Raw genomic sequence first — 144,179 nt, 5'->3', positions numbered from 1 at the left:
GACTGACGTTGTGCAAAGACAGTACTAAAGCATGGCTGTAGTGTGAAAAGTGCTGGTCTAAATGACCTCCTAGACTTCCTCCCACCTGTGCTTGGACCTCTTGAATTTAAGAACAGTCTTTTCTTTTGGGCCTGATGGTTACCCAAAATAGGGCAATACCATTCGTAGTGTAAAAACACTCATACTCTTGCAAGAGAATGAGCAATCAAGCAATACCCCAAATCCCACAGTGAATAATGGTCCGAAAATAAAAGGTAGTATTCACTGAGAAGAACAAGATAAACTCACAACACCTGGAAGAGTCTTTATGTTCATGATGGGCAGAAAATAACTGGATTCAAAGAAATTCCCTCCTCTTTGATGTCATCGCCCCAGCAAGAAAATGAACTGGTATCATGAGAAGTTAGGTCTACACCACTGCTGTGGATCAGATCTGCTGAAGCCTGGTGGCCTCCACCCTAGTCAGTACGCACTGGTTTGTGTTAACAGTGCATAGAGCTAGAAACTGCTGGAGGAGGCAAGCTGCATTCGCATTGTGCTGACTTTGGCTGACTGGTATCTCCTGATACCTGACTCAGTATCAGAAGAGCAACCAGAGGTGTGAACAGTAGTGCATTTTGACACTGGGCACTTCAGCTACTTCTTCCTGAATCTAAGGCAACTTTCCCATTGAAAGAAGCACTTACTGTCTCAGTCCTTAGTAGAGCCTAAATAAAACTTTGGATTACTGCAAACAAAAGATTAGATAGAACCTATTTGTCTGTCGTATTTTTAACCGCTTCTGTCTCCTGCACAGGGTACAATGTAAGGAGCTTATGAAGAGTTAGCTATGCTGGCACCAAACACTTTTCCCAAGCAACACCATCAGTTACAGCTTCAGTGCAGTTTTCCAGCCTGGGTTGTTTAAAAGGACAGAAGTCTTGCCTACATGCTTTCCAGGGGTGCTTATTTACAAGCCCAGAGGAGACAAATTCCAGCATACATCAAAAATGGCACTCTTGAAACACATCTGGATGCCTGCAAGATACACTTAACTGAGTCAGTATCCCACTGGAAATCAGGGTTTAATTACTATTGCATCAAGAAAAAAAGCCACCATTATATATAATGAAATATACACTTCAGAGCTGAATCAACAACACAGTCTCAGGCTGACAGGGTAAACTGGATCATCTACAACTTGGTGCATTAAAAAAGTGAGATAAAACATAGGTACCACTGCTTGAATAAGTTCTGAACTTGAGCAAACTAGTTCAAGTCCTGAAAAAGTTGGAGGTTTCTTATATAACAAATCATCAGCTAAAAGAATCAGTAATAAATAGGTGTCTTAGGCCATATCTTTGGCTGGTAGAACATGCAGAGACATCCATTATCACCTTTTCTTTTTTATACGAGCCCTTCCACCTCTGGCTGTTGCAATAAGAATGGATTCAAGAATCAAAGGAATTCATAGGAGCAGTGGGGAACATAAAGCCCTGTATTATGCATATGAAATACTCATGGTAACAGATAGTCTTGGGCAGTCTGTGTAATTATTGGTGAATATTATAGGAAGTTTTGGATCACTGACAAGTAGTAAAAGAAAGTGAAGGAATGACACTTTTAAAGTTTTGTCCCTTTTCAATGCCGAGTGAGTCACTGTACTCTGGCAGTCTATGAAAGTCACATTCCTGGTTATATTGCTTGGTGAGGAAGAGATTCCTAATGTCTTTAGCGAGGTTGGTGAGACCCAAAGCCAGCGTGGAACCTCAGCTATAAACCAGGCCTGCGTCTAAACTGCCTCCTTTCCTTACATAAATCTCTGTTCCTATGATGGATGTCTGAAATCAGCATTTTCCTGCATGAGGCAGAACTGAGACACCTTTGCGTGCTTCCTTTTAGGGAAAAGTTATTCAGTGAAACAGATTACCTCAGCATAATAAAAAGTCAATCATCTGCAACAATGTTCAGGTAAAGACTGTGTTCAACATTTTACTATTCAATATTTTTATTGATTTGAGGGACTTGAAAGCAATTTCAAGAAAAATGTGAATCTATTGCAGTAAATGCAGAGGAGAATGACAGTGTGATTGAAAGGCTGGAAATCACGATGTGTGAAGACAGACTGAAAGCGTTGGTGGTTGTTCAGCTCGGAGGAGAGCAAAGGGAGCAGTCCTCAGCTATGTCCTAGGCTGCTCTCAGGAAGAATGGAGTAACACGTTTTCCACTTCCATTGCAGATGGGACACAAAATTATGCTGTGAATTGCAGGAAAAGCCTTTATCTCTGGCTTCAAGAAACAAACATTCAAACAGCAGGAATAGCTGAGCCCTAGAGTATATGTATCACACCTCCACCTCTGGAGAGATGGAAGAAAAGATTAGACAAACATCCATCTTGGATAACTTGGGCAAGGCTGAACCAGCCTTGAGGCACAGTGATGGAGCAGATACCTCTTCCAGGCCTGTATTCTGTGCTTTCCTGTTTACAAATTGACTTTTAAATAAATTGCCTTCATCAGAAGATTATTTTAGTCTTAGCTGTATGAATGGGTTACTGACACTCAGATTCACTTCCTCCTTTTTTTCTCAGGCTCGTTTGTGGATATCACACTGCAGACAACCTGAGAGCAGACTTTTCTATCTGTCTCATCACTGCAAGCGTGTCCCTTGTTTGGAGACTGACACAGCTGAAGATGGTGGCCTCAGAGCATGACACATGCTCACAATATATAAGGTGGATGTATTCTGAAGTCTGCAAGATCAATCACATGGTGACGTTACTTCTGCTTAATGAGTTGCTCGGTGTCAGCCTAACCCACAGTAAAAACAAAAGTGAGAGAAGAGATCTGCTGTGAGGAGTCTGAGCTGGCCAGCCTGACCCCTCTGCTGGAACAAGTCAAGCATGCTCAGCTGTGAGCTACCACAAGCTCAGCTGGTACGAGGCAGCATCTCCTCAAGCCATGGCTGATCATGTGCTTGAGCCCCAACTATCCTGATGTTACCTCCCCAACTCTATTTACTCATGAAGAGCTTAAAAACCTTGGGGCAGCTGGGTTTGGAAAGATCACACCCCTCTCAACCCTTCGGTGCTGGTGGTCTACATGGAGGCAGAGCTCTAAATTTCACTTACGTTTAGTAGCAGTTAATTTCTAATTAATGAGCCTCTATTCCCCTCTCTAAATATCCTCACATAATTCAACTCCTACTCCCAGTTTTTGTGAGTCTAGTAACTGGGAGTGCCCAACTCGGAAATTACGGGCTTGCTTGCCAACTGCAGGGAAATCAGTGTGAAATCAATAGTTTGAAGCCCTGTGGATTGTGTTCCTGCAATGGATCATTTCCTCTGTGCTGGGCGTTCAGATGCAAGATCACACATGGTAACTTAGATAAGAAGGAACTTTGCAACAGGGCCATGTGATAAGAGGATCCAGAAACCAGTGCTGAGGGGACAAGAAGATTCAGAAGAAGGAAGGAGTAGGAGGCATTTCCTGTTGAACACACAGACACAGACACATACACACACACACACACAGAAAAAAAACCAAAATAGCTGCCTGAAACCCACAAAACATATGGCTTACCCCAAAGCTGATATTCACTTTTACTATTCCTTAAGTGACAGGAGGGATGGATGCATATATTGTATGGAAGGATGGCAAACCATCACCCTATCCAAAGGCATTGCTGTTAACGGAAAGATACTTATCCACATCAGTAGTCGTGGTGTTTTTAAGGGCTTGATCTGATTTGTGGCAATTGTTGGATAGGAAAACTTCTGTTCCATCCATCAGTCTGGGTGGATAAGGGCCCACATCCTTAGCTGCTGTCCAAAAGCAGCGTAGCTCATGATCGTCTGTACAGATATGCTTCCCCAACACAAATCTTAGCTGCCTGCCAGCAAAGTTCCCTAACTCTAATTTTGGACTAGAGATAGGAGAAACATTCCCAAAAGTGTTGCTGTGGCACTTGGATCAAAATGAGTGTTATCAGGGGAAGGGGGAGGAGGAATCAAACAGCTTTTTTCCTAGCATCTCTTTTTTCTCCTTATCTTTTTGCCTCACAGCCTAAAAAGTTGTAGTTAGAATATGTTTTGGGGTTTTTTTTTAAGAAAAAGATAAGCAGGAAAAAAACCCTCCAAAACACTAGCCCAAAAAGCAGAGCAAACGTTCTGCTTTGAGATTTTCTTCAGGAAAAAAGTTTGTAGGAAACCATCTTTTTCAGTTCAGAAAAGCATCCAACAATCCCTTCTTTCCCTCCAAATAGAGCGTTTCTCATGGCCAATTGTTGTCATGTTTAAAGCAACTTGAAAAACATAGCAGCTATCAAGAACTACCCCAAATGTGTTATTTCTTCTTAAGAATTTCAGAACTTTGAAGTTCTTCTTACACCGCATTTGATACTATCACTATTACTTCATTTCTCTGGCAATAGCACCTAGCAACCTCAGTCATTTTGGCAGATGCTATGCAAACATATAGGTCCATTTACACTTTTTGCATGTCAGCCACTGACCTCTTCTTTTATTGCTGGGACTTATTTGCATAGCTGGTTAGTGTTACTATGCCACGTACCTTTCAGACACCCTTGTCTCAGCCAGATGTCTCCGAAAACTTGTCTAAGCAAGCCAAGACTTGGTTGAATCTCTCTTCAAACTGTCGTACTCCCCGAGACAGTTTTTTTCTTGCCTCTGGGCTGCCCCTTTTCAAAATTGGATGCACCAAAGCAGATAGATCAGGAGAGCTCAATTCTTTGTAAGCACTTGCTGGGCAGTATGTCATTTATATTCTCCTCACTTTTAGAAACCCTTCTCAGGGCTTTGTTTGCTTTTCAACTGCTGCCAAACGTTGTCCAGATGGTCTTAATGTCACATCACTGTAGGTCTTTTATTTTCTAGTCTGTGCTCTGTTTTGTCCTTCCTTCCAAGCTAATGTCTCTAGGACTATTTTTGGCCCCTTACTTCATTTCCTCTCCCTTCTGTACATCAAGCTGGGTGAGTCACACTCATCCGTCCAGGAAATCTCATTTATTACCCCAATTGTTTTGGACTGAAAGGAGGAGAAGAGCAGTCATGTCCAGACAACTTTGTTTGTGCTACCCCAAAGTGGCTCACCAAGGGTTTAGGTACTTAACACCAACTAGTTACTCTGCACACGCACAGTGCTGCCCTAAGGCGTGTAACAGCACTGACTGCACCTCCAGGAATGTGCTTTGGAGAGGGAGCATCTTGCCAGGACTCTGCAGTCATCACATGCTGCTGTATTTTTTAACAGTACCAGAAGATCCAATTTTCACCTATACACTCATGCAAAAGGTAGCCATGTATGCCAACAGAAGACAGTATACAAATGTTGAAGTGCAAACATTCAGCTGATATTGCTCAACATGCAGACCAAATAAAGAAAGATGCACACAATCTTTGGATCTTAAATTCAGACAAGTGGACAATTTGCTTCAGCATTTTCCTTACCAGCATGATCATTAGAAACCTTCATTTCCCTTCTTCTTACTTTCTCTCCTGTATTACAAGGAACTATCCACTCTAAGTATAATTCCACCATAATGATTCCTTTTCCATTCCTTTGGTCCCATTCCCATTTTCAGGGAAGAAAAGTTTTATGACTTTTACTACTTCCTTCCAAATTCTGAGATACCATTTTTCCAAACCTATTGCTTTCATCATTGTCCTTAGTTTTGATGCTGCCCTGTCTGCTCAGTTTTAAAACCAAATCCTATCTAAATATCACATTCCTCCAGAACAGGCAGCTCATTCTCTGGGATGCTACCATCAATATCAGCAAACATGAAGGCAAAGAAGTTATTTAAACCTCAAGAAACAGCTATTCCCACTCTTCAGAGGTGCAGTAGAGGAGACTTGTGGGTTTTGGAAACAAGGCTGTGCATGGTGGCAACCTAAAGTTGTAGACCCCTTTGCAACCCTTAGTTTAACAAACCTGATTCATGAAGGGAGTGGGAAAGATTTCTGATTTAAGAAAGAAGAGTCTGTGTTCTGCCTCTCTGTTGAGGAAAGACAAGGTCAGGTAGATCTCTCAATTGTTTGCTATCAAGCTCTGAGTAACCAGTGCCACACTCTACCCCCAGCCTCTAGTAACTGAAATGTCAGGTACAATGACTGGTACTTATCATCTGAACTTGTTCCTACTCCATAAATCAATGAATTGAGACAAAATGGCAGAAGGATGATGCAGTTCTTCATTTAATACAATCTATACAGTGTGAAACAATACTCAGCACCTGAAGCTGTGGATGCCTTGTCGAATTTCGATAGCCAGATGGGGTGAATTGGTGTATCCTGGAGAAAGTCTAATGCTCTGCAAATTTAAATGCTGGGAAGATGGGGCCCATTTGTGTAACTGAGACCAAACTTGTCATCCCTCTTGCTGTTAGCTGGTCTATTGCACTGTAACCAGTTGTGTGAGAGATGTCAGGTTTACTGAATCACACAGTTGGGTGCAGTTCAGAGATGTTCAAACCAGTGCCAACCAACTTCATTCTGGCATCGGAATAACCCCATCAGTGTCATACCCAAGCTAGCACAACTATGGGAGCTGAAAACACTTTGTAAATGGAAGAGTTGATTGACAGCACCTCAGGAGTCCCCATATTGTGTTCAATTGCCATTAGACTTCGTAAGACACAGAGCCAAATTCTCGCATTGCTTACCTACTGTTGTAGACAAAATCCCCTCTAAATCCAGAGAAATTACTTTGGAGCCACACAGTTCCCAAGAGGAGAACTTGGTGTTTGCTCCCTCACCCAGCTCCAGAATTACAAAACCAGCTCACAAGCACTGCAAAAGTTTCAATGGGGAAACAGCCTTTGTGTGCTTACCAACTTAAAACATGCAGCAAAAACTTCTGCAGCCAGCAAGTTAACAAGGAAACAAGATGCTAAGAATCACAAGCCCTGCATACAGATTAATTTTGATAAGGAAGGAAATTTTTTCCTTTCAATCAAAAAAAATGAAATCTACTTCACAGAAACCCCAGGCTGACCTGATTTTTCTGAAAGCACCCAATTCCCATAAATCAAAGACACCTGCAATCATTCAACACCTCTGTGAAATCAGGACAAACCTTGGGCTTTTCTTATTTCCAAGAGTAATGTAATACAGCAAATGCAAACCAAAAGATCCCTCCCAGCCTGCCTGGTAATCTCCTGAGAGTCATCCTGTACATCCTAACACAATGCTGTCAGTTGGCTGATAGGGTCAAATAGCATCCAGGTTAAAACCAATGCAATCCAGAGAACAACGGTTTCAAACTCAGTGGGCTGGAAAGTGGAAGGTATGGTGTTCTTTTTTTGTGTGCATACACAGTGTGACCTTAGGCATATTTTTCATGCTGAGAAAATGAGAGTGAAACTCTCAAAAGTCACACAGCACCTTGCCTGCCCACCAAGATGAAGATCTGGGACCTAACAGCTCGAACCACAGAGATGGCCACAGGAGCTTATCAAAGCCATATTTAAAGCAGAGATATATTTTACAAAATTTAACTTAAAGGAAATGCAAAAATATATACTTAAAAAAAAAAAATCTTTCCAATCCCACCCCCATTTCTCAACAAGTTGTGAAAGGTGGGGAAGTAGAGTGATATAGGTTGGGGACTGCAGAAACCAAAATCCCCAGGCACAAAAATTGGCCTTGGACTTATTGCTCCCTCTGTCTGTAACACAGCTTTCATTTCTAGAAAGCAGAGGCAACGATCCTGACAACTTTGGTAAAATTCTTAAACTCTAGAAATAGTACTGTGTTGTACTGTTTGGCACTTGGAGCCTCATTCAGGGTCCTGAATCCAACCATACTGGATTCTGTGCCACAGTTGCAGATAGCCCCACCTACAGAAAGCATCGGTATCAGTGCAAGTGTTCAACACTAGAAAGGCACATATAGACGGGGAAGAGTACAGAAACAACAAATCCACTGGTCAATGTAGTCAGACAGCGATCTCAGCACAGCAGAAACCCAAGCACTCTGAAGTGGGTTTTAGAGGACTCTGTGGCAAAAAATGTTTAAGGAAGGATTTGGAGGAGAAGAGGGGGCAGCTTTACAGGCAGTGCAGCAAGTGGGAAAGGTATGGGAGAAAGCATCAAGGTGCCTGTTTAAAAGCCCCCCAGTCAGTAGTGTGGACTGAATGCGGTGTTCAGCAGAACCTGAGAGCCAGGGGAAGCAGCAGTCTTGTGTCTGATGCTAGGGAGAAAAAGCAACTAATGAAAAGGTGCAAAGACAGCTAAATAGCTAAACAGTCGCTGCAGCAATGGTCAGGACAGAAATGAATAAGGCAAAGTAGTGCTTGTTAAGGTCAGAGAAATGTTTTGGTAGTAATTGACACACAAGTTTTTTATTTGCATGGGTGGGTAGAAAAGGCTGATTTTTTGAGGTGTTATGCAGACTGAATAGGAAAAGTCAGAGCATGGCCTAAATGCACAAGTCTGGTGAGAATCCCAAATGAAAAATACTTATGAACAGTTCCCCCCCCACTAATAACAATAACACCACCACCACCACCACCACCACCAACAATAATAATAATAATAATAGTTATTATTATTGTTCTTGTTATTTCATCAGTTCTAATGGTTACATTTATTCTGCATCTGTCAGGCAGCTGCTGCAGAGCAGGGATCCTCTGTGCATGTATAGCTACTTTTGTGACCCAAGTAATTATAGAAGTACTTCAGAGCTTTTTTCTTCCCTGGGCACCAAGGAGATGACATCCCTGAAACAGCAGGATACAGCTTTGGTCTGTGACTGTGGATCATCGCTAGATTGTTTCCTGAGCTCCTGTCACCACCCTGTAAAGATTAATGTGAGTGGAATGGAAAGCAGAGTTTTCCTCTCAGACCCTCCACTTCTGCTGCTTACAAAGGAGGATGAACACATCCCACGTGATCTTAGCACTTGAGGTAGAGCACACAAGCCTGGCAGGTGAGAAATAAGGGACATGTCATTGCATGTTGATGCACAGTGGATTGGGAGGTCACCAGCAAACTGAGCATGCAACTCCACAGCGCACTTCTGAGAACAGTTGTACTTCAACAGGGCAAGGCAGAGCCTTGGTCACGGACATCTCTTTGTCAAGAAGTACTCATTTCTTGTTTTCACACCAGCTAGAAGCAGAATACAATGCAAGTGCTACCATTGTCCTACCATGCGTTGAATTCTTTGTGTCAAGTTGCACTCAACCTCAGAAGGCAACGCTCAGACACAGTTGAGTCCATACTACTCATTCCACTTCACATATAGATGCTCAGCACTATTACATGAGGTCCCTTAGCTTAGCAGAAACGCCAGTGGTACTCTATGTTTTTCAAATGATGTATGTAGCTAGTTCCTGAAAGATCCTCAGTTTTTTGCACTCCAGATACTAGGAGCAACAACTCCCAGACCTTCACAGATTTATAAGCCACAATTCACTTCACTGCAATCACTGTTAGAAACATTAAAGAGCTAGATCTAGCTAGCTATTTATAGAGCGACATCTGAGCACTTTCCAAATCACTGAAAAAGCTCAAGGCTGACTCATTTTGTTACTGGAACCAAAGGATGGAATTTCAAAGTACCTGACCATACAAATCTGCACCCCTGCATATCTGACAGGGCAGCAAAGGGTAGCATGTGCCTCTAGCCAGATTCTTGGGGGACACAAAGGGAAGTAAATCCATCAGAATCAATAGAGAGGTGCTGATTTATGCCAGTGGAAGAGCCGATGCCTTGGGGGAACTTCACAAATGCTTTAGTCACGCATTCCAGTTCATCAAGGAATTTTTCTTGCAGGGACACTGCAAGGTGCATGTATGTGCACGTGTGAAGTTAGCAAAGTCTGTTTTTTTAAATCTTTTTTCTGCCACTGGGTGGGAATAGCTTTATCCAGGCTGCTTATGGACTGTATGGCAGCTATTAAAACACTAGGTCTTCCCCACCTAGTTCCATGCTCTGGTGTTCATGACCCCTACTAAGCCTGTACCTGCTGGGCCCTCACCTTTCTCATTTTTCCCTGCCCAATGCATCTTCTTAACATTGTGTCCTATGCATCTTCTTAACATTGTGTCCTGCACCACCTACATGCCACATCACTGTCATGCAGCACTTTTCTTGGAAATGCCTCAGGCACCACAGAACATGATATAGAACAAAAAATTCATGCCACAGCTGCACACAACAGAGTTCAGCAGCTCCACTGTCACTGCCATACGTTGGGAAATATCATGGAGGAGGTGTCCTTCCATTACATTAGTTTTTCTCTTTTTGCAACACCCTTTTAGTAGTACTCAGGGTTTTACTGTATTTATTCAATCTTCCTGGAGGTAACTTGACAGAACTCAACATCTTTTTCTGCACCAGCATGAAGTGCTAGAGGAGGCAAGAGCTGACCAGTGTGAGTGAGGAAGGACATGCTGACAAAACTTTTGGGTTTTTTTTCAGTCTCCTTCACTGAGAGGAACAGGCCACAGACATGCATTTGAGCAAGACAGGTGTCATTGCAAGGGAGTGTTACAGTTCTGGGCACCATGTGATCCTCAACCTTTCCTGAACTAAGCAAACCTCTGTGTAACAAGAAAGACTATTGAAGTAGCGCAAGTCCACTGACAGTTGAAAACTCTGTTTATTGCCCTTAGTTATATCTCTGGCAAGGCACAGAGAGAGGAAGAGACTTCAGGTTTTCTGGCAGGATCTGGTGGTAGGAGACAGTAGGGAAAGAAGACAACTACTGTGTGGGATGATTACACATCTTAAGGCATGCTCCAGCTCCCTGACACATTGGTATTTTTCAGCAAGATAGTGTGAAGTGCATGCACTTCTTCAGGATCCACTGTTTGTGTAACTTCCTGGTATCCCTCCTGGGCTTCAGAAGGTGAGAAACTGAGCCTAGTGAGGTCATGGAAAAACACCAGAGAAACATTGCCTGACATGCCCTGCCTTTCCTCAGCCTGTGCTGTTTCTGTAATCCTGACCTCATCCTTTTCTCTGGTGTCCAGCCTGGATCCAGAGATGGTAACAGAAGCTTGTCATCTCAGTTGCCCTCCACTTTACCAAGCTTCAGAGGAGTTGTCAGTATGAAGGCACTGACTCCTTGCCTCCTCTGCTGCTGTGGCTGAGACGCCATCAACCTTTAAAGCCCCCTTCTCCCTGCACCTTCACTCCAGGTCCACAGGGATGAGATAACATGGCTAAAGCCATATCCCTTCTGTTCACTCTGCTCCCATCAGTCCCCCGCTCTCTGCTCTACCTTTAACAGAAATTGGAGAACATGGATTCCTACCGTAGTGTATCTGTTTCACTTTAATTAAGTCTCCAGTTGTTAAAGGGTATCAAGTGTCCCCTGCACCGAGACAGGCAGTTTTGTGGGACTCGGTGAAACAGGAATGCGCAAAACCAAACAGGGCTGTTTGGTCGGGGATAGGCGCGAGTACAGTCAGCGAGGACCTGCTTAGATTAGGCTGTCCACTGCCCTGGCAGGGATACTTTGCCCTGCAGGCTGCGACACCTTCAGGGGGGCTTCAGTGAGGGGAGGCACAGAATTTTGGGTCCCACTTATTACAGGCACAATGCAAAAAGCGATCAGACCCTGCCAGCCTGTCGTGCCCCTCCCCAGTTCTCCCCACAGAAGGGACAGGAGGCCTCTGGGACCATGCCCACCGCAGGCAGTGGGAAGGAGAAACTGGAGTCCCCAGCCAAGCTGACAGCAGGTGCCAAACTCCAGGGAAAGAGCAACGGCAGCTCTGTGGCAGGTCTGAGCAGCCAGCTCTCCCCAGCCAAGGACCCTGCCAGCCCAGGCGGCCGATGTGGATATGGGGGTGACGTGCCACACATCCACAGAGCGAATCCTTCGGACTGCTCTTAATCCTCCACCACCTTGAGATGGAGCTTTGGCTCCTCACATGTGCTGACGAACAGCTGGAGCCCTGGAAAAGGTGACAGGGTCCCTCCCTCCCAAAAAGGAGAAAGGAAACTGTGTTTAAATCAAAATTAAAATCCTCCATTTCAAATTGAACTTTTAGCAGTGTACTGTTTCTAAACAAAGGCCATCCCTTTCAGGACTTCAAACAATTGAAACCAATTGTTTTGATTCACAAGGAGATTCCAGCCAGAGCAATGCTCTTGCATGGCAGGTTTTGCATTCATTGAATCAGCACCTCCAAGCAGAAAACCTTGCCTTTGGAAAGTTTCCAACCATCTCTGCTTTGGAAACAGTGCTTCGGGCAAATCACACTACCACAACAACACTGAATCATAGTTTAGATGGAGATAGAAACCTAGAGGATTTCCAGAGCAAGCTGTTTCACCACACCCTTCATGCAAAGTCTTTTTTCCACTTCCAGTTCTTGCAAAGGGCAATGAGCATTGTTGTAAGTGTTTACATTGTTGCTCTCTGCCAAATTAACATGATCACTCTCACCACCACAGGAGCTTTTAGGTAATGCTAATTACTTGCAAGAAACAATTTTAGAAGCACTAAAAGCAACCAAGATAAATGGTATAACTCCAGTGAAAAACTCTACTCCAACAAACAAGCTTAAATTGTAAATTTTGTGAAAATGCCAGATTATCAGATATCCCAAGTTTTGTAAAAGCATGTTACTTTCAGCACATATATAATTGCTCTTTGCTCTTTCATACATAATTTCACGGTCACTGTTGTATCAGAAGGTAGGTAGTGAGAAGTAAGCAAAGAACCACCTAAAATACCAGTCCATGTGGTGAACCAGGTTTACACAGACCATTTGATGACCGCCTGCTTTTCAAAAGTCACTCTTTGCCTGCCTTGAACCTCCTAAAAAATTTACTTTCACCATATTCCTGCTATGTAGGATAGCATTGTCCCCACTGACTTAAATGCAAATCATGGTGTGGTGTAGAAGACTGAACACAGTTCATCTGAACCTTACCCCCAAGCCTGACCTTTAAGACGATCTTCCCTCTTTCAGTTGCGTGCAGCAAGTCTCGATATATCATCATCAGTGGGAAATATGTAACTGCACCGCTGAAAATAACTGGGAGACATGTAGGTAACTGAGACAATGCAGAACTGCCAGAACCATGGCAGCTGCTGGGGCAGCTTTACAGTTTGACATTATGCACATCCAGGTAAATGATTATTTTTATATGCATTTTCCTGTGGGCACAAGAACTAGCACAAATATACAAGGAATTTTTTATTATTATCACTTTGTGGAGAAAGTATTGAAAGCTTCATTTCACCAGGGACTGTTTCTGGAAGGGGAAGAAAACTGGTGGAGTCTCCATCCCAAAATCTCTAAAGTGGGTTAAACGAAGACATTCCTTCAAAAATATTAAATCTACCATGATAATACAGGGAAATACACAACCCCTTTCCTGCCAGAACCTCGTTTAAATTAGCTTTTCCAAACTTTTCTAAAAGCTTCTATTAGCTTTCAGCAACAATAACAGGAGGCTAAACACTGCAGACCAAGTACTTTCTCCATGCTGAACAGTTGAATAAAAAAAAAAAGAAAAGAAAGAGAATGGGGAAAGCCGTGGAGCACCAAGCCTCTCCCTGTTTCTGGGGGGGTAGATCCTCACGCTTGGTCTGAGTGTCTTGTGGCTTCAGCAAAACTTTGGATCACGCTCTGAACTTTGTCAAACAGCTTCTTGGTTGGTCTCAGCCTGTGCTGCTTCATTCAGACTTCAGCACCCTGTAGGAGAAAGCACTTTCCTTGCTGCTTTGTGCTGAGTGACTTCCTACAGCTTCATTCAAGCTGGAGCAGCATAGCCCTGAGCCTCTGCTGAAACATGCAATGCTGCATAAGAAGGGAGTGAGTTTCCTAAGTCTTGTTAAAATCAATGTCTCAATATCATCCAGGCTGCCTGGAAAGTTTTGGCCAAGCTTCATCACTAAGATAGGATGAAATATACCATCTTGTAGTGGAAATATTAATTTGTTACTGTTTCTGAAGTGTATTGAACATGAAAATCTTTCATGTTATTGTATCTCTGTCTTTTCTTATCTGCAATATGGGCTTTCTGGCCCCCCTGCCTACCCCAACCAATATTTTATATAAACCTGGAGTGCAGAGCCTGCACTGATATCTTAGAGGATGAGCCAAGTGACTATCATTCAAATATTTATTTCATGAGAAGTTAGAACATTTTGCACTTTCCTCCACAACTCTTTCAAAAGCAGTTCATTTCTTCTTGCTGGAAGAGTGCCATTGTTCATCTGATGCTAAAGATAGGGCTTTGCTGTTTTCTTTTAAGTCAGCGACTGGAGGGTGGAGAGCAAAGAGGGAGTTAAGCTTTATTATGCTGCCTTGTCAAAAGGATACAATATTATGCAAAAGGAATGATGTGGAACAAAAAAATTGCTTTCTTTTCCATGTACTCTCTCTCACTGGCATACAGATTTCAAATGATATTCTTCCTTCACTTTGTCTGGTAGATTGGAATTCAGATGGCTGTGTCAATTAAATGGCAGGCACTTTGTGCACCTTGCTACCTCAGTCATTTAGGAAGCAGCAATCAGTTTTCTGTTGCCCTCAAAATTTCCAGATTAATGGGGCAGGAGGATGGCAGTGTTTGTCTGGTTTTAAATCTGTCTTAAATATGCATTTGATCTCTTTAGCGTTGAAGCCTGGAGTCTGGAATGAACAATACTCCCTCAGAGTAAAGACAGGCAGAGTGTTACATCCACAGAAGGGTAAGTGGGGCACAGAGGCACTAAGTGATTTGCCTGGGGTCACACCTAGATTGCATGGAGAAGCAGGGACTCCAGCTTATAGCTTCCCTATCTTTAAACTGGAGGCAAACACGGAGGGACTGTGATCTACCAAGAGAAAAGAGGACAGCCAGTTTCTTTTCTCTGTGGCTTCACAGGATAAACCAGAAAACACTGAGTGATACCCCTCCTGATTTGTTTTTCTAACAATGTGTGCCTACCTCCCAGCTGCTCGCCTCACTGCAGTATGTTGTGCAGCAGGATCATTTTATAGCCAATAAAGTGTTTCTTCATGTGTGTTTATCATCCTTGAAAGTGGAATCCCTCATGGCTGAACGTTGCTCGCACGGTGCGCAGTGGGGAACGCGTGGCAGACTCCCAGCGAATTCCAGCGTTGAACGTGATTAGCTTCCTTGTACCTCTGAGGAATAGTACCAGGAAATTGCTAACACTGTAAATTGTCTCAAATATGCACTTACTAAAGCCTTTAAAGAGCAATTACTGTATGTTAACTGAACACCAATCAACTGTAAAAACAGCAGTTATGTGGATTTAATAGGTATATAAAGGAGAAAATCTCACCACCCTGTGATTAATTCTAAATCACATAAAAAGTGTAACTTGTACACTTATTGCTTATTAATACATAAAACATGTACAGCATGTTAAAACATTTAATTAGCACTTAAATAACAGGCTAAAAGTTAAGTATCAAATTATCACTAAAATACTGTTGAGCTCTTCATTAACCATGTGAGACAACCCCCGAACATGCAGTGCTTAGGTCATTCTAGCAATTAGGTGCTTTCAGTTATCCGTCAGTGATTTTATATCAGCTGTGTCCCATGCTCTGTCGGGAACAACGATATATTATCTAGTTTCACTGTCTCCAGAATCACCTTTCTTACAATACAGGACATTCCCGAGAAAGCCAGAAGACAAAGAAGGGACAGCAGGAAGAGATGCTCCTGAGCAAGGTCTTCATCTCTCATTTCCATGAAGCTGTGTTTAAAAATCTGGCCAGTAGAAGATACGTTAATAGCAATTCTCAATGTGGAGAATTTAATCAGTAGCTATAAGCATCTCAGGAGAGACAGGAGAGTAAATCTGCAGCAAAGGTTCTCACATGGAAGAGGAGATCAGTGGTAAATGACAACTGGGTTGTGGCAGAGGCCAGGGAAGAAGGGACCCTAAACTAGAGCGTTGGAGGCCTCCAGCATCGCCAGGAGGAGAGCAAGTGACTAAATATCACAACAGGAGTTTGAAAAAGTAGAAAAAAGGGGGGGGGGGGGGGGGGAGGTGCACCTTAGACTTGACCTGCAGTCAAGATGGATGTTTACTAGGGATCCCAGAGGGAAGGAAAATAATAGCTGGTATATGCCATTGGGAACTTCATCTGTTGACAGAAGGAAACCACAACGTAGAATTACCCTTTGTTTAGTCTAAATCAGCTGCCAGTATGCACATACACCACATGAAAGGCGAAACCTGAACATGTTCCCAGAACGTCTTCCTGAAAAAGCCATCTGCTGCCCAAGCTAATGTTACCACCCTCCCCATCACAATGAGTTTTGAAAGGATAAATTCCATTTTCCAGGCAAGATAACATCCTCACCTCAGCAACACAGCTTAAGGCTGCCAAGTGCAGTCAAGAGACTGGTTTCTTCACAAGGCTATCAGCTATTGCATGCAAACTCACAGAAAAGGCACAGGTGTAGAGGGGTTTGCATGCAGCCAGCACAGCCCATCACTATTGTGGGTTTGTGAAGGGCTGTGGACTTGCACCACAGCTTCAGAGAAAAGGAGGGATTGCTCATGACCAGCAGAGAAAAAGGCAGAGCTGCCAGCAAGCTGGACAGGTTATTGGAGGGAGATCTGTGCTGTTGTGCTTCTCCGCTTGCAGAAGGAGGTGGTAGAGGAAGGACACCCAACCAGCCCCCTGACTTCTGTGGGGCAGATGTGAAAGTGTTTGTTCAAGAAGGGCCAATAAGAGGAGGCCATCTCTTGGGCCCAGACATGAAGATGCATCGTTGCTTCTCACCAGAGTGGGTAGAAAAGCCTCCCTTTACTCAGAAGCTTCATTTAGCAGACCCCACGGAGGTGGGCAGATCTGTTCCCCCTCAGAAAAAGGATGTCCACTCACTAACTTGGCCTAAATTCTTTGACTGTATCTGATTGCATTTTTACTCATCTTGATAGTAAATCTGAATTTATGATACCCCAACAGCTTTAAAGATATGTCATGCAGAAATTAAAAAATTTTGTGCCTTTCACACTAAAAGGTTTAACTTAAAGCAAATATTTAACTTATAGCATTTTCCCTCTTAATACAACTATATCTGTGCACTTACCAAGAGGACAGATTTAAATGCGAGCAGTTGTGGGTCCAAGAGATGGATAACTCCTTGCGGTGGGTTGACCTTGGCTGGCCAACAGGTGCCCACAAAGATGTTCTATCACTCTGCCTCCTCAAGTGGACAGGGGGAGAAAAATATGACAAAAAGCTCATGGGTCAAGGCAAGGACAGGGAGATCACTTAACACCTACCATCATGGGCAAAACAGACTCAGCTTGGGGAAATTAATTTAACTTATTGCCAATTAAACAGAGTAGGACAATAAGAAATAAGAACAAAACTAAAAACACCTTCCCCCCACCCCTCCCTTCTTCCCAGGCTCAGCTTCACTCCCGATTTTCTCTACCTCCTCCCCTCTCAAGCAGTGCAGGGGGACGGGGAATGGGCGTTGCAGTCAGTTCATCACGTGTTGTCTCTGCTGCTCCTTCCTCCTCACGCTCTTCCCCTGCTCCAGCATGGGGTCCCACCCATGGGACACAGTCATCCATGAACTTCTCCAACATGGGCCCTTTCTACGAGCTGCAGTCCTTCAGGAACAAACTGCTCCAGCGTGGGTCCCCCTGGGACCTGCCAGAAAAACTCCTGTTCATGGGCCTCAGTTCCTGCCAGGAGCCTGCTCCAGCGTGGCCTCTCCATGGGCTGCAGCTTCCTTCAGGGCACATCCACCTGCTCCGGCATGGGGTCCACCATGGGCTGCAGGGGGACAGCCTGCCTCACCGTGGTCTTCCCCACGGGCTGCAGGGGAATCTCTGCTCCGGCACCTGGAGCACCTCCTCCCCCTCCTCCTTCACTGACCTTGGTGTCTGCAGGGTTGTTTCTCTGGCATTTTCTCATCCTTCTCTCACAGATGCTGTTGCACACCATTTCTTAGCCTTTCTGAAATATGTTATCACGGAGGCACTACCAACGTTGCTGATCGGCTCAGCTTTGGCCAGTGATGGGTCCATCTTGGAGCCAGTTGGAGCTGGCTCTGTCCGACATGGGGACAGTTTCCGGTGTCTTCTTACAGAAGCCACCCCTGCAGCCTCCCCCACTACCAAAACCTTGCCACATAAACCCAATACATTCCTAATCTCTGGAAACTGAAACATGTCTTCAATAACCATCAGCAAGAGTACCAGCAATCCTGATATCATCTAACCTGTAAAGTAACTAATTTCTGTCCTTACCAAGTGTTTGGATAATATGAAGCTGCTGAAAGTAAACAAATATTTTGTGGAAGGAACATATTTCTCTTCTACCCTGGACCTGAACATGTCTTGAAAGTCACTGGAGAGAAGTGGATCTTCTTACTCTATGACACAGCATGTCAGGTCTTCTTTCTTCAGGGGGTTTTATTCTTGGCCTGGCATTTGTTGCCTAGTTCTGAGGTGGGTTTAGTGTCCTTCTACGCACAGGAGAGGATGTTCAGTGCATTTTTCAGGTCTGGACCAGTTTTATGGCTAGCTTAGTTTGGCTAACCATAGCCAGGAGCTAGGATCCAGCTCCATGATGCAGACAGACCCTTCTGGTTTTACATTCTTATTCTGGTAAAAGAGAAGGGAAGGTCTTCAGGCTAAGGCCATGGACAAGGACCCAACTTACCAGAATTTATTTTCTGGTTATGATAGAGTTCCCCAGGACAACAACATTTCCTTCACTTCCTATACCAGTTCTCCATCTAGCAAATGGAGATATTAAAACCTTCTGCTCCTACAGTAAGCCATGACTTGTTTTTCCCTTAGATGGTAAGATTTTTGGTGAAGGGTTTGTGGTCTGTTCATACTACAGCAAGCACTACAAAAATACTTGTGTGATGTGCCTTCTTTATGCTATTGTCATGTACAAAAAGATTAGTGTCTTGTTCCATTTTTTATTCCATCCTCTGCCTATAAATTACACTCTTTGAGAAAGCATTAATGACAAAGGATACTAGCATAAAATTCTAATGGGCTCTTGCTCAAATTATGACTACCATCAGTGAAAAGAAATATGAGAATTAAAATAATTTAAATATTTAATTAACAACAGAAGCCTTGCTACTGCTATGGATCCTCCATGAAGGGGACCTTGAAATGGTGATAGGAGACATTTATAAATAGTTTTAAGCCCTTCTCTCTCACTGGAATATAAACAGGAATTAAGGTTTAGGAATTTTGAATGCAAGTTTGTAGAACTCTTCCTGCTTTGAGCAGACTCAAAGTCTAAACATTATAGTTTTAGTGAATGTTATTCACGACACAGGGAAGTTAGTTAAGAGAGGAGTATCACTACCTTTAAAAGAAAGAAGTCCCAGCCTGATATTGGACACAATCTGGACTAACTGAAGTCATGCTGGTAACCTGCTGTTGAAGAAGCAAATACGATTCCTCACTGCTCACAAATAGCTAAAGAAGTCTGGAAAACTTTGTGCAGAACAAAACAGTCCAGCAATGAAACAGCTGCACAGAGAAGTTATTTAGGAACCATCAATTTAGATGTTCACATTAGAGATAGATCTGAGCCACGAAGTTTTGATCAGGATTCAGACATGCTGTAAGTAAGTTTTCAGTCTGACCTGCCATGGGGACTGGGCAGTATTGAGCTCCTGACTTCTCCAAAGCTTATGCACAATTTGGATCTGAGAGGATAGCTTGCTCCCAGCTCCAGCTCTAAGAGGTCAGACACCTCAGTGCTGAAAAGAAGTACTTGCATTGTACCTCACTTCATCGTCTGCGCTTAGGTCTGTGAGGAAAAGCCACTATGTCAGCATCGGTGGTAGTTACAGATAACCCCATGGACAGAAAAAAAACTAGGAAGTGAGCTTGTACCATGAGTCTTTGGGTTTGCGTATTCCTTTTTCCATCATTAGCTTTCAGATGACATTAGACATCTGGAAAATATAAGCATAATGGCCAGGTTTGAGATACTTAAGTTATCTTAATAAAAAGGCAACCCACCTACATGTGCATAAGAACAAACCATGAACTGGAGTTCTTGTTATTTGCAGAAAGTATGACTAAAACACAGAATCAGTCAGTAAACTCTTATAACTCAGTCAGTAAACTCTTATAACTCAGTCAGAAACTTACTTGAGTGCTAGAGAACAGCTCATCTGTATTACACCCTTGCCATTTCATTTACAGACTTTGCTAGTGTTCGTATCAAGATGGAGCTCTCTGAAATCGAATCTGAACATTCTAATCGAGAAATCTTGGAGGCTTATCTTATTCAAGGTTCCCATTTTGTATGAAAAATCAAAATTATCACCTCTTCCCTGAGCAGTTTAACCACCTGTGTGCATGGCACTTTTCCATTGCTAACTCACGGTGGTACCTGATCATACTTCTACCTGAATGCAGAGTGTATAATCACAGAGTTTGCTCTCAAGGATGACATTGAGAAGAAGGTCTACTTTTTTTCCCAGGCAAAGACCAAAAGATCTGCAGCGGATGACTGAAGTCCTCTGCTCCAGGTGAATGGGGGCTCCCCATGAAAAGCAACTCTTCCATGTCTCCAGTCAGAAAGAAGTGCCAGGAGATCCTGTTGATCGCCAGCACACCTATAATACAAACTCCAATATTAAGTCCTGAACTCACACCTCCTGCAATGGTAAGCATGATTTCTAGATGTTTTCAAAACCACTCAGATGCCAAAGGATGCCAACAGGCCCCCTGAGACTTCTAAAAATCCCATGCTGCTGCTATGAATGTTGAAAGGCAAGAAGGCTGCCAAGGAAGTAATGCATTTGCTTACTTTTGCCACCATGTGTGTAAACATCGTATTGGTTTGGAGAGCCTTATCCCTTATTACTCTTTTCCATCTCACTCTAAGGCTCTCCTAGACTGCACAGTGTCCCTGGGAACACTCCATTTGATAAAAAGTAATGGGAAAAGAGCATCTCCTTGTCAGCTTTCCAATTAAATTACATGGAAAGAAATCTAAGTTACAGCATGAATTGCTGCAGAATGAGGTCCTAATTGCTAAACATTTACGTTAAATGGAATAAACAACAACATATATTTAATCTGATGATAAGAATATAATTATATTTTTGTTGCTGCTGTTAATTGAGTTAATTACATGGAATATGCTATCTACATCTGATCACCTGTCCTTCCTGCTTTTGGTGAATAGGACAGAAGACCAACCAGTTCCTCAGAGAAGGATCAGACACTTTTAAATTCATTCACCCCCAAAAAGCTTTTTTCTGCAATTGAGCCAAAAAAGCACACATCCTGTTTGCACCTCCCCTCCAGAGCAGATCGTAGGGACTGATGAAGGCAAGCACAAAGATACTTTTTTGACTGCCAGATGGATTATGTCTGGTCCCAACCAAAGCCTAGCAGACAACTCTGTTCTCCTGCCTTGCTGTATGCTCCTCCCTTCCAGGCAGGGATGGTGTCTGTATAGTCTCAGTCTTGCATGTACATGAGGCTGGGCTTCCTTTAGCATGAACAACCATGATAATGTTCTCAATAGCCCAACTTCTACCAGATCCAGTATGGCCAGAGTTTGTTGTCTGGTTACTAGGAGTAATCCTGCAAAGGAAGGTGGAAGAGGTGATTACAGGAGCAGCTGAGGAACAGGGGAAGCAAATCTCATTTTCTAACCTGTTTTCCAGGAGGAGACTCCTATAGTAATAGGAAGAAATACCCTGCAGCTGCAGCAAGATGACTCAAAGACCTTACTTCTTTCTGCAGGCAACGTGCTTTTAGTGCTATTTAATTACCTGTGAGAAACCAAATCCTTTCTACTTCTGAATGACTATTTTTACTTAAATCTTGTGGTTTCAACAATCACATACCTGAGGTCCTGAACAGTCTAAGCAGAGGAAAACATTTTCTCTGGAAATAACACATCAAAGACTCATTGCTTTATGGAGCTTGCCTTCTAATTATCTACTGGTTCATACAGACCAAAACTACCACTCCTTTTACTGCAGCATCTCTGCTAGAAGTCTTTCATGACTTCAGTCTAAATGATTCCACAAAGACTTGAAGCATCATTTGGCCCAGTAGCTTAATATGATTTCCTTCAGTTGCAGAGAGAAGTTGAAATTTCAGTCCAACATTTTCAACACAAACTAAATTAATTTGAGGCATAGCTGGTAAACATATTTCTCTCTAAACACTACTGAGAGCACAACAGAACAGCTGCAAAGAGACACATTTCACTTAGATTTGGAAGTCATGCATGTACAGTTGGCTAGTCTGAGCTAAGCTCTTCATTAATAGAAGTGTAAACTCAATAGAGAATTCAAGAATCAAGCTGAGGCATATTTGCTTTTACACCAACTATTCAAAGAGGCAAATTATTTGAGAAGAGAAGCATGTCTCTTCTCATTCCAGCAGCTAACTTCATTTTTTCCTAAGTATCCTAGCTGAAATGAATCAATTGGATTTCTTGACAGATTATTTTATGTACATGAAAAATGCATTTTATGAACAACATAAGAATAACAGAGATAACACAACTAACTTAGGAAGCATTTCTTTTTAGGAGAATAAAATAACAATTTTTTTTTTTTAACACAAAAGTATTTTACCTGTCAGTTCTCATCAGAGAAACCAAGAGTTCAGTAAAATTTAAAATGGAATTGGTAGCAAAAGTAGTGTAACTTTTATTACTATAACATAAAAAGAATGTGAAATAGGTAGGGCTCCTTCTGCTTCTGTGCATAAAGCTATCATCAAAACAGATTAAGATGAGACTTTCACTAGGGACAGATTATTCCCTTCCTGCTCACCATGGGATTTCCTGCTTTTTCTTCAGGAGTCAAGACACTGAACTAGACAGGGAACAGACCTGATCTGATCAATTCCCACATTCTGCTAGAAAAAAACAGATCTCAATGCAGTAAAAGAAAAGCCAATAGTGCTACCTGACACTTAGCTGCACTCTCCATCTGTTGCTACACAATGGAGTGCATTGCATGAGAAGTTACTTTATTTTGCTTATTTTTCATGCTGTTTTCCTCATTTTTTTTCTAAGTTGACAGAACTTTGTATTGGATTCCTCCAGCTGTAACAAGCAAGAATACTGGCTCAATCACAAAAGCAAAGCAAAAACAAAACCCCACCACACTGACACTATTTTGTTGGGTATATTTGACTTGATTTGTAGCATATTGTGGGAGTGCTGGAGAAAACAAATTGTGGAATTCAAGTCAGAACTAATTAAATAGTTTGGGCCAAGATGAAATGCAGGAATACAGATCGGTATCTTCTCCTACATGATAGCCATTTTCTACATCTAAGAGCTGGTTGGTGCTGTCCCCTGCTAATGATGCATATAAACCCATAGAGAAAGGCTGATAAAATTTGCTTTGATCTTGCTAAGACATCATTGCCTTAGGTACATTATATGTCACTAAGCGTGCATTTAGATGGAAGGCATGCCTTTTGGTCAAAAATGATTGGACATAGAACAGACAGAAATGCTGGTCAGAGAAGAGTCTATGAGTCAGTGAGCACTTCCTTAAAGTAGTTCACACTTCACCAAAACCATGGACTTGCAAAAAGTCAGAGACAAGCTGGAGATATCGAAGGTTAAGACAACCCCGAAGAAATAGGAAAATAGGAATTTGAAATAGGAAATGGGCCTGGGAGGTAGTTCTGGAGGTCTGTGGTCCAACCTCTTGCCAAAAGCAGGTTTATTGCTAACACTAGACCAGTCATGGCTTTGTCTGTATGAGTCCAAAAAACCACCAACAGTGAAGACATTACATGCTCATGGGTTGACCTGCCCAGTGCTGCACCGCTCTCCCAACAGAAAAGCTATCCTGTTGTCTTACCTGAATGTCTTCTCCCTTTAGAGCCACACACATATATGTCCTGCATGTCCAATGAATCATGCTTCCTTCTCTCCCTCTACCCCTGCAAAATATGTGCTGTACTTCCACACACAGGTAAGCAACTGCAAATGCAGCAGGAAAGATAATGCCTTCAGCTAGGCTTTCCAAACCTCAGCTGATCCAAGTAGGCATTAGCTTGCTTTACCAAGACTTTGGCCAGGATGCTTGCTCTTTGACTTATGCCACCCAGCCCCACCTTTGGTTCACAGGGTGTTTGCACCCATCCATTTATCTGAGGACAGTTTGGTATGTGACAGATGAGAAAGCAATAAAAGGTTTACAAGCTACATCCTGGAAGGACTGTAGCCTTCAAGGCTAAACTTTGTACTCCAGACTGCTCAAACTGAATTCCCTGTTTCTAGCAGTGGTTGGTGTGAGGGGCATGGAATTAACCATGCTGCAAAGAAAGAAAGAAAGGTTTCTCTAACATCTTACACCTATCTCGGACTATAACATTCCCTTTTCCAAAATCTTCTTACCCAGAATCATTTCCTATTCAGTAACCTTGTTGCTTTGGGGCCAGACAGCTGGCTTTCATGATGGAAAAGTCCTGCATTATCACAAAAATATTGAAGAAAGACTTCAAGGTGAGGAAGAGTGGAGAAACTTGGGGCAGTTTTCATTGAAATGTACTGAACAATTGCAGCTGTATTTAGATATTTTCTTGAAGCCAGGAGATTGACTTTTTGCTTTAACATGAGGTCTTCTGTGCAGCACCAGTTTCCAAAATAACTAAGCCACAAGTATCAACATTTCACATAGCCCCTATCACTTCGCAAAGAGTAGACTTTCCACTGGAAACGCTACAGTTCCGGACTATAATCCTTACTTACCATGACCCTGCCAATCCTCAGTGTTGGTCTCTGAGTCACAGGGTAACCCCAACTGCTCAACTCTTCTCCAGGGAGGTTGTGTGTTTGCAAGGGAGGGAGATAGCGGTCTCCCTTCCCATAGCAACTCCTGCAAAGCCTTTGCACTGGTGTGAATACGAAAGCAAGATCTTTGCATGGAGAGCATTCAGGCACTGTACCTCTAGACCAAAAGAAAATGCCAGCAGTCAGCTAGCAATAACGTGGCAAACATTTACCCAGACTTCTTAAGAAAAGGAAGGACAATGAGCCTGGGAATACAGTGTGTGCAGAACATCAGTTGTCCCGCGGCACAAATGCTCCCTGTGAAGCCCAGGACTCCCAGCTAAAAGAAAGGGAATTGTCCAGCAAAGCAGAGAAGTAATGTGAGTAAAGGATCATGTTGGTAACTATTTCCTTTGCCTTTTCCCTCCTACCCCCTTGTTATATTTCAATTCAGCACAGGAATCTCAAGGGAGGTTATCCAGTCACTTTCAGCCGGAAACCTAAAACTGGGACGATCAAGGGCGTTGGTTCAAAGTCACACAATCCTGCCACTGAGGTGAACGGGATAATGCACTGTAATACTCTAGAAATAATCCCAAATTCTTGCATTACATCAGTTATGTAATTCTTGTTAGTGATGTACCACTGAGCAACCCCTTCCCTTTTTAAATTGGTCGAAGTGCAGGTTACCTCTGGGCTAGAACATACAACATGCAGATTATTTGTAGGTCTCCCTCATGAACAAATGTTTCCAGAGACTGCTGAAAAAAGGCAATGTCTAACAGACTAAAATGCATCCCCCCCCCCCCCCTTTTTTTTTCCCTCTGTAAACATAGGATCAGGAAATTAGTATTTTAACAGAGAAATATTTTGACTCCTAGGGACAAAGGTGGAAGAATGTAAAGCTATCAGGTGATTCAAGCTTCCATACTGTTTAACATCATACACATTCAGTTGAGATCCAGTTCCAGTACAATCAAAAAGCTGCTTACACTGGAAACAGGATCTGATCAAAACACACCCTGAAAAAAACCCCTAACATCTTCTGAATGTGCATTTAAATATCTATATTTAAGCAAAGAAAGATTCCAAGACAACCCCACAAGTATAATTTTAAGTTTTCAATGGAGAAAGAGGAAAAAATAATGCCTTCTGCTCCATCTTACTGTGTGTATATTCGACTCTAATTTAAGTACAGCCTCAATGCTGGATCCAGTAGGTCATTGGATATTGGAGCATACAGTATCCCAACTCATGAACAGACTGAGTTGCTAATCCAAATACCAGCCTGTCTACATCTATTTTGATCTTTCAAGACAGCTTGCGAAATTCCTTCATTTCTATGTTTGGGTTCAGGAGTCAGCAGACTTTGGCAGTGTGCCCTTGACCTCTAACGCATGTTGGGCTGGTGGATATTCAAGGTATTCTTTGGGGAGGTGGTAGACCCTAGACCTGTGTAAGCTTGGGGAAGTCACTCCCCCCCACCTGTAAATCCAAAGTTCTCAGTGAAATAGGGGAGGAAAGGGTGCTTTTCTCCCACCCAGAGCTGCCAGTTGCACAACCAGTAACTTTTACAGACCCATCATCAGAGTAGCCAATACAAAACTACACACACACAAGCACACACTCTTAAAAAGTTTTTATTAATTTTCATTGTTTTTTTTTTTAAAAAAAACAAACCCGTCAGTGCAACAGTTCAGTATCCCCTTCCTATCCCCCATCAGTAAGCAGTAATTTTAAAATCAGGAAATACCGAGTGCTGAAGCCAATGGGTTAGCATTTTGCTATTATTTCCTTCTGTCAAACTCTGAAAAAGTCCTCTGTATAAATTAAACAATGAAAAAAATGTTATTTTCAATTCTATGTCATTACAGTCAACAGAATCATAATAATGCATCTATGTGTGTCCACAATATATCAGGTATACATTTTTGGGAAAAGAAAAAAAGGAAAAAAAATATGACATTCTAGGCTTGTTAAAAGGATAATGGTCCCATATTTTTTATTAACAGGTTAGCAAAACAAAATCCAATGGATTACAATATTTACATGTTATTTGAAAAATAAAGTAGTGATAAAAGCATGTCACAATCATTATTTCTTTTTTTTTTCTTTTTCATTTTTGGTAACCATTACAAACACCCAATCCAGGTATGGAACTGTTTAAATACATTTGAAATGAGGCCAATTAAAAACAAATACAGACACAAAATGTGTATTTATACTTGTCCCTCCAATGTGTTTTTCCATGACGTTCCCTCCCTACTTCAAAAAACAAAATTAAAAAAAGCCAACAAAAAAAATCAAAAGAATCCCCCTAACACACAACTGATGAATCCCCAAAAGCAAAACACCATGCTTCTCAAGTAGCACTTATTCCACAAATGCAACATTTTTGCCATCAATTTTATGTGAAGCTCTCTAGGACACCGTTTCCTCAGCAGCTTCCTATTTTCCCCCCTCCCCCTCCCACAGATCCCCCCCAAAACAAAAAAAACAAACGAAGACACATGCATTTCTAAAACTAGGTTTCAGTCAAGTACTTTCTACTTTTTGGAAAGAAACTCTTTTTTTTTTTTGTTCACAATCAGAACATACCACAGGCACCAGATCCTGTATTCATTGCTCAGGCAAAAGTCCTGTTGAGTTTGGTAGGCTTTCCACCCAAGAAGTGGTGCAGGATCAGCCACTTAGGTATGCAGGTTCCTATTCATTCTACACTGCTCCCCTCATGCTAAAAGCTAAGGAGGAGGGGAAAAACTTAGCAACTCCATCTGGAATCGAGTAAAAGTAGTTCTCCAGGCTCAATGTCGTATGTAACTATTTCACCTCCGCTTGCAAAAGATGTGTTAACAGACACCCCTCCCTCCCACCACACCAAAACAAAAAGAAAACACACACACCACAGACAGAAGAAAAAAAGGCAGCCAATCTTAACAAAAAGTTACTGGTGTGAGACTGATAGATGTTAGTATGACAAGCAACAGAATGGTTATGAGGACCTATGTGTTTGGCCCGCGAGCTGCATAGCTGTGCCGTAAGTTTGGTTCTTTAGTTTTTAAAAAAAAAGTTAAAACTTCTTTGTTATTTCCATATGTTTAAAATTAACAACAACAACAACAAAAAGTTCTATTCACAAGATCTAGTCTCCTTTCCCTGTCCCCCCCTTGAAAAGAAATAACTCATTTTACATGAGAAACTTAATTGTGCTGTATTTGTAACACCTCAGGCTGATAGAAAATAAACATGTGGCAAACAAAACCGCACAATCAGTCACATGAAATCTATCAAATCCTAAAATTATAACTGAATACTAACAAACAGCTTACCTGGAATAAAGGATGACAATTCACAAACAGTTATCTAGGAATTAAAGTCTCTCTCTCTTTTTTTGTTTTTTTTTTTACTAAAATAATTAAAAAAATCACAGTATTTTAAGAAATAAAACCCACACTGGGATTTTAAGCACGATTTGTTTTCCTTTCTTTAAAACTTTTTTTCTTCCTCCATTCACCACCTTGCCCAGCAGTCTCTACATTTAACCACAACAATGACAGGTAGTACTGACAAATGCAGAGATCTCCCTTGGTTAATTCTGAGGTACTAGGAAACAGGTGACTGTTTTAAGCAAAGCAGTTTCTGTTTTGTTTTTGTTTTCCTTTTTTTTTTTTTCCTCTTTTTTTTTCTTTTCTAAAGCAGTTGTGTTCAGTCTGGAAAAGCGTTATGTATTAAAACTAGAAAAACGCACACAAATTCGTGCGTTGAAAAGTTGTCCCCCCCACTTCTTCCATGCTCACGACGCTTCCATTCACAAACAATCCAAGTCTCCACTGCAAAGCACGATGTGTAATGTAGGAATACGGGGAGTTGCTTCATTAGTCCAAGATGAATGTAACTTCCCATTGTCAAGATCCAGAAGAGAAGATGCAGTGATGTAATGGAGCCACTTATTCCATCACTTAAATAACTTTAATATACACACACTCACACAGGTACCAGTGCTTTGAAAATAGATCATTCAGTCCTAAAAGCAGCTTTATTTCTTCCTTCTGCCCACCCCACCCACCCACCCCACCCCGTTCATCACTGTTCAAGTACGTTGATTAGAATCACACCAAATGCTTATTCGTTTTTGGCCTCCGAGTTGTCTTGGAGAGGTTTGTCAGCAGCTACCACGCTGACTGCTGTTTCACTGTTGTGGGAATAGTCCACCACCATTTTCTCAATAACTTCTTTTTCTTCTGGCAGTGTGCTAACAGTTTCTTCTACATCCTCCTTTGGCTGGCTGTCCTCACTGGTCCTGTGCTTGCTTTCGTTCAGTGCCCTGGAAAGCCAAGCAACAGAAAACAGAAACATTTACAGTCGATATGGAGAACAGCAAAGCCAATCTGTGCGTATCACACAACGGAGAAAAACAGATCACTTTCTAAAAAGGTAGACGCAAGCAGCCACACCACTGCCACCTCATGCTCAAAAGGAGAGGCAGTGGAATGAAGCTACCTACCAGTGGGACCCACGACATCCTAGCTTTGAAACCAAATCTTTATTTGCTCTACACTGGGACAGATAGAAGATGAGAGGGAAGAACTACAATTGTGACTTTTAAAATTTTATTCCCCTTTTCCCAGTCCCTTGTAAACAAGACTTAAAAGGCACCAAACAAAGGCACAGGAAAAGAGTGCTTTTCCCAAAGAGTTAATGATCCAATAAAAATTTTTATAGGTTGCAACATTTCAAGTACTCGTATTTAGGCAGACAAGATTAAGGGTAAGAGAAGTAATATTTCTCATCCCATCAGAGTTAACCTACAATATTGTATTTAAATGTCTTCCACATGTCAGCAACCTTGAATGAAATCTACTCTTTGAAGAAACTCTGGTCAGCAGAGAAATCTCTGCTACAGACGAGATCTTAATCAGAAGAAGGAAAATGATTCTTCCAGAGATGCCTATCTTATCTGTGATCCGTATTATGCCACAGTGTGCAAACTGCTATAGAAAGGCAAAGATCTTCACTATGAAGATGAACTAGTGAACTTCACTGTGCACATTTTAGAAGGAGTTCATTCAGATTGATTTTACTTCCCTTAAAGGTCTTGACATTTCTCTGCACATAATTCTTTGCACTGCTATGCAAGTTTAGCTGCAAGCGTGCAAAAGAGATATAACAATAAAGGGGAAAAAAAAACCAGTTCCTTTGTAGAACATTCCATAGAATTTTCTGCCATTTTTATGCTGCTCTGCTGGCAGGCAAAATCAACAGTACGCTTAGGTAAAATTAATCCTGGCCAAGTGGTATTCATCTTGGCACAATGTTAAATTTTAGAATCACAGTTAAACCCTACAGTCTACAGCCACCCTGGGCAGCAGAGTTAAAAAGGATGAACAGGACTTCCCATGCAGAGACATCTGATGACTGTATCCACACTTGTGACAGACAGAATTGTTCTTCATAGAACTGTGTTTGCCTTCATCACAGGGCTTTTTGGGAGGCAAGGAATGAGGTGCAAGGAACGCACAGAGATCTACTGTTACTTTGGCTGTTTGCCAAAGGAATGTAAACCAACTTACATGCCATGTCTCAGCACATGTCGCTCCCACTCAGAGCCTTCCGTAAATGATCGGCCACAGAACTCGCATGGGAAGCGTTTCTCTGGAGCACCACTATCAGGAAACATCATGGGATCTGGAAAAAGACAGCATAGCCCATGAATTCAGAAGTGCCAGGGCAAGAAGGGACCACTGTGATCCTGCTCTGATCCCCTCTGCTGCACCTTCTCATCCCTGAGAAGCAAAAGGACTTACCTATCAATTACCTGTGTTTGTGAAAATGCAACTCCCCCAAAGCAAACTGACACTGCAAGCAACAAATCCCATCCTAAGTCTTAAAGCATCACTGCAAATAAGGGTAATGAGTTACTACTCCCTGTTCCTGTATTTCAACAAATGAAGAGACTGTGGAGTTTTAATTCAAAACCAAAACTGAGAAGTTTAGGGCTGAAATGGCTTGAAAGCAAAATAAAAAAAAACACTAAAGCCCATCTATAATTCTTCAATTCATAGTACAAATTTTAGGAAACAAAGACTTGGTATATTTAATGTGATCCTCATAATAATTGGATATCCCTTCATCATGAAGGCTTGTGGGTTAAGTCCTGCATCTTAACTGCATAGGTGTTTCATCCCATCCTAATCTTTTATACATTGGGACCTCATTTGCAGAAGTGTCAAGCACCTAGTAATACAAGAGAAGTCACTGGCAGCTCAGGGATCGGTATTTCTGAAAGCCAAGCTCCATGTGAACACAGCGAGCTTTAACAAAAGATGAAACATTTTCTCACAAATTAAGAAGATCACCACATAAGCCATTAAAAATAATTGCATGGACTATCTCACTTGATTCTTTTGCTGGAAATGAGACAGCACCATCTGCTCAGAGCATTAATTCCTTAGCAGGGATTATCTTAAGCAAGAAATCAACAGAATGTCTTTCTGACTCCTCCCAAACTACATAAAAGAAAAGGGATTTTGCTTCATTTTGGTTCTGATCTCTGCTCACTTGATTTCTTCACTCTCAGATTTACTCTGTTCAAGATCAGTCTATAAACTTAAAATTGCCCACACATTCCCTATCATCCATATATAAGTCCTGTAAATGTATTTTTGTGACACGCTTCTCACTAGCCTTTACTAAAGTTCTATATGGAATGGTTATTAACATAAGTTTTTGCCTCTTCTCCCTGAAAGAAAAAAAACCCACTTTGTATTTCTTACTGTCAGTGATTTATTATGTGGTTAAATATCACAAAGCAAGGTGCTGTGTCAACAGGAACACCAGAGAGTAAGTCAATGCCATTAGTTCTGTTTACATTTGGATTTTAATACCTTATGTGTGGTACAAATCTATAAACATACTGCAACACACAGACTAGTTATGGTACAGGGACAAATATTTATGGAAGGTAAAAGTTTTAGGGGCAAATGCTGCTGTTCTGTACAAGAACATACCTACTGTATAGTACACAATAGGAAGTTTACTCTGGGCCTCTGCAGAGAGGAGATATGCAACATAGAGGCTGTTTTGCTCCAATAGGGAGGAGTTAGGGTGGTTCAGCCTGGAGAAGAGAAGGCTCTGGGGAGGCCTTGTTGCAGCATTTCAATTCCTAAAGGGGGCTTCTGAGAAAGATGGGGAGAGACTTTTTACCAGGGCCTGGAGTGACAGGACAAGTAATGGTTTTAAACTAAAAGAGGGTAGGTTTAGATTGGACGTAAGGAAGAAATTTTTTAAGATGAGGGTGTTGAGACACTGGAACGGATTGCCCAGGGAAGGTGTGGATGCCCCATCATTAGAAGTGTTCAAGATCAGGTTGGATGGGTCTTGAAGCAACATGATTTAGTGAAAGATGTCTCTGCCCATGGCAGGGGGGTTGGACTGTATGATCTTTAAAGGTCCCTTCCAACCCAAACTAGTCCATGATTTATACTTGCAACTCCCATTAAGATTAGCAAGTGCTAGTCTAGTCAATCCATCACCTCTTCAGAACACACTATCGTGTTCACCCTACTGCACGATCAGTTTTGCTTCTAGGGCTGTGAATTTGGACGGCTTCTCTGGAGGAGTATCAGAGCTGCCCTTCTCTGAGGCCTGCAGAAGAGAGGTAACAGACTGCACAGACAACCGACCTCTGTGCGGTTTTTCAGCATCACACATACAAGCACTCATGGACATTTATTTTTGTCTGCTGTGGAAAAACACCTCTCAATTCCAACTTCTGCTAAAACCAAGACATAAAGGTCAGTAAAGATAGGCAGTTCCTCTGGGATGCAGTGCCTACAAGGGGGAGATGTTCTTTCCACGGTGTATGCCAGAGACCCTCTTTTCTCCCCCTCATCTTCTTCCTCCCAGGTCAATATATTTTCTACCATCCTTTACCAGCAGCCAATGACTCCCTTCCTTTCCCATCCAAGATAGCAGTTCAGCTCTGCTGAACTCTGCTGCTCACCTCTGCCTGTTCACATGGGCAATAGCCCTTCTTCGGTCCACTATCCAACCGCCTATTTGGAGAAACAACACACTCTTTGCACCTGCAGTACTGCACATACCAGCCAGAACTCAAAGTGGCGAATGTAGGCAGCTGTTTGACTCACGGAAAGAAATCCTGGTTCTGCCAAAGTCACAGACTTCAGAGGGTTCAGACAGCATTTGATTCCAGATACTCGGAGCACACAGAGGCACTCTCAGCAAATCCCACTTCCTGCTAACACCACAAAGGCTAGAATTGTCAAAAGCACCCGAGTGGCATACAGGATTACACAGTTTGATGTGGTTTGAAAGCTGTGACTGCATTAGACACTGTGACAGGCTATTTAAAACCATAGGTCTGGTCCTCTGCTAACAGGGCAAACCATTTCTGTGTTAGAACTGTCTTTTGAAAATCCATAGGGAGATGTCAGCATGCAACTCAGCATCCAACCATGCCTTCAGTTCCTGTCTCACTGGGACATTTTCCAAAAGTGTACCTTGCATCTTGCGCCTTATAGTGGTAATCCACAACTTGTTGAGAAAAATATAATCAATACAACTGGATCTTTTCTAAATACCCTTGCTGTAGTAGGCATAATGGTTTTCTGCATTTTCTACCTATTTTACTATAATATATTACAAATGGTAACAGATTAAAAAGAAGAAATAACAATGGTGAAACATTGACCCTACAGGCCAGTCAGGAAAGAGTAACTGCAAAGCAAACTTGAAAATATGCATGATTTTTTTAGACTGGTCAACTGAACAAGCACGCAGAAATCATTTTAGCCAGTCACAGATTTAAAAAACACAGATAAGGTGAAAAAAGTACAAAATAAAAATTAGAATTATGAAGATACTATCCCTTGCTTAACTATTGATCACATGAAACATGGGGATAACACTTATCTATTATCCCTGCAAATTTAGATCTCCAGCATAGAAGGTGGTATTTTTACATTCTCACAGTGTTACCTAAGCCAATTTAAACAATGAACTTCACCTTGGGCTGTCCCCCTCCCCATGGCGCATTTACAGGGATTTGTAAGCTTGGCATATAGCACCTTCTTCTCCTTGGTCTAGATGCCATGGGTTGCAAGGTCACTTCAGCACCTGTGCTTGTATGTAATGCTAAGGTAATCCTCACAAGGACAACATGACTCTTCATTCCCTGCTAGCTGTGGGTCTATACAAAATATTAATCAGCCTGCTACATCTGCAACTAAGGTGAGCTGCTCCTTTAGTCAAATCATTACACAATCATTGGTCCAGACATGAAGCTCTGAGGGTCGAAGCTGTCCCCAAACAGACACCCAAGCATGTTTCCACATGAGTTACTAATGTTGAACTCTGAAATGCACATAAAACAAACATCCCTTTAGGTCATCCTCTGATTTTTCTGCTGCTCTTGTGAAGGATATTTTTCATTAAAACATAAATGGTTTCCTATCCAACTCGCTTCCTTTCTCATTTAAATAAAAGCTATCACTAACCACACTTGAAGTGAAGTGCTGGTGATAAGCGCAGACTGAATTTATGCTGCAGGGACACTAAACAAAAGCCAAGACACTGGGGTCTTGCTATGAAAAGGTAAAAAGCATGATCTGAGCCCCTCCTGTTCTGTAAAGAACCTGTGAACCCAGAAATTGGAATTTTTCAATGTCTGAAAATATGTAGGGAGACACATTTTCTCTTGTGAACTCACTCCTGAGTGAGTTTGAAAGCTTAAAATTCAGGAGGAAAAAGGTAAACATGGTGGCATACCTTTAGTTAAAGTACATAGAACTTGGCTAACTGCGGTCATCAGCATCAAGAGGGTGGGTGACCCCAGGAACCTGACATTCAGACATCACAGGCCTAAGGATGTTAGAGTTGTGAACATACTGCATTTGACTGACAAACTGTGCACCAGAGCAGACTAGACAACACACAGTTTACACCAGATACTGCAACAACCTGATTTGCATGGGGGAAGGTTGTTGGAAGGGAAGGACAAGAAACCTTTAGTTCAATTTACAGAGAACTTACTTTTTCCCTGCTGATCTAACTTCGACCAAACCAAAATAATGAGCAAGCACATGGCCTAGCCTTGCTGAAGTCAGTGGGATTAGTCTTAGATACGAATTTAGGCAGATATTTAAATACACAATAGTACAGGTGGGGCATGGACCTACCCTGGCTCCAGAGCTGCCAACTGCAGCAACTGCAACAGGACTGACACTGACAAGGAATGCTGGACACAGAGTTAAAAACAGCCCATAAAAAAGTTTGGCCACGACCCCTTCATCCCTTGCTTGAACAATGTCAAGTGAAAAGATGAAAATTGGTTACCAAAACAGAAAATCTGACAGACCACTAAAATACTCCACTTATGTAGTTTTCCAAGCCCTTATAGATGTTATCTGCATGGGCAGAGAAGTCACAGATGCTATCTGTGTTTTCTCATAGTATGTATTTTCCAAACAGACAGAAAACTTGTAATAAGGATTAGAAACACAAGATTCCCCCAGGAGCATCAGTGTCTTCACAAAAGCCCCATTCTGCTCCTGCTGGCACATGCCTGCATGGCTCTACAGGAATGTGCTATAGAGTCAACAGCTGACCTTGCTTAGTGGGACTGGTAGGGCATGTTGCAGTGCCAAAAAAAACCAAAAAAAAAAAAGAAAAAAGGGCTGCACTGACCTCTCTCTTCAGTCTTGGGGCTTAACTCTTCTTCTTTTTCTTCTTCATCACTGCTGGAGCTCTCTGTTTTCCCCTTCATTTGTTCCAACTGGTCCAAGTTAACCCGTCCAACCAGCTCAAAATTACGACTCACCTTTGAAAGAAACACTTTTGTCAGCAATCAGCACAATCAGTAGCTAATCAGAAAAATCATCACATATGCAGAACAAAATCGAGTACACCCCAACGCCTGCTCAGCTAGACGTGACATGCAGTCACCTAATCAAATTAACACACATTTCTTTTCAATGATAGTGATTCTTCTTTTGCTGTTTATTTTGCATTTCTCATTTTTGGTTTTCAAAAATTAATGACATTCAGTAAACCCCTCTCATTTCTTCCTGGTTTTGATGTATTAAAAAAAAAATATCCAAGAAATGCAAAACACTTTAAGTTGTATCCTCTTTTTATGGGACCATTCAATGGCTGTGATCAGACACTGCTATTGCACATCCACATTGAAGGAAAATTCTTTGTGACTGGTTCATTCAGCTTCATTCATGAAAGGATGGGTCTTTTACTAAGCACACAGCTGCTGTGTGCCACATACACTTTTGCTCATTAATAACAGATTAATTTTCATTATGAAGGGCTGCAAAGTGCTTTGCAAACTGATACACAGACTATAATGGGAACACTTCACCCAGCAGTCAAATTCAGCTAACCCTAGGGTGAAATGCACCAGCTACTTAACAGCTCACAGCAGCAGTATGAAAGGAGCAGCTCAGGGCACGGAATTCAGGAACTCCACCACATCCAACAGAAACAGCAGAGGAGCACTCCAGATTTACAGCAGAGGCAGAGCATGGAGCATGACACTAGGGCTAGTATTTGTTGGACGAGAAGTGCCCTCTGAGCTCATTGATTACTGCTGGGAAGGATTTTGGATTCATCTTTCATGCAAAGAGACAGCGCTCCAGCAGCACAGGCACTCAGCCACAGAGGCAGACAGGATGGAGACGGAGGAATGAGCGCAGTACAACACCTCCTGCAAGATACTGAATGAAATATCAACACCCACTAACTATTTTTTATCCCTCTGTGGGAAAGGGAATGTGAATAAACCTAAGGAGCATGTGAATCAGACTGTAGTATACCTTCAAATAGCAAACTATCCTAAATGCGGTGGTGTGCAGATTCCTAGCACTACTCTGTACAGACAGCTGTGATGAGGTTCTCTGACTTAACACGTTACCCACTGAGATTTAAACAAACAAGACCACATGCAAGGCCCTTAATTCAACTCAGCTCATGCACAGGAACTCTTTAAGGTGCAATATATCACTTGGGTATCTGAGCCCAGAACTTGGACACAAATTAGAGAGATATAAATTACCAAAGAGAAATGGGGAAAAGATACCCTAAAGTACTGGCACTGTCACTGCAGGTCCAGATTGGAAGGGAGAGCTGAGTAAGGGAATCATCTTCCCAGCCTGATGCACTGTGTCTAAAGAATGAGAACTAGTGCCTCCTGGATATGCCAGGTGCCTAGCTGTGGTGACTAGGAGACGTGGAGCATCTCGTGTACCGTGTGAATTGCAGAAGGTTCTCCAGAAGTAATAAAGAGGGCAGATAAGCATAGCAGGCCAACATAAGTTTACAGAGTTTGTTTTTATAAGACAGCCAAATATTTTTTAAGCATGAAAAGTTTTGCTGGGACTGCTGCTGCTGTCAGCATAAACGTATTTGGCTGTAAGGAAAGTGTCATTCAGTCAATGAAGTAGGAGTGAGTTTTCAGCGAGGACCTGGGCAGCTCAGCTCCAACAGGTGGAGACATATAGCTGCGTCCCCTGGAAATGTGACAAGGAAGCAAGCACTCTAAGAAATACTCCAAAACACATCTCAGTTCTAGAACTTAAGTGTCTCTCAGCTACACAGCTCACAGTTGCAGAAATTCAAAGCTAACAGTCTGTGGAAAGCCTCTAATGACTTCTCAAAGACTGGATCAGGTCTGCACTCAGGCACTCCACAAAAACTCCAAAGCAATCTTAACTTACGTCCTGGTTATACTTGCTGTTTATCTTTCCCTTGTTAAATGTAAAAGGCCATGTATTGCCCTCTTTGTTATTAAAAAATGCATGGCATGTCACGCTGCTGAAGTTGCCAGAGCAATCTTATGTTTGGAATCTCCTGTCTTTTAGAGGGGCTGAATCACACAGCCCTGATATTGATTCTCAACCCTTTTTTTTCTCTCTTTAAATAAACCTAGCATAAAGTGCCTCTTCCAGATAATCATACTCTGCATACAACAGCCTGCCAATTCTGATCAATCTGAACAGCTTTAGAAACCGTCAATTTTGAGTTTCTAAAGAAAAAAAGAAACAATAGATAACAAAGGAAGTGAAGCCCAACAAGGGATTAGTTTCCAAGATTTGGGGAGGGAGAGAAAAAAATCCAACAGCAAGTTCCTACTCAGAGTTGACATGCAAGTAAACTAATACAGCATTTGCAAAGAGTAGATTGCTACAAATTAAAACTGTTTGGATGTTACCTTGTGCTCATCGCGAAGGTGAGCGTCCAGCTCCTCTGTGTGTTTGGTCTCATAGTAGCAGAGTTGGCATTTGTAAGGTTTCAGTTCATTGTGCTTCTCTATGTGCTGCTGCAAGCTCTCATCACTGGAGCAGGTAAAGGTACACTTATCACAGCGGAAAACAACTCCCTGCAAGTACTTTGACAGTTTGGAACGGCAGACTTCAATGGGAACGACCCGCTCTTCTGTAGGGACAGGACAACATTCACTTAACAAATTTCATGAAATATCAGTCCCACATGTCAACAGTTTGGGCACTACCACCCACACAGGGAACAGGGTCTGTTATATGGGTAGCAAGTCCATCTATAAAGGAATGGGAGCTAAGCTGGACCAACAAAAAATACAAGACAACAATTCTTCGTCCAATGACAGGGTTATTCCTCCAAGGCTACAAATGCAGGTGTCCTCACAAATGTAACTGCTTATTGGGTGAAGAGGATGGGAATGGAGGTTTGGGGGCAAATAAGACTCCATCTGTGAGTCAGAGTAGCAGAGCCTGGGAATACAAAAGCAACCATAAATCAGCCAGACCGAAAGTCCACTTTCATTTAGTACTTGACAACAGCCAGGAACGGCTGCTAGAAATGTAATAAACAGGGAAGCTGCAGGGTGCTTCCCAATGCATCACCCTGCTGGCTCTATAAAAATCATAGCTGGTATCCTCACCATCACATCTAAAGCTACTCTCTGGGGACTGAGAGGGTAATGTTACAAGGCAGCACCCTTCCCTGGAAGGGGCTGTGCAGTTCAGCCAGGGGCAGAAACTTCCCAGCACACCCACAGCTTTCAGAAAGCTCAGATTCAGAATGCACACATGATGTACTGAAAACGCTCTTGCTGAGTTTTTAAACTCTCCAATTCTCAAACAAAGCACTGACATTTAACAGAACAGCAATTAATTTCAGTAATTTGACAGAGCCAGAATCCAATGTGTGTAACATTCATCCACTGTGGTTCCCTGAGCTGTGCAGACAAGGGAAACCCCAAATTTGACCCTTCAGCTGAGGGTGACCAGAAGATGCTCATTATGAGCTTTTGTTACTCAACTGGCCTTTTGAACTAGAACACTGAAATTTAGTATTGTTACTCCTTATGGACTGCAAATTAAAGGAGGAGTTTGATTCTCCTCGTGCAGGTTCATCCCTCACGACAGACTAAAACAAACAAATGAAAAAACGATGCCTGAATCTCAGATGGTAGACATGAAGGCTAGGGGAATGCGAGAGGTGGCAATCCACATATGGATCTGAGCCAATGGGCCTTTTTCTTTAGTGAGGAGGGTAATATCACATCCAAAGACAACTACAGAAATACAAACTCCCTTAGGGTTTCTGGAAGGTGGCAAAAGCTCCATTGTTCATTCACTTTTGGCCAATCCACATGTTACCACTGCTCACAAGACTTTTTTTACAGCCCAACAAAATACTGCATCCTGCTCAGCTTCTCCCTGAACACAAAAGTTATCCTATCTCATAACTTTCTCTTTGGCTACTTCAAAAAGCGGAAGTTTTTCCCAAAGCCATGCCTTAAAAAAAACCCCTGTGGACTTGTAATTTTTTTCTACACCAACAATAACTTCTCTAGCTATAAAGACACCAAGTTGTGGCCGTTCAGGGTGGGAAAAGGGGAGGGGAGAATAGGATCTAAGAGACGACAGAATTTAAAGCTGTGATTCTGGGGTCATAAGAAGACTTTTTACAAGGTGGTTGTAGCTGTGTGCTTTTGAACACACTGAAATAAGTGACACAGCTGGTTCTAAAATTGAAAAAGTCAAGTGAAGTTTTCAAAAAGAGAAATACTAATTAAAATATTTGAAAATTCACTTTTGCTCTAGTACCTGGCATAGATTAAAAAAGCTCAAACATGGGATGGTATAAAACTTTTTATCTACCAGTGTAGAGTAATGCAGCATTCCCTAATTCACATTAGCAAACCCTATTATCTCACAATCACACACACACTCCTCAAATCAAAGGCAGCACAGTAACATGAGAAAAGCAAAATAAACATCAATTCTAGCCTGAAGGATTTCACTTTCAGGGGATGACTTAAAACTTTTACATGATGTATTCATGTCAGTGAGCTTCCTCCAAGCAAAGACTTTGGAACTTGCAGGGTTATTTGGATCCAGAACCTCCTATTTTGTAAGGTGATGGTCTCATCTGTAGCTTGCCCTTACAAAGCTCTGTTCATTTAATTACTCATTTAGAATGCACTTATCATACCTGGGCAACTGACAAACTGACCATAAAGCCCCACAGACAAATTGAAAGAGGTAGCTTCTTCATCCATGTGTAGACTTCTTCAAAGTTCAGCAGTGTCTAAACAAAGACTACTGTATACACCTCACAAAAAGATGTCCTGAACTGTGGAACAACTTAGCAAGAGGTGTAATTAAAAAACAACAATAAAATAAACACTAAAAGGCATCATCTTGGTTTAAGAAACCAAATCCTTCCATTAGACTGAAATATTCAGGCTAATTGTAATGCAGATCAGGGATTAAACTGAAAGGCCATTAATGCACTAGGTATTTGCAATACAGTAGCTCAAAGCAGACATATGGTTTTTTGCTCGAGGCATAAAAGAACCCATGACTCTATCAGTCCTTAGTTGTAAAGAAAAATCTTTACTCAGCAACACACCACAGCATATACAAGTTATTTCCTTCCCTTAAAGGAAAACCAAGTACAAAAACCTAGTTCTACTATCTAGACACAGATCAATTATTCGGTCATGTTAGGTGTTTGAAAATCTGCATTTTTGCCTGCAAATCCAAGCTACAGTAACAGAACATGTAGCATTTGCATTCCAGCAGCCAAAAGCAAGCACAGCACAAGGTTCTGCATGTATCAATGAAGCTGTGTGTACAAGGGATGCCAGAAACAACCACGTGCAAGGAATCAGGATATGTAGCAATGAAGCCTTTGGGGAGGTAGGTGAATTTGAAAATTTGACTTTTTTATCTTAAAGTTACTATTTATTCAAGAGAAGCAGGTGTGATTTCTCTTAAATGGAAGAACAAAATCACTATGTGTACCATGAAGAGAATAAAATGATCAGTAAAAGAAGAAAAAATAATGCCCCAAGGATTTTAAAGTAGACCCAATAGTGATCTTGGTAAGTTGCATTCAGCCCTGGAAAATACCAATGTGTTCCAAAATGTGTGATGGGAATGCTACTGAAGGGATAATGAAAACTAATTGCATTGTCCAGACTAAATTAAAGGCCAGCACCTCCGTGCTGGCCACAGAGCAAGCATTCACTGTCTCCTCTGTATCTCCTCTCCCTAGGCTCACCTGTCACAAAGGTCAGGAAGAACTCGAGAGCCAAACTTACTCTCTTCACATACCTGCCTCTAGCTGTGTCAGTTGCCTGCTACAGGCCACCTGTAATGACTCTGTGCTCCATCTGTACCCACAGAAGGGATGGTGAACTGCTTTTACACTGATGAGGAATAGGTGATACATGGAAGAAGGCTCTTGGAAGCTTCCTGTTTGCCCTCATTCTTAACAGCAAGCAAATTCCTTGCCTAATTTTTTCTCACTAAGCATTCAGGCTTCTAGCTGATAATGCTTTAGCCCTGTAAAACACGGCTTCCGTAGCCATTCATTAAGAGGCATATACTCTCCATTTCAAGCACGTGCCGTTTCATCAAGGATTAGGGGTGCAGCAACTTAGAAGTAATGTAAGAGTCATGCATCTGTAAACATGTCTTTTTACACAGGATGAACATTAACTATGAATGGATCAAAACTTTCACTCTTGATTTTACACACTGCACCACTCCATCTACCTCAAAACTAAGTTTCTTGGACCACAGCTCAGCGCTATGCTCTTGTTTTACCAATGCAATGGCTATAAAAGAGGAAGGCTATCTATCTCAGACTACATTCACCATCCCTCAGTCTCTCTTTCAGTGCATGTTAAATCTTATCAAAATTGTCTGCTTCAGCTGCCACACAATCAAACACAACAGTAAAGGGCTTTTTTAGCTAGATATATGCACCAAGAAGAACTTTAAGGAAGGACCCTATTTCCTTTATTGCCTGGATGCTTGATGCCAGAGAAAACCCTTGTCCATCCCTCAGTGGCCTCTGAGATTCTTTATCAGCTATAATCTCATTTGCATTAAAACTTCTTGTACTCTGTTTTACCTCTCCCACCGCTTTAGTGGGTATACCGTTATGTCCTTTGCTATCAGCTTTGCTTCAGCAGCACAATGGCTCGAGGTTGGTTTGTGCAACTGAAGCAACAGCTCTGCAAAAGAACAGACCCACAGTGTCACTCAGGAGGTAACCACCTCCTTCCAATGCTGTACAGGCAGTACAGCTCCTTGAGCTCTTGAAGTGCTCTTCTACTTCAGCAACTGGACATTCCCAGTGTCAAGTCTATGCATAATGGAAAATACCCCAACTAAGCCCATCCAGTTCTCCCTCAGCCTGTATATATGTATTTTAAAGGTCTGGCAGTGTCCACTGGAGCCCTGGCACAACCACAAAACAAAGCACACCTCGGCAGCACTTGGAACTGCACAGTCCCCTGCACAGGGTTAACTAAACCCTCCTCTCCTCTACAGTGAGCTAATTCTGCAGTATGCCCTGAAGCTGGGTGAAATCCAACATAGCAACACCTTCAAAGACAGGAAGTAAAAGCTAAAGCATCTGCGAAACCCTTACAACCAAATAAGGCAGCTTTGTAATGTGCTTTCTGAATCATGGCAGGTCATTTTTCCCAGATGTTCCCTCTGAATAGCCCTGCTAGCAGATAGAAATTTGTACGAACTCTGCCAGCCTCACTGCTTTGGTACAAGAAGGACTTTAAGCTACCAACACTGAAAAGTGGTATGTTACAAGGCATTACGATAGCGCTTGTCACACCAGGATCTCCTCCAGGAAAAAGATGGCATGCAAAACTTGTGTTTGCTCACCACCAATACCCTACTGTGAAACTCGGCCCAACCTGCAAATAGGCAGAGTGCCATCCCAACACATGGCTTTAGATTTCAGCAGCCAACAGACCATCTACAAGCATCAAGTGTGATAGCTACGGGCAGGAATCCCAGCCCAGAGAGCCCAAACAGCTGTCTCTTCTAAGCTAGCAAGCCCGCAGTTAATAGAATATAGAAATCCCTAATCCCACTTTTAGCTGGCTTTAAAGAAGGGAGAGGTGGAGATAGAAAAGGAGTCTTAAAGAAAACCAAAAATGTTATAATTCTTATTTTGATCCTAAGAATGCTGAAGAGAAAAAATCAAGCAAGTAATCAAGAGATATTCTGGGGCCTCTGATTAGCTGATACACCTTGTCACAGAGTTTATGATAGTAAGGCCTTTATGATAACAAGCACATAAGCAGGAAATAACTGTGGCCTAGATCAGAGCTGTAAATTAGGGCCTCTTGCTAAACAGGTGTTTGATGACTGTTAACCTCTCTAGAGGAAAAGCTTAAAAACAATTTTAAATCTGCCCTGTTTCAGCACTGGCTAACTTTGAATTTTACAGGAGATAAATAAGATGCATCATTTAGAAATGAAACGAAAGATACTCAAGGGCTGATGACTTATTTAACGTACTTGTCCTCATGTACAGAGAGGGGAAAATTTAATGATATACAGATGGGAAAACTTAATGAAACCAGTCTGAAAGACAAGGGCGTTGTTCAGCATTCCCCTCATCAGATACAGACATATACGGCGATATTGTTACCTCTGTGCAGAACTATATGATCAATCATGTTGCGTTTGTATTTGGTGTGATATAGGCAAAGAGGACAGCGAAGGTCTTTGGGTCCTTCCTCAGGAACTGCCGAATGCCCAGCTTCCACATGCATAGTAAAAGCAGATCTGTGAAACAGGAGGGAGAGATGGAAGCAGTCAGAAGACGTGTGCAGGGAACAATGAAGTGTCACAGCTCTATAAGGGACGTGTTGTGTAAAATGGTACAGATACCACTCAGCCTTGTCGTCACAGTGCCACATGGCATTTCAGTGGGGCTACTCACGTGAGTAACACATGAGCAGAGGTATTTGCAGGCTTCTATCCTCAAGTAAGAAACATTCACTCTGACAAGATATTCTTTTGCACGGGTTGCTCTATAGTCACATTGCTATAGTTAAGATAGCAAAAGAATCCCCATCATTCATGGTCATTATTTGTCTTCAGGATGAAATATTCAGTGTACTTTCTCTGGCAAAGATTAAATTTTTAGCAAGTTGAACAAAATCTATCTACTGTTCTGGACTTGCAGAGGTGACTTATTTCTGGAGGCAGATAACATCCTTAACCATCTCTGTCTTTGTAGGACAAGCCCAAAACCAGCTAAAATCTTTAGATTTGGGATACAAACCAGACTTGTGTTCACAGTGAGTTTGGCACTGAGTAGTTAAATTTTAAAGCATCAGCTATAAGGATCTGAAAACCCAAGATTAAGAATACTCCAGTTATTAATGTGAAGGAATGAATGAATACTCCACAGTACTTTTGAACAAAAAATTTCTTGCTGGCATTACATTGGCTGCATACTTAAAAGTTGCAAGAGACATGCACACAGAGGAAATTAACTGTACACCAATTTAACCACAAGCTCAACTACTGAAATAAGAGGTGTCTGTAAACTTGGGGCACTTGGTCATTTTTTCCTAAAGCAGTGGTAAAGCTTGCAAAAGCTAAGGAGCTTGCCACATTGAACTAGAGTTAGAAGTGTCTTTGAAGCTCAAGACCGTTAGCTTGACACAAAGCAATTTCCTAACACAACTGGCTTTGGGCCCAGTTCAGCGATCACTGAATTCTACAGGTGTATTTCTGTCAAGTTCAGTGAGCGCTTTCATGCATTTAAGTTTCTATGGTAAGTTGAAGAGGGGATTGGTATGGGGGTTTTTTGCCCCCTCCCCCCTTTTTTTAAAGACAAAAAACATGCTGTGTTTCTAAAAGAAGCAAGACTTAAACCCTGAATGTTTGAGACACCACACGACACCGCTACTCCCTTATGCAACTATGAACGTGTGTAAATGTTGCTTGATTTAAGATGATTTCATTTCATTTCAGGTAGAAGAAAATGGCACTCGCAAGACACAAAGAGAATGAACAGACCTGGCAATTGCTGGTAATCTTTAAGACAGATAGCAATCAGGATATAAAGCACAAGCAGCAAATTTTACCATAGAGGCAGCAAGGGGCTGACGCAACAGAGGCTAGAGTAATGAAACTAGAGGTTGCTCTTGTTTGGATTCTCTCAGGTTCGTGCTCAACATTTTCTTCAACAGAACTCCTCCCCTTTATCCAGTCATACTGCTTACTGTGACCAGTCTCCTAAGAACTTAACAAGTTTGAGACCTCAAATTCAGCTGAGGGTGTTATGCTCGAGGGTCCAGCATATCAGGAAGAAAAGATGAACAGCATAGGTGCACAGGCCTTTATTTTCCTTACGGAACAGCAGCTAAAAACACACACATGAACACACACCGCACCGAGTTTTTAAATTTTGCACATCTAATTGGATTTCTGAAATGTCTCTATATGCTGTCAGATATACTAGAGAATGCTTTGCATTTCAGCTAGATGGATGGTGGGAGAAACAAAATTACATGAGAGAGGTTTCTTTCAGAAAGGTGATATAAATTCTCCTGTCTTTGTAGGACACTTGATTGTTCCATGCTTCATATTGATTGCACCAGAAAATTACCTTATTTTTGTAGAGGAGATTTGCACACCTGAGGATAAGGATAGCCCTCTAATTGCCTATGCGGAGGAAGAATTACTACCTGTACCATTTCCTCCAGCAAGTAAATTGTCGCCCCACTGGACCTGTTGTTCATGAACAGAAGGACTTGTGGGTGATGTGATGGTTGGAGGCCATCTTGGGCATAGCAATCACGAAATGGTAAGTTTTCGATTCCTGGAGAAGTAAGGAGGGGGTCAGCAGAACTGCCACCTTGGACTTTCAGAGGGCAGACTTTGGCCTGTTTAGGGGCCTGGTTGACAGAGTCCCTTGGGAGGCAGGCCTGAAGGGCAAAGGAGTCCAGGTAGGCTGGACATTCCTCAAGAAGGAAATCTTAAAGGAGCAGGAGCAGGAGCAGGAGCAGGAGCAGGCTGTCCCAGGTGCCGAAAGGTGAACCAGCAGGGAAGAAACCGGCCTGGCTGAACAGAGAGCTTTGGCTGGAACTCAGGATAAAAAAGAGAGTTTATGACCTTTGGAAGAAGGGGCAGGCAACTCAGGAGGGCTACAAGGATGTTGTGATGTTATGCATGGAGAAAATTACAAGGGCCAAAGCCCAGCTAGAACTTAATCTGGCTACTGCTATAGAATACAATAAAAAATGTTTCTATAAATACATTAGCAACAAAAGGAGGGATAAGGAGACTCTCCATCCTTTATTGGATGTAGGGGGAAACATAGTGACAAAGGATGAGGAAAAGGCTGAGGTACTTAATGCCTTCTTTGCCTCAGTCTTTAACAGTAAGAGCAGTTGTTCTCCAGGTACCCAGTCCCCTGAGGTGGAAGACAGGGAAAGGGAGCAGAATGAAGCGCCCATAATCCAAGGGGAAACAGTTAGTGACCTTCTACGGCACTTAGACACACCCAAGTCTATGGGACTGCATGGGATCCATCCAAGGGTACTGAGGGAGCTGGCAGAAGTGCTCACCAAGCCACTTTGCATCATTTATCAGCAGTCCTGGCTAACCGGGGAGATCCCAGTTGACTGGAAGTTAGCAAATGTGATGCCCATCTACAACAAGAGCTGGAAGGAAGATCTGGGGAACTACAGGTCTGTCAGTCTGACCTCGGTGCCGGGAACGGTTATGGAGCAGATCATCCTGAGTGCCATCACATGGCATGTACAGGACAACCAGGGGATCAGGCCCAGTCAGCATGGGTTTATGAAAGGCAGATCCTGCTTGACTAACCTGATCTCCTTCTATGACAAGGTGACACACTTAGTGGATGAGGGAAAGACTTTGGATGTTGTTTACCTAGACTTTAGTAAAGCCTTTGACACTGTTTCCCACAGCATTCTCCTGGAGAAACTGGCTGCTCATGGCTTGGACGGGTGTACTCTTTCACTGGGTAAAAAACTGGCTGGATAGCCTGGCCCAAAGAGTTGTGGCAAATGGAGTTAAAGCCAAGTGGCGGCTGGTCACAAGTGGTGTTCCCCAGGGTTCAGTACTGGGGCCAGTTCTGTTTAATATATTTATCAATGATCTGGACGAAGGGATCAAGTGCACCCTCAGTAAGTTTGCAGATGACACCAAGTTGGGCGGGAGTGTTGATCTGCAGGAGGGTAGGAAGGCTCTGCAGAGGGATCTGGACAGGCTGGATCGATGGGCTGAGGCCAATTGTATGAGGTTCAACAAGGCTAGGTGCTGGGTCCTGCACTTAGGTCACAACAACCCCATGCAATGCTGCAGGCTTGGGGAAGAGTGGCTGGAAGGCTGCCTGGCAGAAAAAGACCTGGGGATGTGGTTGACAGCCGGCTGAATATGAGCTGGCAATGTGCACAGGTGGCCAAGAAGGCCAATAGCATCCTGGCTTGTATCAGAAATAGTGTGGCCAGCAGGACTATGGAAGTGATTGTCCCTTTGTACTTGGTGAGGCCACACCTCGAATACTGTGTTCAGTTTTGGGCCCGTCACTACAAGAAAGACATTGAGGTGCTGGAGCATGTCCGAAGTAGGGCAATGAAGCTGGTGAAGGGTCTAGAGCACAAGTGTTATGAGAAGCAGCTGATGGAACTGGGGTTGTTTAGTCTGGAGAAAAGGAGGCTGACGGGAGACCTTATTGCTCTCTACAACTACCTGAAAGGAGGCTGTAGTGAGGTGGGTGTCAGTCTCTTCTCCCAAGTAACAAGCAACAGGACAAGAGGCAATGGCCTCAAGTTGTGCCAGGGGAGGTTTAGGCTGGATATTAGGAAAAATTTCTTCACTGAAAGGGTTGTCGGACATTGGAACAGGCTGCCCAGGGAAGTGGTTGAGTCACCATCCCTGGAGGTATTTAAAAACCATGTAGATGTGGCACTTGGGGACATGGTTTAGTGGTGGACTTGGCAGTGTTATGTTAACAGTTGGACTTGATGATCTTAAAGGTCTCTTCCAACCTAACTGATTCTATGATTCTATGATTCTAAAACCTACTGTAAGGACTTACTGTGCTTTCGTCTGCAGCAGATGGTACCAGCTGTTGTAGGAGAGAGGAAAATGGATTACATGGATGCTGCTGTGATCTGGCATGGCATTTCCTATGTTCCTCTCCCTAGTCAGCAGTGGCCATATTTCTGTTAGCTACAGCCAGCTCTCAAAGATCTCAGAAGTCTTTTCAAGTGCTAAAAAACCCCTTATGAGTTCAGTTTATCTGTTTTGCACAGTACTTACTTAAAGCCTGTATAAAAGGAACAATCTTTGCACTTGAAGAGCTTCTTCCCTCCATGTTTGTCACGGTAGTGACGCCGAATGCTCTGTATATAACCCGAGGAGAATTCACAAAATTCACAGTTAAGGATGGCTTCCGTTTTTTCCATTCCTGCAGCACTCCCGGAAAGTGGGATTGGGCTGATGTTGTTGTTGTTCCTGGCCAAAGCTGCAGACTGGTAGTGGTTCAACTGCTGCTGAACATCAGGAGGCTCAGAGTATGAAGAGTCTGTAGAAAAACAAGAGGGAAGTTGTTATTCCAGGTGGATCAACAAATCCAAAAATGTTTGAGGCCTGCTCCAGCACCTATTGGCTTTTAGAGGGGTTGATCAAGATGTTGGTTATGAAATCCGCCGACAGCTTTCTGAAGGGATTAAGAAAAAGAGGTGTAGCACTTCTTAATCTAATCTAATGTGTATTCTACAATTTAAAAGGTGATCAGTATAAATTATGCTCTTTAGATCTGATTTGGGGAGGAAAGAAAGTGACAGATTTAAATTTAAAGTAGTCTAAAAAGAAGTCTGGTTTTAAGACACTTTTAATTTGTGAAGGTAAAGCACATTAATCATACTGCCAAGTGGTTATGTGTTTGGTGCATAAATCAGACCAGATACTCTCAAATGTCTTATGCCAGTTTACACCAGATGAAGGTACGGCACAGGATACACATAAATAGCCTACCTAAAAGGGAAAAGAAAAAAAAAAAGAAAGGAAAAATAAATGGATACTCTTCCCTACTCATTCATGGAATTACTTGAGAAACCCACATCAAAAGTTAACTTTAGTGAAATGACACAATTTTACTTTGTCACATTTGAAGCAGTCTTCACAAAAAGTAAATTCAAGTTCTCCTATCTGATGATGTTTGAAATGAAATCATTGGAAAAAAAGATATTTAATCATAAATTCAAGTAAAGGAAACTTCTAAACCACATTTCCTTAGAAGCTGCTAAGTTTTGCTATACTGAGAAAGAGATCTCTTCATACAGATATGTCTGTATAGATGCCTCCCTTCTAAAACCCAGCAGAACTGTGTCACACCATTTTAATGGCATGTGGAGAAACACAGTCGAGAGGTCTCAGTACTGAAACTGAAAACTATAATACTTTAGTTGGACCCCTCCAAAAAGGAGCGGGGGAGGGTGGTGTTGAACCTTTACCAACACGCTGCTTGAATGTGGAGGTTAGGAATTCATCTGCTTTGTTCTATATAACCCACAGCTGCCCATGAATGGCACAAATGAAAGCAGATGAATAAAGCACAGATGAATTTCAGTGTAACTTTCCTGAAAAGAAGACAAAAGGCTCTTTTCTTAAGCTTTCTGGAAGAAGGGAGGGGGTAAAGGGGGGGGGAGAATGGAGTCGGGATACAGACTGTACCAGCCACCTCCTGCTTTGATGGGTACTTCATTTTCCAAAGCTTAATTCCCCGAGGCTAGATATGTAGGAATTCTCTAACAGAGGTACTTGTGGGAACTTAACACCATCCATTCTAACCAATTAGTACAGAGAAACAAAAGGCAAACAGGCCTATACAGCACTCAGTGTGGGGACTTCTCCACCTGCCTTCAAAAGAGTAAAATGCTTGCCTTCTTTTCTCACTACCGCAGAAGGGGGTTACACATGCCTGAGAAATGAAAAACAAACTAACAACAACAAAAAAACCCAAAGACACAAACAAAACATAAGCAGGAGATAAATGTCTTCAGGCTCCCCTGGCTTCATCACCAGGTGTGCAGCAAAGACAAAGGCAGAGACATGAAAGATTCTGGTAAAATGAATGAAATACTTTTTGTTTTTCCTATCCAAGCCTCATGAACTGAGGCTAGATTACAATGAAGCATTTATCATCTCTCATTTCCACCACTTCTACAGCAGGTTTGCTAACCATGAGGGCTCACAGTGAGCTCCACCCGTTCAAATGTCAAGGCTTTCTTTTCCTTGTGTTTGAAACAGGCTCCCCATTTCCTTTACTTTGGCACAGAACAGGCCTGAGGAGCTGTAAACTTCTGCAGAAGTCTCTTCTCCCTCAAAGGCAGCAACTGTGCTCTCACCCTCTTTTGGAACAGGACCTTGAGGCCTGAAATGATGCATGGTTCAGAGCTTGCATATCTGCAGCCTGGTGTCTGGGCTAACCAGGTTCAGTATTTAGGAAAGCTAAAGCCCTGATAGAATTAAATCTGGCCAGGGACATCAAAGGCAACAAGAAAAGCTTCTGTAGGTACGTCACTGATAAAAGGGAAAATGTGGGCCTTCTCTTGAAGGAAACGGGAGACCTGGTTACCCAGGACATGGAGTAGGCTGAGGTACTCAACGATTTTTTTGCCTCAGTCTTCACTGGCACGTGCTCCAGCCACACCGCTCAAGTTGCAGAAGGTAAAGGCAGGGACTGGGAGAATGAAGAACTCCCCACTGTAGGAGAAGATCAGGTTCGAGACCATCTAAGGAACCTGAAGGTGCACATGTCCATAGGACCTGATGAGATGCATCCACAGGTCCTTAGGGAACTGGTAGATGAAGTGGCTAAGCCACTATCCACCACATTTGAGAAGTTGTGGCAGTCTGAGGAAGTTGCCACTGACTAGAAAAGGGGAAACATCATGCACTTTTAAAAAGGGAAAAAAGGAAGACCCAGGGATCTACAGGTCTGTCAGTCATACCTCTGTGCCCTGCAAGATCATAGAGCAGATCCTCCTGGAAACTATGCTAAGGCACATGGAAAATAAGGAGGTGACTGGTGACAGCCAACATGGCTTCTCTAAGTGGAAATTGTGCCTGATAAATTTGGTGGCCTTCTACGATGGGGTTACAGCATTGGTGGATAAGGGAAGAGCAACGGATGTCATCTACCTGGACTTACGCAAAGCATTTGACACTGTCCCCACATGACATCCTTGTCTCTAAATTGGCGAGACACGGATTTGATGAGTGGACCACTTGGTGGATAAGGAATAGGCTGGATGGTCGCACTCAAAGAGCTGCAGTCAATGACTGGACGTCCAAGTGGAGACCAGTGACAAGTGGTGTTCCTCAGGGGTCGGTACTGGAACATGTCAGTGACATGGACAGAGGGATCAAGTGCACCCTCAGCAAGTCTGCTGACAACACCAAGCTGTGTGGTGCAGTCGACACGCTGGAGGGAAGGGATGCCATCCAGAGGGACCTTGACAGGCTTAAGAGCTGGGCCTGTATGAACCTCATGAAGTTCAATAAGGCCACGTGCAAGGTCCTGAACATGGGTTGGGGCAATCCTAAACACAGATACAGGCTGGGTGACGACTGGATTGAGAGCAGCCTTGCAGAGAAGGACTTGGGGCTACTAGTGGATGAAAAACTTAATATGAGCCAGCAATGTGCGCTCGCAGCCCAGAAAGCCAATCGCATTCTGGACTGCATCAAAAGAAGTGTGACCAGCAGGTTGAAGGATTCTCCTTCTGAATCTGAAGTGATTCTCCCCCTCTGCTCTCATGAGACCCTACCTGCAGTACCGCATTCAGCTCTGGGGCCCCAAACATAAGAAGGACATGGACCTGTTGGAGCGGGTCCAGAGGAGGGCCACAGAGATGATCAGGAGGCTGGAGCACCTCCCCTGTGAAGACAGGCTGAGAGAGTTGAGGTTGTTTAGCCTGGAGAAGAAAAGATTCTGGGGAGACCTTATAGCAGCCTTCCAGTACTTAAAGGAGGCCTACATGAAAGATGGGGAAGGACTCTTTATCAGGGAGTGAGGTGATAGGACGAGGGGTAACAGTTTTAAACAGAGAGGGTAGATTTAGATTAGATATTAAGAAAAAATTCTTTCCTGTGAGGGTGGTGAGACACTGGAACAGGTTGCCCTGAGAAGCTGCGGACACCTCATCCCTGGAAGTGTTCAAGGCCAGGTTGGATGGGGCTTTAAGCAACCTGGTCTAGTGGAAGGTGTCCCTGCCCATGGCAGGGGGGTTGGAACTAGATGATCTTTAAGGTTTCTTCCAACCCAAACCATTCTATGATTCTAGGATTCTATGAAAACCAGTGAAAGCAGTGGAAAGATAGCAACTGACTTGAGTTTGCTTCCAAACATGCGTTTTAGCACACAGCACAGAATGAACTGCCAGCAGATAAGAAACAGATGGTGGCGTTGAGGTTTTGGATTTCTTTATTTTTCAAAAGCAGTACCTGAGAGAAGGACTAGGGAAGCAAATCCACAACACAGAGCAACAGCACTGCCTTAAACTGGCAGAGCACTCCTACATGGGCACCTCCTCTATTCCCAAGAGCTCTGCATGTACTTCAGTGCTGGGCTGACTTAAGTTGGTGACCAAATATTATAAGAGCCTTCACATTTATACAAGCCTTGAGCTGCTGTGCAGCAAACTGCTGAACACCTTCTGGCAGTGTTGCTGCAACAACAAGATGCCTTGATGTAAGAGTGGAGAATGAAGGAGGAAGAGAGCAGAGCTTTTTCCTCAGAACAGACCAACAGCTGAGTCATGGCTGTACACAATTCAAGTTCCACCTCAGTCTTTTTCCTGCACCTCAAACACAAAGGGTTGGGAGCTGGGAAAGTTTTACAACCTTGGCCTGGAGCAGGAAGAGGGTCTAGCCATCCATGTCTGAAAAAAGTAAAATGGCCTTAGAAGCCTACATCAAAGTCAGAAAGCAGAAGAAAGACATTAAAAGAAGCAAAGGGAAGAGTTAAGAGAATTAGTATTCAGTAATGTAAAACACGAAGGCAAAGAGAAAACATGAAGGGGAAGAAAATGAAGAAAAATGAAACACCAGGAAGTACTGATTATAGGTTAAGGAAAAAAATGGCATTTTTTCCTTTGAACAGCCTCAAGGCAGCACAAGAAAATAAAGCGTGCTCATATATGTAATGCAAGGAAAGAAAAAGGAATAATTAGCCCTGACTGATTTAAAACAATAATAATAAAAAAAAAACCCACACCAAAACCACCCGAGATCTGTTTTTAAAAGTAATTTTATCCAAAATGAATGGAAGGACTTCACTGTGCAACTCCAAAAACAAGGTAACTCATGGGATGATCTGATGTAAAAGGAAGGACACCTACAGTCATGCCAAAAGGCAAAAATTAACAGTAATTGATGTAGTCAAAAATGGAAGAACAGTACCAATGCTGCAAATCTCAATTTTGAGATTTCACATATCACATCTACCTACAGACTACCTGCACAGGAAGAATAACAAGGCTAGCTAGTAGTGTAAACCCTGCCAGCACCTACAGATCTAAAAGGCCACAGAAACTACACTCAGTATACAACAGCATTCTCAGATCCAAATGCGGAAATGACTAGTTGAAAGGAAAGCAGTAGAAATGAATGTCCACATGATGACTCATCAGCACAGCCATACCTAAATTACTATTGTGTGCTGGTAATAATACATAAGTCTTATAGTGTCTCTGCATGGGGTGAAGAGAGACAGCATTTCCAGAGTGCCTAAAACACTTAAATGCCTGGTAAGTGATGTTGCCACCCTGAAAACTTTATTCAGAGTACAGATACAAAGACTGGCACAATGAGTCTGTCAACAATACTGGAAGTTACTACCTCATCCAAAAAAGCATTCACAGTCTCCACTACAATGCAATACAATGCAATCATGAAGATGCAGCTTGATACATACCTGCATACCTTGGGTTCATGCACTGGGGAAAAATATACAATGAAAACCTACTACGGAAGCAAAATGAAAATCAAAGTTTTCATGGATCCTCTGCAGCATGTAACATGTTTCAGATACCTAAAAGAAGAAAAACTTGGGATCTTTTCAGAAGAAAAGAGTAACTAAAGATTCTGATCTGGATACATAAATGTACTCAGAAATTAAAAGATGTTGTAGCTATTTGTAGGTATTTTCAGAGCTATTGATGAACACGTAGGCAATGGCAAAACACACTAAAACAAGACACCTAAATCAAACAACAGACCAGAAATATGCCTGGACACGTCTAGGTAAGAGACACTGAGCAGCAGTTGAGAAACCAGAGGAAAACGTACCTATTAAAGGAAAGAAATCAGACCATTGCTTCATCCTTTTAGGGTGAACAGAACCAGACACTTCTAATACAAGCATTTGCATGCCTGCACAGTGAGGGACAGGGATGCAGGGAGAAACACTGTCCAGCAAAAGCAACTCTTTGAATACACTGGAAAGTGAGCTTATTGCATGTGCAAACTACTACTAATTGAATAGCTTTATGGCCAGAAGGAGACAGTGGGAGAAAAAAATGAAGATGTCATGCTTTCCTGGTACATCCACATGGAAGCATCAACCAAAGTCAAAAGAGACCAGCATTTGTACGACAAATGAAACTGGGAAAGGGGATGTTTGGCTCCTGAGATAAGAAAAAAAAACAAAGAGAAGGTATAAATAACAAGTGCTTAAAAATGCTCGGGGAGGGAAGGGAATGCAGTAACAATACAGGCCTAGGACATTATGGATCTATGAGAAAATGTACTAAAGACAGTAAAAAGAAAATATTTGGAATGCTACTTAATTTTCTCTGAATTTATTCACATAAAGAGAAGATTCCTATGAAGCACGACAGAAAAATTCCACGGCATAAGATAAGTCTGAGTGGAACTTATGACATTTAGGAACATAAACTCTTCTGAAATTCAACAGGACTCAAAATTACAAACTCACTGAGTCGCAGGATAGCATATAGTCATGAATGGCAACAGCTTGAAAAGTGGGAAGGTGGCAAAGCAGGGTGTCATACAAAGATTGTCAAGACTACACACATTTGTTCACTTTATGCCATGCAGCACTGACCTGGAAGGAAGAATATGTGGGAGGGTGAAATGTTCTGGCAATAAATTAAGCTGAGGGGAGGGGAAGACAGAGAAGACTAAGATTCAGAGGGATGCAACAAAACATTAATGAAGAAGCTTAGGGAACCATACAGTACAAGGAAATTTTATTCACTTCATGTTTAAAAACACAATATGAACCTACTTCTCCACCCAAATTCTGATTTCTACTAAAGAACCTTTACATTGCTAGGATGCTGTGAATGAGATGTAACAGAAACAAACTTTGTGTCATTGTTTGCACACTCCAAAACACAAAAGAAAAGAGTCATCACAGAGGAAAGAAAATAAAACCCTGGAATAAAATTGCCATTTAAAGGATTTACACCCAAAAAAAACCCCAAACCCAAAAACCTTGTTGGAGGAATTTATTTCAGCATTATCTGTAAAGGCCGTTTCTTGGATCATTTTGGACCAGCTTTTTGAGAAAGATATTACATATATGTCTAAGACTCAGAAGAGGGCAACCGGAAAGATACATGGACTATGCAAACTTGTTTATTCAAAAGAGGTGAGAAACTATATCGATGTTTCTTTATAACTTTGAATTCCCTTTTGAGCTATGTGCACACCTATCTCTGAATGGAACTGAGACAGGATATATGCTATGCAGCTTCTTGTACTAACATCAAAATCATTTCAAAGGGACATAAATTTCATCTAAGAAGAATAAAATAATAAGTAATTTTATCTTCTGAATTCCTTTACACAGAGAGTCTCATACTGCTGCCTATTGAAGAATCTTGGAGTTGAGATCAAGGAGAGAGTGCCTATAATACTCTGTGTAACAGATGCAAAGGAAACCAGTAGGAATAGTAGGACTTAGGAAGGACTAACGCAATTGATGAAGTATTATACCATATTATTTCCATCAGAAGAGAAGGGTTGGTCCAAGAGCTCCCCATGCCCTCCTGTTTTTGAGTATCCAGCACTACCAGTAATTCCTATTAGCATTAGCTTTCGAGACAGGCACAAACGTTCACGAACACTGCCTGAATCATTACCCTGCTCTGCTAAAGCTGTGATTTGGAAGGATCCGTTTTAGGGGTCAGGAAACACTTCATCATATAGCCATTTAATTTCTTGCTATCCCTTCTTTTCATCTGTCCTCCCAACAAAGTTTCTTTCCTGGCTTCAATGCAATTTAACTTTCCTACAGTTCTTTAGGTGGCTTGGCCAATTACTAGTCACATTTAGGCTGCAAACAACCCTCTCATTATAAACTAGGCTCTTTCAGTAGCTGCTCTACCACTTGCAACCTTTGCAACATCAGTGCCAAGCCACTAGAACTTTCTAACCCCACCAGTTGCTTTGCTCATTGCTGTTTTTGCTTGCAACACAGAGATGATGTATGGGGACTGCATTGTGTTTCTGTTGCTCTGGCATTCGTGTTATTTCACCTCTCTTTATCCACTGTTCACCTTAGTTTATCCACGGCCTTCTCTTTAAAGAATGCTTCAGGCTGAGAATCTACTGCCACTGGCTTATACCAGGTGAACAGTTCAAACTGTCAGTCATGTTTCAACCCTATATTCTTATCATTTGTTATTCAAGGAATAAAATTCCATTGTCTAAATACAGGGTGGCACTTAAACCCAAGAATTCTGATACATGTCAAACACTGGGATGTCCATGTGCTTATATATTTCCATAAAATGCATAAAATAAAAAGTTGCCTCAGTATTCCATATTCTGTTGAGCTAAACTCAAACCTCATAAATGGAAGTGAACTTACAGAAGAGAGGAACACAAACAGATCTGCAAATAGCTTTAGCAAGACACTGATTTAACCAATCTGCCAAAAGGACTTAACTGGTAACAGGTTCTCTTCTGAATTTACAAAGATTTCCTACTTCAATTGATTCTTCACTCAGACAGTAATCTACAGAGCAATTTTTTTTTTTTTTTTGGCACCGGTAACTGAACCATTGTCATGCTATTATGCTCCATGATTTCCTTCTCATTTTTAAGGGTAATTCATCAGATATTTTTCAGGAGCACTCCACATTTTCTTCTCTATTGCTCTGGCCCTCTAAGTATTTGTATTAATACAACCACACAGCCACAAACAAACATCCTGCTGTCACCTAAAAGCTCACTTGCATCTAAGCTTGAAATGAAGAGGGGAAAGAAATCCAGCTTTGTCAAGTGCTACATTTTTGCGTTCTGCTCTAAAACTGGCCCTAAAATTACAGTGACAATATATGGGTACTGAGGATCCATTCTAATCATAGAGCTCAGGAACTTGTAATTTGTTCTGGAGACCTCCAGCATACACCTTGACATAATTATTATTGTTATTATTGTTGTTATTATTATTATTATTATTACTACTACTACTACTACCACCACCACCACCACCACCAACCACCACCACCACCACCACCACCACCAACAACAACAACAACAGAAAGGCCTCATCCCTACCACCACCACCACCACCACCACCACCACCACCACCACCACCAACAACAACAACAACAACAGAAAGGCCTCATCCCTATCACCACCTCTGAGGTCAGAGCACTTTGGCCAGTGTTTTCAAGCATTGGTACCGAAATGTAGTAACAATGTCTCTTAAAGAAGAAATAAACCCAGCTATTTTAATGTCAAACTTTGGGCTGTCAACTGTGATGATGATGACATATGTCCATTTCAACAGAGCTAAAATGAGCAAAGGAGTTTTACCTCTCTGTCAAGTACCAAATCCCTCTAGCAGGTTTTAGATCAGCGGAAAGTAACTGGAGTATCAGGGACTGGGAGAATATCAGTTAGCTTACACAAGGCTACTAACATGTGGGAACGATAGCCTGCAGAAACGCTCTCTTGCACAGCATTGGTCAAGTCATACCACATATCCCTTCACAGCAATAGCATCCTTTTTACTCTGTATAGTGCTCACAAATTCCAGGGACAGCAGTAGTATGTGACACCTTAGACAGCATCACCTACCACTTTGTGCCCTATCTTGAACATAAAAATCAAGAGTCAAAAGAAACCAAAAACCTCAGGAAAAAAAAACCAACAGGAGTCTAGATATGCTTCTTTCTTTCCGCTGTGGGTGTAATCAGGTCATTTCTGTATGCCCGGAAGGAATCCAGAAGATGTTTCTTCCTTCACTTATTACTTGATCCACCCAAACAACTTATTCTGTCTTCTCTCTACCCTAGTCAAGTCTTTCAGTATCACAGCAATCCCATCACAGCAGGCTGGCCAAATCCATACAAAGACTGACAGCAACCTTCTCCCACCTGCATGAGTTCCTGTCTCTACCCTGTTGAATCTCAATTTTGCCTTTACCCTTTCAGTTCAAGCACAAAAAGCTCAGGACCAGAAAAAAGCACAATGAACAGCAAGTTGATACCCCTCTGAGCACAGCCAGTAACAGAATAAACATCTCCCTCTGTTCCATGAGGCACAAAACTGTTCTCAACACACTGTAGGAAAAGGCCAAAAGCCAAACAACTATACACCAGTGGAAGAGAGCTGCACAGAACAAGGTCATCCCCAATGCCCTAGGTCTTTGAAACAGTGAGGAGTTTGTTCAGTAAACTTAGAGGTGAACAAGTCCTGCACTTGTTCTACCAGTCCCTGCCAATCTGATGCAGGAGAAAAGTTCCCATCTGATCCAACATCTGATAATTAGTTTAACGCTGCCCACAAGAAGTAAGACGCACCAACAAGTACCAAGAGTTTTAACAAGCACTGGCAGGCAGTGTGGCTACTGGCAGCACCCCTGGGAAGGAAAGACAGGCAAACTCTGAGGGGAAAGCAGAAACGTGCTCTAAGTTAGAGAAAGAAGGAACACGGCTAGGGGAAAAAAAAGCAGCCTGCAAGGAAGAAGGGTTAATCTGATACTTCAGCGTGAGCACGCAGCATCACTCCTATGGGGCACAAAAGCAGGGAAACAGGGAGAACAAGTAAACAGCTCTCTGCAGCCTGACTGTAACTACGAAAGCAGAGACATCTTCTGTTCTGCAGTATGCAGATCACCATCTTGCATCCTTAACATGAATGCTATCCTTCCAACTCACCTTGCAATTAAAGCAATTAGGTATTGAAGCTTTGCCTGAATTTGCCCTGTAGTCACTACTGGCTCTCTGCCTCCCCAGCCAAAACAACAGTCAAATAAAGGGTCTCAGACAAAGAAAAGGGTGTCGTGTCGTCCCCCCCCCCCCCCCCCCCCCAAAAAAACCACAAAACAAACCACCAAACCCCAAACTAAATACAAAGAACAGGCTATTCTGCTCCAACATAAGGTTTCCGAGCTGTGAGGACTCTGACTGTTGTGGTCTTCCCCAAACAGCAGCAGCCATAAAACATAAAGACACAGTAGCAACAAGAGAGAAACAGCACCAAAGGTGAAGAGACAAGTCTTAGGAACTTTCTGTCCTGATTGGAAGGTTAGAAAAATATCCCTTATCAAGAGCAACAGTGCACATCAATAGAAATAAACAAGTCAGCCACAAACTATGGTAGGGATTAAAAAAAAAAAACAACAGCGGCAGTATGTCTGAGCATATAGAAAGTTTGCCTCTCTTCTGAAAGGTGGAAGGAAGAGGGAGATGTGTGGCTCTAGGGCTGAGTGGATCACTGTAACAATCCTTCCTCACTGGCACTAGCTGAGAGGATTTTGTTGAAGAGGCTCCTTGCTTCCCACTGTTCTGATAGTACATGAAATGGCTTTAGCAAACTTGCTAAAGGCCCTCTGCACCCCTCCGGATTTCAACTGTCAAGCAGCACAAAAGACACACATCCTCATTATGCATTATCCACTTTAAAAATTGTACAGAAATGGGAAGGGATTTACAGTTCTTAAACAACAGTCCCAGAAGCAAAACTGAGTCAAGCAGTTTTGTACCCAGCCTAGCTCTGGCAAAGCAAGCAGATGTATTTATATTTCAGTCTCTAGATGAGGCAAAGTTCTTTTCCACTGGCAAAGGCTAAAGTTCAGAAAAAGCTGGAACAGGGCACTGGGTGTTTCACTTAGCAGTTTGCAACGCATTTGCTGCTGCAAGTAATTAAATTTAATGTAGATGTTGACATACCATGTACTGGGAAACTCAAAAAATCTTCTAGTTCTGACCCTGCATGTGTTTTGTGATGTGTGCTGGTATTAATGATAGATCCCGTTTGGTTTGCACAACAGTGAAAAGCATGATTATTGAGCTTCAAGGGCACACACAAAGTGTGCTGCTTTCTACATTCCAAGAACTGGTTACCGCTATAAAGGAATGGTTTTGTACAATAGCAGCATGACTGAGAAGACATTGAAAGCCACATCCAGGTCCGTCTAGTCTATCACTTGCACTTTACTCTTCTGTTTTTACAATTCAATATTCTTAATCAGTAAAATTAAAAAATTATTATTTTGAATTAGTGCACATAGTCACGATACAAATGAATTTATGAGGCTCCAAATCTGCCAGCCATATGCGTAAAGAGTAGTACTTTGCTCTACAATGCAGTTAGGCCAAAGGGGTTATTTTCACAAAATAAAGAGCTACTCAAAAAAGCAGTAGTACTAGCCAGGGCAATTTAGGGCAAGTATTTTACATGCTCCCAAGAAGCTTTTGCTGAGGCTGAAGTCATAACACAAAACTGTTTATCAGTCTACTGAGTCATTCTGCCTTATGGCCTTTATGACAATAGGTTGCACTCATGGATTTCTCCAGTTTATAAGAGGAAGGCAGTCCACCACCACCACAGCCCTTGAATACAAGCAAACATGCGTAACACCAGTGCTTACACAAATGTCTGTTGCCATGTGCTTTCTCCTTAGCTGATGATCACTTTGCAGGTAATACCTGTTGCTATTGTTACTATTCCTGTTTTCTAGTCTTCAATCACACAGTTTTTGTGTCTGCCTTGCTTCCAGCTCTTCCTTATTGAAGAAAGAGACTGTAGTCTTCTATTGTTATGCCTTGACAATGCAGATTATGGGATTCCATTGCCTTGCACTCAAGTCAATAGGAACAGAGCTGACCCTGCACAGTGCAACACTGGAAACCCTTATCTGTGACACATACTGCCCCATAGGATGACAGTATCATCAATAAATCCATACAACCCTTCTGAGCAGAGATTAACATGAATGTAAGTTCTGATTCTCACGAAGACTGTGAAAGAACATGGAAACAGATCTTGTTAGGGCATTCACCCAATCCTCCTAACAGCTTGTAATATTTCAATTTACACTGAATTTTTACTGTGTAAGTTCTCAAAAGTGTTAAGCCACATTTCTGTCTAAAGGGCAAATAAGTAAGTAAATCCAAACAAACAAAAAAGCCAACCACACAAATGCAAATAAATAGTCAAACATCACCACTTCTTTCTTGCAAGAGGAAAAATACCTGTAAACTATGGGGAGAGCAAAAGAACATTTTACCACAATGGCAACCTTATCATTTCAAAAGAGTTGGACACCACAAACCATTCAGTGCCCCTATGCTATGCAAAACAGAGAAAAGTTGCACTGGTGATCAATATTTGCTGGTTTTTTGTAGCTGTTTGTAAGACCCTGTCTCCCCCAAAACATCATCACCCCACCCCCTAAAAAAAACTGAGTCCTTTACCTCTAGTCAGATTAGGATACAATGAAAACATGTTCCTTACATATGAAAATATTGCCAAACACACAAAAAGAGGTAGGATACAAAGAGCAGCATCTTCCAATGATGTCTCTGTAAGAAAGCCTTCTCTGCTAACTCACCAAGACTGTCACAGTCGCCTTCTTACATTACTGCCTTGAGAGAGGCATACAAGCACTAAAGTGGTTGTTGTGCATTCTAATGATAATGAGGTTGCCAGGGATGGGCCTACCTAAAATGTTCAGCATTTCCGCTTTAACTTCACTTCCATGAAAAGTATACCAAGCACCCAAAACATCTCCAGGATATACAGCTGAACGCTTCAGATACACTTGCTGCTACCAACACAGAACTAAAAGAGATGAGTCACAGAAATTTAAATATATTCACATCTTTTAATGAATGGATCAATCTATAAGAACAAATGTTCTAAGGGAGGCCCCTCAGGGAATAATTTCTGCAGAAAAAAAGAAACATCAGCAGAAGTTCCACTGGGCTGCTGTCCCAGAACAGTTCTATTCAGACATGCACTCTGCTATTACGATTCAGTACCCTTTTCCATTTTCTCCATTTTTACAGGGCTCAACAATTGGCAAGATAAGTCCTGCTAGCTCCTCAAATCTCCGCAAGTCATCCTGCTTTATTTCCTATTCCAACCACAATATTATCCACAGACAAGAACAGACCCTTTCTGCAACCATTTAAATTATACCAGCCTGCTGCATACCTACCAACCTACAAACCAAGTTCATAACAATATGAGGCAACCTTTTGTCTGCCTTTCACTCCAGCCCTGATTCAATTTTGCATCCCCAGTGAATTAACTTGATCACAGCCCACACTGCAGGTTATTTATACATACCAACACAGGCAGGATTCAACGATGCCACACCATGTTAGCCCTACTTAATACTGGCTCCAGCTAGACAGCATAGTGCCTGTCACACAGACCTGCATTTCCTTTTACTAGGACCAGTCTTTTATCTAGTCCTGTGTATCACCTGCAACTTGCAGACCTAGGCCACAGAGACAATGATTTATTCCCTTCTAAAAACCAAAAATAAATTATGTCATAAGAGAAGCCACCATTAACTTGATCTGCAGCCAACCTCCTAATGTAAAAAAAATTCCTTAAAACAGGTTATTCCTTCCTGAAGCAATGCTGAAAATGTTAACATGATTATTGTAACACCTGTACTCGTCTGGCTAGCTCCCCAGTGGGTGGCTTCTATTATTGTCAAAGTGACTTAACCATTAACCCTGTTTAAAGATGATCAAGCTAACTGGGACAAATTCTGCCTTGGTTTCAGGCTGCAATACAGATCTAGGTAACAGAGTCAACCTCATGACATGCTTTTGTTAATAGAGTCATCATTTTATGTATTTTTAGGAGGAGTTCCTAAAGGCTGTAAAATTATCTTCTACAGAGATATGCACTCCAATTTTAACTTCACTAATCATGACTTTGAGCTCTGGGTATAAGCAAAAAAAGGAGTAAATGAACCATCCTTCCCAAATTCAAATATTGTCCTTCTGTATCTCTCAACAAACCACTGCTACCAAAAAACTGCTAACTCACAGGAAAGACTAGGACAGCCACTGAAAATTATTTTCCACTTCTTAGTCAGTAATGGAACATTTTTTTTTTAAAAGCAATAAAAAAGCAGCAGAATACGTCACTATGTACTCTACTTGTTGGATTAGTTGAAGCTAGCATTAGCAAAAATAAAAGCTCAGTTAGTAAGTCTTCATTGCACTGCTCCAGACATCCTTTGACAAAAGGTAGTCTGAGAGCAGCTGGTCAAAATCCTTTTATAAGATTCTGATTCTGATCCCAGAAGTGACTTGCTGAACCACAAAAACATTATTCACGTCTCTCTTTTTCTTCAATAAAGTATTTCTATGCGGATTACTTTTTTCTTTAAATTCCTTTCTGACATTTTTCTGAACTTACTTCTTATCTTTCACTCTTTCTCCTTTCACACTTTTTTCTGTTGAGAAAGGAAAGAAGGGAAGATGGGAGATGCTACAAAATGATTACTGATAATATTTACCTCCCATCCGTAGTTCACCAGGAACCCAAGCAAAACAGCAACAAAAAACTCTAAGAACCTCTCAAATTTCTGGAAAAAAGTGGTTTTTTTTTCGCCTCTTCTAATATGCCCTCCATCCATCCCAGTTCCTTGAACACCTGCAGGTCTGAACCTTTTATTTATAGTCACCTACATTCTCCTCCCATGTCAATGCAACTCATCCAGGAATTAAGATTTTTTTTCCCCAAAGACAGCTCTTTTCTTCATTGGCAGGAAGTGACACCCAAAACGTGCCTCATAAGCTACCACTTAAAAGGCCTTAACACGTGCTGTGGTACCACACACCACCTCTTCTACGAGTCTGCATTTTCTCTGTTAAGTGTTCCTTCCTCTGCTGCTTTCCAAATATCTTCTGCATACTCCTCCAGCACAAAGGGATTAACAGCTTTCAAAGAAAGCATGGAAAAGAAAACGGTTCTCAGATTCTCCTTCCTGCAGATGCAGCTTAATATCTGAAGGTACTTTTGGTGCCCTCTGTAGCAAGGACAGGAAGAATAATTATGTTTAATATCATTACAGGTTCACATTTTAAGCTTAATCAAATGGTTTCACTGAAGTGCTCTACTAACAAGATAAAGGGCTGTTTTTCAGGAACATGGATGGAATTAGACGATCCCTTTCCCACTGGCTATCACTAGAAGCCCTGCCTTTGAAAATTTTCTACAATTTAAATCTCTGCTAAGAAGTAAAGCCAGCATTGACATATTCCAAAGTCAACTGGTGACAGGACAAGGTAATGTAGTATGAACTGGTGAGCATCTAAAGCAGGTCATGCCCTACACCACCATGTTTACTCTTGGTTTTGATGCAACTTCTGTTTTTTCTTAATGATCAAATTAATCTGCTTTTTGGGCAAGCTGCCCACTGTAAGTTTTTTTGTAATAAAAATATTAAGTGGCACCTTAGACAAATTCTTGCTCTGAGGCGCCTCTTACCATTAGAGTCCTCCACTTCTTCAGCAGGAGTGTGGTTCTTGGAGGTGTGGTGGGCGTGTGAGGCTGCAAGGTTGACAATGCGGGGTCTTGGTAGTGTCAGTGCTTTCCCATGCACTTTCAAGGAGTGCTCTTTCAGCTGGCTGATTGTCATGGTGGAAAATGAGCAGGAGGAACATTTGTAGGCATGTTCACCTGGGTGAGCGAAATACAGGCAAGTCATCAGCTCACAAAAGAAACAAAATGGGGCCCCCATACTTCTCTTACTGAACTCGGCAGTAAAATTCCCATGGACTCTTCAGCGAAAGACTGATCCCAAAGAGAACAAGCTGTGTGCATCTCCTTGTTGGAGCAGTCTGGAGTCTGCGGGTACAGGCACATGCTTTGGACCAAAGTATCGCTTTCTGACAACTGCAGATCCTTGTAAAGTGACAGATGCCAAAAAACAGAGACCAGACTCTTAGCATGCCTGTGTTGCATGATATGAGAAGAAAACAGACTCTGGGATGAAAATGGAATCACTTAACTATAGCACTTCCAAATTTCTTTGGGAGCACAGCAGCTAGAGAGGGTGAAGTCATCTGTTTCTGCATGCAGCACATCCAGCATCATTATTAATGAAGCAAGAAGGACACTACAAAATGCTAACAAAGGTCCCTCCAAAAAAAAAGGGGGGGGGGGGGGGGGGGGGGGCGGGCAGTATTTACATTTGGGAAAGGTCACATTTTCCTTATGAAAAACCTGCCATTAGGCAGAGGTAATCTTCATAGAACTGGTAACCAGGTCAAGGTTGGTTTACTACAAGAAGTGAACATGGTAATACCAAGAACAGTGCGTATCTGTAAGGCTATGTGAAAGTGTGTTATGAAAAAGCACTAAAAGAAGTGAAAGAACAGAAGTAATGAACAGTAGTGAATTTAATTTTGAATACATTCCGAGCCACAGAGACAGCAAACAAGGGGAAACAAATCCTGAGACAAGATTTGTTTTGCATTAAGCATGGAGGCAATTGGAACACAAAGTGAAACTGTCCCAACACAAACAACGTGATATTATACAGGTGCCAAGTTATTGTTTTGGAAGTGCCACTTCCATGTACAGGAGTAACACCGGCCACGTATGAGTTGTACATAAAGTGCCAAAACTAATATAGGAGTGAAATATTCATGAATAGTAACAGAAGAACAAGAGTTCTGGTAATGAACGAAGCAGAACGTGTTTTCCATCTCTCAACAAATTTAACAGACAAGGTTCTCGAACAGCATTGTTTCCAACACCGGAAATAAGTGAACCAAAAGAGAATGTGAAAACACACATATTGCAGCAAGTCAGAGTAAGCACATCTGAAAAGATTAGCAACCATCCTACATAAAAATAACTCCCGCCCCTCTCTTCCAGAAAAACTATGCTAATCATGGGGACACAATACAAACTCTTAAAAAGCCTCTTTTGGTACATCTGAAAAAGAACAGATCACTTAGAGTCTGAAATGGTGAAACAAGAAATTGTCCCACATGTTTTTTCAAATGACATTCCTCACCTGCATATCATATCAATTATATATTACCTTTTTACAAACAGAAGAAAACATTTTTTGTGTACCACGTACAACAAGTTGCTCAATGGAACAGGATAATATAAGGACAAAAGAAACTCCAAGGTATAAGATACCAGTGAGATACAGATACAGACTTTCATGGTTTGTCAGTATAAGAGATTCCTGGATGACAGTAGGCACCAACCGTTAACTTAAAAGCACCACAAGACATTAAAGCAAATATAGGATGAATACACATTAAGCAGTCTAGACACAACTAATAAATATACCCACTATTCAGCCATAACAGTTCAGGTGGACATCAGCATGAAAGGCTGTGTTTGATTGCAGAGGAAAGGTTACAGTTTGGCTTAACAGAAGCCTTCTGCACTTTTTTGACTGCTAGCTTTGCATTTCATAAAATGATTATATTAATACACATACAAATAAATAAATCTAAAAATTTACGTAGTGGGTCCCAACACCCAATATGTACTCAAACCATTATGTTCCAGATTACACAGAAACTGAGCAGGGCCAGTACTGTCTCACAATCATCCATTTTGTGCATGCAGCGCCTCCAGTGTCATTACTAATGAAGCAAGGACACTAGGAGATGCCAACAAAGGCCCCTCAAAAAATATAAGCCAAAAAAAAAAAAAAAAAAAGGTGAAAAAGTTCAGATGAAAACAACAGACAGCCCATTTAGAGATGCTGTAAACTGTTCTGATCCATGCCAAAGAAGATGGTAGATGAAAAACAAATGCCAGAAACACTGACTGGTACCAGCTGTTAGGCAAGAACACATTTTAGTCCACTGAATTTTGACCCATCCCCAGAAAATGAGGGAGAGAGGCAGACTGTAAAAGACTTCAGGATTCAGGATTTTATTGAATTTTAAAGATCTCCAGGAGACTTCAGAAAAATTCAAGGAGATTGAAGTTTCCGCTGCTAAATAAACTGATAATGAGATGATTCACAGGAGACAAAAAATGGTAACAAAAGAGAGGTTCAGAGAACCACCATGTTATTGAAAAACTGGGGAGTCTGAGGAAACGTCTTCAAACACGTTTATTCAGTAGTATGTATTTCTGAAAGATTGACTCAAAACACAGCAAAGCAAAGCTCTGACTGAAAAACATACAAGCAATTTTTATGTGGTGTGAATATTCATTTGGTAGAAATGGACTGAGGGAGAAACAGATCATAAGCCTTTGGAAACCCTATTACACAAGTCATTGTGCAAGCACTATCTAGGCAACCATGAAATTGTGTTCTTGTATGATGCAAAACATGGTCCTTCAAGGAGTGTCCACTAATCAAGTTCAAGAGCATGAATTCATAATAAATAAATCAAGGACTTACATGAAGAAGAGTGTGAAGTAAATATTAGTTGCATGCTAACTTTGGCTCTAAAAATCTGGCAGGTTCAAACAAGGTAACACAAAGTAGCCCAACTGTACAATAGCATAAAGAAAACATTATTTTATGGTTGGCGAAGATAAAGAACCATATCACCTCCATACAGGATGTGGGACTCTGTAAACTGGAACTGCTGCATACAGTTGGATTTCCTAGAAGGGACAGAATGCCATGGTCCCATACAACAGTAGGTTGGCAAAAATTAAACTAATCCACAATACCCATGCAAGTACAGAAAAGGGTCCTGGCACAAGCTCTGTGAAATCCAAAATCAATACAGGAAACAAAGTACAAGCGACCATCAATCCCTCCTACATTTTTGTAGATGAAAGGTGCGTTTGGATCAATGTTGACAATTACCTTTTTTTTAATCGGCAGACAGCTATAAATTCCTCCTGCCTTTCTTCCCCATTTTCCCATCTTCCTCCTCCACCCCAACCTGAGTATATGACATAGCATAAACAAATAATAAAGAAAGGAACATACTTCTAGCCCTTTTGTCATCTGTTTCAGGAGTTTCTACTTGCAAGTTTTTAACAACTGGGCTAGTTTGCAGTTTTTTAGATTGGTCAATATTATGTTATTTGCCCCAGAGTGCATGTTTGGACTGTGGTTTGAGGGTTGATTTTTTGTCCTTTTAATCAAAAAGATGCAACTGTGGAGCCAGTGGGTTTTGACTCCAACCTTCTGATAACCTTTCAATGCATGATGTGTGACGGTGCCAAGAGTCTAGGGCCAAGGAATAAAGATGAGAAAATTCCGAATCTCACACTTTTTAATAATCAAAGGTGCAACAATTTGAGGTAACCTATCCTGTATGGCACATCACCTTCCCAATTCCTGTTCATCAGAAGCATGTCTCTTTGCTTGCTTGTATGGATTCCGTACTGCAATACAGAGATTTGCAAGACAAACTTCCACGTACGATAATGGAATTGTGCCATTCTCAGCCTGCTGCAGAAAGACCCGACTCCCAAAGTTTGCAGTGTTTTGTTTTAATATGAAAGCCAGTGTAAGAGTCTACCAAAACCAAGATGCAATCCACAATCCTTTTCCCAGAATCACCTAAAGCACAAACATAAAAACAAACATAGCAGAGCAAAGCTCACTACCAATCCGTTAAGACACCAATGGTATAAGCAGACTGGTTAAATTCTCTTGGAAATAAGCAGAAATAATAAGAAAAAAAAATCATTACTATAAAAGAAAATAGAAGAAAATGAAGACATTCTTGAAGTACTCATCACTGTTTTAAATTCTTGTCCTTCCAAAAACATTACTCAAACTCCCACTGATTCCAACAGGTGCGTAGGCTGGCCAATCCTGCCTTGCCTTTGAAAATCTTACCCAAATTTGGTGACAAAACACGTGGTTCAAACCAGCATCTCTGATCAGCAGCAAGAATACACGGGCCATTTCAGCTGCTGCACTGCAAAACTGAGAGAGAGAACTTACCAGCATGAGCCTTGAGTATATGGGTTTTCAGGCGGCTATTATAAGAGGACTTGAATGGGCACAGTTTGCAACGGAATGGCTTATGGTGTCCATGATGGGTCTGCATATGACGATCCAGACTTGAAAAGAAAAAGACAGAAAAGGCAAACAAATAATTTCAACTATTGCTTCAGATGCAAAGCAAAACACTTAACAGCAATAATAAATTAAATAAGAGGTGGACGAGGCTCAACCATCCTTTCTTATAATCTCTCTTGAAATTCAATACGTCTGCTTAAAGAAAAGTAGAATCTAATCTGAGGAAAAGGAGCAGAGCTGACACCAATTCTGTTAGCAGAAAGCAAGCCACTTAAATAAACTTATAGGGCAAGATTAGTATAAATTAAATTATACCTGATCCAGATTTAAAGGACCAGTTGAAGAAACAAGAAACAGACAAGAACAGTAAAATTATCATTACAGAATTTTTCTCCTGGCAAACATTTTTGTCAAAATATGCCCTCTTTTGTCCTGTTGATGCAGGGGGAAAAAAAAGTATTTTTGCCCAGCTTTACTGAGGAAGCCTTCTTTTGGTTACATCAGCAAAAGCACATTAGACATCCTGCTCTGGGGAGGGTGCCAGCAGGCTGCAGTTGATGAGTTCCAGGATTAAAAGGCAGCAGAGTTTCAGAAGTAACTGTGTGGGAGACTCTGCATGAAGCTCAACAAGAGAAAGGGTGGCAAGGACCAGCCTCCGTTTTCTTCAGGGAAACTGGAAGATACCAACAGCCTGAATACTGGGGGCTGATCAGAACCTGCTCTTTCCACAGTTTCCTGTAACAGCTTAGTAAAGTTTGGAAGGGAATAAAGGATGTTTTCTACATTTTCTAACAAAAGATCAAATTCATTCTATCTGTGTGAGTCCTGCAGAGCTCTGCAGTTCCTACAGTGTGGCTGACAGCCATGACTTCACAGTCTCCAGGTGGCAGGCAGGTAGTTTCAGCTCGGGTTGCAAACATTTCCAGTACAGCCTCTTCTTTGGGCACATTCATGCTTTGTGATCTACTCTTAGTTTGAGTCATCTTATGCGTGGTGATAGAACAACAGCACGGCAGATACAGCACACTGGAAGAGTGACAATTTGCCAAAACTACCCCCCACCTGCCACCTTAATTCTAGATGTATTTCAGGCATATTTCCTTTTATTTTTCCTAAATTGTCCTGTTCTTTTTTTACTGAATATCAACACATAGATCAAGTGGCAGTTGTTCCAGCCCTCTCACACTACACAAGATTGTCACGGGATCTTTAGGCCCACATTGACAAGAGCTTGAGCCAGAAAATCCGTGTTTACGAGAGCTAACACTGAAGTCTGTGTATTCAAAGATCTGATGACAGCAAAAAAATAAAAAGTGAACTTATGTCTTCTCTCAGGGCCACTTCATACAAATACAATTTAACAGAAATCCGGGATGGAGTTTGTGGCAAGATAAAATGTACAGCTTTTCCAGAGAAATGGGAAAAAAGTCTCCTAAATAAGACATTGAACACTTGCAGTGAATAGTCCACAGAAAAAAACTTGTTTTAAAGAGCTGGCAGGGAATGAGCTTACTTAACAATTAAAGCAGACTGCCAAAGATGTATATAATACATATCAAGCTATTCTAAATATGTACCTTAAGGTGTTCTACACAGTAATAATTAAAACTATATTCACAACCACATACTTTGAGAGCAAAATTCTTCCAAAGGCAGTTTTTTAAGTTTTGGTCAGATTTGGGAGAACAGTGGGCTGTTTAAACATTTGATTTAGTTTCTTTCACAGACTTTATCTCCCAACAGAGTAATTGCATCAGAAACAAAAACAAAAGATGAAGCAGACAACTTCAACAACAGCGACAATGCCTATTATCAAGTTAGATGATACCTGTAGAGTTCTTCCCTGCCATCCACCACTTTCGACTTACCCGTCCTTCTACTTGTAGGACATCACTTTATTTGCTTCCTAGGTAGGAAACAGAGTGACTAGAGACCAAACACAACACAAATCTGATTTTGGAAGCAAACTAGTTTACTAGGCAAATAGCAAGTTCTGTAAGCTATGTGAGGTAGGGGTGTCCCTCACTGTCAGCCTTGGCAAAGCAGGGTGGGATCTACCCAGTAGTACCCATCCTTCCCCTGGTCCCTTTCTTACTGTTGGCTGCTCAATCCCACGGACCTTTTCAACAAGACAGACCAAACTATGGCATCAATTTGCAACGCTGTGACACTAGCCAAAATCTTGCTTTTTAACATAAGGAGTTAAAAAATGCTTTTTATCATACTTTCTCTCCCACATGCATTTGATTGCAAAACAGTGATTGCAAAACAATTCAACAAATTTAAGAGCGCTACTGACAGTGCTATGAATGCCTACATCAAATAAGTACCTGGATCTCTCTTCTTTTGTTAAAACAGTAAATAAGCAGCTCTCTCCCCAGAAATTGGAGAAGACATGTACCCGTGAGTCAGTCCAAGATGCCAGTGGAAAATACCCCACAAGCCCCATTTTTGGGGGGCGTGCCTTATATATATGATTATGATTAAGATAATTGTAAAACTACCCAGCTTAAAGAAAGTCAACCTTAGGGAAACAAATCATAAGAAACGTGACTATTGATGATGACTATGTCTTCTTCACATGCTACATCAGACAAGAATACAGGCTGAGGGAGTCACTAGTATACCAGACTGGTATGAACTTGAAATATTTGTAGACTGAAATAGCATACCATAATTAAGAAAAGAAAAAAAATCTAATTTTAACGTAAGTTTATGACAGTTAGAGTTGTGGTAATTATAAACAAGGTAGTTATATGCAGCAAAAGTTCCTTATATATGAAAGATTAACATGGTAAATACTTTTCTCTCCTCTCTTTGGCTTGTTAAGTCTTATGCATTTGACAAGGTTGCATAAGTGGTGGGCTTCACTGTTTGCCTACTGAAAGAAGTCTTATTCTTTTGCTTGCATGCTTTTTTCCCTACACACACAAAAAAAGGGCTTAAATAAACTCAAGAAAATATAAAGATGCAACTTTTTATAAATAGCTACTCGTAACAGCCAAGATTTTGCAGCATGGAAAATACCTAAATGCTGAGAAAAGTGTTGCTCAAGATCAAGTTGAGTGCACTCTTCTTCAATGTCAACCTACAAAACAGTAGTGCTAGTTTGTGCTTCTTTTGAAAACAAAAATAAAAGCCACAACTTACTTGTGCCTGAAAGCAGAGACAAAGGAGCAATACTGGCAGCTGTACTTGTCTTCCCGGGTAAACATGGCCAAAGCCAAATGACTCCTCTCGTGAGATCGCAGACCCTGCATAGACATCAAAACCCGGTCACACTGGCTGCAGTGGTAGCCCCCAGGCCTGGTATCATCTTCCAAGGATGCTCCAGATTCAGCTTCTGTAAATTCCACAATGCCAGGGTCTTTGGCTCCCTCACAACCCTCCATCAAAGTTGTGTTTGAAGGATCTTCAGCTTCCTGCTAAAAAACACATACCCCCCCAAAGCCATCAATTCTCTCTCCCTTCTGCCCCTCAGTCTTTCCCATGTGTTCATTAAAATGCCTAGGTTTCCCACTGCATTATTTTTCTAAATATATCCCTACACAAACTCCAAATCAATGGCTTTCTGAAAAAAGGGCCTACTCGTGGGAGGGAAAAACATAATTATATCTATTATATACATACTTGCATATGTAAAAAAAGAATCTTACTCCCTTCATCAAAATTGTGTCAGATAATGCAAAAATACAAGAAACCAAATCAACTATCTTTCAATAGTCTTGATATGTATCTTCTAAACTTGATCAGATAAATATTAGTAAGGTATAGAGCAAGTACATATTAGTTTATTTTGCTCTAGCTTACAGTGTAACTACACTACAGACTAACACAGTAGTCTAGTCTGCAGTACACTTTGTCTATCAGTGTCAAATTCACAACAAAGAAGATGGTACTCTAAGACCCTAGAATCCTTTTTAAAAATAAAAAGCAAACAGAAAAAGTATTTTTTTTTATTCCCTTGCCTTGCTTTGCCTTAGCCTTTGCCTTAGCCTTTGCCTTGCCTTGCCTTTCCTTTCCCTTTTCTAACCAAAGCATGCATTTTTGCTGCAACTTTAATAATCTGTAAGACTATTTCCATCACGTTCTTTAGGCTATGGATTTCAGCTTTTGCTCCCTGCTGCAAAATTTCTATTTACTCGAAAGAAAGCACTGACCCTACATATACTTCACTTGAGAAGCAAGGAGAAGAGGAAATGGTCTATTAGGAAGGAAGCATCTGAATCTGTCAGTAGTACCAGGTAAGGTAAAGGAAGGTCAGTGGTAGGGCAATGAAAGCTCTCTCAGGTAGCATGAGTTAGGCTATGAAGGATTTGGCTTCCTCACAACAAGCAGACAATGTCCGAAAGAAGCACCCTTAAGTCAGCCAGCAGGAGTCTTTGCCAAGAGCTCACTGCAGCACAGAAGAACACACAGCTAGTTCCCACAGCCTTGTTGCACTTTCACTACCCTTGCCGATATCCTGGAGATGGGGCTGTGGAGCATGGCCTGTCCTTGGAGATGTCCTAGAAGGCATCCCTTTTCACAGGGAGAAAAGAACAACACAGTTACACCTAATCACCTGAATGGGACCAACAGCTGGCCGTTGAATGTTTTGTTTGGAGCCAGCGTGCAAATTTCATGTGGAAAGGTGAATCACAAGCAACTTTGCACATTTGCATGTGCACACTTCCTCTTCTTGGAAAAAAAAAAAAAATTAAAAGAAAAAAAGAAAACAAGCAGCTCCTTTAGGGTTTAACTAAGCAGAAAAGTAGCCCAGAATAGCTGAGAGAAAACCTCCTGCTCATAAACCAAGTCTTTCGGTCATCAACGACATCAACTCCTTTGTGGCTGAGAAGAAATGAGAATTAAATAGTCTTCGTGCCCCTGGATTAAGAGTGGAAAGAAGTTAAAACATTTTAAAATACACCAAATGTACTTCAGAAACATAGTGTTAGATTAAAACATCATGCTGAACTGGAATACCCAGTTCAAAACCCATGCAATTTCACAAGAGCCCTCCATAGATTTTCAACCAGTCCTTTATTTTAAACAATGCAAGAAGTTGCCGTCAACTTCAGTCACCTTTTTAAAATTCTTACCTTTACTGTAGCTGACACAGAAGAGACATTCCCATACTGGACATGCTTGCGAAGGTGATTACAGATGGCTCGAAGTGTTGGATGGACTTCCACGCAAAATTTGCATTTGTAGCCAACCACCTTTCTCTCCTTAAGTTTAGAAACATCTTCCAAGTGTCCAAAAGCCTGTTTGAGTACACAAACATAAATCACTGAAGTATGCTTTGTTACCTCATTTCTAGGAACACAGACCAGATTTTACACCTGAAGGGCAATTATGCTTGATGTACACATGTCCTGTTTTGCAGAACTGCAAGGCTGATTTTCGCTGATGTCTATTAATGCCTCCAGAATAAGTGGACAAGATATCTGTGCAGCAGAAACCTTCAGTTTCTGTGTAACACTGGTCCTCTAGAAGACCATTCAGTTTGGCCTGAAACTGTGCTCTTCCATAACACCTTACTTCCCCAACAGCCATGTGGAGCTTTTCCACAGCAAGTATATTTCAAACTGAAGCAGAAGGAAGGGGCTAAGCGGGCAAGAAAAGGAGCACAATTTGGTCTTCTGGTTATAAGGTACTTGCCCAAAGCTTCAGTCACCATCATGTTAATATTGAATGTTTAATCAGAGAAAGTACGGAGAGAGAGAGAAGGTTGAGAAGGAAACTGATGTGTTATTCAGAGGTACATGGAAGAGGGGGATGGGACATTTTGTAAAGAATCTGCAAAAAAGTATATGGCAGCCATACCACAAAAGGACAAGTAACTGTCAGATACAGATGGCCTTCCAGAAGGGTGGGAGGAAGGAAAGAAGATACTGAAGGAAGCAGTAGGAAGGAGCAGGGCTTCTTACAGAACCTAGGGAGATGTGGAGGATGGATGAGGAAATTAAAGCAGAATGTGTAATTGACTTATGGAGCTCACTGGCATGCTGACTCATTCATTAGCCTGTGGTCATTTGGCTGTCAAAGAGAACATGCAAGTGGGCATTAGTGGGCTCCCTGGCAGGGAGTGGGGAGCAGGGAACAGAAAGCAGGGAAAGAGACCAGACACACAAATCCTTACCCTCTCTTGTTTGAAATCTGCAAAAGCACCATCTGCATATTTCTGCTTGCTCAAAAGCTGCTTCCTCCTCTCCTGACGTTTGGCACGCTTCTGGAACTCCTCGTTGTGACCATTCAAGTGTGCAGTCAGCTCTGCCGTGCTATGCAATTTCGTATCACAGTGCTTGCACTGGTAGACAGGGTTCTGAGAGCGGGTGCCACTTCCCAGTATGGTAAAGTCCCTCTTCAAATCCTTGCTGTGGTGGTCAGTGTAATGCATGCACAGCAGCTCTGCTGTGCTGAAGGACAGCTTGAAACATTTTATGCACCTGAAGGGAAGCCACTCAATTTCCTGAGCCTCAGTCTCCACCTCAGGCTTTTCAAAGTCATTCCTGTCCTCAGCTGGAGTTGGCTTTTCATGCTCATCGGCATACACTGCAGTGAAGTAACCCCCCAGCTTGCTCGCATGCTGCTTCTTGGGGAAAACACCAGGGTGACGCTTCATGTAGTGGGACACAATACCCTTTTTGCTGAAGGACTGGAAGGAACAAAGCGAGCATTTCTTCTTCTCTACAGCCCTCCTCAGCTCCTCACTTAACTGAGGAGTGTCATCCTTGGGAGGGGATGGAATGATCACTTTATTGGGTTTGTCGCTTACCGTCCTGGAGGCTGCTAAGCAGTGAGTGTAGTAAGCATCAATGTCATGTCTTTTCTGGTAGTGTGCCGCAAGCCCTTTGCGGATAGGGTTGGTGTATGAACACAAAGCACATTTGAAGAGGTTGTTCTTGCCCTCTGGCTGTGCCCGGACGTTGTTATGTTTGATGCGGTAGTGCCTAGCTATCCCCTTCCGGGTGGAACAAAAGTATTTGCAGAGCTGACACCGGAAAACAGTGTGAGACACTAAATGAGAACTGGAGAAATGAGGTGCTGGCACAGAGACTTCTCCAACATCCTCAGCAGCAATTTCTGGGGAGGCCTTGATTTCAGTCACCATGTCTGGCTCCACTGACGCAGACACCTTTGGTGGTGACTGGGCAAAAACATCAAATTCAGGTTGATTGTGGTATTTCTCATAGTGAATTTTCAGCTTCTCAAGTGTTCCATGTGTGTAAGGGCAGAGTTTGCACCGATAAGCACCATAACCTTGCTTGAAAATCCTACTTGTCTCTTCCACGTCATTCTGAGCAATATCATTTGACTGCTCCACATCATGCACAAAGTCTTCAGCAGTGACCTTTACTGATGGGTGCCGTTTCTGGTAGTGTGTGAGAACGCCATGAATACGTGTATTAATGTATGGGCAATGTCTGCATTTATATACAGCCCCTGGGTTAATGTCTATATCCTGAGCAAAGTCCGCAGCTTTCACCTTCATGCCAGGATGCTTTTTGCCATAATGTGTCAGGAGACCATGCAAGTTGTTGTACTCGGACTGGCAAACTGTACACTGATATGGAGTGGAGGAGATAGCAGGGTTTGCAGAAGCCAGCTGGACAGTTTTTTCTTGGGAAAGGCTGGGATCTTCTGCACACTCTGCATCCTGATCCATCTGTGATGTTGTTATCTGGTCCTCAGAATCCATCCTGGCCCCAGCTTCATCGGGCTGTGGGATGGATTTCTCAGCAGCATCTTTCTCCTTAATGATATCTAACAACACAGATTCATCTCCATTCATGGCCCAAGGGTGAAATGCTTGGTAGTGATTAGTAATATCCCAAATGGAAGATGCTTCAAAAATGCAGTCTCTGCATTTATAGGTCTTTATCTCTGTTGGCATCACTAGGGCAGGAGGGGAAGGATCGGGACCTGCCCAGAGTTTAGTTGCCATATATGTATAGTCAACATAATGCTCCGGATGTCTCCTTTGGTAATGCACAAGCAAACCACTTGGCTCTGTGTGTGAATAAATGCACCATTCACAGTGATAACCAGCTTCTATCAAGCCATCCAGAAATGCCCATCTCAGAATGGATGTGACGGTAGCCTTCAGATTCGGATGGTCTTTCTTAATATGCTTCCTCAATGCATAGAAGTAAGGTGATGTGTAGCTACACTGCCTGCATTTGAGGGCTCTCAGCTTTGACTTGTCCCGTTCAGTGCTGGAGGTGTGAGCAGGCACGCTGCCAGTTGATTTCTTCTGGCTGCGATCACAAAGGCTTCTAATGGTGGCTGTATGCTGCCTAATCACATCTGCATTAGCTTTGAAGTCACGATGCTTCTTTTGATAATGAATGAGCACACCTTTCACAGTCCGATTTCCATAATCACAGTGTTGGCAGAAGAACATTTCATTCTCGGGAGGATTCACAGAGGTCTCAGATCCACCCCGGTTCAACTGCTGCATTGACACTGGTGGCCTCTGAATACCAGGTGGCAACTCACCAGCCCTCATCATTGCTGCGGTGGGGGGTGCCTGTCTGATATATTTGGCAGTGACCTTTATCTCTGGGTGCCTTTTCTGGTAGTGGACAAGCACTCCCACAACTGAGCGGTTGCTGTATGAACAGTGTTTGCAATAGTAGAGTTCAGTAGCAAGGTCTGGGGGTGGTGGGGGTGGAGGTGGAGGTTGAGAAGCCAAGTTGGACAATTTTGGGGAGACGGGTGTCCCCAACTCAAAAGACATCTGAGCCAGGGCAGAGCCCCTGTCAACCGAGACTACACGCATAGTCTTCTGAATTCTGAAATACGATGCTTTTTCTTCAGGGTGCTTTTTCTGGTAATGCACAAGAACTGAATGCATGTTAGGGCTTGCAAATGAACACACATCACAGTCATAAACAACCACAGTATTGACTGAAGGTTCCTTCTGATTTTCACATTCAGAACTAAAACTCTTGGCGGCACTTTTGTTAAAACCAGCTGGCACACCAGCCCCGCGAGCCACGGGGGTGGAGGTTGCCATAGTTTTTGGAGCAGAATTCAAGATCTCTCTCAGTGTCTGAGACTCCGTGTTCAGCCCTTCTTGCTGCTCAACAACGTAGCTTGAAAATATCATTGCATTGTTAATTTTCACTGTGGGATGCATTCTTTGGTAATGTGGCATCAGGCTTCTAACATTTGGGCTTGTGTAAGAGCAGAAGCGGCAGCGGTAGATCAAATCAGAATGATCAAAGTTCAGTACATTCATAGCTTCAGGATGATGCTCTCCGTAATGCTGCTGCAGGTCTTCAAAGTTTGTGTAGTCAATGTAGCACTCAAGACACCGGTATACTGCACTGTGATCATTGGGATCCAGGATATACCTAAAGCTGAATTTAATATAAGGATGCATTCGCTGGTAGTGGGTGCTAACACTCCTGGCAGATTTGTTGCTGAAATCACAGTGTTTACAATAGTAAAGCCTGCCAGAGTCATTAAACTCTGAATTCTCATTGTTCTGATCAGTACCATACATGTTTGACTGGCTCCCCAGAACAGAGGCATTAGGGCTCTGATGGTCCTTCATGCTGACAGAAGAGTAATAATCTTCCTCATCTTCAGATAAAGTGAGCTCAATCTCTGCTCCATTGGTGGAATTGTAGTCATGCTGCATGCTTCTAAAGTTTGTCTCCTTCTGGGAATCATTAGCCTCTCTGCCCCACATTTGCTGGGGTGCATAAGAACTGGAAACCTCTATCATTGGTTCTGTTTGCTCTTCTTCTCTGTCTAACTCCACTTCTATCTCCACCTCATTGTCCTCCTCCTCCTCATCATCATCCTCTACATTAATCACAGCATCTTCTTGCTGTTTGTTTTGGTTGATTTTGCTCTGCAGGTTGCTCGCTATTTCATCAATTCTAGTTCTCTTTTTCACTGGAGAGAGATCTAGAGGGAAGTCATTTGACACCTTCCTAGGGGCTTTTGCAACAAAGTTATTTTTAGATGAGAGCCCAAGGATGGAGGTCTGGCTCTTCTTCACTGTGCTGGAAGAGGGGTGAGCATCTGCCTCACTCTCTTGTGGTACGTTCGATGGCGGTCCATCATATTTTGGCAAGTTGTCACAGAATGAATGCTTGTGCTGCTGATGAACTCTGAGGCCTTTCAAAGTTGTGGTGGAATAATTGCACATTGTGCACTTGTATGGATGCTGTGAATGGGGCTGGGGTGACTGTTGCTGCTGTTGCTGCTGTGGCTGCACAGGTTCCATCATCCCAGTTGACTTCCTGCCATTTATATTTCCACTCTCGTAAGACACTGTGCTGTCATTCAAAGAAGAGGCAATGCTTTCAGTCTGAGAGTTCATAGTGTCCCAGTCTGATGCTGTTCCTGTGTGACACTGCTTGTGGGCACCAAGCTTTAACGAACTCTTGCAGGTGAAAGGGCATTCATCACACTTGTACACAGCTGTCTTCCCAGACAGGTGAATGTTCTCAATGTGACGGGAAATGCTTCGGCGGTGCATTGTCAGGAAAGGGCAAAAAGGACACTGGAACCTATTCATATACCTTCTAAAGGGAATTCCCTTTGTTTCCAATAGTTTGTTGCCATCAGATCCCATCAGCTGCTCTGCAGACATTCCTGAGGTCTGGTGATCCATGGAGTTCAAGCCATTCTCGCTGTCCATTTCATTTAGCTCTTCATCTGAGCTGGAGTCATTTAGCATACTGCTTGTTTCCAGGTCAGCAGAAGAATTCGTCATATCAGCAATTCCATAGCGGGATCTGTCAGACAAATTAACCATGCCCGAGTTGTGAGGTGACTTAGGCTTCATTTGAGGGTAAGACACAGAAGAAAACTTGGAAGATGTGGAAGAGTTGGGCCTGATAAGGGAATTGCCTACAGAGCTCCTGAAGTTTGAGACATTAGCATTCGACATCTCACGTCCTGTTGTATTCATGGATATATAATTGGAGTTTGGAGAGGGATTCTGGGCAGTTTTACTCTGTACATCAGGTGCACTGGTTCCGTCTTGTTGCTGCCTCAGGCTTGACAGTATTTTTACCATGCTGCGGTGCTTCTTCATCATGTGGTCACACCAGCGCTCCCTTCGAGGTGTCTGGTAGCTGCACCATTCACAGCAAAAGTTGCCCCTAGACTTTGTCAGGGGCTTGACCATGGATTCCAAAATGCTCCGCTCTACCACCTCTGCAGGCAGTTCCTTGCAGGGTTCCTGCACTGGCACAGAAGCAGACGTTGATTCAGACATAGCAGCGGCAGCAGTAGGAGGAGTTGAACTCTCTTTCAGGTTGTTTTTGTGATACATTTTCTGGTGCTTAATAATCCTTGCACGCCTGGGTGACTTGTAGGTGCAGAACTGGCAACTGAAAACTTTGCCAAACCCTTCATGCATCATGATGTTGTAATTTAGGGGACCAGCAGTTGGTGGCCCCACTGAGCTCCCCCCAGCCTGTGCTCCATGAACCTTGCGTGTGTGCTCTATGAGGAGGTTTTTGGAACGGAAGTAACGCACACAGAACTTGCACTGGAAAAACTTGTTGGTTGGTTTAGGATTTGGAGCCATGTGCTGACCATAGAAAGTCTGGCTCTGACTATAGTAACTTCCAGTCCCCATCTGACTTGTTGCATTTTGCCCTAAAATGAGAATTAAGGTGTATATGTAAATAAATAAAATGAAACAAAGAGGCTTTTTTTCTCCACCCACCCTGTATGCGTAAGAATGCAACCACATCCTGAACAGATAATAATTACACCAGGATTCCCTCATTTATTTATGGTGAGACCTACATTATCAGGCAATGGTAAGAAAAATTACCATTATGCACAATTTCTCCATATATATGACCGTGGTGTACAGTTTGGGATAGGTAATTTCCAAAATAATCTTCTTGAGGAAAAAAGAAAGCTAGTACACTAATAAAGTTGAAAATTTTAAGGTGGTTCATGTTAGCAAAGAACAACCATGAAAATCTGAAAACCCAAAAGCAATATGAAGAACTACATGAAAAGCAGCTGGGAAATAAAACTATCCTTCATGCTTGCATGTACACAAAAAGCCATGGTCAGAACCAATATGGCTGAAGCTAGACATCTGCTTTGCTGACACAGCAATAAAGATAATGTGAGTTTTTAAAATCACATTAAAAGTAGAAACTAAAACACACTGAAATAAGCCACATGTAAAATAGGGCATTAAGAGTTGAGATTAATCCAGTTGAGATTTACCTGCTATTTCATCTGCAATTGTAAATTCATCCTTTACAGATGAAAATTCTACCTCGGTCTGGTTGCTAGCATTCATGGAACCAGACCTTGGCTGGCTAGGACTTTCCTCAGAGACATCAGTTGGCTGCAGAAAAGCAGTGTGAACATCCTGAATGTGAGCTTTTAGGTCTTCATAAGATGGAGCTCGAAAATCGCAGCCATCACACTGCAGCACCTCCATGGTTCAGGGATGATCTTTTACATTAGGAAACTCTGCAAGAAAAACAGGTGAAGGAGAGAAAAAAGAGATGTTTTACAGCAATGCCATTGTAACAGATCCTGAAAACAGGTAATACCAAGCTTATGATGACTCAGTCATTTCCAGAGATTCCACAAATACTGCGGTGTAAAAGTCAGTCTTTGCTTACCATATTAAGAGGCATCAATTCAGATTCACATAAAGTCCTATCTAGGTAGCTCACAAGTTGCTGACTCAACTCTACAAAGTCAACTTTCTGACAAGTGACTATTGATTCAATGGACTTTGTCCTCATGGCTTTTCCATTACACAGGATAAGGCTGCTGCTCAGAAGTTTGCTTGTTCAAAGACTGCAACCCATATGCTAGAGAAACAGTACATTACTCCCAGTCTTGCACTGAAATTCACAATCGGAAGACAGTGGCTTCGAACCTTCCTGGAAGTTGCCAAGTCCTGTCTAATTCACTACCATAGATCAAAAGCCTTCACAGGAAGAAACTTGCCTTTCTTCTCAACATCCTATCAGTCCTGACGTTGATGGAAACCTAGACATAACTACAATGTGAGATGCAGCTATATGAACCCCAGGCAGAATGCTTTGCTCTGCCCTACTTCCACCAAGCTTTGTAAGGGCATCTCTGTTCTTTGATAAAATGTTTACAGTTTCATTTTAGTCTATTCTGGGGACATGACCTTTGTGCGTTAGCAGGCTGGGGGCTGGAGAGGGCTGGAGAAGAAAAGGACAGCAACAGGAATAGGAATACTGAAAATGGAAACGAGTTACAAAGACTCATGACTTCCTCGATTTATGCAAAAGCCCTGCACAGCTTGAAGTACAAAGCAATATAAAAAAGGGTAACATGAAGCATGGTGGTTCAGCTTGTGACCAATTAATCCTGCAATGCAGTTGTATGTTTACACACCATCATGAAGGAGAAGAGATCCAATGCACAAGCAAGACAAAGACTTAGACCCTCCTACCCTATGCAGTACTTGGGCACAAGAGCAACCTTCCAATGTTAACAAAGGAATTACTTCTTTAAGCATCCATGTGCTGCACTGGGAAAGGATGATAAACTGAGCATTTCACAAGGGCAGCCCAAAGCACTGAAAATTCCATGTGTTTATTGTATGTAGGGTATGAAGCTACTTCCACAGTGAGGAGAAGGCTCCAAAAATTAGGGCACAGAAACAAGTGAGGGTAATGCATTGGGATTTTATATGAAAGAATGCTTCTTCTGATAGCCTGCTAAAATAAACTTCTAGCAAGTCAAATTCTGGACAGCCTAATCACAGAGGCTCCTCACATATTTACCTACGTTACTGTGCAGGCTGCACTGTGTCCTTTCTCTCCCCCCACTCCCTCCCACCACCAATAAAGAAAATGAACGCTGCACCAGCTTCTTTTCAGCTAACAAAGTTACAATAATCGAGATACTCAAGCTTTTATGTGCAAGCACCAGACCAAATTGTGTGGAAGAGGTTGCTATCTGCTCTGGATCAAATTACAGCAGTGAGTGAAGCCCCACCCCACGTCTCCTTTAGCACAGTCCATTAGACCTGAAAACAAATTTTTCCATGGAGCAGACGACTCCTGCATTTAGAGCACTTCACAGAAAAGCAGATCATCCAGTTTTCACTACCCATCCCCCAAGCTTAGTCCTTTCATCTCAGCCAAACAAGCCACAGCTCTGCTGAATGTGTTTATCACACTTTCAAGAGATATGAGCCCCTGCGTCACTGAAGCTTTAAGACTCACTAAGCTGCCCTAGTCCTCTGAGCTTTGGGAGCAGCCATTTTAGCTCAGACAACTCCTGCACTCAGAGGCTCAGAGCTTCTCGCCTGTGCACAACATGGCCTCACTTATCTCAGCTTCATCTCAAGCACACCAGGCTTTTTTTTTTCTTCCCCCTTTTTTCCTCCTCCTCCTTGGGTGATGCTTGAAAAATCAGCATCCCCAGAACACATCTCCCCTTCTCCTGCATGACTTGTCCCCCAAATCGTGTTGCTGCAGTCACCCTGCACTGCCCAAGGCAGAACCTTCTTTTCCTGAGCAGATTGCCTGCAACCATCTCCTAGGGTTGGTTCCCCTGTCCCATGGATGACAAATGTGATGGTTCATTCCAGAAACACAGCATTACACCGTCAAGACACTGGTCCAAGCTGTCTTACAGGCAGAGGCGACACACAGCTGAGCCCCGGGGGGGGGGCGGGTGGCCGGGGAGGGGGGGTAGGCGAGGGGCCTCCAGCCTGCCCTGTCACTGGGGAGCCCTCCTGCTTGGCGCAGAAGACACACCACCCCACTCCCCTGCCAGATTCCAAAGTCTAATGACCTTTGTTAATCACCAGCCAGCCTGTCTGCATCAGCAAACCCTGCCAGCAGACACACCCTTCACACAAAGGCTGTAGCTATGCCTTTTAAGAGAGGTTCTCTGAAAGCTCCATTGTGTAGAAGAGAGGAAAAACAACACACACACACACACAAATCTCGCTCTTCCCCACTCATGCCCCCCCCCCCGGAAAACTTCAGACCCTTTAGAAACACCACCACAAAACACTTTAAGCTCCTTTCTCTTCTGGAAACTTCCTCCAGCTTACAAAATAGAAAACCAAAAGGGAGAGCAAACCTGAGGTTCTGAAAAAAGATAATCTTGGCAGCTTCAAGAGGTAAAACCCACCACCATCCCCATCTCCAGCAGTCGTGATACACTGATCCTTGAAGAAGGTATCCTCACGGATGCTGGCTGCTGTCTAGACAATCTTAAACCAACAGTACCCTTCTGCTGCAAATCAGAAGAAAGAGTTGAGAGATCATTAATTGCTGCTGATTACAAAAACTGATCAAGACTTTCTAATGGGTTCCAGCTTGAATCTCAGCATGGTCTGTATCCCAAAGTCAGCACCAAGTCAGAGAAGAGGTTAATCTTACTGCAGCTATGAGAAACAAACATCAGGTACAGCTGAATGGACTTAAATGCGATGTTTTCACCATGCATCACACTGAAAGCAGGATGAAGCATTTTGTAAGGAATTCTGCTCTAGCATTTCCACATTCTTCTTCAAAATTCAGGCATTGCACAAAGGCGAAGAAAACCACAAACTGCTAGTTTGAGCTTATATATCAAAAAACCTGGAATACAACGTGTGTCCTTCTCTCATCTTTTTTGTCTGCATGGGATATGAAACTGAGAGAAACCCACCTACCCACCAGCAAAGAGCATTTTCAAATGCAGATGTTAATACACTGGCAAGACACACACCCCAAGCAAAGGAGCCAAAGCAAGATTTGCATGTTTCCATCATGACCAGCTAAGACAACGCATTCCATAATCCTTTAAATTTTCAAACAGCACAATAAGAAAATTTAGAGGGGAATGGAGGTAGAGTGAGAGAGGAGTTACCAAATCCGCTAACTCAAGAGCAGAAAAGGAAGTCTGGAAAAAAAAACCCAAACAACCAAACACAACCACCATGAAAAGAATCCATAAATCCCACAAGCCCTCTAACATATTCACAACCAATTGCTTCAGACCACATTGCCTACAGATAATGTGACTTCTAAAATACCCTTACTAATGCAATGCTAACCTCACCACACAGATTATTAGAATGCCATTCTCTGACTAATTTGCATTTACAACCTCTTAAAATATATGGCTTTAATGCTTAATATGGAGGTTTTCTCATTTTCCTTATGAGGGGAAAGCTTCCAAAGCATTGGGCAAAAAGATTCTCAAAGCCACAGTTTTAAAGACCTAAGGTGAAGTCTCAGATTGTCTTTGACATCCTCCTCCACACTCATAAATGTGTGAGAACATCAGAGACACAGTTGCATTAGATTTCTAGGTTTTTAAAAATCCAAAACAAAAGATAATTGTGCTTGTTGAACAACAGTCATTACAGAATTTGGCAGCAGCCAAAGTAGTACAAATCATTATGTTTAAGTTTGGTTTAAAGCTTCAAAATACAAAATTAATTGTGAAGCCCAAGGCACTGACCTCAAAATTGAGCTTCTGCGGTTTGAGTACCCATCCGTTATATTTTGAGATGGAGTCAGCAGAGCTTCTAGAAGTTAAGAATATGCACATGCACAACCACAACTGAAAAGGTCAATCAGACCACACACACTATGTGAACTTCCAGCTCAGTATTAGTAACATCTCATGTAAACCAAAGAAATCTTCAGTTCTCCAACCCTTCCTTCAGTCAGATCATCAGAGGCATCTTCATCCCTACCTCATACACACAGGTTGCACACACAACTTTCATTTTACTTTGTGCCCCAAGGTGGAGCTGAAAGAAATTTCTTCACCAAAAGGGTTATCAAGCACTGGAACAGGCTGCCCAGGGAAGTGGTTGAGTCACCATCCCTGGAGGTATTCAGAAGACACATAGATGTGGCACTTAGGGACATGGTTTAGCGGTGGACTTGGCAGCGTTAGGTTTATGGTTGGACTCAATGATCTTAAAGGTCTTTTCCAACCTAAATGATTCTACGCTTCTATGATGTTACACACCCCATCACACCAGCAGAAACACTCCCAAACCCCTTTCAACTGGACAAAGTTCCCCTGGAGATGCAGTGTGTGTCAGGGCCCTGAGGGCACCCACAGGCCTCGCTCTTCCTCAACAGCCCTCCTGGGGCTCCCCCATGGCCCAGGATCCCATTTCATGCCCTAGCACCATCAGCCCCTGCCCCAGCAATGCCGCCCTGCCCTGGGCCCCCTGCCGAGCCAGGCCCACCGGCAGGCCCGCAGCCCCGCCAGGCCCCAGGGAGGTTCCCAGTGCCCAGGGCGGAGGCTGCCCCTGGGCCTGACCTGCTCCTGGCTCGGGCAGTGGGAGAGGCCCTGGCTGCCAGGCCCTGACCTGCCTCTCCATGGGGACCCCCAGCGGCTTCCAAGCGGCACACTGGGTCAAAGCAGACTGGCATGAACAAAATGTCTTAGCAGAGGCTGGAATCACGCACCAGAGTGATCTTTTTCCTTCAGAACATGCAGGAAGCTTCAGTGTTGATCTGATCTCCCTGCTGCCTTTTTCTTCCTGTCAGACATCAACCTACCGGAAATAAACTACCAAACACTACAGCAATGTGATTCACAAGCAACTAATTAGGGACATGACAAGTTTTCAAATTCCCATAAGTAACACCACAGACATTTTTCCCTGCCAGAGAAGCCTGGGTTTTACAAGGCAGCAGTGCCTACAGCTGTGGCAAGGAACTTCCAGCCATGCCACCTGGGCTCCTGGCCATGTTCAGCTCACATATGATGGAGCTGCTGCTGAGATGTCCTTGGGTTTGGGTTTGGCTTGCCCTTTTTCTTTTTGTCTTAAACGCTTTTTACAATGTAAGATCACAACACGGAAAATTAGGACTAAACCAGAAAAATCACAGGAGCAATGCAAACATTTATACATTTGAGAAACTGGAAACCTGAAGGCTCTTCTACCTGGAGGAAGCCAGCCTCATTTTCATTTATGACAAAAAAACCCCAACCCATAATTAATGAGGAATTCAGAGAATATTCAAAGAATTCACCTCTCAGTTAGTGTCAGGCAAACCTACTCAACTCATGCGTCTTTTTCAGTGACCAAATTCCAGTCAAGCCACTGGGATTCTTGGTCCTCTGAGGGTTGTCTGTGGAGTTACTCCTCCAAGCTGGTATCAAAATAAACCAAATTGAAATGTCGTTTCTTTTTTCACTCTTTTTTTTTTTTTTTTTTAATTTGATTGAACTGGATTTTCATAGAACTCCATGGGTTGGGTTGCAACGGTCCGCTCCAATATACTTACTTTGTGGTTCATATTTTCATGTAAAGGACTTACGGTAAAATTTTATCACCTATTACAGCTTTTATTATCAAGATGTCCATACTGATGTCCAGTTTTGGGTTGTTTATTACATTTTGAAACTCAACAGTTACACCCATGAGAAAAATACATTTTCTGATACCTGTGATCCTGTTGCCCATTTCTTCCAGTTAATATTTCTGTTGACCTACATGGAAATACGTATTACAATGTAAGATATTTTCAGGAAAGAACTTCTGTTAGAGGTGTGTTACAACTCAACAGTAAAAACAGTGATCTAAATTGAGCAGAGACGGACTCATTTTTTTCCTAAAATGTATTTATCCAGCCACCTGGAAGACTGTTTGAACCTGAAGTGGGCTCCAGGTCTGATTCCATAAAAAGAGGTCTTCCTACTACACATTCTTTGTACATTATATTCCAAACTTTCCAGAAATCTTCCGGTCATGGAAAACAGGACAACCAACTTTGTTGATCCCTATACAGTTTCTATTTACTTACGTCCCTGAATACATGCATTCATTTAACATACCTGATACCATAGAATACATCACTGTAAAGCTACTGCACAGCTTGCAAAATCTTCTACATTTTAAAGGAAATATTAACCACATTACTCTTAAAGCTTGTGGAAGAGAGGCCAGAAGCATAGATGAGTTTTTCAGTTCAAGAAGAAAATAAGGATTCACAGAACCTCTGGTTGTTTTTCTTTTGGGGAACTTAATACAGAAATACATAAATTACCTGAAATGGGTCCAAATGATGGATACATTGCTATCAGCTCAACTGGTTCTCCAAGACTATGACTTTTCAAAAAATGGAAAAAAAAAAACCCCAAACACAAAAACCCCATAAAAACACAGTTACTGAACATTAATGCATATTAGCCATCTCACTGTAAGAACCTAGCAGAATGAAGGCATACCATAGATTTTACAAGGAGGTATGAAAGAAAAGAGAATCACAGATCAGCACAGTATCAGCTTCTGTGAGGTATCTTGAGGAAAAGACTGCAGTCCCTAGCCTCAAGCAGACAGAGCAAACTAATAGTTGTCTCACTGCAGAAAACACAAACTTCCCTAGCAAGGAAGACAAAAGTCCAAGATGGAATACTTGATCTTTCACCCATGTGTTACTTGCAAGGGAATCAAATCAACAAAGACAATTCAGATATAAGTAACCAAACTACAAAGAGCATCAGGCTGGGGCTTTATTTATTCAAGCTATCTAAATGCTGATGACTCCTTTTCTATTTCTCACAAATAATGTCTTCTTTGTTTGGGCTCCTGAGTCTACATATGTATCTGTTCTTTCTAAAAAAATAAATGAGGAGGCCACCTAAATGCCTAAAGGATACTTTCAAACTTCAAAACTTGTAAAATAAAAGCAGATTGCAAATAAAAAGCCACAACTTAATTAAAAGACAAATTGAGAGTGTCACAGAAAGTATAATTCCGACATTTTTTTGTCTTTCCTTCCCAAAGGTTAGCTGTGAGGCATTACATGATACAGAGCATGGGCAACTGAGTCTTAGGATGAAGAACTTCACCTATGAGAAGGCTCTCGAATATTAAATACTTTTGCTCCAAGCAAAATTAGGATGGATTTTTCTGATCTTCTGAATTACTTTCATGGCAAGTTATTAATCCCTACAAAAATCAGAAAGACTCCAAATATATGTGAGAATCTGAACAACTAAATGGTCAGAGTAGGACCTTTTCCTTTATTAAGTATGGCAGGTACTTAATTTACTGCACAAAAGTAGTTGTGGAGGTGCAAATACAGACACACAGACAGTTTTGTCAAGTTTTCCTGTGGTTCACCAGAGTCAATAAACATAATACTGCTTTGGCCATGTGTTATAAGAACATGCAACAACAATTTTACTAGGAAGGGGGAAATTTTGATCAGATAGGTTCCTTTTTTTCAAAGAATAAACTTAGTTTCCCTTCCTACCAGAAGGTGAAGAAGAAGAGGAAAATGAAAACACACACAAAAAAGCATTAAATCATTTTCCTAGTCAAAACCTTTAAAGAAAATATCTGTTTAAATTCTTCCAGGATTTAAGAGGAAAATGGAATAGCATAGGGCAAAACTCTAGAGTAGAAATGTGGTCTGCTATTTGGTTCCCATTAGATGCTCACAGGAAACAAGCCAAGTCATCCACCTCATTGACACAACCCAACCTCTCAACACTCTTCTGCATAGACATACGCGTTCAAGAGGCAAGTGGGCTGGCCCAACCTAGGAAAACAGATACCAGAGCCAAGCAACTTGGCTTTTGTACCCTGCTCCTTAGTGCTCCCCATATGGCATTATGCAACTGAAAGCAGTGGGTCTGGGGTTTCTGATTTCCAGCCAAGACTGTATTGTTCATTACCTCAAGAAATCCAGTGCCTATGAGTTAAGAGAAGTGCACATGGACTTGGGAGAGGAACATGTCAGTAGGTGGTGCTGAAGAACACGGCAGCACTCTGCCTGAGTACTCCAGAAACAACATAATTCCTTCTCGTGCATTGCAAATAACATCTTCCAGGAGCTCTTTACACAAAGGATGCATTACCAGCCTCACCCTGGAAGAAGCAGGGGGAGGAGCAAGCTCCTCAGGCTGGCATAACTCCAGCAAAGATCTCTTTCTTGCCAAGAAAAGTCAGAGCCGTTATAAAGGGGTCCTGCCAGTGGCAAATCAGATATGACAAACTCAACCACACACCCTGCTAGACCATGAACTGAAGTGGGAAAGAGCAAAGCTGTGACTGAAGACAGAAGAGATTATCTCCTGATGGCCATCTGCCCTTAAATGAACCCTAAAACAGGCTTGCACAGCCTTTAGTGCCTTTAAAAGTAATCTTGCCATTCACCCCAATCTACATGCTCTATTCCATGGTCACTTACAGTGCTAAGTGCTGTAGCTGGTGAGTTGCAATCACGCTTTAGAGAGGACCAATCTTAGTTTGCAAGCAGCATGGTGCTTTTACAGCAGCTAATACAGCTTACAAACTGGTGACAGAGCTAAACCATGGGAATGCGTAAACTGCTGGATTATTTTAGGGGTCACAGAATTTTAATCTTAAGAGATCTTAGACCAACCAACACAGCTGGTTTAAAACACAAGCAGGCACTCTCAGTGTAGTCACAGAGGTGGAAATCAAGTTACTAGCACTCACAAACCACAAATGCCACGGGCAAAGCTCTGCTTTGTGACTGCTGAAAAATGTCTTCAAGAAGGCAAAATAAAGAGAGATTATCGCCATCTTGAAAGACAGATGTGAGACGGTGCTTTGCTGGACACATGTTCCTCCTTAAGTGCAGAGACTGGACCTATGTCATAGCAGTAGTGACAGAGACTGAACTCGGCTGGTGGGGGGAGTAATCTTCCAGGCAAAGATCATTTTCATAATACAGCTCCCAGTTAGGTGGACATTCAAGACTCTCTAAGTAAGAGAAATTCACAGGGCAGTCAGGAACCAAAGAAATGTTGCATGGATCAGATCCAAGCAAGCCAAAGCCCACTGCCTGCCTTTCATCCCCAATGATGCAGCACTCTCCCTCAGTCCATCCTGAGATCTTACATGTTCCAGCAGTACTCCTGTAAAGGGTTACACCCGTGCAGAGAGCATGTGGAGAGGAAGAAAAAGGGCATTCAGAGGAATGGGTTTAACCCTATAAAACCAAAGCGCCAGAAGTCATGTTCTGTACCAGCAAACAAAGCCAAGTAGAACAGCACATCACCTCATGCAGGCCCAAACCCACCTCATGCACGACTTCAATTATAAAGCAGGATCCACGGCTGAAACCCTACTGGAGTACAAGAAAATACTGATTAACAAAGCCTAAAGATTGTTCTGCTTTCCCAGCCTACTCCTCAGAATCACTCGTTCATTTGAGGAGCTCCACTGACATCCTAGCTATTTTAACACCGCCTTTGTCTCCAGCTATCCCTCCCCTTCCCCCAAGCTTCCTGCTATATTTGACATTTGCTGGGCAGCAAGCAGAAGCCTCTTTGTCAGCCAGTTCATTTCCTCAGGTAATACAAATCCATCACTGACCCATTTAAAATGCCAGACAGAATACACAGTTTTATTTGCCCACTGACTCACTCGCAGTATGGCAGCCAGCATCTCTGCCCCAGGTACAAGAATATATACTTTTCCAGTATTTGACAGATTTCCGAATAGTGATTACCACTAGGCTGCCACTCTTCTCCCTGCCCTTTCCCAAAAGATCTTTTCCACCTATGCAAGAAGATACTCTGTCTGTTTGGGACAGTGGCAGCAAGATGCTGGTCCTATACTGATGCCTGAAAAATTATACTGCTGAAAGGAGTAACAAGTTTCAGCTAACACTTATGTTGTCCAAAATACTTTACTTTGTCCCAAATAACTATATATATATATATATATATATATATGTATATATATATAGTCCATTGGATTACATGTTGGGATGCAATATATTCACACTGGAATGCAATATCCTGGGTCCAAATAAGAACCTTGTTTCTTTTACTCCCCCTTTAACCTGCATCTCCACCCACTTGGTCCTTCCAGGAAACAAGTTTTTGCAGTTGGTGTAATATATAAAGCCCAAGTACAAAATACTTAAAATAGCATACTAGCTCAATCATCATCATTTATGTGATACACAGATAGCAGACAGTCTCTAGAAGAAACTAAAGGGAACATTTACAATGCAATTCAAGGCCGGGATTCAGAGTGATCCTAGGATTATGGATCACATTATCTATGAAATGACCAAGTTTAATGGAAGTTCTCCAGCCATAAATTGTTTGGATCAAAGAGGCATTAGAAACTATTACATTAAAAACAGGAAAAAGCTGCTACTCTCTGTCTATAAAAGAAACATACTTTGTTATGCAGGTAATAATTAAGAACAATCTCCCTCACAAAAAGAAAAAAAACACCAACCTCTTGTTAACCTTATTTCTGGTCTTTCCAATAATAAACAGTCCTTTCCCCTGACTACTCTGGACATACTCAAATTAAGGAGAAAACTATTATTAAAGCTGTGGTAAGATGTTGAAGCTCCTAATGGAGTTGTTCTGTCCTAGTTTAATCCTTTTTGCTTTAAATAAGCTGTTTGAGGGTCAGCCACTAAGATACAATTTCTTTTTCTTCCTCCTAAGAAATACCCAGACAGGAAATGGACTATGAAGAAGAAAAAATAACTAAGACTTTCACTGTAATAAGGCCTATGGCTAAGAGGGGCTGAGATTATAACCAACTGCATCCTGCAAAAGCTACAATCCTTGCAAGCATGTAGACATTACAGAACTATTGCAGCTTTTTTCTCTTCTGCAACTACACAACACCTTGTTTTTTTCTGCTGTTGTAAATGCTTTACATTTAACCATTTAAAACTGAAAAAAAATCAAGCATTTTAAATAACTAGGAAGGTAACAAAATCGCATTTTAGAACAAAAAAAAATCAGTTCCCATTGTCCTAAGAATACTCTCATTTTGAAGAAAATGGAACCATTCTTGCTTTACCCTAAAGATACAGGGTGAAAGTTCATAAAAGAGAAATTAGTTGTCAAAACTTTATCCCAGAATACATAAACAATTGCCAAACCATATATAAAGAAAACAATGTCTCTTATGATGAGGGAAGTTCAGTTCAAGACTAGTTTATCAACATAAAAAGGATCTCTTTGCAAAAAAAAATTAAGGGAGACCAGGAACACCCTGTTCTTACATTTTCCAGCCATCCACTCCTTCTATTTAACCCAGTGAATTAAACTAACAACTTCTCATAATTTACAAATAGTTCATTGAAGATTTTAGCTACCTCAGGTCACCACCAATCTGACACCCAGCCATCATGTTTTACTCAAACACTCTGAAATAAGATGGCGTATCTTCATTATGGAAAAAGAAAAGCATAGGACAGACCGCTTCAGAGAAAGTCTCGGGATAAATTAGTTTCCTTAACCTTTGGAAATCTGTGTAACCTGGAAACTGAACCCAAATGCTTGATTTTTGCAAGAAGCAGGATGTAGAAAACTCAACACACTCTGTTTAAAGCAAGGTGAAGACTGGAAGAGATTTTCAGTTTTCCTGGCCTAAGAGAAGAGACTTCTTGGGTAAATTCAAGGTGGAAGGACTTTTTAGAAAGTGCTCATGTATGTGTGTAGTCAAAAATGCGACCTTCTCCAAAGAGGAAAAAAAATGCCCTGAAAAAACCACCAAGATTCTTAGACAAATTCAGGAAAAGGCAGCCCAGTGGCACCTTAGACTTCACCAAGAGTTTGGTTTTGCACATAAATACTAAGAAGCAACAAAAAGAAGCCTGAAGAGAAGCATTAGACAACTGGCCAAGAAATGGCCATCTCATAAGCTTCATCCTCAAAAAATCTCTTATTTCATTGCAAATGCAGGTATGTTATTGAAAATTCATGGGACAGTGGCTCTTCAGGACAGGTATTCCGCTTTTGGCTACAACCAGAAGCCAGTCCATGCTTGGCTCTAGGAAAGCAGTCCAGGCAGTTCTCCTCTCTCCCCATTGGTACGCTAGCCATTGCTTTAGCTGCAGAGAGAGTAACTGCTCCAGGGATATTCCCTCTCTGGAATCGAGGGGACAGAACTCCTTGACTGCCAACAGCTCCACAACCAAAACACAGAAATAAAATGAGGTCATTGTGTATCTGCATATGGAGCAGATCCATTTTGTTCTGAAGGATCCACTTAGTGTTACTGTTCTCACTAGAAGCCCTCTACAACTGACCTCAGCATGTCTTCCTACACTTTCATCAAGCCTCCACACCATCCTGCATGTCACACCAAGCCACGTGGGTGAGAAGAACCAGAAGTGAGGTTGTACCCACACTTGGACATGCTTTTGGACTTAAGAAGGGTTATTTGAAACTGCAATAGCTCTGTCTAAATAACTCTATCGGTAGACAAACCTTGACATTTACTCTGCACGCAAAGTAGATGGAAGTGGGTAAGATATATTTTAAGCTAACAAAGATGGCAAAAACATTTTTAAAAATACCTGAAAAAACGCAGAAGATTCAAGCCCTGTGATGGTTTAAAATACCCAACAGAACTTTCAACCTGATGAGATACAAACAAAAATATACAATATAACGTTCCTTTTAATTAATCTGAAAACTTCAGAACAAATGTTCTGAAAGCAAAGGAACAGTCATCTGGCTCACAATGTTTTCAAAAAAGAGAAAGAATATTCACCTATGGTAATGACAAAGACACACATGCTATGTTCTACAGTTCCAAAGCAAAGAGGTACATAATTGAAATTGGTTTTATTGATGATTATAGAACCACTTAAATAAAGGAAACAAAGTTTGACTGACAGGGAAAGAAGTTACAAACTTCCCAACTTAGTGCTTTCCTAGAGGTACACATAAATACTTCAGGTAGATAAAGTGTCATTGAATCCTCCAGCTCAAGAGGTTTTAAAATACAGCAGGATTACTTCAAAGCACAACCATATAAAGATATTCTTTTTTCTTCTTCTTACTAAAGGAACAAAGATGGAAACAAGCAATTGAGAAAAAAAACCCTGAACCACAAAGACCATAGACTCAACTGTTGTAAAATTGTGTGTCCTCACATTTATGCTGCTTGAAAAGGACAGGAAGCATCTTTTCAACTACACATGGAGAGGAGACATGGACAATCACAGAGATAAACAACACATGTCTCTTTTCAGTAAGAGTCCAGCTAAATGAACAGCCCTTCAGACACAGCATTCAGCAACACCACTTGCCAGTCAGGTCAATCTCCTCCCTGTTTTTTCATCCCAAAAGAGGCATACATGAACCTCATGACACCAAAATACATACAAAGAGTATTTTGAGGCACTGCATTTATATTAGCCAACATCCTTTAACACTATGGAAGAGAAAAAAGGAAGAATGTAATGTGTTTTGTAGTCCATTCTAGACTTTCTTCCCTTTAAAACTCATTTCAATAAAAGGCATTTGTACTTTTTTGTTTCTAGCAACAAGCATTCATTCAAGCGTGGGTTCTTGTTTGCAGGAATGTATGCAGAGTGAAAGATTCACATTAATTTAGGACTTCATTGACAAAAGAGTCTATGCCAAAAGTATACAATCAGTCCTGCAGAAATTTCATTTTTCCTTCTGCTGTTTATGGAACACCAAAGCAAGACGAAAGACAGTATCGGATGTTTCAGGTTTCCATTCCGTTATCACAAGTCATTTAAGTCAGCAGAAGTGACTTGCTCTCAGAGAGAGAAAAGACTGATGTATTCCCCTGGTTTTCAGACAGCTTCAAATTATTGAACAAAATCTGAAGACTCACAACCTGTAGGCAATATGTAAGGAACAAAAAGGCAAAATTAAATATATCAAGTAGCAATACTGACACTCTATTCCATGCAGTTACTATCTATTTATTTGACTCATGCAGCTTCAAGCCACACTGTTGAAGGCTCCCTCTGTGTGAAAAACAGGGTGAGTGAGTCTGCACCACGGAGAACCTTCTTCCTTTACCTGGTAATGGAGAAGCACGGGAAGTGAAGTAGCCTGGCTCCAGGTTGCACAGCTGGTCTGTGGCACAGCCAGGAGCAGAAAGCTGGTTTCCAGTCTCCAACCCTTCGCCGTTATGGCACGCTACCTTTCTGTGCCACTGTCCCTGAAATCCCAGTCCTAACTTCTCACAACTAACAATGAAAGGTTCTCCAGCACAGTGGAAGTTAAAATTTCAGGAGCAGGGGTAAATCATACACCACACACAAGGATATTACTGATGCTCTTTATTTATCTTCATATTTACTTCTTAATTGGAGTTGCCATTTCCAGCTTTCTGCACAGAATCCAGTCCTTTTGCTGAAGAATTTAGGTCAACTCAGCATAATGTCTGCAGAGCTGAGAAGAATATGAGGGGAGACAGAGTTTAGGGATGGTGAACATGGTCTAACCCTCATATTGCTCGAGATCACAGTAGGAGGAGGGACATGGAAAAAAGGGTGACTATCCAAAAAGGGAGTTTTATATGGGGGTGAGTAAGGATATTTGTTCTGAAGGATTGAGAGCTAGAAAACCTGAAATTCTTACATGGCTTGAAAGGCTTTTCTCTTAATACGATTTTGGCCAAACTGCTGAATCCTTCCACTCTTTTCCCAAACTCTTCTAAATAATGGGCAACATATTAATAATTCTTCTGTTCTAACAAATGTCTGGACAAAAAACCCACCAAAACTTACCAGAAGTCATCAAAGGGAATCTTCTTTATAGCACCTTAATAAAATTATTTGTAAGAGGAACGCTCTAAGTCTTCCTCCATGTCTTCTGTAAGCAGGAGATATTCATGACCAAAGAAGAGGAAGTTTGATTTAATCAGACTTCTCTTTCACACGTGCTAGCTAGAGCCACAAAGTGTGTGCACACTTCCACTCCACACTGGCTAACAAAATTTATGAGAACAAACCGGGCAATTAGTTTTCACATGCTGACAGCTGCACCTACCCTTCATTGTTAGGACATTACCACAAACAAGATCCAGATATTTTAAGGATTTAAAAAAAAAAATATTCAGACTGTAAGAGAACCACGTCCTACAAAATCTTTAGGCTACAGCATCACCTTCAGTGTATGTTCAACTAGTATGTAAAGCTAGTATGGTTTCTCTGAAAAACTTCAATAAAATAAATGTCCCAGTTTGAGAGGTGGATGTCTAAGAAAATACAACTTTCCAAAAAATGTGATTAGCCTGTGCCGAGAGCCATGCACAGCCTACCGAGAACTCCTGATCCTCTTTAATGTGAACCTGAACTCTGCAGAAGGAGCTCACAGACACTGAGCAGTCTCTGTAGTAATCCAAGATACTGCTGGCATTCCTGTTGAAGGAAGCATACTGAGCATGCTTCATCCTATGTCTGCAGAGCAGAACCAGCCTGAGCTCTGCCAAAAGCCAAGTGTGTCATGGGCAGCTGTGACTGTTACTTTTCCTGGGCAGAGATACAAAGTGGTAGCACCTCTTCTTTGGTTTTTTTTCCCCTGTAGCTGTCAACTGAGATATACAAACATGCTTGCTGCAGCTGGAAGAAGCCTCCCTAAAATCCAGTTTGCGTTTACAATGAGAAGCATCTGGGGATCAGGTTTTTTTCTGGAAACTGCATCTGCCCACTCCATGCAGTCAAAAGCGTAGGCTCCAATCTTCTAGCACACCAGCTTCAGGCAGCATACAGACAGGTAAGACTGTGCACAGCTGCTTCACACCAGGCCACTGGAGGAACTCTGACCTCCCACCCTTGCCAGCCCAGCTCCCAGTTATCAAGCAAAGTCTGGAAGTTCATATGACATCAGCATTTTGGGGAAGCAGGCAAAAAAGGGTTCAATCTTTCACGTTCTTCATCCCTGTCTACCCCAGAAGTGATCAAGAATTGTATCTTCCAATTTTCTTAGACTGTTTGTCTGAGTAGTGCCACCGTTTCTTTCTTTCAAAAGATCATTCCTTTCTAATATAACTTACCTCACCTTCCAAGCTGTATTCCTGGCATTAAACCTTAAATTTCTGCTTTTCTGCCATAAGTAATTCTTCCTGGTCTATCTACTACCTCCTCCATAGGCCTCTCCTTCTCCAGGTCTTCTAGAAAGATGCAAACTAATCATCTGCTATTTCCACAGCCTAACAGAGAATGATGCTGGTGATGTGTATCTTCAAGGTAGCTCTGAAGTCAAGGGAGCTGGTCTTTCATTTCTTATGAAGATATGTGGCATGCTGGTCACTGAGCACGCAGTATGAAATAAAAGCCACTGCTTTTATCTCTTAAGGAGCACATTTTCAAAAAAGACTGCTCTGCCCAGAACCATTACTCACTAGGGCAGAGAAAATAAGGGGACAAAAGGGAGGCCTGGGAAGGGGCTACAACAGACACCACCAAGAATGACTGACAGTCATCTGGTCTTACTGTCTCTCAACCCTGCTGCTGATGGGGGGCCTCCCATGCACTCCAGAAACTGGTATCTGAGGCTGCAGAAGTCTTAAATTTCTTCCTCTTTCTTTTTGAGGAACAAGACTGCCTTTTGGTTCTCATTGTCTGTTGCTCTGAACTCAGTAACTGATATAACTGTGGTCAGTCAAGATACTGTGTATGTGTGCGTATGTGTGTATGCTATGTCTGGATCCTCAGGAAGGCAGCCTGGTATTTTATTTTTAAACTTTGGCTCCTGTTGCACAGCCCCACATATGATGGCTCCACTCCTGAAGGCTGGATAGTCTTCTGCTATCAGTTTTCAAAGAAAAACAAAGCCATGCAAGCCAATACCACCAAGAGAACAGGAGCAAAGTTCTCTCCTAAAGATTTTTGTTCCCTCATAAAAACACAAGAGATCACAGAAAGATTAAGCCATCAGTGTCATTCCAACATTCTGCTGCTGTATTCTTACAAGCTGCAGAATCTTGTGCAAGTCCCAGTAACTGCTGTGCTTTTAGAGATTTCTTCAGGTTTTTATTTCTAGAAATTTGCTGGAGTTCTGCCAATTTTCCCCAGCTGAGGACCACACCGTTATGTGGATCAGTACTTACTACAGCCTTTTATTATGAAGTGGAGGGTCAAAACAGGACTAATTTTCTCCTTACCTGAAAGCAGAACCTGCAATGGATCTTCAAGGTCTCAGAAGCTGAAGCAGGCAGAACCAGACTTGCTAATCACAGGACTGGTGCTACAGTTCACTCTACCTGAAAAGCCTGCCCTTGAGATGTGTTCCAAAGCTGACAAACTAACTTGCATCATATACCTCTAGCCACCTGCAGTACAAGATCATTTTGGCAGTGAAGCTTCACTGTCAAAAAAAAAGTGGTTTACTTTTCAGCTGAGCACACAGGGGCTGTATCTGTAGGCTTGATTACTAGAAGAAAGGAAACGTTCAAGTTAAAGACAGGAAGGCTCCTTTGCACCCATGCCTGGGACAAAAGATTTTACACAGAATATGGGACAGAAATGGAGAGGGAACTGTTTGCCAAGAGGAAGTTACGTTCTTACCTTAACTTTACTTGCATTTCACAATGGAAGACAGCCACTAATCTCAGTGTTACTTACAGGTTAAAATAGTCATCATTCCAAAACCAAGGAACAGAGGAAACAGCTCAGACCCCTTTCTCCTTCTTTATTCCTGAACTGCTTTGTTCTTCCATTGACTTCTAACTCCTCCAGTTAGAATACTGCAATATAGAATTCTGAATCTTGAAAGCAGTCTTCCAAAACTGAAACTACAAATTAAGAACTGAAAACAATTTGTCAATTGGAGAATCAAAACTCTCCTTCATCTTGCTGTAGTAATTGGTTTATAAAGTTAAAAAGAAAAGCATTTACAGTGAGGCCTCTACTGCAGCATGACCTTCAAAACCAAGCTAATGTACCATTTTTCCCAGAAACTGACTTGTTTGTGCGTCAGTTATCAAAAAAAGAGGCTCTAATGATAGTGCTTATTGTTAAAGTCTTTCATTAGCACAGAAGACAAAAAGAGTTAATCTCTGTTTCCTAGATTTATCATCCTTAACAGACCAAAGTCTAAGATTTTGAGAGGTGTCTAACAAAAAACTGAAACAGATTACTACTGAAAGGGTCAAGACCCTTGAATCTACTGAAATGCTTTCATAATATAATTGGTGGGATATCTCTAATAGAAAGTTAGGTTACTGTAGGAAATTGACATGTTGACAAATTCTGAGTGGGTTTTTATGCCACAACCACCTCTGTGGTAACTGCAGGACCAAAGTCTCTAGTTCTTGTCTGTAAAACCAGGACTGAAGTTCTGGGTGACCCAAGTGCTGGGTTGTAGAGTCCAAAGGAAGCCAGAGGTCTTCTGCCTGGAGGATTTACTGATCCTTTAGAAACCACAATGGAAAGTCTATAGTAGCTCTGGCAGGACTACAAAAACCCTAGTCCACTTCTTTTCCTCTATTGAGCCAACAGGAAAATACATCTAATTTTTAAGATGAAAGCAGCTTCCACCAACCTCGTGCATAGATTCCACTTTGAGAACAAAATGCAAATCATTTGTCCATAGTTTTAAGCCTGAACCAGGGAAATGGAGGAAAACCCACTACAGATAACCAAGCCTAAACTGATAACTACAAACCTGCTGTCATCCTTAGCATTTCACTTAACTTGGTTATTTGCTTCCCTTTTCTTTGCCAAGTGAGAAAGAGTCTTCTTGCATGTTCTGCTAAAACTCAACCACCTCCTTAGACTCCCTACACCTTCAAGTTACAGCATTCCCATCAGCTGTTCTTTAAGACAACTAATCCCTGACCTGACATGAGATAACAAGTAGGAGTCATCTTGCTGAAAGTTCACTTTCTACAACTAGACAGGTGTCCACGTCCAACTCAACGGTAACAGTCGAAAGCCTGTCTCCCACCACAGCATCTGAAGAGAAACTACACTTAGTCTTGACGCCTTAGGACTTTCTACAGAGTCCATTAGTTATTCCATAGCTCTTAATCTTTTTCCACTGTTAAATTAGAAATAAAGAACTATTTATATAGCAAACATTTTCTAGTCTTAGATTCCAGCCACTGCATCTTGTTACAGCTTGGTACCCATTCCAGACTTCTATAATACTGGACATAACCTGGCAAATTAACTGCTTTTAGTCCTCTAAATGTCACTTCTGAAAACCTCTGAAAGGGAGGAATGGACTGTCTGAAAGCTCTCACTGTGAAGCACAATTTTCCAGACTTCAAATCATTACTATCTCCAGCATTTCCATGGTCATTTTTACAGACATGCCAACTTCAGGAATGGATTTAGTATTCCAAGAGTGGTACTTGCACAGGTCAGCAGAGGGATGACAGTATCGCCTGTGTTTATACATCTAAATGCTGTACTAGTCCACTTAGCTATTCTAACCACTTTGAATAATATCTACTACTTTGCAGGATCACTGTTTTCTGATTTAAAAGGAAGACGGACTCTTAAAGTTCACATAGGCTACAAAGCCAAGACATTTCTTGAGTAAGTCACAGAGCATTTTCTTTTCCACATTTTCTGTCCATTACAGATATAAACTGAATGAGGAGCTTTTAGGTCTGATGTATTTTTAAATAAAAATTACTGGTGTAGAGAACAGAAGGAAAAAGAAAAAGTCTCTTTAAATCCTGTCAGATACCCTTCTTATCTGACCTGTGGGATGCTTTTGTTTGCAATGGAATGGGTCCAAAATAAAAAGGAAAACCCTTGCTTTTCTCTTTGGGATCAAGGGCTCTTGAAGGCACAACACTGGTGTTATTTGTTTGATCTATCAAAGCAAGGTCATTATCTACTTTGGTCATGGAAAGCCCCAAAAGTCTCTTCTGATACACTAGAAAAGCCAGTGGCCAGTAAGACCCATCATTCCTCTGCACTCTCTGCATGAGATTTTCTCGTCCCACAGTCCCCTTCTCCTGGAACTGCAAAAGCAGATGCCTCCATCTGGATGATCCCTGAGGAACTGACCTAATTCTCAAGCCCTTTTTCTTGGAAAAAATAAAGCACAAAAGGTGTTAAGACTTAGATCTAAATATTGTACAAATACATGTTTTGATGATTTCCCTTCTTCAGCTCGACTCATTTGTGAACATTTGATGACAGCCCAAAAATTTGCTGTTGTCTTTAAGTATAACAGGTGAATTCCAAAACTCAACATTTGGCCACAGGAGCTTCAGACATCCACCTTGCTTGACTTGAATGACGACTGAGAAACCAAGCACATTGCTCTTGTTCAAAGTTTCATGCAAGCAAACCCTTCATGGTTCCACTTTTATTTAGACCACAACCTTTTTTTGTGAAAACATTATCAGCTTTATGATTGGTACAGTGCTTTGACTTTTCAGAAAACAGTGATTGGTCCAACTGTCTTATATCTTAAGGAGTTCTATTATTAAGAAAATAATATAAACAACCCACAAAACAAAGATAAGATCTGCTTAATATAAAGTTGGGAAACATAACAGCTTCAAAGGGTGCTTTTCTGAAGATCTCCAAAACTAGCCAAGATCCTCTGCTGTGCCTCCTATTTCCTGAAGAGGTGAGTAAGCAGAAGATAGTAAGAAATTCTTTTGCAGCCTTCATCAACAGACAATTGAATTTTTATCTCTGCTTAGCACCAGCCTGATACTGTTCTTTCAGAAAGCGCTCGCTTTCAGACCCAAATCTTTATCACTTGGGAGAATGCTCCTTGATTTATTTGTGAGATTTATGTCCACCCTGGAGATCTTTGCTCTTGTCCTCACACCCAGGCATTGTTTGAAAGCTCACTGAACTCTCTTCCATTAGACTTTTTTTTAATATATGCATTTTTGATCACCCTATCCAAATAACACCAATTTAGTTTAGACATGGTGTAACTGTGGTTGAATAAAGAAGGCAAAGCAGCTAGTATCATTATTTCCTCTCCCCAACAGTACTTCCTCTAGGGCAAAGCAGCTGGAAACCCATACTGAAGGTTCTGTTGGTCAAATCCAGCATGGCACATCCTCTGGGATGGGTTTTAACCCTCTCCTAAGAATGAAGAGAGGGAATTTTCACAATTGCTTTTGGATACTAAACATGGAGATCATGGCAGCCCAGTCATCATACATTTCAACACAGGCTTCCACTCAAAGAGCCTGATGACTTTCTGACATGCTTTATGAGTAGGCTCCTAAAGCAGCATCTTCATCCCCAATGCACACTAGTGATGGACTCTGTCAGCATCCTGTTGAACTAATTACTTCTCTTTTGAATTGACATAACGTTCTGGACAGTATGTGGGAGAACGAAGGATGGAAGGCATCTCATGGATCAACAGGACTGGTTCTGTTATCACAGACACAAATCTAATCTCCATTAACTTAAAGAAAGAAAAATAGCATGCTTGCTAAAGAAATGACAGCTATGGGTCCCTGAGCCAAGAAAAGCTTGATTTTAAAGAAAAAGAGGAAAAAGAAAAAGAAGAAAAAGAAAAAGAAGAAAGAAAAAGAAGAAAGAGAAAAAAAGAAAAAGAGAAGAAGAAAAAGAGAAGAAGAAAAGGAAAAAACTCTGAATTTTCTCATTTATAGAAAAAGTCTTAAATCATTCTTTACTAGGAGGTCAGAGTTAATTGGATTTCTACACCCACTGAGCCTCTTTCAAGGGAGGCTTGGTCCCATATTCCAGGCCTCGAACATTTAATCAGCTTCCTAATAACAGTTAAGATTTTCTAGGCAGGCTACAGAAGAGAAAGTACTCATTCAATACCAGTAGTCCATTGCCACACTTTCCTATTACAAGCTTGTCAGCTTGCCAATGCAGAGAACTTCTAGAACTCCTGCTTGCTCTCTTCCCACAGAACACAAAGCAGCATATTCCTTCAGAAGCTCTGTTCAACCTCCCTTTCTCCTCTATGAGCCTGCATCTTTGAGACAATGGATAAGAGGAGGCGGACCACTTCCTCTATTCATTTGCTCAGCCTGCTGAAACGTCAGATCTGTCTGATCTTGCAGCAGAAGCATTATCCTTTGTTCTGATCAGGTTGCACAAATAGCTGTGCTTGTATCAATCCCCAGAGCAGAGATTTTTTTCATGACCAATATGATTACAGCTCATGCAACACCTTGGGTCCTACTAAAAATGTTGCAGTTCGTTTTCCCCCAGATCCAGGAGTTCTCCTACAAAAATAACCATTCAGTGCTACACACTGAGGAAGAACGGGAAACTGTAATGCTGTCACTACAGGTATCCTAGCCAAATAAGCCAAAATATTCATAGCCTCACCAAATGAGCCCAGAGGCATAAGCAGCACATGAAGGGCCTCGAGTTGAAGGAGTTACATGGATACAAGACGATTATGACTCCCAAGACATCACACCAGTTCTCTGCAGGTTAGGCGCTCCCCATGCTGATCAGCAACAGCTGCCTTTACAGGTCCTGACAGCTTATTTCTTCCCACACAGACAAATTGGGCTGGCCCCAGCCACCCCCACCGCTGTGGTGACATACCTTTGCCCAGAATTCACACCTGGACTGCTTGCAAGCCATCTGCAACTGAAGAGACACAGGTTAGCCACTGCCAGGTTATATGAATATTCAAAGCGGTAAGTCTGGTAAGCAGTTCAGTTTCCCACACTGACAGAAGAATAATAAATCACCATATCTACTGATAGAGTTGTGAGCTCTCAAAAGGTTACAAAGCATAGCTTTAATTTTCCCTTCCCCCTGTTCCACCATAATGCACACTACTTATGAAAACAATCCCTTCCTTTTCCTAGGGCAGAAAATCAAATTAACCAGAAAACACAGCCCATAGGTTCTTCAGAACTTCAGCCTGTCAGAAAGTAGTCCTTCAGGTTGGAGGTTGAACTTTATCTAGTACCTCCAAATTTCTTATATTTTTGCCTAAGTGTAAGTATGCATGCTGTGTCGTCTCTGATATCAGGTGAAAGCCTGAATCCCCATTTCTGGCTTCTAGCCAGGATTTAAAGAGGAAAAAAATTTGCTAATCCATGGTTTGCAATGAAAAAAACACCTACCACGGGGGAGAAATCCTCCTGCCTTTAGCCAAATCTAATCTAATCTTTCCTCACAGCTGTAATACCACTCTGAGTGCTTCACTCCCTAACTTTAGCTTCACATATGGAGCACAGGGAATTACTGATACAAACCTTTGTACAAGGCCAGTCTGAAAAAAATACATAAATGAGTCTGATTAACACTCCTGAGTTTACAAGCAGAACCAATACAGTTCCATGAAAGTACTGGCATTTTTAGTAACTACAATACCCTCCAAAATGCAACAGCATTATATAGTTTCTGTTTTGTAAAGGCTTTGACTTTCCTTCTATTATCCCAGTCTTGCTTTAGCACATATTTTATATTAGAATGTGTTCCAGGAGGCATATGGCAACAGAACTAGGTCAACCATTAACCAAATAACAGGAAGCTGCTCTGCAGAGCACGCCCTTCAAAGCTTGCTTAATGAGCTAGCTCTTCAATGTGTCCTTCACTGAGGTTGAAACTAACAGTTCCACAGGATTTTCTTTAAAGCCACAAGGTCACCCAAGCTAGGCAGCTACTGGACATGACAGGCTCTGAACAGCCATCGCAAAGTGTAAAGGCATCTAGGTCAGATGTTAAGAGATGAAGAATGCTCCACAGTCATGCATGGGTCATTGAACATCAGGAACCAGTTCCAATAATTTCTTCATCTTACCTGTGAGCAGAACCCATCCCATCATTAATCTGCTCCCACAATTTCAGCAAAGAACACAGGAATTTGCCTTTGTAGTGCTTGTGGGGAAGGATACCATCACTAGAGTTACCATCTCTCTGCCTCCTTCCATGCTTTTCTTTCAGAGGATGGCAAATTACTTCCCAGATGAGAGTCAACTCCAAACACTTGTACGGTTTGAAAAAAAGGACTGATATTAAAGGTTGCAAGTCAGCCTCTGACTAAATTCTTCAGGTCCTGTTTTCCCCTTGATCTTGTTGAGATACATACAGGACTTAATATGATCTGTCAAATCAGGGAGAAAAAAATTCCAACATCATTGTTAATACCTTCATCTGTTCCATCTCAAGCTTACCAATTGCTTCCACTAAATATCCCATTCCATGCTTTTAAGCAACCACAGATGCCCAGGCTTGAAATGTAAGTTATTAGGACTCTGAAAAGCATCAGGCACCGCACCAAGGAACAGAATCCAGGAGTAACATGGAGGTTAGAAAAAGTTCTGATTCATATTATACTGTTAACGAAGCAGCAGAGATGGCCTGATCAAATCGTTTCTAAACAAATAAAGCACTAACACTTGCCAGCACTCTACTTGAAAAGACATTTGCATACAACAGCCATTGATATCCATCGCACAACTGTTGCAATAACATGATAACTCAACAGCCATGTACCAAACAGAAGTATCAACTTTTCAAACTCAAAAAAGGCAACATCAAGCTATGTGACTACAGTCAAATCTTGACATGAAGCATATATGGGTATTAATATTAGTCTTCCAATACCCTCAGAAAAATGGATACAGCCTCTTATCTCTTTATCATCATCTTTCTTTTGGACAATATTTCTACAAAACAAAACATTCGGAGATCTTGAAATCATTATTTACCCAAATAAAGCCAACACCAAAAAAATCCTCTCTACACCATTGCCAGTGGTAGACTTATGTTCCTCTACCATTTCTAACAGGAAAGTGTGCCGAGAACATATATGTATCAAGAGTTTCCCCAGTAGTTCCCATCTATCCTTGTGACATCAAAAAAAAAAAAAAAAAAAAAAAAAAGGCAACACCCCCCACCCCCCAACCGTGTCTAACAGACATTCTCCTACTAGTGCCTCCATAACTGAGAACTGCTCTGTAACCTGATGTTTATAAGATGGGAACTTAAGTCCATCTTTCTGGTGCTAGATCCTGCTGGTCTACCAGATAATAATTCCAGTTCCTAATTATCAGACACAGGAAATGATGAGGCATCCATGATGACAGAGAAAACAGTCAGTGTGTGTGATCATATGTCCCTGCAGATTGCTTTGTATCTTAAGCGACAGCTCCTTGCTGAAACAGGCTAACTCAGTGGAAGACTGCCAAGCATGCTGTGGTGAGATTATCATCTTAGTTGTTATTTATAATAAACTATCTTCAGCAAATAGCACCTTTTTCGGTATGAAAAAGTCATGTACAATGTATTTTCTTTGCAGTATAGAGATGTTCTATGAGAAAAGGTACAGACAAAATCTAGAAGCACTACTCATTTGCATATGAAGAAACACTTCTGATGAATGCTCTCCAGTGTGTTCTAAAAACTGTTCAACACCACTAGAAAAACCACAAAATTACCAGCTACTAGAAAATAAAACCTGCAAGGGAAAGTACATGGACAGACACAACAGAGCAACCATACCTTAGAAAAAGTATCTTGGTTTGCTTGCATCCTTAATACTTTTGATGCTGAAACAGCTACCACAACTTGGAGTTATTTATGGAGCCAAGAAAAAGTTCTACCCTGAGAGATGGTGTTTGAGTTTCACATAATTCTTCAGTGAGATTTCTTTTCAAGTGTCCTATGCAGAAGTGCTAGACTCCCATAGCTTCAACCAAAAAATCTCCTGAATGGGGCCAATGGAGCAAGGAGGACTGCATAAGGATGAAGTTACTGCAGAACAGAACAAACAGTCTCCACACACAAGCCACGTTTTATATGCATCCCCTCCTCCCATCACCAAATTGCAACTGGGAAAACATACCTGTGGGTTGACTACTCCCGCACTCCCGCTCCAGTTTTTAGGAACGTATGAAGAAAGTCATACCTTTGCAGGGCTACCACAGAACAGCATCTAAGACAAGGATTCATTCAAGGGGAGCTGTAATATTATTCTTTGAAAATCCTGCTGAACAGGCAATAGAAACCATGAGAGCTCTGATTATGAAGTTCAGCCCTGCCATGCCTGTCAGGAAGCAAGCTCTGGTATTCTAGAGTTTCCCAGGCTGCAGCTACAGGAAGGTATCTCCACATGTTTTGGGGTAAAAACAAAAAACAACAAAAACCCCCAAACGAGTTGACCAGTCTGTGACTGAGCTGACAGAAGACATATTACTAGATTTTTAAGTCCACTGAAAGCTTAGCAAGCCTATTTAGAAATTCTTTTTCTGCAGATTTAGACAGTCGTGTAACAGTATTTGGCTCTTAAAAAAATGGTGTCACAGCAATTTGCTACTAGCTTTAACCAAATAGGAAAAAGAAATTCTAATAGGACATTCCTACTAAGAAAGCAGAAACAATAGCTTTGTACCGTTTCTTAGTAATTACAGAGTTTCAAAGTCTACACAGTATCACTTAAAGTATTTCCTACCTTTCTGCATTTCCCAGCTGCAGTACAATGTTCTCAAATGGTTACAGCTTTTGAACAAACTGTCTCTGCACTAAAGCCAAAAGGATGTACAATGAAACTTCATCTGAAGCTCAGGACTTTCACATGACTGAACTGTTCTTTCTCCAGATCTGCTTAGCCCTTCAGCCTCCCCCCAGCCCCTTTTATAATCCATCAGACATGCTTTTGGAGTGCACTTCACTTGTTTAAAAAAAAAACAAACAGGTTCAAAAAGAGAAAGAAATGAAACCCTGCTGGGCTGAAGTTTTCAGATGACAAAGCAGAAGGTAATCGTTTAATACCAAGTATGAAAGCAGCATAAAAGGACAAGATGCAGAGGGGAAAAATCTATTTAGGCTTCCTGCACTGGCATGAAATGGCTGCTTTCCTTCTTACTGCCAGCTCCCATGCTTCATGTTGACATTACACATCCTGTACTGTAGATCCACCCCCATGCTGATGCTTGCCCAACAGAATTATCTCCTGCGTCACAGCAGTGGTAACAGAACTGCTGGCTCTGCAGATCTGAAAGCACCATTTCAATGCTTAATAGATGCAGCAACTGGACACACTACCAGATATTCTGGGTTGGTTTGTGGCACTCTCAGCGCTGTATTACTTGGCCTAACCTTCTGTTAACCAGATGGTCTGTTCTCCCCTTGGGACCAAACCATTAAACTTTATTTTATTAATTTCTACCCAAATGCAGGGACAGTTTACAGCACTTGTGTCTGGTTTATCTCCAACAGGGTTGCTAAGATGAAAAGGACCTAAAAATAACTGGAAATGCTGCTTCACACCAACAGAGAACAAGATCTTTTGGAGTAAATATTTAAGTGATCTGCCAGATGAACTACCATAGCAGTATGAACCACATGGATAGCAACTTGTATTATGTACACATATGCAAAGGTACACACTCCTGTCATTGTAGAAGGGCCTGGGCTGCATTTTCCCTGATCCAAAGCACCTCCGTCTTGAACAGGCAATTACCATATTAGTACCTATTCAAACCAATCCCTTAAAAAAAAGTGTGAAAAGCCATGGCTTCCAAACCCACCAGAGTTACTGATGGGACTCCAGAATGCATGAACATCATCTACAGGCAGCAGAGCAACATGAATGTTCTCACTAGAACACCTACAAACTCATATGAAACCATATTTCAGGGACATGCCAGCATTAATTAAAGTCAAAGTTGAGTATTTACAACACACATGCTCCCCCTGTCAAAATAGAAAGAGTGAGAATGAAAGAAAAGGAGCACATGAATGAAAGTGAAAGAATTATCTAATGCATAAGCTCCTGTTGGCTCTTGCAAATTAGCTACAACCATGCCCTCACATGCAACCACAAATGAACATCTCATGTATGTAGGTGGTAGTTGTTGAAAGCTAAGGGCATCTTCTATTCAAGATGTAATTTCTAAACGCCTCCCTGAAAACTCCACAAGAATTAGTCCATGCAGCTAAGGATTTGATCTTCAAATGTTTACTCACACGAGTAGCTGCAGTGAAATTCAAAATCAAATCACAGCAACTATTCACATGAATAAGCTTTTACAGTATAAGGGCTTTAGCCCCCATCTTCTATTATCTGCCAAATGTACTACAGTAACAAGAAAATGCAATGGTAGCTGAGGTCTGACCTATTAAAAAGCCTTTGTTAACGTTCCTAACAGTGGCAGTGAGGATTTATTAAATAAATAAATAGAGCATACATGCCTACACACAAAACAAAATCCTGGGAATGTAAGAAGAATCCTGTAAAAGTTGCTGGTTTACTGCCTTCCAAACAAAATAGGAAGCCAATCCACATAAAATCTAACCATAATAAATCATTAAAATCTGTTCTTCATGGCTACCACTACAGTGCAGTGCTTCCAAAGCAAGGCTGGATTCACTGTTCAGATTGCTGCATGCACGCATTTGTCTGAGGCAGTCCTCTCAATCTAGAGCTCCAAATCTCTGCAGGCTGGGATGTCAAGTATGTTTAAATAGGACAGCACTGCTATTATCCAACTTCCCACATGTGACTAACTTCTGATGTGGAAGAAGATCACAAACCATATTCTTCATGCCTCTCAGGCAACTAAAACACTGTTTTGGTCACCCACCATTACTAAAATTCTTACTCAGACATGAATAACCCTCCAATCTGGATGTCAACAGATCAGCAAGCATTGCCTTCAGCTCATAAGCAGACTGCTTATTTCACCTGTAAAGAGGATTAGATGTCTTCAGCACATCAAGGAAACAAGCATGAGAACAGACTGTGTGGCATTTTAGCTCCATCTATCTTTAAAATTTCCATAAAATTTTTTTATGTCCCATTTAAGTTACTAACTCATCATCATATGACTGGCCTCCACTGCCATGACATACAAAACTTCAGTGTATGGTGACAGGCCCCCCAGAAAGTCATTCCACAACCTGAAACATCATCTACCCTTCAAACACACTAAAAATAGATTCCTCACCCCCTTGAGGTCTCAGCAGCCCATCTGATATTACAGTACAGTATTAACAAACCTATGTAGACATGAATTCTTAAAATAAATATCTTCAGAGATAAGACCAGAATACCAGCAAGCAAATTATATTCCTGTATACCACTGAAGTAACATGGGCGAACCTGTGGAAGCACTAAAGGACCATGGAGGGCAAGGAGCATTTCGTGTTCATTTTGCATGAGCACATCACAAGCAACCTTTGGTCAACCCGTCTGTCATCTTGCCAAGCAACTTCTGACTCAAGGCTTCTGGTCTGAAAGACATTTTCTTAGTGCAACCTCAACAGTTTTTATGTGGTTCCTTGGGAGAACAACACGATGAAAATCTTGTATTTCCCCCCCTGCTCCACAGTAGAAGGAGAGAAGCACATTTGTAGAGGGTGCAGAATGGAAAATTCATTGTAGTATGTTATCACCTCTGTAATCTGATAATTTAAAAATAATTCAGGTTTACTCATTTATTCATGCAGCTGGGAGATCCAAATATATTGACGCACTCTTTCAGCAGCTCCAGTGAGTAATACAGTTATGCCCTTGGAGCCAGGGATTTCAGGTCTCACACATGCACAGATAACCTGGCAGAAGAAATCTGCATGCTCTTGAGAAACAACAGCTTCTTCTCAACCTACCAGGGTGGAAACACACTAGGAGCCAGCACCACCAAAGGGTTAAATACATGAATCCTGCAAGCCCTGAGCTGAGAGCCATCATACATGCTGATTCACAACATGGCCTTCAGTCATATTTACCTCCAGAAGGCCTGATAAAGTCCTCCTCTCCCCAGGTCCTGGTGGTATCGCACACTGGGCTGTTTAACACCATATGCTTGATCACAGACAAGAGAACTTGACCTCTATACAACCTGACATAGCTGAAAGCCGATATGCTTTCTCCCCACTGCCCTCCCCCAACGAAGATAAAAGGTCATTTAGACCAAAAGGAACTGGTCCACACTGACTTCAAGTTACATGAATTCAACTTTTGAGATGCACTCCTGGCCAGGAATCCAAATCCTTTCTCGCAGGGCTGCAAGCCACAGCCATATGAGAGGGTAGGAACAATTCAACAGTCAAGAAGCTAATTAACCAGGCTGAGAGCTGTTTGGCTGCTCTCAATTTTCCATCAGCCATTTGTTAACATTTTTACACTTGTCAAGTTATTTAGCTGAGCATGATAGAAGCACAGTTTCAGAGTCCACCAGTGCTGGAGGTCCTATATCCTGCAGCCAGAGCCACCCAGATGTAGAAAAGGAAGGGAAAAACTGAAATGCAAGATCAGAGCTTCCAATCAAATAAGGAGAGAAATAATTCCAAATTTGTTCATATTGACATTTATTTATTTTTCTGACAGTACAACTTTTCACACAACACAGAAGAAAACAAGATGAGTCCTTATGGCCATTGCCGTCCAAACTTTGCTGCATTACCAACTAAATTAAGTAGATATTGTATATATAGTCTCTTCTTTCATACTCACCACAAGCAGCAACACACCTGAGAACACACCATCAGTCAGAATCAGTAACATTGTAACAAAGTGGCAGGTAACCCTAGTTCCCATCTCTCAAGTGCTTGCAAACAGAGAGCAGGTCTGCTCCAGCCACACACACCAGAACCACTCCCAAAAGGAGATTTTTCTTATCTACATATTGGTTTGTTTCAACACACACAGCAACAGAATCCAGCACCAAGGTCTTAATTTCCAATATCCTTCTTAAATCCTAATTATGCCTATTTTACTGGATAGAGGGACGGATGGTTGAAGTAATTAAAAAAATTAAGAGCAAGGTTTAAAGGGCTGTACACTAATTCTTTGGTCTCCTTAGTGTTTGGTCAGAGAGGCCTAAAACCCCATTATAAAGAGCCACATGCCCACAAATCTAACTAAGTCTGACTGGAACTGAAGTTCCAAGTGTGGGTTAAAACAAATAAATATTCACGGGCCTCTCCAAGTTCTCTCCAGAAGCAGTTTGCTCAACTAGAGATGCACACTCATGCCTGATTCACTGCATCCACTTCAAGACCAGCACTCTTCTAAGCTGTCTCACAAGTTTAGCAAAGACTGGACTGTCCACTTTGTTTAAAAAAAAAGGGGGGGGAAAGAGGAAAGGGAAGTGGGAAGAAGTTGTTAAACAACCACCACCGACATAAGCCACCTTCACCAATCCCTACAGAACTTCTGACCTAGAATCTATTCAAGCTGTCGATTTAAGAACAAGAGGTAGGCAGAAAGGAAAAAACCACTTTTCAGCATCATCAAATAGCTGAATTCTGGCACTCGGACCACAGCAAGGCCTTTATTAATGATCCCTTTCCCAGCTAGACACTAAATTAAAGTCTTCAGCAAGTCAAAGTCAAAGAAATGTAGATGCACCACCCTGCAGGTCACACTCATGTTGGACTGAAATCTTCCAGCACATGTAGTCTTCCCTTAGCTACCCTGTTTATCTGATAAAACTCCAAGTATGGGCTGCTGGAGCACAGGTTCTGTGTCACATTCCCCCATTCTGCTCTTTTCTTTGCCAGCAATGAGAGGTCTAGGGACAATGTGTGGGAGGAATGTGTTTGCCTGGCTCCTGTGATAAGTAGCTATTGCATTTTGAATCCATTTGCATGACAACAGTCCAATCCAGTACGACCCATCTTCTTCCCAAAAGGAATATCCTGTGATGCCTTCTTTCCACAACCACTGATACCACCCTGAAGCAGCACTATTTGAACCTTAAGAGCTGCAAGCGGGAAGGAAGACTTTGCTCGGAAGGAAGAGTTTGCTCATTTGGGCAGTGCAAAGAAGCCCCTATTGTCCTACAATGCCACGGAAACAGTGACCACATGTACATCAGAAGATTCCATTTTTAGCATCTTTCAAAACAAAGTCTTCTCTTTCACATTGTCACGAGCACATTGAATCCTCAGTCTTCCTATATCATTCTCTGCAATGTCTGCTTTGTTTTGTCTTGAAAAATCATTCTCCTGCCTCTCTACCCCACGCAATTGCTCTATTAGCAGCAAGTTTCCACTACACATAATTATGGCATGCCTTAGCCTACTTTTCTGTTTGCTGAATAGCTCTGCCTATTTTCTACTTGTGCTGATGCTACCATTTACTTTTCCTGACACACTAATCCTTGTATCCTTTGAAGGCCTGACTTCCTCCACCCAGCAGCTGGGGTTCTCAGGCCCCTTTCCAGAGCTTTTTAATAGCAACAGTAATGCCATTGCTGAACATCCCACTTCTTAATCTTCAGGTCAGCATAGAGCCTGTACCTGTTACAAGCACTGCAAATACACCAGCCAGTGCTGCTTACCACCCATTATCTAAATGACTAGCAAGTTATTAATTGTATATCCCTGGCATTGAAAGAAGGAAAAACACAGGCACACAATGCAAGCACTTAGCTTCTTCTCCCAAAGGCATGAAATAACTCTCCAATTTTCTGCATAATCCCCATTGGATTGTTTTATCTTCCACCACAAAGCAACAAGCAACATACTTCAACAACTGAATTCTCAATTTAACTAGTTCAAAACTAACAGTAGTCCAGTGAATCAAGTGTTTTCTCAGAATTATTTGTCCTCAACACACTGGCCTTGCAATGATTGCTACCCCAATAAGCTCTCAGTAAGTCCCTTCTAATCACTCATGACATTGATGCTGTGCCTACAGCTCTTTATGTTGACATTATTAAACATGTATTCTTAAAGAGACTATATTTGACTCCACTCAAGAACAATGACTGCACATCCCGAGATGTCTCATTTCCATTTTCTTCAAATTACCAAATAAACATAAACTGATTGTTTTTCTTGAGGGATCTTACCATCTTCTACCCAAAAAGCTGCTTTTGGCCCAAGCCAAAAACCTACTGTATTCCCCGTAGACAGCAGCTGTGGAGGTCCATAATTATATTGCAAAGACTAGACAAAAATGAAGAGACTTTTCAATCAAGGGGAAATAAAAGGCATAGCACTGTTGCTAGGTCTGGGACTCATGTTCTGATAACCAATGTGTCTCAAAAATTACTACAAACCAGTCACAACCAATGATGAGGGAAGGCTCTTTTCCAAACACGGCTTAAAGAAAAGTTCCTTCAAGTAGTGATTACGCAAGGATATTTTGAGTTACTGCAATAACACATGCTGCCTAAAGCTGAACAAAGCAACTGTACCAAGATCTTCAACTCCTGAAGAGCTGAAGAGAACACAGAAAAAATTAAAACTGTACATAAGACTGTAAGTTTCAAATATAAGACACCAGAAATAAAGACACTCCTTTCACCATCTCAAACCCTCTCTTTCAAAGCCCTTCAGAGTTGTTTGTACTGCAACATCTGGCACAGCTTCATAAAACTCAAGAGATGAGGGGCAGACTTTAGATCTTTGGTATTGTTTTTAAAGCTAAAAGAACAAAATGGAAAAAAAAACCCAAAACAATCTCATGTGACTTTTTATTTACCTATGTGTTCAACTTCCCAAATACAAGCTGAAAGCAGAAGAATACTTCCAAAACTCAGGACACAAGTGAGGACTGCATTCTATTAAATCTAGTCCCCTCATTTGGAAATTTCTACTAAAGCCTTTTCACTACAACCAACAAGATAATTATCATAAGTTGAGCTATCTCCCTTCCTCCCCCCTTTTCTTCTTTCAGCACTGGCATACAAACCATGCTATTTTAACTTCTTTCCTGTTCTCCCAGTTTTTCTGGAACATTTTATTTTCAACAGTCAACTCATTTGGAGAAGTGCCATGCTGAAGTTCAACCGTTTACAATGTTAACTGTGTCTCTGCCAGCAGCTGAAGACTTGCATCACACCACCTTCTCCAGCACCTCTTGATTAAACAATTTGAGTTCCTCTGTCTGAGAGGTTAGCAGATGTTTAAGCAGCCTTCATTCTCATCATACTCCTTTTTTTTTTTTTCTTAAAAATTATCCTCACTCCCTGACGAGTAAGGTGGCATTTCTCATCCCCTCCTCAAGTGACACTTCACAGATCTCCCGCTCACCTCCTATGGACCCATATTATATTTTAACACTACCTGAAAGATTTCTGTTAAACCCTTTTGGGCAGATTGCTCGATTATTTAGTACTCTAGAACAAAGCAACTGTTTGGAAAGCAAGCATTTAGACTGATGAAGTTCAACATTTTTACTGAAGCCAGTAATTAGAAGTTCATACTTGATCACATCTTGATCAAGTATGCAAGTTAAGCAAATCATACAGTTCTGGCACTAGCAGCAGACCTTCTTCATCCAGAACAAGTTCACAAAATACATTATTTCATTTCAAAATAGAGAAATATCTGTGAAGAGAGAGTTTACATTATTTTTCTACTACAATGGATTGGAAGTATAACAAAGGATAAGGAAACAAAATATGTGAAAAGACACAAAGACATATTGGCCTTTGTAGATCTTTCCTGACATGTCAAAACAGGATCTCCTTCCTCTAACAGTATGCTTCTTCAAATCACTCTTTTCAATATTTCACTGGGGGTTTTTGGATACTACACATTTTGTCCCTAAGTTTGCTTAGTGATAGGTTCTTAACAGGGCAGCGTTAGTTAATGAATACTGCACAGCTATTCACCAGTTTCACACTTTTAACTGCTTTTTCTGCAGTTTCTTACTACAAAGCAGTGTTCTTCTGCTCAGTTTAAGAAATCATCCACACCATGCAGAGAAAGTGTTACAGCAAACTGGAGCAATCTCAACTTATATTGTGACTCTACACAGGTTGTTTGGAGCAACAGGAAAACTCAATAGGAAAAACTCATTTACACTTGTTCCTGGGAGTTCCAAATTTCAAAACATATCTTTGAGCTTTTCTGAAGCAACCTTCCTCAAACTGTAAGCTGTACTATTATAAGACTTTAGTTCTTCCCATTTCCTTTTTAAGGCTAAAATTAAACTTGTCCATTCCTTGGGGCCCAGAGTAACATCTGCCAGATGTCCAGACATCTATGTTGAACAGAGTTCTTCTCCAATACTTATCAACTCTCTTTTCAATCACTCGTGTCTTCATAAAAGTCAATCCTCCTTTAAGTCAAAGTTCACAACACTAAAGAATGTTATAAAATTTACTGAATTGAAATTATCATCTTTTTTTTTCCACTTCCACTTGCAGTTGTTCTACTTTCCATTTCCAGCATCCAATTATGTACTCATATTCTTCATAGTCTGAGCATACACAACATATTTTTAGTTTTCCTCTTGTAACAAAATAATTTTTTAAAATTATGGAAGGAAATTCTAAACATAACCTTTTAAATTTCTCAGCAATGTAATCCATTATGAACCTAGTAAAAATGTATAAGGAAATCAAATCATTGCTTAAACATTTTTAAGCACTGGTCCATAGGCTATGTATAATAAGGTTGAGAAAAGCGATTAAGAAAATCAAGTTTATATACTGAAGAATAAGTATGCAGAAGAATATGAATGCAGTTTCTGTTAGAGCTTGCACCATGAAAAAGTTCTGGGTGCCCACAAACCAAAAGCAATTGAAAGCCATTGTCCGAATGAAGAAATTTGTGCCCAGTTACAAGAAACATTCAAGTCACCACCATCTCATGAATTAAGATTATCTTTCTAGATCTCCTTTAAAACTCACTGTTGGGTTTGGGGTTTTTTTTAGATTTGTTTTGTTTTAAAAAAGAAAAGAAGACCCTCAGCTCATATTTTAACAGCTAGGTGTAATTCAGTTTATCTGGGCAGAACTACAGCAAGTAACATCATTAACAAGACTATCATTCTCTAAAGCGATTTCAGTCTCACCGTGAAGACCCCCCCCCCCAGAAATAACACCACTCTCAATCCAACTCAAACTGTTGCAATGACGTTTGGTTTTCTAGGGTGTCTGTCACCACAGGAGAGAGGTAAGAGGCCCTCCCATAAAGATCCTCAGCTTAAATCTCAAACTTGTTCTTGGATTGCACATGCCACATTCAAGAGCTATATATCTGTAGGGCACATTGTAGTGCAAGCACTGAGTTGACCTCTCAAGAAGTAAGAGGAGATTCAAAATTCTGAACTATGAAAACAAGCAGATACCTAAGAAGATGGCATACAGTCTTCTTATACTGGAGATGGGTATTTAGGATCTGACCCAAACAAGCAAAGGTCAGCGGGGACTTTTGCAGTTTCTTCGGCGCCTGCTGATTTAGACCTGTGCAGAGACTGCAAAGGGCATCAAAGAACATCACTTCAGGGGGAAAAAAAATGAACAGTTAACGTCCCTCCTTACTTTGTCAAAATGTAATATTAAACATACCTGAAATGGTATATTCCATGGCCCACTTCTGAGAGATGGAGACAACCACAGTATCTCAGTAATTTGGGCGATATTATCAGCAACCAGAACTTAAGAAATGCACAGCTGATAACGCCATATCCTTCCCAAGTATATTAGATTATATACTAAACCATTTCTTCCATAGCAAAAATAAAACAAGGGCATTGATTTTAACCTTGCAGCAGCTGGATCTCAAGTCCATCGCTAGTCATTGCAATCCTCAACTCTTTCTATTCTCTTTGCACATCTGGGAGCATGTTCTGATTAAGATTCACTGGTCCCCTATCCTGTCACTTACACCTCCATATGTAACACATTCCTTCTTAAACTCTTCAGAGTAACCTATGTATGAACATTACTGATACCTTTCTATGGAGCTGTGCCTTCAAGCTCAGTAGCACTGCACTCTGGTACCCCGCTCATGCATTTCAGCATGTAGTTTGAATCTGGGGGGAACTGCATCTACTATGCAACTGATGCGCAAATTTAGGTTGGTGGGAAAAGAGTGAGGCTTGTTTTGAGTCTACTCAAAATGGTTTCGGATTAAAAGGTGGGTTAAAAAAAAGCAGACAAATTCCTGTTCAACTGCTATCTCACTTTAAAGATCTTAGGCTTCCATAATGACATTAAAATCATAACAAGAATGTTGCCGTAAGTTTTCAGGAAAAAAAATTTTAAGACACCAAAAAGACAGCTGTGAAAACCGTTTCTTTTTTTTCCTAAGAGAAATTATGTATGTTATGATGCTCTGAGGAACCTACTAAAAGCCTGCCAGTATCATTTTAATGCAACCTAGTGCGTGGGGAGAAATATTGCATCTTAATTTAAAATACATCCAAAAGAAGGAATGCTCTTGAAAATCAGATGTTAAAAATCCCCAAAAACAAGCACCACCATCATCATCTAGAAAAAAAAAAGACATTTCATGACGTTCTCTGGAAGAACCTGAGCAGCCTCAAGCTGCGTGCACTTACCTCCAAATGCTTTCAAAAAATCTATAAATATATGCATATATGCACTATTTCTTTGGCCAACTGATCAACCTCCTAAATTCTGTGGTCTTTAACCAAAGAAAATTATCTAGAAAGGTGACCTCCACATGAAAGCATAAGAGCAAAAAAGCCTGAGGATGTGTTTCTCTGTGTGAAGGAGAATCTGAGCAATTTCCTCCAATCCTCATTTCCTGATAGCATGAAGTCAGAGAGAAGACCCATCACAATGTTGTACATTGAAAAAACTGAAGAAACCTTAGGGGGAAAAATCATGATTAAGCCAGCTACTGCCAGCAAAGCTTCAAAACATGGAGAGACATCCACGATGTTAGGAGCACTTCCCATCTCAGCTTTGTCTACTCTCTCTCTCCTCCATTTTCTGGTGGAGCTAGAGAACATGACATGGCTTACCTGACTCAGATCACAGCTCTCTGCCAAACTAGTCACTTCCTCTTAGACATGCAAGCAGCTTCATGAGACAAACAGACCCCCACAGACACACACACAAAAGCAGCAGCAGAAAGCACTCAAACTTGAAGGTCTTTCTCCTTCCAAACACCAGAAAAACGAATTAAACTTTTCCTTTTTCTCCCCCAAAAGAGGGAGGTGAGAGGGGGAGAAATCCTATCAGTTCACAACTACATGAAGCTCCAGGAGGATCTGTGTGGAGAATAGAAACCACAATGCTAAGAGGAGCCGGGGGGGGGGGAGTAGAAGGTTACTCCAGAAGACATAAAGAGCCTGTAGACTGTGTGTGCATGTGTGCGAGAGCGAGGAGAAGCTTTGTGTTGTGGAGCCTGGACTGGAACCAAAGCAGACAGCTTGCAAATGGAGGACAGGGAGATAAAGAAAGGGAAAGAGGGGGAGAGATAGGGAGAAAGCTGCTCCGGGTCGTTGAGAAAGGGGCAGGGGAGAAAGCGCCTTCTCCCTCCCCTGGTTTAAAGGTAGGGACATCGGGGAACTGAGCAAGAAGAAGTGGGCTCCTTCCCCTTCCTTTCTTCCCTTCTCTCTTTCTCTCAAAGGAGAGCACAAGCGTGTGTAATGGCTCCTGCTCTCCAGCTGAACGCTGTCCTCCTCCAAGCAACCTCCTGCGAGCACCACCAGCCCCCCAGCCCCGACGCCGCCGGGGACCCCGCATCCCAACTCCAGGAGAGCCGCGGTGGGGGCACCACCGCCGGGGTGAGGGACCAGCCTCGCCAGCGGCGAGGAGGAGGGCAGCGAGAGGGGACGAGGAGAAAGAGAAGGAGAGGAAGAGGGGGAGAGCAAGAAAGAAAGAAAAGAAAGAAAAGAAAGGAAGAAAGAGGTCACCCGATTGCCTGGGTCGTGCCAGCACGGAGCTTTTCTCTCCTCCGTGTCTCTCCCGTCTCTGATCCAAGTCCACACGCACAGCACCATCCAGACCTCGCACACACACACACATATCCTCTCGGGCACCCCCCCAACCCGAAAGCTCGGCTGATATCTCACTTATCTCCCCATATCTCCCCCCCCCACACCCCTTAATGCAACAACAAAAAATTAATTAACCGCCTTCCTCCTCCTCCCACCACCACCACCACCACCACCAGCACCTCCTCCTCTTCTCCTCCTCCATGCAAGAGACTTCTCTCTCAAACAAAACACCCCGCTCTCGCTCCCCTCTCTTCTTTTTTTTTTTTCTTCCTTTCTTTCTTCCTCCTTCCTCCGTTGACCGAATGAATGGATTTCAGAGGAAGGTGGTGGAAAGAAAGAAAGACAGAAAAGACCAAACAACAACAAAATATATATATACACAGACACACGAGAGATGATCTCTCCAATGCCAAACCGGAGATGGGTTTTAATTGCAAGAACTTACAGGAGCGTCCCGGCACTGCTGCTCTTGCTGCTGCCTCCTCTCCTCTTCCTCTCTGCCTAGCTCTTCTTCTTGTTATTGTTGTGGAAGTTGTTTTGTGAGTCTCATGTGCTCCTTGCCAGGTCTCAGCAATGGAGGATCGCCATCTTTCCCTGCTTTTCCCCCCCTCTCTCTCTCTCCCTCTCCCTCTCTCTCTCTCCTTCACTGGTTTGCTGCAGCTGCAGATGACCTGAGATATCCGTCTCTCTCTCTCTCTCTCACTCACCCTCTGTGTCTCTCTCTGAATAATGAGCAACCAGAGGGAGAGAGAGAAAGAAGACAATCTCCTCTCCTACCACACAAAACGCAAGAGCACCAGGGGGTGCAAGAATCCTTTCTAACAACAACAACAACGTGTAGGGGAAGAGGAGGAAAAAGAGAAAGAAAAGAGAAGAAAAGAGAGGAGGAAAAGGCAAGAAGAAAGAGAGGGAGGGAGGTGGAAGAGGAGGGGGGAAAGCAAGCAAAGGAGAGATCCAGGAGGCAGACAGATGGAGGAGAAGATGGTAGTGATAGAGGAGGAGGTGTTGAAGATGAAGGAGATTAAGAGGAGGAAGGTGGTAACAAAAAGTTAAGGTCTGGGACACTGAATCACTCACAGGCCAGGGAGGAGGAGAGGAAGGGGGAAAGATCTGAAGAGCTTCCCCTTCCAAGCTGTTGCCTTCACAAAGCTTCCTGTGCAGGAGCACTCAGCAGCTCCTGCGATGCTCGGGGAGCCGCTCAGATGGAGCACTCTGCTAGGTCATAGCTTTCTTCCAGCCATGGCAAAAACCGGTTTCTGCATGCAGATCTGCCCCTGAGGTGTGATCCCTCAGACGCATCCATCTAGAGGCTAATCTTCCCTGAGCAGGGTAAAGAACATAAATGGAGCTGGAGGTTGCAAAGTATAAAACCAGATCTACCACGTGGTTGGTTTTTAATCCCCCTTCCAGCTCGCATTTGATGTGGAGAAAGGACACTCGAATTGTCCATTTCTGGCACGTATTTTGAAGTCTACTCCCGGAAATAAAGACAGTCATCTCCAGGTTTTTTATTTCTCACAAGCACTTAGGAGAAGAGAGAGCTTGTACTACAGAGCACCAAAATCACTTCCTACCTTGGTGAAACGTTTTTGGCTGCAAAATAAAATAAATAATTCTACTTAAAATAACTTTTGTGCCTTCCAGCACCTACTTGTCTGCTCCTTTGTGACTGATTATTTAAAACCGTGGAAACTAACGATCAAGGCTTACAAAGAAAGGTATCTTGGTGATGAAGGCAAGCAGGCAAACACAAAGCGGCTGTAGCCTGCATTTTTATTTAGTCTCGTTTCTATTAAGCATTGTGCTGCGCTTCTTCTTTTGCTTGAACCACCCCCCCCCCCCCCCCAATCTTCCTACAGCACCAGGTCAGATTCTTTCTAGGGTTACGTCTAGCACGGGGGGGGGGGGGGGGGGGGCGGGGCGGGAGGGGGGATTAGGGGTTACGTGCAGACTCAGAAAATCAATACACGGGAGTGAGGCAAAATCAATTTGAGCACAAGGGCATGACTGGTATTGGAACATCACTGGGGTTTCTCAAACCCTCAAGCGCTGCAGCTTGCATGGGTGGAAGACAGACTAGAACCACAAAGGTCCGGTTCGGGTGAAGGGGGACATCCCTCCCCTGCTCCGAGGAAGTTTTATGTGAGTGGTGAAACTGAGATGATCTTCTTAAAAGAGTCCAGATTTTACTGGCTCTGGGAGAGGTCAGGCATGTTAGAACTTCATTGTCTGAACTCTCCCAGTTCAGCTGAAGACCAAATGCAGAAATGCTAACAATAGCAATAAAATAAAATAACAAAAATCGGTCGCCCAGGTACTAGTCAAGTATTAAACACATGCACTCTCCGATCTTCCCATCCACTAGACTGCCGTGAGTACAAAGAACACAGGCAGGATCTCTCCCATTAAATCTTCTCTTTCTTTGAGCCGTGCAAGTTAATCACTAAACAGGAGAAAGATCTTCTCCCTCCTCCTCTCCCCTCTTTCCGCTCCCCCCCTTCTCGCCCCAAACAAGTGCTGTGAGAAATAGGAGGAAGGATAATATCTGGGCAGAAGGAGCACTGTTGGATTTAGAGAATCCTTCTTAAGGAAAAGGGGAAAAAACATCAAAACTGAGGATTCCTACTAAGACTACTGGTTTCATGCAGACAAATGAAGCGGACACCTCCTAAGAAGCTGATAAAAGAACATTAAGGAAAAGGGAGGGACCGTCTTTACGGCTGCCAGAATGTGCATGTGTTCTGCCTGCAATTTTCTATAAATCATCCTCTTCGCAGGAAGAGAGCGCCTGGGCTTTGCAATCTTTGACGTACCATCAACGCCGAGGCAGATAATTTACCTCTTTGTCTCTCAGCATTACACTTTAAATTAAAAAAAAAAAAAAAGAAAATAGAGCAACCCCACAACCCCAAACCCCAAAACACCTGACTTCGGACCAGCCACCCTCCAGGGAAACAACAATCCCATTTCAAAATGAAGGCTCTTGGGAGGAGTAGGCATCAAACCTCGGGGGGGGGGGGGGGAAAAAAGAAAGAAAGACAGAAAGAAAATATATCTTCATGGAGGTAGCCTGGAAATGTTTTCCCGCCTTATCCCCCCGTCCTTTGGCGAGGGGGGGGGTGTCCCTCCTGCGCCGGTCCCGTGGGGACCCCCGTGCGCCGGCGGGGAGCGCGGGTGTCCGGGCCCCCACCCGGAGTGCCGGGGAGGAGGTCGGGGCGGCCAGAGGAACCCCGGCGCTGGCGGGCAGTGCGGGGGGGGCACGGGGCGGGAAGCTTCTCCCTTGGGGTCGGGTGGTCCATAACTTCCTTCCGCAGGCTTTCTGCCATCCCCGCCGTGCTCCGAGCGCCGCCGGGGAAAGCCAACAGCGAGATGGACACGCTGGGCTGGGAGAGCCCCACCAAGAAGCAGCCACCAGTGAAAAGAGTGGGGGGAGCCTCCACGGACCGCTGATTTCGCGGAGGAATCGGCGCTTCTGGCTGCCGAGTCCAGTGGAGGCGAAGGGGGCAAGTCCGGGGGGTGCAGCACCCTCCACGGGTGGTGGGCGGGCGGGGGAGGGCTTTAGCTGCTGGGCAGCCCCCCTGGCTCGCCCCGGTGCCATGCCCGGCAATAAAGAGGTTAACCGTGCTGACAGCCCCCTGGTCGTAATTACCGCGGCGGGTTAACAGTCCCATTAAGGGGAACGAAGATAGTTTGCACCTCTCCGGGTGCCGGCGTTTGGGTCGCCGGGGACGCCTGGGGACGTCGGGGTGCAGACAAAGGCGCCGGTATGTCCTCTGGCAGGCAGCCGGGCTGCGGGACGGGAGTGGGGAAGCCCGAACGGAGCCCACGGTGGGGCTCAGCACCCCCACGGTTGGGGCGGAGGCGGGGGGGGGGGGGGGGGGGGCGAGAGGGGATTTCAGCTTCTGTGCGTCTTCCCAGCAGGGGTTGTGTCCCACCGCCGTGTTGGCTGAAGCCACAGGAAGGGGATGCTCTTGGTTTTAAATAAAAAAATTAAATCCTCTCTCAGCGACCTGGGGTAGGTCGACGATGTTCAACAATGTACCCAGAGGAAGGAGGGCCTGGCATGGGGGAAAAAACATTTTCCAGTCTCTCGGACTGGCTACATCTTTCTGTACCCAGAAAACCCCAGCAGCTTGGGCCTAAGCACTTCATCCCCAGGCCAGATCTATGCTGGTATACAATGATCCAGGTTTGCATGACCCTGGCTGACACCTGCATCCTGCTCCTATGACCACTGGAAGCCCATGGGGGCTGCACGGTGAGCCCCACGGTGGCAAGGCCACAGGCAGAGGGGTGAGCAGACCGCAGAAAGCTCAAGATGGTGCTATTCTGCCTTCCCGTTTTTTAATTTTTTAGCCAAACCCATTTCTCCATGGGCTCTGATTAGCTCCTTGGGATGGGACACTGGTACATTTAGCATGGACAGTGAACACAGCCTTAGTGAGCAGGAGACATTAGGAAAGCAATGTGCAAAATAAGACGCTGAAAGCACACTTCTTTAAACATAGTCAACAGTGAGGCAATGTTGTTAATGTCCGCTCACAGAACAGAAAGTGGCTTCTTTTCTTCTTCCATGGATTTGGAAGAGTTTCTTCCTTTTCCTGCAACAAGTTTGAGTGAACTTCCTATTTATTCTCCACTTCTTCGTGGCTATTTTATTCTACCAGACCAAGGTGTCGCAGTCCTTGTGCAAGAGGCAAGCATTGTATCAGCTCACTGAAGAACTGAATATCACTGTCTCACTAGAATATTATGTTCTGCAGCTATTGAGAGAATTTCACTTTCCTATCTACGTTTAGAAGTGCGCTGTTCTGACCTTTACTCTGGCAACTCACTTATTTCTTTAACTGCCAAGGGCTTCCATATTGTGAAGGACTTTGAGGAGAAACTGGTTGGTTGGAAGCAGAGAAATCCTTCTCTGATCCATGAAAGACAAGGGAAATCTAATCAGCAAAGTTTTCTTTTAGCAAATACTCTCATAGAGGACAGTGGATTCAAGAGGGTTTACATGTAAATAATCCAAATCTAGGCTCTTAAGAACCCTTCAGAAAATTCTTCTATTAAACCTAAAACTTCCATCCTGCTAATAAAATTTGGAATGTTTTATTTCTGGCAGAGCTCAGACTGAAATCTCTAAGAGCAAGCTCTTCACTGTAAGATCACTTTGTTATCTGCAGTGACACCTCATAATGTAGTACACATGTTGCAGACCCATAGAAAGATACATTTTTATATTGCTGGAAAATTTAAGAGAAGTATACTGGTAAGGACCAGGTTGGGTTATTGAAAGTCACTTCCTTATCTGACAGATGCATAGGTTGCAACAATTAGAAATACAGTTTTTGCTCCTTTGAGAAAACTGAATCTTCAGATGTTTGCGCAAACTCATGGTTATGTTTTACACCTGTCCCGAAGCTTCCTCAGAAACTGTACACTGGGACCAGGAGCCAAGAAGCCACTTTACAAAGGGAACCAGTCCCGCTCCAAAACCTTTTGACTTAGGCCTGAGTCAAGACTAATGGGTGTACGGTATTGGAAGGCTATCCTAGACTTCAGGGTGGATTTGGTGAGTACCGCAGGTCTTCACTTCTCCAACCTAAGAACATGACTAAAAAGTGCAGGCAGCAGAAAACCTTGTGTTTAGAGCCCACTCAAAGTCCCGGTAGAGTTAATGAAAAAAATTCCTTCGGTATTAAAATTAACTGGGTTGAAATCAAACAGAACACATCCTTAGTAACTGAAACATGAATCACAAATGGCCCTAGATCTTTAGTAAGTAATTTGTCAGTATATATCCTCTTTTCAATGATCAATTAGATTTAATAAAAGAATAAAATGCAGCCTAGTCGAAAGGGTGTTTTATCCATCACCAGAAGACAGGCAACAAACTGATTTTGGGGAAATCTGTAATTACCGTGACAAGGGTTTGCTAAGCAACTAAAGGCACATCTGGACTTCACTTCTTACTATTAAAAAACAGTGACCATGCAGCTTAATTAAATTCACTTTGAACTTTTGAAATTTTTAGAAGCAAAATATTCTTTGCTATAAGTGCATATTAAGTTTTATGAAATTCAGTTTTTCCAAAGACACGGCTGGATTTCATTTAAGTTCTCCGTGGTTTTAGATGGAGTCAGTGAGATTGAAACTGCAGTTACTTTACAACATCAGACCTTCTGAATCATGACAACTGTTTGCTGGTTAGTATAGGAACATTATATCCCAACATTATATTATACTTGCTACTAAGAAGACTTCAAGAGAAAAACAGTTTGATTTTGTCTTCAGGAGAGATAGGTACTGAGTGATTTGTGAAATGGTTTTGGATTTATTGGTCAGATACAAATGGTTTCTGGCTATATTTACTGGTCATTTTTCAGTCCCCCCACCCTGTATATTTTATTAGATTTATGCAATTCAATAGAAAGCCATTCTTAACTTGCATACCTGTGAAAAATGCATTTTCCCCTTTTTTAAAGATCTAAATGCAACACTTGCATCTCTTGATCTGTCTCTCTAGCACTCCAGTATTTTTAACACTTAAGCTCTCAAATGCCAGTCAAATAATTTTTATTCTGTATGTCCTAATCAACCTGTGTAATATACAGCCTCTGATAGATTTGAGTTCCACTTCCTAGCCAGTATTTCTGATATCTAATTTTTCTACACCCACCATAAAATTGAACAAGGCCATCTCTGGCTTTGTAGGGAAGTGCCTGGTACCGCTGAATAATCTGTCTGGTATATGCAGTTTGATGACATTTTTATTGATACATTACAAATTTAGCCCAAGTTTCATTTTTTGAAGCAACTCCAGTAGGTATTTTCATTTCCCGTGGAAGCATTTCAGGCATAGTTGATTTCCCATCTTGCATGTCTTTGAAGAAATAAAAAGGAAACAATGCATTTTATCTCCTACTTTTGAACTACTTCAGCTTACAGTTTATTTCCTAATGAAGTTGTTTCTTCTTCAGCTTTTGCTGAAGTCCCAGTTGTACATAGGGGTTAATTCCAGTTCATTTTCCCTGTGAGCATAGGGATGCACACTGCAGGAAGTTGAACACTGACAAAGTGCATGACAAAACTCTGTTCTTCCAATAATGTTATTTGTTTTGGGCACACCTTTCCTATCTGTGCGCTTGTCACTGCTACTGCTAATCTGGAGATGTTTCAACAAATGCTGTTTCAGACTTTTCTCATGAACTTAAGTTTGTGACCAACACAAAATGAAGGTCTTCCTCATCCATCTGCTGTACATTTATCTCTGTTAAAAGATTGAATTTTTTCTACTCGCATGTATTTATGGCATTTTTTTTTTCGTTCCACATCTCCACATGATCAGCCAAATCTTCAACTGGTGTAATTTGGCTGGCTTCATTACTCCAATGGATATACTGCTACTTTAACCCTTCTGAATGGCTCATTCTTACATCTAATTGGGTTAATAATCTTTACCAATTACTTTCAGTGGTTTAGATATTTCTCTGTTTACTTGTAGGTATTGTGTATTAAAATTACATGTTTTTCTGCATTGATATTTTTGCTATGATACGTTGATATCTCATAAAGTGTTATTCTGTTTTTAAAATTTGTATTTTCTGCTGTCCTTTCTGAGCTCTCTAGAGTTATTCAGTTTCCTAATGCCCACCTTGACTTCCTATGTTTTAAACTGCAGCATTTTGCTGAATTTGTCTCGGCATTAATTTATTTCAATATGCTATATTTCAAAGGAGCCTTTCTTCTGTAATATCTCATCTATACTAGTTTTGTGCCATTTATGAAGAAGACATTGTTTCCAGTTTTCATTTTTGCAGATAGCTCTTGTGTTCTCTAGAATTGAAGAGACACCATTTGTAATGTGAATTCATATTTACAATGCCCATTAAATACTGATCTAGTCAGAGATGGGCAATCATATTGTCATGAAAGATAACTGCATGTATAAGAAGGCAAGTGCTATAGTGTAAATTTCAAAATATATTTCATAGCCTATGGCCATTCTTATCTGTCTTGAGATTGCCCATAATAAAGTTTCTACACTAACACGTGGAAATGTCTTGGTGTGTTTTGCTTCCTTTTTGGCAGGACCATTTTAGTATGAGAATTTTCAAGCTCTCTATGGAAACCCAGGCTACATTTCAGCCTTCAGGGTGACTGGGTGGATCCTGTTAACAGGGAGAAGGTACGACAAAAGAAAGACACAAAGAAGAACACAAAAGGAAGTCCATAAATAGTACCAGTACACTTGGAAAAAATCCTCACCTATAATTACAAAAACATTTCAGCATCCCATTCTGTCTTCAGAAAGGTAACAATTATTTATACATATCAATCTCTATGTAAATGCCACCTGTCCAATCAATATATTAATATTTGAATTAATTTCAAAAGAAGATAGCAGAAAAAAAGCCATCATTTCCTCAGTAATGAACTAATTTATCTGAAAATCTGACAACTGCAAGTGGGTGGTACTCTTTTCTGTGTAGTCTTACAAAAGATATTGCTGCAATCAAGCTGGTACTTACTATTCTAATAGTAAAACATGCTGAGCATCAAAACTTGACATGGAATGTAATGAGAAGTGATATGATTGAGCAGAGATTTAGCAGATATGTTAGTTATGTTAGCACGATTTCAGCTCTGGGTCTTGAAATCTTTATACACACACACACACACACACTTGATGAGTGAGACAATTTCTTGTGGAAAGTGTACCTTAACGAAAGTTTTGGAAGAGAAAACAAAGGAACTATGGCCAATGCAGGGAGAATGCTCTGATTTTAAATAGCCAAATAGAAGAGGTTGTTATGACATATGTACAGTGCCTAGTTCAACAGGATCCAGTTCCACTTTCCTGGTCCGTCTGGTAATGTACTGCAAGCGATAGGGAGGAGTTCAGCCATGTCAAGTCCTTAAAAATAAGGGATGGATAGGAGGAAAGCATACAAGTGCCAAAGAAAAGCAAGGTGCTGTTTAAAGGGGAAGGGAAGGGGAAGGGGAAGGGGAAGGGAAGGGAAGGGAAGGGAAGGGAAGGGAAGAAAGGAGAAAAGAAATGAAAAAAAGAAATTAAAAAAAGAAAAGAAAAAAGAAAAGAAAAAAAGAAAAATAAGAAAGAAAAAAAAGAAAAAGAAAGAAGAAAAGTTCAAATTTGACATGATTGTATGGAGTAACCAGAGAAGGGGATTTAGGAAAGCACTGAAATGTAGCTGGAATGACAGGATGATATTTGGCAGTAATATTTGGGACAGATTGAAGGGGACATAGCAGGTATCAGGAAATCCAGCAAAACAGTGATTGTAGCAAAGGTAATCAAGCCAAAGGTTTGCAGAACAGCCACAAAGAAATTAATAGCTTCAGGGAAAACAGTAAGGATTCATGTTTTGGATAAAAAAGTTGAGGGCAACAGGAAGTTTGCAGCTCTTCAGAAAGAAAAGTAGGTGGATTACATATGCAGGGATATAATCAGGTCTATGCTGCGGCTGGTTAGATCCAGTTCAGTTGACTTTGCATTGATGATTGCTCCCTGACTTTGCTACAGATTGTTATAGTTGTTGCTGCTCGTCTGTTGTGTTTTCAGGTGGTGATTTTTGCTGCAGGTGCTGTTACCTGTGGAAGCTTCTCCCTGATGCCCAGTTGTTCTCCAAGGTCTAAGTGTGCATGTTGTGTAATGTGTTTCAAGTCATTGTGACTGCAAAGGAAATTCTGATAAATGTACCTCAAATACCAGCTGATGCAGGTACTTATTCTGAGGCTGCAGAGAGCCTGAAGCAATAGCTCCAAGAGGTTCGAACCTTCTCATTCATCTCAATACGTTCTTAAATTGTCATTCTTCACCTTCTAAGTTAATCATCAGCTTTAGAGCTGGCCCCACATTTTTAACTGTTTCTCTTTTGATCATTTCACAGAAGCCCTCTGAAGTTTTTATTCCCTAATTTCAAAGTGTTCTTGTGCCCTCCAGGTGAGAAAGTTTAGAGCTGCAATGATATCTATTTTCCCTCTCGACAACTTTCAAGATGCAGATGGGAATTGCCAGTGTAAGAACCCATGGCATACTAGAAAAAACATAGGGACTCCAATAAATTAATTGGTTTGCCTACCTACTTAATTGTCCCTGGGATTAATGTACTGAATGATTAATTGCCTTTATAGCTAGTTAATCACAGATTTCAGTATCTTCAGTGTAAAATCAAGCTGCCATGTAATTTCATGGCAACATGAATCCTTTGGTGTACCAACTCAGGTGTCGTTTGCTGGCAAGGAGACATGGAGCTCTAAATGTCTTTTTCTCTCTTGATCTTACACTCCCTGGGTTAGAGGGCTGGTGTTAACCAGTTTTGTTCCATCAAACACTACCTAATTGCGCTGACCAACTATAAATTCGCAACGCTTTAGTATTCTACAAATTTATTGAAACATCCATCCTTCTCTTCCTTTAAGTTAAAAAATTGCTTTTCATCCTTTGGGCATGAGGATTGAAGAACACAAGCAGAGAAGTGTGAGTCATAGGAAATGGACACTGCCATTCCTGTGAAATGTGCAGCTCTTGTCTCAGTATTCACAACCAGGACTCCAGTTTCCTAGCTAACATGTCCGTCTATCAGAAGTTGTTTTCCTTCCCTGAACAAGCATGACTGAAAGCCATCTTTGGACTAACAGGCTCTGAGATACCCACAGTTTAGCCTGATGGATACACCTAGCCAACCTTGTGTCTTTCCTCTCTCATAAGGATTTCTTTGCCTTGCTAAGGACTTCATTACACTGGGAAACTGACCAGCCAAGCTATAGCAGTATCATTATTTCAACATAACCAGTCCATTTCCTGTGTAGACAAGCCCTTAGACTAATCTTCTTGCCTGACCCATGGCCACAGTTGCAGAAACCTTGGAACATGTTTTGGAGTCTTATTGCACTCCTATATTATGAAGCCTGCCAAACTTTTTCATTTTGTTCAAGGCTTCCTGCCATTTCAGCCCTGGAACCCATCTGATTTCTGATCTTTTGCCCATCAGCCAAGACTCTTCAGCCAAGCCACATACATCCTGCCACCAGGATGCTTCTGTTTTTTGCCAAGTTCAAAATCCTTCTCTGTTCTTCTGTCCATGGATATCTAACCTTGTTCAAACGTGAACAAACTAAGCAATGGACAGCTTGAGGCCGGAATGCACGTTTGAAGTTGAACAGGTCTATGGCTTTTCCTTATTGCTAATTTTCACATAGATGGATGTAGTGGTCCCTGCTCCTGAGAGAGCTGTGTAATATAAAGGCACCAATACACTCCACTGTCTCTAATGTTACCTGATGAAATCAGGAAATTCTTTTGATTCTCAGGTTGTAAGTGCAGTAACTCCTGCAGCCTGCCAGTTTTTCCCTTCACTGGAGAAAAAAAAATTATCACCACATCAAGATCACAGTCCAGGTTTTTTTCCTCGCAACTTCAACCTTATTTCTACCAAGTAATGCAAAGCTATAGTATTGTCAGGGCCTTCCTCTGCATCCCCAAGGTCTCTAAATCTCCATTGCTGACTGCCACCAGGCTTAAGCCTGCCAACCAGGTCTTTCCTCTCTCATTTGCCCCAGCCTTTGGGGACCACACCAAAGAGCAGCCTTCACTTGTCCTTCATAAGGATCTGCTTCCAAACAGGGCTGGCTAGCCCCACAGCCTGAGGGACCCACTTACTCTCCATTTGAAGTCAAGGAAGGGATGTGTCCTTACTTCCAACCACATCTTTCATCCTGCTGTACCAACCATTCTTCGGCAGCTCATTTTTCTCCACTGAGTACTCAAGGTTGAAATCAGGGCTGGGAAGGGCCTTGAAGACCAAAGAACTGTCCTGGAAAAAAGTGTTGCAACGAAATGCTATAAAGATGAGGAACTGCATGTCTAGAAGTCAATCTAACCTTTTCCTTTCTCAAAAAAGTGTATACGAAAAGTAAAAAAAGCTTTAAAATTTTTAAACTTGAATACTGTTGATTATTCTCTTTGGTTTATTAAGAAATACTCTTGCGAGTGAGGACAGAGATCCAGTTAATCCCATTCCCTGCCATTAGCAGAATGACTGTCTTCTCTGTGGTCTTGGGAACATAAATCATTCTCTATTCTCTGCTTTCCTCAGAAAGGTAAGAGAAGAAGATGCAATGGCTTTCAATTGATGTTTCCAAGAACCGTGGGTGTATTGGGTCACTTCAGCCATGCAATGAAACCCAATTAAACCTATTCTAAAGGCTTAAAAAACACACCACAAGAGGCCACCAATGAATTTTGGCACTTATTTTAGGTTTCCTTTAATAAATGGGTATGTTATGTTTAATAAACATTAAATAAAATTGGCTGGAAAACACACTTCTGATTTCATGGGAGCTTGAATATTTTGAAATTGGGTTTTGGTTTTATTCAGAAGAGGAAGTAAAAAATTCTTATGAATATTTCAACACATTTAATTTTAATGATTCATTTTCTGATTAAAAATAACCAAAATCATAACATAGCATTTTGGTAAAACTGTACATTCCAAAGAAAACTGTTAACTCAAAAGTCAATTCAATAATTCTTGTTTGCATCTATGCATGTATCTAGCAGTAAGTCATAAACTAATGCCAGCTGATCCAATTTTTAAAATAATTCATTAGCAAGATATAAATGGAATTCCAATAACTTGCTGATAGCCACATATTATTTTTTTTTTTTAAAAAAGACTTCTCTAACAGAGGCTTGAATAGAAGAATAGATGTACTGAAATATCTTCATTTTTTATAAAATTTTTGTTAATATAGAGGTGGCAATTTGAAGAGTTTTAAAACATGGATTGAATGTTTTCACAGCACTTTTATCACGATACTTTAGAAGTTGTTAACATCCCAGTTTATTAAACAGACTCATCCCCTAGTGTGTGAATTTGGGAAAATCATAACCACAGTAATTGAGATTTACAGAACAGTTTAACGGGAATTTTTTTTCATTGATCATGGCAAATTTGGTAGAAGTATTTGTATTACAGTTATATAAAAAACTTCAGTATAAAAGTGAAGTAAGCATCTTAAAAAATTGTGTAGGCATGGCAGATACTGAAGACTAATACTCATTGAACTAATGTTTCTCAGGCAAGCATTGTCAAAATGAGGTTGCTTACCAGTATATTCAAAATAATGAGAGGAGTAAAACAGGAAGGTGAACAAACCAAAGTTTGAATGACCACAGTTAAGTAGAGTTGTAATAAGGGTGAAACAACACAAAAGCTAAATTGAACCTTTCAATACCAGTGTTGCCTGAGGAAACATGCAGTTAGCAGGAAAAGAGTGTCTGTACTCAATTTAAGGCATAGGTGGATTTGGCTGAGTAAGTGCATAAAGAAGGAAGGGAATGATCACTAATTATTCTACCTCTGGCAGCTGTAAGCACTTTACTTTTACTACAAGTAGCAAGGAGTGGCACAAACCATCCTTGATCTGCGTATTGCTAATGCAGTCGCATTGCTTTCTGTACAAGTTTGCAAAGTGTCAGTGTCTGTTGCTACCTCTGATATGTGAATGGCCCTGATGAATCCCATGCACACAAGTACCTACAAGTCCTGTCCTTCAGCAATTTGTTGGATTGGGAGCAGGATGCTTGCTGGATATTGGATTGCCAAATATAGGAAACAATTTGTGGGAAAATAAATCCTAGTCCAATTTGATCAACCTGGAAGCCTTGTTTCATAAATAAAAAAGTGTCCTGACCTGCTCTCCTGTCCTCCTTCCACCCAGCATTTTTCAGCCCTCCCATTTTGTCACGCATGTTTGGTTGCAGAAGTAAGTCAGTGTAGCAACAGAAACCATGGCTTGCAGGGGATGTATCTGCTGCATTGTGTGTGTACTCCATGTTGCTGAAGGCAAAGTAAGATTTTTGTTGAAGATCAAAGGCTTCCTGTAGTGCCATCTGTATCTAAAAAAGACTTCATACACATCATGAGCTTGCACCTTTCTGATTCATTCCTGTCTTAGGGAACTGCTCACTCACTACCATCTAAACAATACATGTCATGAATCATTCATTTATTCCACTGGAATGGAAAGCTTTCCATCAACCACAATGGGGTTTGACTCAAACCTTGAGGGCCTGATGCATCTACTCTTTCTTGTACTGAGTGGTGCTTCACTTTGGATATAGTCCCACTGTCCTCGCTAGAAGCCTCTGCCACCTCTTCCACAGCTCAGTCATAAGCTTATTTCTCTTCCAGCCACATGGGCGGGAAGCACATCCTGCTTCAGAGCAGAGTGGGGAGGGAGGAGCATCCTTGCTGGTTTTCAGTATGAGCCCTTTTGGCCTTAACTTTACAAGCAGGGGCAGAATGCTTCCCCTCTCTCCTTCTCCATGACCCTGTTTCATGTCTTACCTAGCAAGGCAAGCCATCAAATGCTTCAGCACACAAAGCAGCAGGATGAGCAGAGCTTATAGGCTGCCTGTTGCACTCACTTGTTAGCATTTTGTTTGCATTTTCAGGTGGTTCTTTCCAAAAGATTAACTCCCTCCTGCCACACCTCTAGACCAATTGAGAAAAAAATGTGTTTTCTTCTAGGAGCACTTGCACTTTGCTCTTTTATAGAAGAATCCATCAATCCCTCTGTTCAGAAAGGATTTTAATCTGCGGAACACAGTCCCATGGGGTCTCAATCAGCTTTTCTTCTCTTTTCCAAGGTAGCAAGTGCCCATCATTCCTGTAGCAAAGTGGATCCCCACACTGCAAAGGCAATGCTTGCTGAACAGAACAGAGCACCCTGTCAAAGCTTGAGCCCATGCTAAGAAATGGCCTTATAAGGACAATTGCAAACTGCACCACTGTTTAAAAAAGGAAACTATATTTCTTTGAAATTGCTTTGTTTCATCCAAGTATATAGCCACAAGCACATATATATATGTGAAGGCTATATACATGCAAACACATATAACTGTGTAAGAAGTACACCTGCAAGCCCAAACAACCTGTTGAAAGAGGGTAAGAGAACAGATGTGAGACAGACCTCAGTTGGCTTGCTTAATGCCCTACTGGAAATACCCAGAGACCCAAGTGATGCACGTGCTATATGAACCCCAAGCAGAAAAGAACAGAAAGCTCTTCAACCAGTCAAAGTAAGTTGATTTTGGCTGGGCTACTAAAGAACATTTGATAAAGTCAAAGTTTTGGCAAGCTCCAGGCTCCTCAATCCAAGCTCAATATAGTGTGGATTGTTCTACAGAAATGAAGGGATTGCCTGTTCTATTTTGGCCAAATAGTTCACAGGGTTGAGTATTAGTAACACTTGGAGTGACTGTCGTCCTCACGGTGTTAACTCCCTGAGAGGCCCTGAGATTCCTCTATGTTTAGATCTTCCACTGCACAGTGAGTAGTCTCATCCCATGTGGGTTGTGCTTTTGTTGTTTAGATGTGTGTGTTATCTCATTCCCAATTAAATCTATTTGGGGGGGGGGGGAGCGTTGGTGGGGCTGGGGGAGGTAGTGGTGTTCAAGCTTCCAGAGGTGAATATAACCTGTTTGGCCAGACCTGAAAATCTGAGCTATGTTCAAGTAAAGGTGAATGACTTGACAGGGTGCTATTCTCTGATACCACATTCAAAGACTTCAGTTTTAAAGCTCTGTTCTGGGGTGCAGCAGGTCAGATATATTTGTTGGATATTCTGTCCTGTAAGCCAGCTGTTGTTCAAAGTGTGAGTCTGGAGTAAATTGACTGGAAGCCCCTTCTAGCCAATCATGCATGACACCAAGTATATGGACACACGCAAGTACACGACTTAATTCCCACAGTGTGTAGTAATATATTTAGGTTTGTAGAGGCTTATCTTCAGGGTTTTTTTTCAGAATCTGAAAGACTGTACCAGGGAAAGATGTCTCTGTAGCTGTTCTGGCCTCATATTCCTTCAAGAATCTGCTATTGGTCGTTGTCAGAGACAGAATCAATCTGACCTAACATGACAAATCTTGTGTACCTTAGGTAATTGCATGGTTGGTTTTTTTTTTACTTCACAATTCTGATGAATGGTCGAGCAAGATGGAGTCTTCGTCTTGCCTGGTGCTGTTAAAATAAATAATATTAGTAAAGAAAAAGGGAACAGATTAGATTCCAGGGTCTTGGCACTACAACATCTCTGCGGCATGATTTTCTGCATTAGGAACACAGCTGACATACAAAAATGATCTATATGTTAAGCTAAGCCAAAGTAGGCCTCAGCTTTTCCACGGAAGTTACACAGGGTTTCTGATGCCTTGCTATTTATTTAATCAGGAATGCGTATGTTTTGGATTAAATTCCTTGTTCTTAAACTCTTAAAATTGAAGAACATCTACTTTTGTACCTCTAGGTAAGGCTGAGATATAGGTTAGCAAGAGGAGCCTTATCTTTTTATTTTACCAGGCAGCAAACAAGCCAGGCATCCTTTCAGAGGAGGAATCTGAGGCATCCTTGTGACGGAAACATGAGCCACCTATGTTTGTTGTGGGCACGCTGGCAGTGCTGCGGGGAACAAAATGGTGCGCAGATCTGCATTTACGTTCCCACATCCTTGGCCAATGCGGTGACATTCGCTTCAACGGAGCTGGGTTAATTGCAGTGGTTAACAAAGTGCCCGTTCCACTGCAGAAATCCAGACGTGCACAGGAAGTGGTGCCAGCAGCATATGATAATTTGTAATTCTGTGCAATGAAGGCTGTATTTGCATGCCTTCCCTATTGATTAGGCATGAAGCTCTAGATGTTAAGGACTGAAAGTCTAACCACTTAGCTTCTCTCACAGAAGTCCTGTGATGAACTCCCATTTTTTTATAGGCCTGTCTTCACTGTTTGATAAATTTATGGTGTCAGATATTAACTACTAGGCCATCACTTCCCCTCATGACTTTTTAATAAAAAAATGGAAATTCTACAAGATTAAGTCATTCACATGAAGTAGCCACTTAAATCTAAACTTGTCAGTCTTTGTTAGCTATATTCCAAACTTTCTCTATTTTTAATGAAAAGTTAATGTTTTTCAAAACAAGTGGAATATATTGTCTGTGATTACTTTTTTTCATGAGTGAAAGAAAGAAAATTATGAACAGTTATACTATAAAGATGTTTAAGTTTTGCAGTGTAAATATTCAGAAAAAAAGAGGTTTCAGCTTTTCATTAGCATGAATACCAGAGAGCTAAATAAGAATTTCCTGGTGCTTCCCACTTGATTTAACCTCCTATTACTTAATTTGATAGTGGAGTATAAAAATGTGAAACATGTATTTTGCATATCATGTATAAACAGAGACATCTCATGTATTTTAGAGAAGTTCTGTATATCTTTAAAGGAACCAGTCCTTGGGAGAGGTGGGTTGGTGAGAGGCAGAATGGAAAGACAAAAAATGAAGTGCAAGTGCTGTAAGTGGAGAAATGGTTGGATGGAATGGTAAAAGGATATAAGAGCAGAAGTCTGAACCAGAGGAAAAGGATTTTAAAGCTCTCTTGTGCCCTCAAGATACTTCACTTAATGAAGAAAAAAGTCCTCCATGAGTGGCAGAAATAACAAATTTTGATTTTTAACATCTCTTTCCTGTGTGTTTTTTCCCATGTCTAATAAAGGGTGAAGTTATTAGCCACTCCCAGGGAGAGAGGAGGGAAGCATCATACACTCAATTGTACAAATGGCTTCTCACTGGAAAAAAGGGCTGAAGCTATTGTAAAGCCTGTGGAAGCAGAGTGGGGCCAAAGCTAAGTACACCCAAGAACCAAGCAAAACATCCCAGGTAAAATTATGGCCTACTGATGTGAATGGCAAAGATTTCATTGACTTTACAGTGCTGGGCTTTCATCCCTATTTTTAATTGTCTGCTTAAGGTAAACAGGTCTTTCTCTTTTCCATCAGGGTAAGATATGAAATGTTTAATAGCCTTCTGGTTCTTGATTAGCCAAGATTTCCCAGCTATCTGGGGATGAGTTAAGATAATCTAAAATTAAAAAGTGCCCCAGCTATGAGGCTGGGCAAAGACACTAGCATTATCTCAGGGTGAAATATCAGAAGGCTGCAATGCTGGAGGAGAGGCTTAGCACATCGACTTTTCTGTTAAAAAAAATAGTACTTCTGATGATGCAGTGATAAAGCTAACATGGTTATGAAGGCAAGTGACTACAGACTTTCCAAGCTTAAGGATTAAGGTTTTAGGTTAAGCAGTCCTTCTGGACAGAAAGGGGGAAGTATTAAAAATCAGAAGGAAGATCAACTGTCTCTGTTCATAATATGGGTGATAGGTAAATTGGAAAAAGCACTGTTAAAATATTTTGCAGTTGGAACATCAGGGTGAATGGACATGCAGGGCCACACAGCAAAGGGTGAGTCCTCATACGTTAAATCCCAGCTGTGTGATAAGGAGTTTTCACATGACATGGGGCTAATCTGTTTACAGCAGTGATGCAGATGATCTCATGGCTTGTTTGTTTTTGCTTTTGTTTTGTTTTTTCTTTGGGGTAATAGACTGGCATAATCCATAGATCTGAATCTGTAGAACAAAAATTAAAAATCTCCTTCTGCTTCTCAATCCTACAGGCATATTCAGAGTCCTCTCTGAGCTCTCAGCAAGAAAGAAATGGTCCTTCGGAAGAGAAAGTGAGGGAAATCTGTCTCATTACTTATGTCTCCAAATTTTTCAATGGCCAAAAAGCGGACAATACACGAATCTTTGTGGTGTGGGTGATTAGCCATTCTTCTTTGTTCTGCTGCAGGCACAAGCTCACCTTCCATCTTTTTCCTTTTAAGCTTGGTTTGCAAAAACTTGAAATTTTTACAGAAATTGATTTTATTTTTTGCTAGAACTTTAAAAGCACCCGAAGTATTTTTATACTTCACATGCCTTCTCAGTGCACGAACGGTGTTACAGAATTGGGGGTGGGGGTGATATGGGAAATCTTTCCTATCATCTCAAATATTTACAGGGCTAGAAAAATCAATATCAATTGCATAGTTTTATAGAAAAAAAAACAGGACTATTTAAATTTCTGTTACAAGACACAGTGAATAAACTATGACTTTTGGGGAAAAATAGAATGTTACAAAGGCTGAGTTATAATCAGCTCAGCAGAGGTCATAGCAGGTTGATCCAACAGCCATCCTCATTGAGGTCCCAGTTCCACACAGCATTTAAATGCATGCTTAATTTTAATCACATACATAAGTCCTGCATGACCTTAATGTTAAGCACGTGCTTGAGTGCATTGCTGAAGTGTGGATGGAGAAATGGTTTCATGAGTGCTGGAAGCAAGAAGAAAAAGCCCCTTACTATAGGTCTCATTTACAGGACTCACTGTAGGATCAAAGACTTCAGTATTAGTTCTGAAGCAGGAAATGTTCATATAATGCTGTGAAGCAGAGAACAAAGGTAAATAATTAGTAAGGGAAGGTGTACCAGGAACTGCAAAACATGCCCCACAAGTTGGCTGTGCACTTTTCTTCTCTCTGGGCTGTATTCAATCCTATGACCCTCATTCTGCAAGGACTTTAGCAAATGCTTATGGTCAGTAACTGACGACTTCAATAGGAAAGCTAATCACAGGTCAAAATTCAACTCATGCTCTGCTTTTGCAGAATATAATTCTACACACACTGCTCATTGATACAGGGTTGAATTTTACTGTCTGCTTCCTTTTCTTCAGACTTTGCTGTCATTATTTTGATTTTAAGTAAGTTTTCCTTCTGACACAAATTAAAAAGCCCACCCTCCTAATTCAGGATAAAAAATGGGGAGGGTTTTCATGCTAAGATCCTCAGACTGATATCCCGGTGGTAGTCAGGTTTCTCAATCATATTCACTTGCTGGTAGTGCTAAACTACTAAAAGTATCTTGATATTTATACCTGGATTTTTGCAGCTCTGCTGCTTCGAGCAAAGCTATGTTCCAAAATAGGAATGGTTCTTCCCCTTATTTATTTTCATCATTCTGACAATTAAACTGAACTCTGAGCAGACAAGGAAAGCATGTTAAATGGGGTCCTAACATCAGTATAGTATTCACTGGGCCAAATTCTCTTCTACTTGTATTACTACCCTGTCAGTGAGACTTCGGTAGAGTTTACTCATACTGGTTTAAATGGGGAAACAACTGGATCAAACAGCCCCCAAAATGAAAACATGGTGTAAGAGAATCACCCTAAGCAAAGATGTGGGCTCTTCTAGTGCAGTGCCCAGACTGGCAGCCAGCCCAGTTTTGCCTCTCTAAAGTTCACAAGTCTCTTGCACAAACAGCTCTGCTCCTCCACTCATACCAGAGGTAAAAAAGACTCTCCTTGCCTTACTCATAAAAGCCAGCATGATAAGGATTACAGTGAGCCCCACAAAACTGATTTTTATCTGATGGTGTGTTGAGGGTGAAGGAGGAGCTGGTGTGGTTCACCATTCACCACCATTTTGCTGTGACTCTGGCCAATGCGGCTGGCAGCACATGGACTTCTTTAGCAATCCTGCTGTTTGGCCTCAGCCAGAAAGTGTGTTCATGACTTGAGCAGATGTTTCTGCTTTTAGGAATCAGTTGTTTCCTCTTTTCCAGAAGCACATGCCAGCACAGTCAAAAGCTGGAAACCTGCTGCTTCACAGTAGGTCCAGAGTCTAAACTGGTACTTTACTAGAAAATGGTAATAAAGCAGTTTGAATTGCTTTTCATCCTTCATGCTCTTAATGGCTTTCAGGTTCATATGAGACCAATCAATTAATCCTGCTTCAGACCTAGAGGAATGGGATGTTTCTTACCCTCTGAAAGGAAAGAAGCCCATAACAAAGATTACCAATCTACTTATTAAGACTTATGTCAGCAGTATAGTCTAACAGAGCCTCCAGCTGGGGTTGGGACTACAGATTTCCAATCTTGTATAAGCCTAATGTTCACTAGTCATATGCTAATTAATTGCTAAATCACAAAAGGCAAATCATAATTATTGTTTCAGGTTAGCAATTTTCCCTGACCTGATTGCATGCTTGCTGTTTTGAAGAATTAAGGAATGAGGCTCATTCAGGAACATTTACCTGTATAACCTATGTTTCTGGTTTCGTTTGCTCTTGTTTTCAGGTGCAGAAAAATTCTCTTTTATTTGAACAATTGTTGGACAGATTCTGCTACCCTTCATCATTCTGGGAGATACATCAAGAAGTAGGATAGTAAGAATGAGAGTAAGAGCACACAGAGTTGAAGTGATTATGGCTCTGGTCCTGCAAAGATTTTTGGTGGCCTGAGTATATCACACTGTAGACAGTCACACTTAGCTGAATTTGTGCAACTAGGGTACTTGCTGTTTCCCATTTCAGGGCTTCCTTCTGGAGGCAACCGGGCCATTGGTACAGCAAACACACGCTTTTCTTCCTTCTCTCTTTATTTTCCCGATGTTGTGCTAGCACTTGGTAAAAAGTTTCTGCTCTAGTTGTAATTGGTGGACGGCAGCACAGGAATTATTAAATGCTCTTCCAAAAAGCCCATTGAGATCAGAAGCAAAGCTCCTATTGATCTCAGGCACACAAAGTCAAGCTTTCATTTAATAATTGGTAATGGCATATTTGAAAACTCCAGATCAAAGAAAGCTTCCCCAGTTCTTTTGTAACCTGGTTGTGTGCACCCAAAACTCCCAGTGAGGTTAATGGGACATCAGGAAGCCTTCTGGCTCACAGTCAGACATATTCATACATTAGGGCTGGCTGACATGTGGCTGAAGTCATGAGGATGCAGAGGATACTACTTTGGCTCTGAAAGCTCTTACTCAGCTTGCTATCCAAAATTGTCCCAACCCATCAAGCCTAACGTGTTTAGATCTCTTCCAATCGTTATCTGTTTTGTGGTGAGAAGGTTGACTTGGCAGCTTTGAAATGACAGTCTAGAAATTGGAGTAATTTCCTTGCTAGGATTAAGGTCGTTCTGGCAATCCTGACAGTAACTGCACAGGAGAGGTGAGACTGCTGCATAAATTCCTAGTCTGAGGTTATCTCCGCAACAAACAGACATTGAGCTGCCCACTGTTACTAGTCAATCATCTGAACCATTTTGATGGCTGCATTGAACCAGCCAAATCTCAGGACTGTTGCTCCCTGCTGCTCTGTGTTTTCTGGTTTTAAACTGGGACTGCAGAGGAACAACCCCTGGCAAAGGACAGCTGCATGGGTTCTTGGAGGAAAAAAGAAAACCAAGAGAAAAAGACGGCTGCAGCTCCTGAGCAGTAGATGACTCAGGAACGCTGAGGGAATTTTCTAGCAAGCGAGAAGCTGCTGCAGATGAAGAGGCATTTGCATTCGGTTCCCTCCACCCTGCTGTAACTCTAGCTAGCCAGTGAATCAACACAGCAGACATTCAGTGGTACTGGCCGCAGCCCAAGTCTCCATGCCAGACTCCTAGCACACCTGTTAAACAGATTCCTTTCACCCAGCTTTCAGCTAACGTTTCAGCTGTAGCTGCTGATACGCCTGGCCTGCTGCAGTCCTATGGCTGCTAGCTACAGTCATCACTCATCATACTTCAGTACTCACCATGGCGCTGGCATGTCAAAACCAGGCAATGAGCACTGTCGCCCTGAACCATGTGGGATAATGCACCTGGCTGCTATAATATTAAGGGCCCAGGGAACACGCAGTTGTGTTAGTTTTGGCCGGCACTAAGGAAGGGTGATGGCAAGCCCCCCAGCGTGCTAAAACACAACCTGTTTACAGATCCCGCCTTCTGTGTTTAGCACTCCATCCATCCAGGAGCACGCACTGACAGCTCTCTGCCCAAGCACCATGCTGTGCTGTGCCATCCCACCTGAGGATGGTGAGAGCTTCATGGCCTGGGTGAGGGCTGCAGATAGGGATGCTGGCCAGTGTTGGCACTGCTATTCCCTTCCAGATACTCAGCAGGGGCACTGTGAAATCTGCTCTTGTAAAGGACTACCAGCAGCATTAGAGGGGCACCTCCCCAGAAGGTGCAGAGCTGTGAGAATGGGGAAATGGAGTGTGAGGGGCAAGGCTTCAAAGGGAAAGTGCAGCTTACCTGCCCTCCCTTGCTGCTGAGCAGAGCACTTTGAAGTTCAAATTTAGAGTCTGGAAATAGGAGTTGATTTAAGCTTATGATGAATTTCCTAAGAAAGAAGGGGAAAGGAGCTAGAGAGAGAATAGGAGAAGCAGCAGCAGATGCTTGAAAGGACAACATGGGCTTCAGCTGCCTCTGGAGTAAGCTGTAACATTTTAAAAGGCACATCTTCTGCCACATAATGCACATAGGGATTAAGGGGAATAGACAATGATATGGTACTCCTTCTCCCCTCTTTTACCTTGTCTCTTTTGTATGTTTAGAAACACGTGTGGAGGGTTTGTGCCTTAGTTTTTGATGAGGAAGTTCCAGGTTTGCTGTAATTAGTTTTGGTCCAATGTTGTGATACCAAGAAGATTAAACTGGCTTCTCAAACAGTCTCTGGATGGTGATCAGTGCTGGGAAGTCCATTGGGGAGTTCCAGTAGAAGGTTCTCACAGATACAGCAATTAACAATTTCATCTGAACTTCTGGCTTAGAATCAGGACTTTTGGAAAACTCAAGGAGAAAGAAAAGGTGCAGACAGGTGGACTCCACACACAAAGGTAGGATGATTTATTCCGTCTCAATATGCAGTTAC

At 41.9% G+C, this 144,179-nt stretch overlaps 1 protein-coding gene across 4 annotated transcripts; it reads right to left on the bottom strand.

The window, feature by feature from the left end:
- Nucleotides 1–26,324: 26,324 nt before the first annotated feature.
- Nucleotides 26,325–121,359, bottom strand: ZNF462 (zinc finger protein 462). 4 transcript variants are annotated; one of them, XM_030003675.2, is made up of 13 exons: nt 121,020–121,359; nt 81,506–81,757; nt 75,426–80,914; nt 74,383–74,547; nt 72,449–72,723; nt 69,221–69,339; nt 64,810–65,001; nt 48,340–48,604; nt 43,682–43,818; nt 37,935–38,158; nt 35,405–35,537; nt 30,271–30,385; nt 26,325–29,024 (listed from the first exon to the last, which is right to left on the bottom strand). In XM_030003675.2, exons 2-13 carry the CDS (start codon nt 81,723–81,725, stop codon nt 28,823–28,825), a joined length of 7,536 nt encoding a protein of 2,511 aa, XP_029859535.1. In that variant the 5' UTR covers nt 81,726–81,757; nt 121,020–121,359; the 3' UTR covers nt 26,325–28,822. The 4 variants fall into 4 exon arrangements, with proteins under 4 accessions (XP_029859535.1, XP_029859536.1, XP_029859538.1 ...); XM_030003676.2 differs by lacking the exon at nt 121,020–121,359 and adding an exon at nt 120,491–120,664; XM_030003678.2 differs by lacking the exon at nt 121,020–121,359 and having other exon boundaries at nt 72,449–72,552; nt 81,506–81,762.
- Nucleotides 121,360–144,179: the final 22,820 nt, after the last annotated feature.

Source organism: Aquila chrysaetos, chromosome Z (genome assembly GCF_900496995.4).
Source record: "Aquila chrysaetos chrysaetos chromosome Z, bAquChr1.4, whole genome shotgun sequence".
Lineage (NCBI taxonomy): Eukaryota > Metazoa > Chordata > Aves > Accipitriformes > Accipitridae > Aquila > Aquila chrysaetos.
The sequence above is the reverse complement of the archived record's forward strand: the minus strand, read 5'-3'. Positions and strand labels throughout refer to the sequence as shown.

What these genes read in the sequence shown, in the direction of transcription:
- ZNF462 (XM_030003675.2), bottom strand. Translation starts at nt 81,725, where the DNA reads ATGGAGGTGCTGCAGTGTGATGGCTGCGATTTTCGAGCTCCATCTTAT. An exon ending in CTGTGTCAGCTACAGTAAAG is followed by an intron (nt 72,724 to 74,382) that starts GTAAGAATTTTA and finishes TGTGTTTTTTAG; the next exon opens with CAGGAAGCTGAAGATCCTTC. An exon ending in CCCCAAGACTGAAGAGAGAG is followed by an intron (nt 30,386 to 35,404) that starts GTCAGTGCAGCC and finishes GTCTTTTTCCAG; the next exon opens with ATCCCATGATGTTTCCTGAT.